The following is a 127,213-nucleotide window of genomic DNA, read 5'->3' as shown; positions in this document are numbered from 1 at the left end:
TCGCACAGCACACGGGCGCCTTAGCGTTTTTCCTCCATAAAAACGCAGCCGCCGCGGTCGAGTTCGAACCCGGGAACTCCGGATCAGTAGTCGAGCGCCCTAACCACTGAGCCACAGCGGCGGGTAAGGCTTACAGTTAATATAATAATAATTGGTTTTTGGGGGAAAGAAATGGCGCAGTATCTGTCTCATATATCGTTGGACACCTGAACGCGCCGTAAGGGAAGGGATAAAGGAGGGAGTGAAAGTCGCAGTTTCACTTTCTGTGTATACCATGTGGAGCCTTGGTCAACAATAGCGGCGTTCATGAAAACGGGCGCTGCATATCAAAACGTAAGGATTCTATGATAACCGCACAGGCTATGCATTAACCCGACGCTTTCGCGTGTGTCCGTGTCATACCTGGAGCAAAATTCGTCTTTGTCGCCGTAAATCAGAGGGCATGTTTCGAGTCGGGCGTTCCTGTGAATGCAGACGAAGCAGTTTTATATTCCCAAGTGCAAAAACCTCTGGTATGATGTGTCCGTGCTCTGTATGCATGCTATGGGTTTCTCTGGATTCAAAAGCGGCCAAACTGCTCGAAGTTAGCAATTACTTGGCCTTGCTAAGAGGGAGCTTTGATTTCGACTAAGTGTTAATGTTGGAAAACTCCTCTCGGAGCGTCCCCTTTGCGGTGCGGCACTTGAAGGATAGCGGTAGATTGCTTAGCATATACTCTGAGATTTCAAACCGCAGTTATTTTGCAGGAGTAGCGCCTTGTTGTTGTTGTTGTTGTTTTTTAAACGTGGAAAAAACGATTCTGCTTTATGGACCAAGGAAGCGTTGCTGCTGTTGATTGAAACTGCGGAACACTCAGCACGCTGGTGTTGATACTGTCCCACATAAAATGGTGTTTGCACGTGAAAAAGAAGTAAAAGTAATGGTGCCCAGAATACCGCCCCACGAGAGGAAGAACAAAGCTATCAAAGAGTATCCACTGACGTCACAGTGGTCGCCATTTTGTTGTCTGCGAAGCACTGCGAAAGGTCGCCGACGTGTCGCCGCCTCCTCCGGCCTGCACTGCTGAAGTTGCGCGCAGGGCAACAAAATGGCGCCCGTGACGTCACGTGAATGCCATCTATCCCCAACCCAGCATCCGTGACATAAGGTAGTAAGACACTAGCGGCATTGCAGCGACACCTCTCTTGACAGTTTGGTACTAACCGCTATTGAACTCGGTTGTCTCGTTGAACGCGAAGCGCTGTTTTAAGCGCTCAGTATATCAACCACCGCAGCGGTGACCAAGTGGTTGAGCATTCGCCTCGCATGCGGGAGGTGCGGGGTTCGATCCCCAGTGCCGCCGGGTACCCACCGGTGATACAACGTGCGCAAGCTTTCCCCTGGTCTGGTGCTCGGCTCATTTAGGGTGAAATGCTTGGGAAATGGGTCTTTGACCCCACCTTGAGAAAAAGAAAATACCTTGTGTCATGGCGCTCTTTGGCCATAGATGCCCTTGCGCCATAAAAATCCATCATCAATATATGAACTACAAAACGCGCTTTATCATGACTAAGCTTAGCTTATACGGGCAGATGGACCTGCCTTTTTACGTGATCAAACGAGTAGCATTTAGTTCACAACCAGTTACCGAGTGAGACGCAGGTCGAGCGCCCCCAAGTCGATTTGTTCGAGAGCGCTCTCGAAAGCGCAACTGCTTGACCAACGAAGAGTGCATTTTTCTTGTCGTTGCTGTTTCTGAGCTATGCCGCAACATCGCTGAACTACACGGCGTGCAATTGGCTGGAAAATGAAAGTTCAGCCTCCCCCCCTCCCCTTCCAGCGCGCGTCCACATTTTTCAACTCCGCCGCGATCCCTCACCGACAGCTGTTCGACTCGAATGAGTGTGAAAGCTGTACAGGAGGAAAGAAAACGCACGCTCTCTCGTTCGGAAACGGTAAGAACGAGAGAAGAAAAAAATGTAATTCTGTTCGAACTGTACCCTACCCTAACCCCGTCAACACGTCGGCAGACGGCCGCGGCATATCAAAAGGTCAGAAGCAATTGAAGCTGCGCACTTGACGAGAGCGCTTTCATCCCGATAGACCCGTGCAGCATTGAGGTGGCTGCGATGCGCGCTGTGAGGCACCGGCCAGCAAGCGGAGCTGAATTTCGACCTGATGATGATGATGATGTATTTTTCTGACGTAACGGCAGCTTTCGTCAAAAAGTGCCATGGCACAAGGTAGTTTTCGTTACACAAAGTGGGGGGGGGGGGGTAAAAAACCCGTTTACCAAGCGTACCGCTCCAGTTAACCCGAGCACTAGGTCAGGGGAAAGCGTGCACCCACTGTATTATCGGGTGGGTACCCAGTGGTCTCAGGGGATGGAATCCGGCGCCTTCCGCTTGGGAGGAGGACGCTCAAAACACTGGGATACCACTGCGGAGAATTTAAATATGCCTTTTGAGGCATTTGATTCATAAATTCTTTCTTCTATCTTATCTCTTTTTTCAATTTGTTTTTTGTCTTTTCTTAGAAGACAAATAAAAGGACATGTTTTCTCGCAGTCGCCCAAGCTGGCGGCTACGCAGACGAAAAACAGGAGCTCAGCCGCGCCCAGTATCGCTCCGTTGTTGCTTCCGCAGACGATAAGACAAACTGCTCAAGCAAACTTCATACAGTCTGCGTCGGTACTGATCAATTGCACCATCCAATGCAATGCGTTTCTTACTGAAGCATTTCGAACACCGCAGAAAGCAGGCACTTTGGTTCATCTTTCACCTCACACATTCGAAACTCGACCGTTAATGACCACCGTGAATACGCGTGCACTCAATGCACTTAGCTGTTCGCTAAGACGTACTTCAGACTGCTCCTTGAGCAGGACTAAGTGGGAGCTCAGACAAGGCTGAAAATGGAAGGAGACGCGTCCTTTATCACCTTGCCGTGGGGAGTAGACTCCCCATTGCTATACTCGGGGACCTTTTGTGGCAATGCAGCAGATGCTATAGTCGGATACAACTCAAGAACGAAGCGTCTTTTCCCCTTCAAGGGACCTCTTCCAGCCAATGGCGGAGGCCGATTCTCATGAGCTTGCTAGCGTGACAATGCAGGAGCGGCGCCACAATGGAGAGAGCAGTCTACCCCCGACCATGGAGGGAAGGGATTATCCCCTTTCATCTACCAGTCCCCTGCTTTGTCACACTAGCAGTGTCATAAGATCGGCCGACGCCATTGGCTGGAAGGGGGTCTTTGGCCGGGAAAAGCCGCTGTGTTCTTAAGTTAGGGGGAGATATGGATCTTTTGTCCCCTTTCCGTGAGTTTCTTTATTTAGGGGAGGGTCTTCCCGCTAGGGGTGCGGTGTCGCCAGGGCTGAGGAACCCACTCCCTACAGCACGGGCTCAAAAGCCCGTCTCCTTCCCTTTCTGCCTAGCTTTATTACATTGCCAAAACCATCTCTCCTACGTCTCCACTCTGCACCATCATCCCGATAAACGATCAATTCACTGCCCACGGCTTGGAGACAAACCACCCGCCGCGTTCCCTTGCCTGTCTCTCATCTGCTGCATCGCCGTAAGTCGTCTGCTAGCATAGGAGCGTCGTCTGCCTCCGCGTACCTAAATCGCAGGTGTGCGGGGTGAGTCATACACCGGAGAACAGCGCTGCATTCGCGTCTCTCTGCAGCCGCAGGCTTCAACAATGCTGCACGGTTTTGGTAGAATCCGTGAACGGCAGACACTGTTGAGGGGAGGGAAGCCCAAACTCCGCAGATTGCATCACGGAGCCGAGAGCAGCCGCCGCACCGCCGCCACGCGTCTAAGCCACGGCGTTCGGCAAGCGGCGACGTCGGCAAGACGCTTCCAATGAAACCAGCCCAGCAGCGGAGGCCAGCGAAGGACGCACGCAATAGCACGCAGCGAGACAGCGCCGAAGAAGGGCCAGAAGCATCGAAGAACCCAGCCCGCATATCAATCGGCAACGCAGGCTGCCGGCTGGCACATCCGAGATGGATGGCCCCGAGAGGCAAGTATTGATAAGCGGAAGGTGGGCCTCGATCCCCGGCGTGCGCCGGCAGCCGGCGGACTCGTATATATATACACAGGGGTGCGTTGATGCTCCGCAGATAGTATGAGCGTGCGGTGACGTCACAGCTTCCAACGACGCGGATCGCAGCGAACGCTAGTGGTCGCGTCCAATGGCCGATAGAGGCTCGGCCTGGAAAGCGAACAGGCTACGCTAATGGAGGCAATAGAGGGCCTGTTTAATTGCATAACGTGCCGAAGGATCCAATAAACGGTTTCGAGAGCATATCGCTTCATATCGAGAGCATTCAATACCGCCCCCCCCAAAACACACACACACACACACACACGCACACACACACACACACACACACACACACACACACACACACACACACACACACACACACACACACACACACACACACACACACACACACACACACACACACACACACACACACACACTTTAAACAAAATAAGGCAAGACTGCACCGAAGACACAAACTAAGGGGAGAAACACAGCGGTTATGGTAGACGGTATACGCTAAAGATCTCTTTTGAGTTATATAGCAAGAGATTCAGCATCTAGTCCGATGTTATTTTTAATCCCTCTTCTCAGCATACAGCCCTCACCCCACTCCCTGGAATTAATCCTATAAGCTACGCTACACCTACTCCAGCCGCCAAGAACAAACTCGAAGCTGCAGACTTGAGTCGGCCGACAATGTCGCTAGCCCTGCGATCACACTGCAGTGGGCAGCGAACAAGCTATAATACCCGCCTGTATACGCTTCCGTCTCGCCAGGGACAGCCCGTCCGTAGATGGAAGAACCCGCCCAAAGAGGGCGACCACCGGCGCAATAAATGCAGGCACCCGAATCCACTCGCTCCTACCGCGGCTCTGTCGGTGGCAGAGTACACACAGCAGGCAGGAAGACTGCTCCTGTCCGAGGGAACATATTGGCCCTCCAACGAAGATCGATGTGGACCCCCCCCCCCCCCCCCTCCTTGTGCGCAGAGGAACACGCACAGACAGCGAAGGATAGTGCGCGAGAGAGGATCAATTACGACCGTTCATCACGAGACGCGACGCAGTGCGAGTGTGCACTCTCCGGGCACTATACGAGTGCCTGCCGGCCGAAAGAGACCGCTGGCGCCGATGCAACGTCCGATATATACAGGGTCTGAACAGGGAGGCCCAGTGAGAACGGGCAGCTCTCCGCAGGATAACTAACACTGATGACCCGAAACGTGTGGTCCGCACAGCATACTTGCCTGAAGCTTTACTTTAAAGCCACTAAGCGAGACTTCACGTGCGTGCATAGGCAATCTTTCACCAAAATTAATGCACACTGGTTTAATTTAGTTTGGTTCATGGGGTTTAACGTCCCAAAGCGACTCAGGTTATGAGGGACGACGCAGTGGAGGGCTCCGGGAATTTCGACCACCTGGGGTTCTTTAACGTGCACTGACATCGCACAGTACACGGTCCTCTGCAATTTCGCCTCCATCGAAATTCGACCGCCGCGGCCGGGATCGAACCCGCGTCTTTCGGGTCATCAGCCGAGCACCATAACCACTGAGCCAACGCTGTAGTAATCACCTGATCGGTTTTGCATTACCTCCTAAAGAAAAATGCACAAAAAATAGCAGGAGGGTTATGAGTGTGGAGCACGAATGTTTGAGCGTTAACTGTGGGTGGTGTGAGAGCGAAGAATTTTTCACATGCGCGTTATGTTTCACACACACACACACACACACACACACACACACACACACACACACACACACACACACACCCACACACACACACACACACACACACACACACACACACACACACACACACACACACACACACACACACACACACACACACACACACACACACACACACACACACACACACACTCACTCACTCACTCACTCACTCACTCACTCACTCACTCACTCACTCACTCACTCACTCACTCACTACATGGTAAGATCAACGAGCTCTGGTGTTTACTGTGGTCTCCACCATGACGTAACATATTGTCGTTGGCACGCAATATCCTTTGTACGAACCGAACGCCATTTTAACGGGACAGAGTAGTATTTAGACTCCGACCGAATCTGTAAGAAAGACGTACGCCTATATTTGCACAATGTTTACAGAAGTTTTGTTACACAACATGGCTTCTTGCGAGAGCTCACTATCAAGCGCAGATACAAGCGCAACGTCGAATGCAGGCACATATATAAGCAATCAGCTAAAAATTAAAAAAAATTAAAAATTAATAAGCAATTCGGAAAGGTCGTTCCGCTTCCGCGATTGAAACATGGCCCCGAATGCAGTTATTCTTCGTCGTGATGGCGCGGTAGGATAGCTACCTGCTCTTACGAAAGCCCTGTCAGCAGAAGCCCAGCGAAAGGCGATCTCATATTGCAAATTATTCGGTCGCTCCACTCCAAAGGTACATGCCTGTCGTGTCTTTTGTTCCTCCTGTCAAAAGAGCGCTATAGAGGGCGCTCTCGCTAAACACGATACATATGCGGCCGGATCGCATTCAGATTAGCGAATGCCAGGCGTTCGTCAATGCCCGTGGGCGGGCCATCGCGAGGCCTGGCGAGGAGGCGAATTACTCCCAGGTATACCTCGGGGGAAAGAGCAAAATAGGATCGAGTGAAATTACAAAAGAGGAACGGAGAAGGGGGGGGGGGGGGGGGGGGGGGGGGGGGGGACGAGGAATCAAATTCCCGGTGAGTTTTTATTTAGGAGGCAGCAGAACGCTTTTTGGCTAATTGGCAGCAGACGAGGCAGCAGACGAGGAATGATTCCCCGCACAGCCGTTATTTTCTTTTGTTTTCTTTTCAAAAGCGAGGAGCGCGCCATCGCGACGACCGAAATTGAAAGCGAATGTTTTCTTTTTCTCCTACCAACGAGCAACGTTCCCATTGAGGATAGAATATTAGAAATATTTTTAAAAAGCGGGATCACGGGGAAAAAAAGAGATATTACACGAAACGTGCGCGCCTTTTCAAGCATCTATACACTCTTCCGGGGCATCTCATACACACGTTGCTGAGCAAAACCTGACTCTCGTTGAATCACCAAGATGATGAAAGCTTCACGAGAGAAAAAAGAAAGCGTCTTCCCTTTTCTTTGGCTGCCATTAATGAAACCCTACATAGGCAACCCCCCCCCCCCCCTCACACACAGACACACACACCCAGAACTGCAATACCCCAGCGCACGTGCTATAGTATATACCCTGAACAAGAGCACAATACGGCGAGCGCACGGGCAACGTTACAACCCCCCCCCCCTCCCCCCCGAACCAAGGAGCATCATGTTCGACTAGAGATCCGGTGTACAGCCGGTGCCGTTGTAAACATGAATTACGACACGCGGGTTGCACGCGTGCCACCGCTTTAAGTGCGCGAGACCCTAGCGGGCTAAACGGGGCAACGTAGCGGAAACGGAAGCATCAAAGGACACTCTTTTCGCTTACTATAACAACAGAACACAAAAACGCGGCAGGCTTCGGTTCACGTTACAAACCTCCCGCCCAACCGGCCTTCTAGACAGCCAACAAAATGTCCGTGGGTGCGGGTTTTTTGAATGCGGCCTGCTTCGGCGGTCGTGCGTGCAGCATAAAGACACGGCTTCCGTTTTCAGCTCTTACCCCGATGAAAGGCACTGCAGGTATCGTATAACGGTGACGGCGTCGTAGAAAGCATGAAAGCCAGCTGCCTATATGCATAAGCGACTGGCATGAAAAAAAAAAAGGTTATATCGAGACGGGTGGATATTCATAAATTTCACGGCGCGTGTACAGGTATATATGCAAGAATAGCGTCCTTTGGGAACCCAACACCGGCGTCACGCAGATGGAGCGGGCGCGGAATGTATTCTAGGGCGCGCTGATAATAATGAAAGATGGCGGAGAGACCTGGTTGGACGTGCAAGAGTTCCATCCGTTGAGAATGCACGCGAACATTATATCTGTGCTTCTGCAGATATCGCGGGAACATCAGTGGTCGCCCCACTAATCACAACGAAGAACGGTTAGTGTAGTGCGTCCTTCACCGCCAAAGAAAAAGGAAAAATCGGCGCTACGTACGAAAGGCTTCCATCACATATACGGTGCGAAGTCGACACGACACAGTGCCTTGTATTAGGAAAATGAGGCTTATGTAGTGTTTCTGAGAAGCCGCAAGTTTTCTAGACACAGCCACCGTGGAGAAGTTCCGGCTGGTATACGGACGAGCGAGCACCTTCTCTCCGGTCAGTAGCAATGCTTTTTCTCGAAATACAGTGCATTCGAAGTTAGCACTGCCCGCCAGTAGCGCTTTACTCATTTGTCCCGCGCTGCGTGCAGAAGCTCTGAACAAGACCTGTTTATTATTGTTACCTAGTTGTCTTGATCCATTGTTTTCACAATTTTTTTTTCTCCGCTGTTGCCTTGGCTGTTTGTTTGTCCTTGTAATCACTAATTACTTTGCCACATTTATTTTGTCGCTCCCCTCCTTTGTTTTTTTTTCTATATTACTACTCCTCCTTTGTCTTAATTTCGTTACCCCAACTCTGAGATCTACGATTTAATGCTCCCACTCGTCTTATGTAACTTCCATCATGTATTTATTCTGTTCATTATTTTTATCGTAATGTATCTGTGTGTACTGTATTTGAACTGTATTCCTGCAGCAATTTTTCTCTGTCTTTCCTTGGGACTATACATAAATATTGATTGATTGATTGATTGATTGATTGATTGATTGATTGATTGATTGATTGATTGATTGATTGATTGATTGATTGATTGATTGATTGATTGATTGATTATTGTAATCATCACTACATCGCAAATTCGAGGACGAGACGAGTACACAGCCACGGCACTGATACTCGTCTCGTCTTTTGCGCTGTCATGATGACAAACCAACATGCCCAAGCTTCCACTTTGTCTGATCGATTACAATATTTTGCTTTCGTTGCTCATATTTTCACATAGCAGCTGCCCTGCACACAGCACCTCATTGTGACCGAATGCGGTGTCTCACGGTGTCCACTCTGCCGTTCTTCTCAGTGAATCGCAGAGCGACGGCTGCCTTGGCTTCCTAAAGTTCTCTCAAGATGGCACCACCGACCCGCGGTTTTGATTCAGTGCCCAGTCTTACGTATTCTCCGCCACGGCCGGACTGGAGCAGCGAAGGCGCGCGCTTTGAATGTGCTCCAGTCCGGTCGTGCCTTCGCTTCATCGTTCCGAGGATGAAAATGAGGAGGCCATGCCAGCGTACCTCAATTGCACGGCGCGAAACGCATTGGTCACCGAGTCAGCGCGAAGGTTAAGAAAAAGCGCGCCAGTTAAGAAATGGTTTTTCAGCCGTACGCCCTCACAAGTACATATGACCAACTCAAACTTTACAGCGGATCAGGACCGCCATTGAAACACAGGCGGCTTATGCTGATAGAAAGTTTCAAGGAATCTGAGAAATCTATTCGCTGGAACTACACAGTGACCAGCTGCTCTTTCGGGGCGTGAGCCCATGGCAGGAAGTGTCCCAAAAACGTGACTGCAGAGAAATGCAGCCGGCTTACACTCACTTCCAAGCACGTAAGCTCCGCGGGAGCAGTATCCTACAGCTTCCAACCAGCTTGCTTACATGGCTGCATCTCGCTTTCCTCCTCTCCACCTCGTTTCACTCAACAAAACACAGCAAACGAGGCATCCGCCCTCCATTCTCTCCACGTCACCTCTCCCCGGAATCCGTTTGCAAAGTACTCCCCAGAAATTGAGTCACAAACTTGCGCACTCTGAGACGCGCCCTCACAAACGCACAGCTGTAGGACTGCATCGCTACAACCGCGCATTATTTCTTAACAGACACCCACGCGCAAACCTGTTCACGCGCGCGCACTCACACCACAGCGCACGCTGCGAGCAGGCATAAAACAACGCGACCACGCCGACCGCGCTCTGCGGTAGCTAGCATCCCGCCGCGGCGACCGCCACTTTGGCAGGGAGCGGCCCCGCCTCGCGCGCGTCTCAATCACGGCGCCGCCGCCGAGACGGCGGACCATAAAAGAGGCGCTTTCGCCAGAAGCGGCGTCTCGCTCCTTCCTCGGATGCCTATGCGAAGAGAGCGAGAGAGGACGCAGGGGGGCATATCCTTAGCTGCGGGCTGCTGCAGATGTTGGCCGGAGCCGTTATTATACGTCTTAATCGCCCAGGAGCGGCGACTGCGCGCCGGCCCAGGCGGTCCGCCATCCCAACTGCCCCCGGGCGGTGGATGCAACAGCCCCGAGACTGAGCGGTAATCGTAAGGAGCTCCTCAGGCGCGGGGGGAGCTCGGGCCATGACGATGCAGCGCTTACAGTAAGGCTGGGCGGCGACGCGACCAAGCACCGTTAATCGGGGAAACGTTATAGGTAGCTGTGCGAAATAAACCACCGCAGTAACGGGAGAGCCGCCGGAACCAAAACAAACCCGCCGTGTATAAAGAAAACCCATGCGTGCCACTTAGTGGCCCGTACCCCTTGAGAGCATGCTATGGTACAGCCAGGGATGAACAGAGCACATCTATTAGTGCGTGGCCATCCAGCGGCTTTATCGGCGGGAAGAAACTGCATGTCGATTGTCTGTAGGATCGGATCGAGCTCCCTGTCATTTCAATGCAGCCGTCTGTAACTCAGCCTCGCTCGAGCCAGTATCCCGCCTTTCCTGACGCCCTCACAGGCGCGTTCATTCATTGTGAAGATTCGGAGGAGCAGACGTTCCTTCTGTGTGCACGCATGTTAAACGCGTTTATAGAGAAACGGTTACAGAGATGGGGATTATCATGAAACTTGTTTACTGGCTGGTGAGCATTTAAGCCTGGAGCAAAAGACCGAACGAACCTCGAACTTTGATTTGAAAAGAGCTTAGCGCGAGAGAAACAAGGACATGAGAGAGACACCGGAGAAGCGCTCCTCATGAATTATCAACTGGTCCTAACTTCCACTTTGACCCAATATGGAACGCGCTGTTCGCTAAACAAGCTCTTGCTCGGGAGGCTAGCGTCGTTCAAAAGCACGCAGTGGAGTCTGTCCTTCCGTGTATAGTGTATTCAGACGTAAGTTTCCCCGAAACATGCCTGCCCTGCTGGTTTTCCCTTCTGCGTCTCTACAGGAAGGTGTCGTCGCGTGACGAAAAGCAGGCAGGTTTCGGAAGGTACACTTTGGAAACTAAAGATGAGACCGGTGATACAGACGCGGACATCACAGTGGTCGTGATCCTCATCGCGGTGACTCTCATCAGGGCCCCAATCGAATTAGAGCACAGAAATTAATAGATAACGCGCGGACACTTGTATGATATGATCTGTTCTGTGCATCTCTTCTGTGAAATGTAAAACACACGCGTCTAGAAAAATACGCAGGAGACTCCGATCCTTCGCGCAAAAACCAGTCGCTTCTCTCGGACGTACAGGAAGTATTCGCGTGACAATGCGTGGGCGCCATTTTGTTGCCCAGCTCATAGCTTCACCAGTGCAAGCTGGCGCAGGAAGCTAATGTTTCTTTATAGACAGGCCGATGGCCTTTAGTAGTGCTCCGCAGACAGAAAAATGGCGGCAGCTATGACGTCAATGAATACTTCCTACACGGGATAAGAACAGCCAGCTGAAAGGCAGCAACGAATCCTGTTGTTACTGCTACACTGAGGTTTAAAATTTATCAACACTGTCTCAAAATCAATTTCTGCGCCCAAGGTAAGAATACACAGAACAAAGGGAAGAGTTTTTTTTTCACTCCTTCTTATAGAGTAATCATTTGCTAGATGCAGAGAGTGTGTTCCCTTTAATATAAGGGCTTTCTCAACTTCATTGATAACTTGCATCCTTGTGGCTAAAAGCCTTGTGCCGGTGGACATAGAGGAAGTGCATGTTAATCAAATATTGTATAACAAAGCTTCGCGGCAATGCAGCCCACACCGGCAGAAGCCTTATGCTTGGGATTGCTTTGAAAATTTATGCAGAAAAAAAAAACTATTTTTTTGCGTTTATCCAAAGACAAAAAAGTGGCCCGGATGTCTGCATGGTGCATCGGCCGAAAAAAGCTGGCAGCCCAAGGAAAGATAAAAGTGGAGTAGGGACATGGGGGATCGAACGATTTCTTGGAATCCAGTCAGATGTAATCAACTTGCACATGGCTGTCTATAAAGAAGAAAAAAGCATCGTTGCTGAATTTTGAAAATTGCGTTGTGCACGGGCGCTGGGATTTTTAACCTGCAAAAAGAATTAAAACTCCAAACAAATAAAAACAAACGTACATATCAAAGGGAAAAGTTATTCTTTCTTTTTTACGAGCGCTATATTTGATTCACTTCAATCTAACCTGACTACAGCTCTTGAATATATTCAGAATCGTGTATACGCCACTCCTTGCACTTTCATACTATTCGTGCTATAATATAGCATCTCCGCCAAATCCGAATTAAAGTTCCTTCCTATCTTCCTATCGCTCACCAGGTATGAAAAGGCCAGCTGAACAGGAGCGCGGCAAAATTTAATGAAATTTAAGAATTCAAGATGTCACATTTTGTCCCAGCCCATGTGACAAAGCGAGACAGTACACGCAGACAAAAAGAGACGGCCTCCAAAATCACCATTTTATTCATCCTTGCTATGAATTCCCACTAAGTTGGCTCCAAAGACATCTAGATAATCTTTTGGAGCCTATCTGAATGAAACACACGTGTAGAAGGATCGAACCGGCCTCTGTTTTGTTCCGTGGCCCCCTACAGCCTATACGCACACTCTAAACAAAAGGAGTAAAAAATGGGTAAAATGTCCTCTAGAGAACACCCTTTTATAAAAGGGTGTGCGCTGGAGGACAGTTTACTCCCATTTTTACTCTCATATAGGTGTATTTGTGTTTAGAGTGCAGTTCTACACTCTAACCAGAAGGAGCAAAAAGGGAGTAAAACTGTCCTTTAGCGCACACCCTTTTATAAAAGGGTGTTCTCTAGAGGACATTTTACCCATTTTTTACTCCCATATAGGTGTATTTGTGTTTAGAGTGTACTGCGGCATTCTGCATGTAGCCTGGAGATGTTTCTGAATTCCCTGCCTTCATCGCAACTTTTTTTTCTGCTTTGGTGCCACATTTACAGCTCTTTCACTCAGCCGTGTTGAACGAGCATGCGATTTGGTTTGTGTTCGTAGCGCGTGAACACAGTGTTTTTTTTTTTAATGTAATTGTACAGATGGAACGAACAGAGCTTGCTGCATAGGCGGAATGTGTTGTACGAAAAGATGTTCACGCCCGCCGGACAATGCGCGACGCTGACGTCTGCAAGCCTTTTTATACAGTTCCTCCTATTCATATCCTCTCATTCTATTTGCTGTTCTTTTGAGAACACCAAAACGATTGGTATGGCACCGCCGTTCCATGCGTGTCTCCACAGCTTTCTTGATATTTTCTGCGCGCTACTCGGCATTCGTTGTTTTCCTTTTGAACGTTGAGACTATCCTAGAGAGCGGCAATACACGATACAAGCTTTAGAGGACGCAACAAAACAATTACACGCACTTTAGGCCCTTCAGAACGTCACAACGACGCGTTTTGCCCCATATGTATGTAACCTGCTGCTAAAATAATTCCACCTTGATTAGCCGAGGAGCAGATATTCGGAATCCTTGCGTAAAATAAGTCCAATGACCGACTGTATAAAATAGCTAAACGCTCGAGTTAATGTAGGACGCCAGGTTGATTAAGCTGCACAGCTTTCAAAAATCCGGCGTCCAGAATTTCGCGCCTTTTCGACCGCTTCCTGGTTCACCAGAACTCCCCTCTCAATTTTTTTTTCTGCGCTGACAAGAGCACAGTCTTGTCAAGCTTGAACTTAGTTGTATGTAGAAGCTCATAGCACATCAATATCAAATAATACAGTCGCTCATTTAAAAGTTAGGGGGTTCTAAGTAACAAAATGTCCCGTTTTCCCCACTCTTTCCTACTTCAAAAGCTTAGGAAGTATTTTAGGCTAACGTACGACCAAAAAAATGTAAACGAATTTGATAACAACCGGCTGAAGCGACGATAGGTCAAGGTGGTAATAGTATACTACGTGGTAATAGTATACCGCGTGGATTAACCACTGGTTTTGCCGACATCAAAATGCAGCTGTTCATAGTGTCTTCCACCATCTGCCTCTCAGCTGCACAGTGCTGACGAGTTTTCGAACGGCGGATGAGGCCACAGGCCGACGGGGCTATAAAAGCGACGGCACTGAACCGATCTGAAAAGAACTGCTGATAACAGCAACCAGGGATAAAAAGATTAACGGTTTTCGCAGCAGGGGATACGCACATTTTTTTTTTCTTATCCTAGTCTCCGCTACGCTTTTACGTGTTTCCTTCGGTAACCTGAGCTAACGCAACTATCACTTGTTCCTTCGCAAAGCGCTCTCTGTGAATGCTACACCATTTCCGACGTCGGTGCTGATCTTACATTACGTCCGCAGACTTGAATGGTTTACTCCGGTCGCTGCTTGGACGCCATCCGGAGTCCAGAGCATCGGGCGGACAGAACGCCGCCCCGCATCTGCAAAAGGCAACGTCGACTAAGACGCTCAACGAAGGAAGCAAATAACCTCGACGTCCCAGGCACGACCCGGCGCTCGCAACCAAATGAATAATACGGCGGCGTAATAGGATAAACACCGGGGTCGGTTGCACGTCGTCGAAACGCAAGGGAGAAGCGTTTTCTCCTCGTCTGCTCTTGCGCGCGTCTCGGAAAAGAAATCCGCCGGCTCACCTCGCGGCTCGCGCGCTTTTCAGCTCCGAGGAAATGTCCCGTAGGCACGCGAGGAGCCTTGTTCACTTCTAAGCAAACACAAAGAGCACGAAACACACACACGCTGAGGCGCGCACAGCTAGCGAGTGCGTGGTTCGCGGAACTCGAGGAGCTGCTCGACCGCGCGCACACGCATGTCGCTCGGACGACGGCGGCCCAAGGCTCGCCTGGTTTCCGCGGGCGCGGGATTGTGTACCTAAGCGCCTACAGCGGTTCCTGGGCGAACGTTGGTAAGCGAAGAACAACAACACAAAAAGGCAGCCTTCCGGGCCGGAGGAAGCTGGGTGTATACGCGTCTTGGCGGTGGCAGTTTTTCTGCCGTGGCCTTCTCATACTAGATGTTGTATATAATACGACGCGCACACAAGCTGTCCGGCTTTCCCAGGAGTGAGGAACACGTCGCCGACGGTCGAGACGCCTATTATACGCCGTATCGAAGTGCCTGCGCCCGGGTCTATTCCGAGCAACCGTGTTGAGATTTGTCGAGCAGCTCTGCTTCCGGCCTCGTTCCGCGAACGAGAGCCGAGTTTATGCGAAAACAAGAAAGAGGACGCGTGCAGCAGAGAAGAAAACTTTGCAGAACGCAACGTCGCCGAAAAAAAATCTTTATTTCACCCGCTTTCTTTTAAACGAGGCCCGGCATTATTGTACGCGGACTAATTCTGAGTGGGCTAGTGATGCAATGCGCCCTTAGAGCCTGAGAAAACGCGCCCAGGGCCTTGTATTTCGCTGTCGCTTTTAGTGCAAAGGAACTCGTATGCGCTCGCCAACACCGACCAACAATCTTGCCATCTTTGCATCTTGAGCCGTCCCCTGGCAACAGAGACGCCAAGTTAGGTTTGAAATGAAATCAAATCAACATCCACGACTGCGGTACTCGAACCCGCGGCGGCGCGAACAGATCAGCTTCGCTGGCCGCTACTAGAGAGCACTAGGGCTATCGCAGCAGCCAAACACGCCTGGGGTTAAACTGCAACCCACTCTCGCGCTGTGCATTGTATGTCGTCGGCTTCGTCCACTAATACTGTCCGTTCTTTCGCACTGTAGTCAGTTTAACCAAGTTAAAACCCTGACACTTTTTTTCGTTCCAGGGCTACGTGGCTTCCTCGTGGGTGAATGCGTCTGAATGGTGGAATGTCAGCGGATGGGTGGCGGGTGCAGGTTCCGGCGTGCGTAGACGGGTAGCTTGATGGTGGATTGTGGCTGAAGGATTCTAGAAGGTGGACATAGACAGAGGGCAAAGGTCGGTGGGTATTTGTCGTATGCCTTCTTTACAAGGTGGCGGCGTCACACACCAGACTGAATTATTTTTAGAAAGTGAGGGTAGTAGTCCTAACGCATTAATAAACTATACGGACAGTCTGCCGTCAGTGTGGAAAACAAGAGCGCCGTATGTCGGCCGAAAACTGAACCATAGCAGCAGCCAACCGCGGCCAACTACACTCTAACCACAAATACACCTATATGGGAGTAAAAATGGAGTAAAACTGTCATCTAGCGCACACACCCTTTTATAAAAAGGAATGCGCTAGAGGACAGTTTTACTCCCTTTGTTTGGAGTGTACCGTTGTGAGATCGCAAAAGTGAGAAAAGTCTTCGTCACCCATGTATACGCCTGCTGAACGTGAAGTGCGGACGGGCAGCTAATTGGCGGCATGTCTCGTCGACCAATATATTGGCCCAGGACGGTTGTCGCCGCTGTATACAGCAGTCACAGACATTGCAACTGGAACCAGGAATCCGCCTTGTTTTCCTTATGCATGAATGTAACATGTATACAGGCGCTAACAAATGAGACACAACGCTGACAATGGTGCGAGCGTGTTGCCTTCAGCGAACTCTGCACTGTGGTAAAGCGTACTTGTTTCGGCAAACAATGAATAACATTCGAGCAGCGCAAGCACTGACACCGCTTTGATCATCGAAAGCACACTTTCAGTATAAATCCTCTTTACCGGCACAAAGCAACGCTGTGCGCCTACAACTGCGCGCTCTCCATGTCGCCTTCCATTCGTTGACCACTGCAGTTATCTAACGGTAACATTTAAACAGGCGATTCTTCCCAGTGTTAACTTTGCCTTCGATGTGCCTACGGTACATTTAGTGAAATCAGGAGCCTCGAACAGCATCCCCAAATCCAATAAGCACCGCTTCAAATACGATGGGGAATTTTCTCTCTGAAGCGGTGCTTATTCGATCGCTTCAAATACTATGGAGCATTTTCTTTCTCGATCCGGAGTTCCCGGGTTCGAACCCAACCGCGCCGACTGCGTTTTTATGGGGGCAAAACGCTAAGGCGCCCGTGTGCTGTGCGATGATCAGTGCACGTTAAAGATCCCCAGGTGATCGAAATTATTCCGGAGCCCTCCACTACGGGCACCTCTCTCTTTCTTTCTTCTTTCACTCCCTCCTTTATCCCTTCCCTTACGGCGCGGTTCAGGTGTCCGCTGATATATGAGACAGATACTGCGCCATTTCCTTTCCCCAAAAACTTATTATTATTATTATTATTATTATTATTATTATTATTATTATTATTATTATTATTATTATTATTATTATTATTATTATTATTATTATTATTATTATCATTATTATTATTATTTCTTTCTCATAAAGCTAATCACACAAACCCTGATGACTGCGCTGTCGAAACGAGCGCTCGGCCCAGAATTGAACCGTCGCACTCGCAGCAAAGAATAAATAAAGAGAGGTGCGCAGAAAGTTTTATCATGAACACACACCTATTTTTACAGTAACAAGAGACAACAAAAACCCGATACTTACAGTAACAAGAGACAACAAAAACCCGACGCTCGCACCAGCTGTTGCCTTTCCAGCGCACAGAACAAGCCCCCGAAGGGAACAAAAAACGCCGTTTAAAAAAAAATTGCTTGTGACTGCATCTAGCAGTAACCTACGTCGCTCGTTCTTCACAACTCCTGACCCAAGGGCGCGGGATAAAATCCCCAACAATGACGCCTGAAACTACGCGTCACCGCCTGCCTTGTTCGTATGTGGTTTCGAAAGCATACGCGCACGCGCACACATACGCACAACGCTATGACGCGCACACTTTCACCGCTTATTTCTCTCATGAAGTTCAACCGAGAAAGGCCTATAGCATGAGTTCTTGTCCTCCGCTAAAGTTGAGTGGTCGCGAGTTGGCCGAGAAGCAAGAGCAGCCTGAAACTATGGAACAGACGAAACGAAGAAAGAACTCGAACAGACGAAACGAAGAAAGAACGCGACACAGACGACAGCGCTGAAGTCGAAACTAAACGTCATTGCAAAATAAAAACAGGTAATGCGATACCTCGGGACACCAAGGCACAAAACATAGTACAGAAATTTCAAAAGCACAGAAAACAAAAACATCACGCTAGGGAAACCCCAAAAAGGATTTAACTTCGATAAAAGAGTTCTAGCACCACGCAAGCACACCAATTCTCCCGGCTACCTTGGCTATATATACGCTGAAACAAGAACATCTGTGCAGATGAGCGATGCTCCTAAAGGCTTGCGTGAGAACCTCGCGATAGGGCGAGGCACCAGCAAAAAGATCAAGAACGCGGGTCACCAGGTGACGTCGGGAGCACGGAAGCGTGTCGCCACAAAAGAAGGCGGCGAAGCAGGGGGTGTGAAAGAAACAGCAAGCCCCGGGGAACAGCAGCAGCAGCAGCAACGTATGAGCAGCTTTCTCTGTTTTTCCGCTGCAGACGCGACACTCTTTCCCTAGCGACTGACAAACGCGGGCACACTGTCACGTTAACTACGCGTACGCACACTGAGCCCCCAGCGAATCATCAAACGAAACACACGCGCGCGCACTGAAGCCGAGAATGCTGACAAAACGAAGCCCTGCTCCGGGCAGCGGGAGAGATGGGGATACAGGGAGGCGCTTTCGGGAACAGGGGCGACAAAAGAGGGAGACGCAAGCTGACGCCTTCCATTAAACTGTAATTAGGATCGCTTAGCTCAGCAAGCACGCGAGGCGACGTCTCTTATCTGTCTGGATGTCTTATTTTTGTTTATTTTTCCCTTTCTTGGGATCTGCTCGGTTCGCTTTGTTTATCAACCCGTTCACCTGAGCGAGCCCTCGAGGCGCTTTGTTCTGTTGCAAGCCTGTGGATACATGCCCGTCTATCGATTACCAAAAGCTAAATAGTCGGCGAAGAAGATGCCTCATTTCGCTTGTTTTTCTTTGCGCGGTTCTTTTTGACACCTGAGCCTGTGGTTCTTTTTGTCACCAACTCCAACGCCATGTTCCCTTCCCTTCTGCCTTAGCTCATTACCTGATGTCAGCCTTAGCTCAGGTAAACAAAGCAAGAAACATCCAATTCACGAGCAAGCACTACGCGAAGTTTAGCATGAGTTTTTAGGGGAGAGTGTACAGTGGAAAGTAGCGTCGCATCGCAGATCAGGTTAGTACAGAAAATGTAAAGTGCCAAAATACGTTAGTAAGTCATACGATTGGCCCATTGGCTTCAGAGAAGTGACGTCACCAGACGTCACCAGTGACGTCACCATTGGCTGGAGGGAAGTGACGTCACCAGACCGGAGCATTCCCATTGGCTGGAGGGAAGTGACGTCACCAGACCAAAGCATTCCCATTGGCTGGAGGGAAGTGACGTCACCAGACCGGAGCATTCCCATTGGCTGCAGAGAAGTGACGTCACCAGACCGGAGCATTCCCATTGGCTGCAGAGAAGTGACGTCACCAGACCGGATAATTCCCATTGGCCGAAGGGAAGTGACGTCACCAGACCGTATCATTCCCACTGGCTGGAGGAAGTGTATTCACCAGACCGGAAGTGACATCAGTTCTGCTAAAGGCATCAATGGCTGCTAATGCTACCGCACTGCCAACACATAATGGAATTAGATGCTCCTGTGAATTTTTATGCCCATCAAAGCTATTCTCATTAGAGCCCGTTTCCTTTTTTCACTTTTGAGCCCGCATTTGCGACGGCTGAAATAATACTGAGGAAGGCTGTATTGACTACCCAAATAAACAGAGCATTCCGTACGGGGCGTTTTAAAGAATAGTACACTACAAGAAAAAAAGAACAGGTAAATAAGTCAAACAGGAGAATAAAAAAAACTGGCTGCTTCTTCGGCAGCCTCCAAAGGCGTCCGTGAGCCGTACCTATAAGGAATGCTGTAGGACAAGAATTTAGGGACACGCCTGGCTCGCATTGTTAGGCAAGTGCGGCGAGTCACTACTGCGTGTGTTCTAGGGCCTATCCTCTGGCACTAACACCTGCTCCGGGGCAACTATATAGTTGTATATTGGAGACCCACGAGTACAGTATTCACTGCCGACAAACAATTAAGCTCGTGAGGACTGAAGAGCGAGCTTATTGGTATAACGACAGCGCTTGTGTCGTCGTACTTTTTTGTCCGTGCTTTTGCCGTGCTGTTCATCATCATCATCATTTATTTATTTATTTACCCTTAAGGGCCCTTGACTTAGGGCATTACATAAGGAGGGGGGGGGGGGCAGTCGTTACATAATACAATGGTCGGTAACATCAATAAGGAATACAAGGTGCAGGGTTCAAGTTCAACATTAACATTAGAGCTCCTTCCATGTATATGGTAAAATAAAGGAATTGAATTGAATTGAATCAGCATTATCAACAATAAGAAAGACACAGCGGCTCTAGAACAACTTGAAGAAAGGTAAGAAAACACACATTCACACACTCAAAAACACGGCAAAATAACTGTCCTTGTAATGTGCTTTTAAAATTAAGTCTGCATTAAAGGAGTAGTTACTAATTAGCATTCGCCCAAGCGCAGCCATACGGTTACAAAGGAAAGCTATACAGCTATATCAAAAACTTCCCAGTTCAAGAAAAATTCATTCTGGTCTGGTGGACGGTAATGAGCAACTGCTCCTTTTTTTACAGGTTTACTCCACCTAGGCGAATTTCCCCAAAACTTCTGAGAAAAATTGTTTCCTCTTCCGTTAACGCGACAGACAGGTGCACTAATTGGTTGCAAGTCTTCCACTAAGGCTTCCACTATCTCCCGATTTGCCCTACATCTGTGGCAAGGCAGCATATCAAGTGCGGGAATCTTGGATATCAATTTCAATTCTGAGGCAATTGCTGAATATTGTAAGGTACGGCTATGGAAACCTTATAGGTAATGGTCCATTCTTCCGAACGTCATTCTTTTAAAGCTCGTCCATCGCTCGCATCTAGCTGTTAAGACCGCCATAGAAAACCATTGGGGAACGTTTTTGACGGTAGCAATAACGTTAATAGCAAAAAAAAAAATGCAAGCCTGCCCAAAGGGAATTGTGAAGAAGTATTGATTCCTATATACCTGTTGAAAAATTCGCCAGTCCAGAATTTTCGGGTATGCGGGATCAATGCGCGGAAGGAGACGAATGGTTGTCGCCATTATTTAAATTATTTTGGTCTTCACGTTGGTGTGTACTCATTTACAAAAATGGTCTATAGACAGTCTATAGACTTCTCATAGACTCTATTGCCTTCCTATAGGTATCTCTTTTTGTCTATTCACAGAATATAGACTGTCTATAGACAAAAGTCTACTAAATGTGTAAGGCCATAAATCTATAGATTGTTTATAGACTGTCTATAGGACTTCTATTGCCAACAGACTGTTCTCTATGGTTTGTCTATAGCGAGTTTATAGACTATGCAGAAGTCTATGGAGAGTCTACAGACTGTCTAAAGAAATTTTTGTAAGGGCTGACACATCTCTGATTCTGTTCAAGTTTGTGTTCACACACAGATCATTACAGTAGAGGTCCGCAAACTACCGCTGTGTGATGAGGAACAATCCATGCGATGACTGGTAGCTAGCATGCACTCTTTCCAGACATCGGTGCTTTGATTTTAGTCTCCCTTTCTATGGCTGGTGGTAGGCAGCTAAGTTAAGCAGGCGCAATGAAAAGTAACTTAGAAGGGTCAGGGTTCGGGATAGTGGGTAATCAGCATGAGGATTCATAGCGGACAGAATACACAGGACACAACACAAGCGCTTGTGTTGTGTCCTGTGTATTCTGTGCGCTATGAATCCTCATGCAATGAAAAGCTATTCTCGAGCCATGCCTGATGACGGCGAGCTTTAATCCATGTGAGAATCTATGGGCACTGGGTAGCACCACCCCTTCCTGCCCGGTCCCTGATTTAGCAACCTTTGCCTTCGAGTGTTAACTTTTACGGATAACTTTTTCAATAAAGTCGTCCAATCCCGTTCCTACGAAAATGCGTAGCCAGTAGTCTTAATAAAGGGCAATCAAAAACCATTTGGCATTTAACAGGTGCAGGCTTTTCTTAATACCAGACCAGTAGCGACGTTACTTTTAGTAATCTTCGAATGAACCATAGAAAGGAAGTTGAGTTATGCGTGAAATCGGAGTTGAAATGTCGGACCTGATGCACTACAACTGTTTGCCCTTTGTCCCAGCATTCGTTCCACTGCGTTTCTTCTGTCCTTCTCATTTGTTTTTTTTTTTTAACTGTCGAGCGACGTGAACTTCGCGTTCAATGAAGTCCGGTCAGAGCTGCATACTGCGCACTATGCACCCGAAACATCTCCAATTTCACTCTCCCGTAAGTCTTCTAGGACGCCTCCGTTCCGCTAAGATATTCATTTGCGAGGTACAGACAGTGCCACAAAGGGAGGATGACATCTGCCAAAGCGTCCTTCCGACACGGCATTAATCACGGACGGGCTTCGGACCCCGCTGCCAATGGGTATTGAACGCGCGATAAAAAAAAAATAATCGCAAAATGCGTGAAACCGACGAACTCTCCTCAGAAGGGCGAGGCCTCCACCGCCGCCGTTCCGTCTGCAATCAATCAAGCGTGCTTTTGCCCCGAAGGCTCGCTGCAAAAGACGCGTGACGCCCACCGGTCTTTGAAGGCCAGAAACGAATAGCGGTAGGTGGCGCAAAGGGGGGGGGGGGGGGGGCGGGGGTACGCTGGATGGCACGCGTGAACTCAAACTCAGACGCCGCTGTGCAGAAGCACCGGGACTCTGCCGCAGTATATACAGACCCCCCCCCCCCCCCTCCTCCCCCTCCGCTTTCTGGTAGTTGGCCGGTAACGCCCACTCCACAGAAGAAAATTGTTCGGAGAGAAAAAAAAAATGGAGGGGAGATCTACGAACCTCGCCAACGCCGACCAAAGATCGCCCAGTCCATTTGCTGTGTTGTACGAACGCACACACGGAGGAAGAAAAAGTGTGTGTGTGGGGGGGGGGGGGGGGGGGAGGAGTTGCACGGATCTCCACAGTTTTACGCAAAAACACAAAACAAAAACCGAGAAGTCTCGTAAAAGAAGCGAACACCACGTACTACGCACACGTCGCAACTTCAGAAACAGGCCAGGAAGTTTGTACGAGCGTATGTGTTCGTGAGTGTGTTCTCCTGCCTGCGTGTTATACCGTGCTCTGTGCTCTAACGTGTGTGTTTGTTCGTGCGCAAGTGAGCCCATGCTTGGAATGAAATGTCGTGCAGGCTAAAGAAAAAAAAGAACAAAAAACTAGCGCACTGATCATCTCATTCCCTCCCTTTCAGGACCCCACAATGCGGCCTTCCCCAACAGTGTGGCGATCGAAGGCCACCCGACAAAAACGTGCGGTGCAGGGGGAAGACAGCGCGCGAAGATATCTTCCTCGATCATTTTGCGCCTCGCCAACCAACCAGCCAACCCTCACGGCTTCGTGAACCAGAGCAGACACGAAACCCCGGACCGGAGAACCCTTCCTTTGTGCGCAACGTCCACACCAGCAGCTCAGCCCCGCGGGTGTGCGATGAGATCTTCTTTACAGCGCGCGAACAGATTCGGGGCTACTCTGCACACCGAAAAAAAATTAAAAAATGTTGACTCATTTACTGAACTGTAATTTAATATATTTTCGATATTTTATGTTTTCTTTTTTTGTCCGCCCGCGTTCTTGGGAATCAGCTCAATACGTCCGCAACTCCTGCCATCGTTTCGCCGAAAGCGTATGCTCCGTTAAAATCTACGTAGAATAGACCCGGGAAGAAATTACTGTATTCTCCATTTCACTCCGGCCGTGGAAAAGGTCCACAATCATTCGCCCAAACCGGCCACATGCGCAGTGAAGGCATTCCACAACTGAGCGCCTTCACTTCAACGTTCCCTAGTTTGTATCGTTTATTGGCCCATAATCAAACTAGGCCTCTGTGAGAACCACTTCATTTGCAGGCTCACGTAAGCTGTGCATGGCATCAAGAAGTAGAAGGAAAATGAACAAACTCGCTGAAAAAAAAAACAAGAAAAACGGGTGAACAGACAGGCCGTCGGGTTAAAAGGTGGTTGGTCGAGAAGGGCTCTCTTACCCCCCCCCCCCCCCCCCCCTTTCCTACATCCATCTGCTGTGTGCTCTTACATGCGCACGCACGGAAAGCTGTGAGGCACCTGGAGGGCGGCGTGCATGGACGTATGACGTGCGAAAAAGAAAAAAAAACGACGAAATCGTTTCTCGTCTGCTCCTATCCAACCTATGCTATGCAAACTCTCTCTATATATTTTTTTTCCAAAACCATTACATATGCCTCTTCTACACGCTGTTTACGCAATGCCTGCATGAAGGCTGAGGCTTCGACTCAGTCAAATGCTTTATTGTAATCTATAAAGACCATAATATAGGTTAATTATATTCTGCGCATTTCTATACCACCTGATTAATGGTGTAAATGTGGTCCATTGTCGAGTAGCTTTTGAGAAAGCTTAGTAAGGTGTGGGTGGGGGCTAGTTGGTAATGCATTGTAAGACGGAAAGCACGAAAAAAACACACGGACACACTTGTCCGCTCGTCTTTCTTGCGTCCGTGTGCTTTTTTTTCGCACCTTTTGTCTTACAACATTTAAGAGAGCCTGCCTGGTACTTCGGTTAACTGAAGTCTATTAGAAATATGTATCGAATTCAGGTTAAAATACTTTTTAAAATATAACATGATTATACAAATTCAGGGTGAAAAAGACTTGTCACCCCTCACACCATGCCCAAAAGCTCGTGTTTTGATAACAAGAAAATGATCCGGAGAAAATGTAACGCCCTAAATAATATTTTAAAGTTTCCTTTTTCCGAGAATAATAATAATAATAATTGGTTTTTGTGTGGAAAGGAAATGACGCAGTATCTGTCTCATATATCGGCGGGCACCTGAACCGCGCCGTAAGGGAAGGGATAAAGGAGGGAGTGAAAGAAGAAAGGAAAAAAGAGGTGCCGTAGCGGACGGCTCCAGAATAATTTTGACCACCTGGGGATCTTTAACGTGCACTGACATCGCACAGCACACGGGCGCCTTAGCGTTTTGCCTCCATTTTCGAACCTCCATTTTTTGCCTCCATTTTCGGGGTTCGAACCCGACCGCGGCGGCTGCGTTTTTATGGAGGCAAAACGCTAAGGCGCCCGTGTGCTGTGCGATGTCAGTGCACGTTAAAGATCCCCAGGTGGTCTTAATTATGCCGGAGCCCTCCACTACGGCACCTCTTTCTTCCTTTCTTCTTTCACACCCTCCTTTATCTCTTCCCTTACGGCGCGGTTCAGATGTCCAACGATATATGAGACTGCGCCATTTCCTTTCCCCCAAAACCAATTATTATTATTATTATTATTATTATTATTATTATTATTATTATTATTAATATTATTATTATTATTATTAGATACCCGTTTTTCGCTGACAGCATTTATTGCCTAGCTTCTCTCGGCGTAGCCCAGATAGCTGACGCATGGCACGTGCGCCTTCGACAGAGCGCGGAGGCTCACGCCAAGCGCATGAAGATGGCGCGGAAAAGTACTAAGAGTACTACCCAAAAATGCTTGCTCTTCTCGCTAGGCAGTGTGTTATGGCGCTGCAATCGGCACCGCAAACTTCAGAGCAAATTCCCCATATGAGACAGACACGGCGCCATTTCCTTCCCCCAAAAAACCAATTATATAAGTCGCACTCATATGCCGCGGAACGCCGGTTTCAATATCAACGCGGCGCATAACGTTGCTCCCCTAGTCACGATAGTAGCATGGATGCTTCGTATTTCGCACGAGGAGCTCGTCATCGGCCCTTCATCCGACTTACTGCGCAAGAAATTTAGCGACAGCTGCGTGGAACGCACCATGCCTCCGCTGAGCAGACAAGTTCGTGTGTTGCGCTCCATTTGAGGGGAAACAAAAAGGTGCTTTCCATTTCTCTACCCTAATAAAGACCACGCAAAAACGTTTTGCAGTATATATTCCTCATTTCATCTTATAGTATATTACGACGACCCAAACATTCAGAGCTTGTCGTCTGCTCCCGAGGACGGCGACAATCGGTATCACGCTATTGGCTAACGCTCGTGCTGACGAGTGCAGCGCCTCACGTATTAGCTTTAGCCACGCCCTCCACTCGCCTACACCACCTCGCACGAACTGTAGGTTAAAAAAAACAGCCCTAGTGTCGCGTCAGAAAGGGCATGACGCAGAAAGAAAACAGCAACTGCAAACGAAACAAGCCAAAGAATGCAAAAGTTGTTTTACATTTTTGTCCTAGAATATGGTGTTTAATTATCTTGATTAACACTTTGATGCAACATCCTGAATGCAACCTCGGAGGTTGCAGAGGAATAGCGTCGCTTTTAAACGTTTTAATGTATTGCTTATGTGAGAAGTCTAAGCTATCACTCTTTTGTGCGCTGTATACGAAAGCATATGGTAGGGAATAATAGGGAATAATTCGTGGTTTCTGAAACGGTCAGTTGGTGCTGGATATATGGAATTTTTTTTTGTTGGTGATTACGTAATGGAGTGTGTACTTTTCAGAATATAGTCTCCATACATTGCCATGGGGGCCCACGTTTGAAGCAAGTCGCGTCACTAAAACATGTTTCACTGCAATACACTGCCTCGAATTCTCTATGGCTGGCATAGGCAGACCCCGGCTGAAGGTTGGCTTTGTCGCCGACATTTGACTGTACACACTGGCCAGAGGCCGTTTGCCGATGGTTGGCCAGTGTCAGTGCCCAAGCTCGGGGGCAAGGTTGACACTTAGCCCACCCCGAAAGGTTTGAGTCGATCAGGTTAGTTGAGTCAAGCGAAGACCAACCGCAATATTACCGCTTTGGACGCGGAGTGCCACCTTTCCCACCACCTGCACCTCTTCCCCTCATTCGAGCCTCGCTCGGCAGCACGACCGCGTCACACTTATGCTAATACGATGACGGCGACGAAACACACGCTATTTTCCCAGGAACATTTTAATCGCTGCGGTGGCTCAGTGGTTAGGGCGCTCGGCTACTGATCCGGAGTTCCCGGGTTCGAACCCGGCTGCGTTTCGATGGAGGCGAGCCACTAAGGCGCCCGTGTGCTGTGCGATGTCAGTGCGCGTTAAAGATCCCCAGGTGAAAATGAAAACTGACGTTGAAGAAATGAAATCAGCAGTAACTTTTACACTTCTAGGTGGAAACCACAACCGCACCATTGCCCCGCCGCGGTGGCTCAGTGGTTAGGGCGCTCGACTACTGATCCGGAGTTCCCGGGTTCGAACCCGACCGCGGCGGCTGCGTTTTTATGGAGGAAAAACGCTAAGGCGCCCGTGTGCTGTGCGATGTCAGTGCACGTTAAAGATCCCCAGGTGGTCGAAATTATTCCGGAGCCCTCCACTACGGCACCTAATTCTTCCTTTCTTCTTTCACTCCCTCTCTTATCTCTTCTCTTACGGCGCAGTTCAGGTGTCCAACGATATATGAGACAGGTACTGCGCCATTTCCTTTCCCCCAAAAACCAATTATTATTATTATTAACCGCACCATGATAGAAGAGAGGAAGACGGGATCGAAAGTAAGAGATGCCTTACTAATGCGGACACCGTAGTGGAGGGAAAAATGAAAATTGGTTTTTGAGGAAAGGAAATGGCGTAGTAACTATCTCTTATCTCGGTGGACACCCGAACCACGCCCTAAGGGAAGGGATAAAGGATGGAGAAAAGGAGAAAGGAATAAAGAGAAAAGGCGCCCGTGTGCTGTGCAATGTCAGTGCAGGTTAAAGGTTCCCAGGTGATCGAAATTATTCCGGAGCCCTCCACTACGACACCTCCTTCTTCGTTTCTTCTTTCATTCGCTCCTTTATCCCTTCCCTTACGGCGCGGTTCGGGTGTCCGCCGATATGTTAGACAGGTGCTGTGCCATTTCCTTTCCCCAACAACCAATTTTTCTCAGGAGCATTCGCACTGGCAGCTAGCGCTGCAAAACAAACACGAGTACACCACACTCGTGACTGAGCGAAGGTACGCAAAAAGATACTATTGCCACATCCGAAAGCCCGCTGAACGTCGATGACTGAATTCTCACGACGCAGTATTCAAACAGCGGGGGTAAACGTGGCAAGAACAGGAAGTTTCAGCATGAGGGAAATATGTACGTGCAGTCGTGAGCAAAGTGAGGGCTAACAAGGCTTGAGCGTTAATTTATTCATTACTCCATAATTACGAGTGACAAGCAGTCTTTCCTCCTTTCTAACTGGTTTTCAACTTGGCGTATAATGTACAAAGGTAATCGTCAAACCTAATGGGCAAAAGATAAGAAAATTCGAAATTTCGTGCAATAAAGTTAGTTTCTTCCCATATTGTTTACGACTATACTCACGACGTAGACCGGACTACCTGTTGGGGGCTGCGAACGAGCATTCGACAAAGCGCCAAACGTCTACGCTAACAGTTATCCGCTAATCTAAGACTCTCTAATGTTGCACGGAGCATGTGCGCGGCGTTATTGAAGAGACAAAACTCATGTAAGGTAGCCTATAGGCATCATTCATAGAAGGTACGCGATAAAGCCCTGTCCGCACCGCTGTCCGCGTAAGCAAGCTGCATCTGCCGCTCAGGGGAATCGGTGCTTCTTGCGCTCCAGAGGCAACAAGGGGCGTGGCAGTCCTAGCAATTAACTCGTTGTGCTGCAGGGGCAACGTTCACAAATTCTCTGTACAAACCTATGCGGGGTTATATTCTTCCACGGAGACAGGCACACGGACGCAACTCGGAGCTTTCAAGCATCTGACTTTAACCTCGCGATTGCGACTTAAATATCACCCGAAAAGAAATCGCTGGCGTATCCCCAGATGCATGTGAGATATCCTGCACCGCGTTTAAGACGGAAGTTCCGCCCGGAAAAGGCTCGGATACGTTGCAGTTCGTAGGGAGGGAAAAAAAATGAACTCTTATCATCATCATCATCATCATCACCATCAGCATCATCATCATCATCCTGACAGCGCTCACTGCAGGACAAAGGCCTCTCCCATGTCTCTCCAATTAACCATGTCCTTTGCCAGCTGCGCCCACCATATGCCCGCAAAATTCTTAATCCCCTCCGCCCACCTAACTTTCTGCCGCCCCCTGCTACGCTTACCTTCTCTTGGAATCCACTCTGTTACCCTTAAGGACCAGCGATTATGTTGCCTTCGCTTTACATATCCTGCCTAAGCTGATTTCTTCATCTTGATTTCGACTAGGATGTCATTAACATGCGTTCGTTCCCTCACCCACTGCCGTCTCCGGTCTCTTAGTGTTACACCTATCAATTTTCTTTCCATAGCTCGCTGCGTTGTCGTTAACTTAAGCTGAACTCTTTTCGTTAGCCTCCACGTTTCTGCCCCGTCGGTGAGTAACGGTAAGATACAGCTGTTGTACACTTTTCTCTTGAGGAATATTGGTAAACTGCCATTCATGATTCAAGAGAACCTGCCATTTGCGCTCCACCACATTCGTATCCTTCTAGATATTTTCCTCTCGTGATCCGGATCAGCGGCCACTACCTGCCCTAAGTAGATGTGTTCCCTTACCACATCCAGCCCCTCGCTACGAAATTGTGAACTCCTGCTCCCTTGGGATACTGTTGAACATTACTTTGGTCTTCTGCGTGTTAATTTTAAGAAATACCATTCTGCTCTGCCTAACTCATTGATCATGCTGTGCGGCGCATCTCAACGACTTCATCGATTTTCAGGATTTAAACGGGCGCAGATTACTAGTCACGTCAACGGTCAACGCTACCTCGCGCTGCCTACCATCAAGCGCCGATGGCGGTCACTGCCGCCTTCAACACTCACGCCTCCAAGCCGTGAGGAATGTTGTTGGTTCGATGTCCCGAAGCTGGACTTCATACGATGGCTACGACTATGATGGGTGCTGTCGCTGAGGGCTGCGGATTATTTTCGACTACCGGGAATTTTTTGCACTACCATCCCACTGCACATGACTATTTCTGCGTCTCGCCTAAATGGCAATGCGGCCGCCGCACCCGTATTCGCTCCTGCAAGCGAACTTGGAACCTTGCACGGTTGTACGGAAAGAGACTTATGAAGCTCCTGCGCGAGTGACTAGAAAGGAATTAATGATTGCTAAAGAAAACCGCGAAAAGACGGCGGAACAAGAAGAGGCACAAAGATGCACACACAAAGCACACAATCTGCAATTTGTGTACGCGTCTTTGGGCCCCTGCTTGTCCCGTCGTCTTCGCGCAGTTTTTTTTAGCAATCGCTATGAACTGACTAGCCCAACAACATGGCTTACTGAAGTAATTAATGCGTGGGTGCGTGCGGGCGGGCGCTCTTTTCAAAGATAAATTATCTGTATTTTTGTCCGGATTTTCTATTTTCAACATCTTAGAGCAAGTACGTCTGGAAAGTGCATTTGTTGTCACCTAGAGATAGGTGCGGTGCGATTAGCGCGACTGGCGGGATTCCCGAAGTTACAAAATGCTGGACGTCCTGCGCCATCTATCATACAAAAAATTCACCTCTCGCTAAAGAATTCCAACCACCCGAGCACGTCCTGCCATCTATTGATGATACCGGAATGTAGTGCCGCGCTTCCACGGCCGGGCTCGAGACGCGACGGCGGCGCACGCGCTCCTCTGAAGACCGGCCATGGCGCTTCCTGCCCTGAAAATCCACATATTGTCGAAGCAAAGAAATAATGCACAACCACGTGCGTGCAGCTCTCGAGTTAATGCGGTGCGCAGTCAGTCATTGCACTTGATTTCGAATGTGTTTGCCCTTGCAGTTAAACAAAATAACTGGTCTTTAGCCAACTAATGAACTGCTCTGTAGGCATTGCAGTTGTCAAGGCCTCTGACGTAATTTTTATCCTGACTTCCTAGGCTGCTACAGCTTGTGCTTGAACGCGAGCGCTTTTGCATTCGCTCGTACATTCGTTTGTTCTGCTCAGTTCTGTTATGTCACAGATTTTTCTGGCTTGTTTTCTGAACTACACGCATTCGTTCCTCTTCGCGCCCATGCACAAGATATGAAAAAATTTCAGGTATTTGAAAAATGCATAAAACACTTGTTTCCTTCCTCTGTGGTGCACACAGCTGTATTTTTGCAGCACAAACCATAATGACACCACATCGCTTTTGAACTTGGCCTTGTGCTGCCATCTATCGAAACAAATAAAACGACAGCAATATCTAGTTGTCTGACCTTCTCATAGGTGCCGCCTCTCGTCCACTAATTTTCTGCGCGCTTTTTATATTGTTTCTATCCCACCGAGTTCAGTTATTCGTCACCACTTCCTTTTTTTCTAACCCTCCTCCTCCTCGCAGGGTCGCCTACGCCCGGAAGCTGGATACCCGTCGCAAGTCCCTCGCCACCATGCTCGCCATTATGTACGGTGGTCGTATGTGGACCAGGAATGTGGAATGTTTTGCCTGTGCGAGCCGTCTGCTGGACATAATCCGCGTTTACATGAATGCGACAGAAGTCGACTCCAGTCCCCTTTTTGAGGGAAAGTGCAAAAACGTCGAGGAAGAGACTTAACACCTTTTTTTCAAAGTAGGCCTTTTGAGTTAGAACGCTTTGTTTTCTGCGTCGCATGTATAGTTCACTTTCATAAAAAAAACGTGGTGTGTGGGCAAGGGAGAGGGGGGGGGGGGGATTGTGCGGGGAAACCTGCACCCGCCACCTACTTCCCCACTCCCCTTTAGCCTCCAAAGACCTCACACATGACTCTTTTACAGTGGAAGATGCCTTCCGTTATAAACATTTACACATTCGTGGGTTTATTTTTACCCTTACTATTCTTTTTTTTTTTGCGCAGATTACTCATTGCAAGCCGCGTTTTAGCAAATCGCCGTTTTCACCTGTGGTCAAATATTTATTCCTGTGTAATACCCCTGTCACACGGGCATTTCGAGGGCCCTCGAACCGATAGTCTATCGACTCAAAGGCGATCGAGCGCTGCCACACGGGCAGTTTCAATGGCGATCGAGTCAATAGCCTATCGAGTCAACGGAGTAGCGCAGAACTCCATCGAGATTTCGAGGGCCTTCGAGCGCTGCCCAAGGTTGCTAGCGTTGCTTCGAGCGGCGCCAAGCGCACTTTCGTACACGACACATCCACGGTGCAAAAACATGAACAAACATTATTCGCATAAAATTTAATGCAAGCAGCCTGTAAAATTATTTTAAAATTATATTAGACTGGTTTTAAGTGCATTAAGCGCATTAATTTTGCGTTGCAGTCTTTGCGTTGCTTGAGTACTTAACGTTGACAACATGGCGGCACCCTGCCCGCCCGCTTCACAGCGATAACAGCTTCGTCGCTAATCCCTCAAAGCAATATCGTGTTCCAAGCTGTTGTATTCGCCTTCAATTTGCCCATTCTTACCCTCGCATAAAGTTTCAAGAGGCAAATAGCTCTTATTTTTCAGATATCATGGCGATTTCCCACGTCTTAAGCCTGACGAAGCAGCGCTCCGACGCAGTTGGACTGGCTTGGTTTTGGCTCGTCTTGTATTAGTGTGGCTATAGCAGTGTATGCATATGTCCGTCGCGTACGTGTAATTAAAAGGGTTTTGAACGACTTTCGCGTATGCCTGTATTTCAGCATTTAGTATACATTTATTAAATATTTTTGTTATTATTCCAAAATCCAAAGTAGCGATTGTGGCGCCACACATCCGTGGCGTAAGACACGAGAACCATTTCAATGGCCATTGAGATTTGCCGTGTAGCAGCGGCGAGTTCGATGGCGATTGAGAATCTCGAAGACCCTCGACTCGAGGGTGATTGAAACTGGCCGTGTGACAGGGGTATTAGGGAATACACACCCATGTCACACTGTCCGCCATTTTGTGTTGCATGTAGCACGACGAAAGGCTGAAGGCATATCTAATCGGATTATCGCCAATGGGCACTAAAACTGCACTGGACGTCCCCGGGTTGTCCCAAGCGTCTCCGGGACGTCCCAAGGATTGTTGCTGCCCACTGGGCGCCACCTGCTCCGATTTGAATTGCTGCACCTGCAGGCTGTAGTACCAAATGGCGCCAGTGACGCCTTGTGAATACCTCGGACGGTCATGACACCAATTTTTCGGAGTTCCTGAGTATGACCTGGTCATGCCATCGCCGGATACTGTTATAGAGCAGCAAGTTGGGCTAGTTGGCAGTAACGGAGACTGTTGCTATGAGCTTTACAGTGCCTCTGAAAGAAAGCGTCAGAACAGGCGCCCACTCCAGTGCACTTCAAACAGAAAGGAGCAAAAAGGCAGTAAAATGACCTCTAGTGCACTCCCCTATAAAAGGTTGCGCTAGAGGACATCTTACTCCGTTTTTACTCCCATATAGGCATATATAGAGTGTAGAGACGCCACCCACCAGGACAACCTTACCGCCCCACAGAAAATCTTTTTGCACCCTTAATTAGGGCATAGTACTTAAAGTAACCCTTTACATCTAACTGATTTTTCTAGTTTTGTTTGTGCATGTATGTGAAAAAGCGCTCGCTGAACACGCGGTCACTGTCACTTACACATACAATCCTTTAAAGGGACACGGAGGACAACAACTAGCACTCTTTTTTTTTTGTAAGCAAAATCCGATACTTCGCCACTTCGTGGCCTCGTTGTCGCTTTTCCGGCAGAGAAAGATGCGGTTATTGCTAAGTGATTTGGATTCGAAGTTGAAAGCCGTCCACCGCTACGATTCTAGCTGGGGACACTGATGACAAAATAGCCAAGAAGTGACCTAAGCGTGGACTCGGTGATTGATGGCTGCGAGCGGTGCAGCCTAGCAGCAGTCGAAGGTGAAAGCTGCCGCAGGCCTGACATTGAAGGCTTTGATCAGCCATCGTCAAAAACGAAACCATGTGGGCACGCAAAGTTCATAGCCGCGAAACACCAAAACATACTTAAACTCAGCTGGACGCCTGTTAATTGCGCCTCTAGGTATATATGTTTTCTTTGGCTTCCGACAGTCAGCTTGTCTCTTATACCGTCGTCCTCGCGTGAAAAAAGTGCACTAGCGATATCAACACTAAACTTGCATGCTTCAATACCGGTCGAACGCGTAACCTCCCCGCACGGTTGTTAGCCTCAGAGATTAATTAAACTTGTTTTTGAGGAAAGGAAATGTGTCTCAATAACCAATTTAATTAATCAGTTGTGTTTTCCGGCTATTTCTTTAACGCGCTTGCACCTGCGGGACTGACCTGTGGCGGCGATGATATCTGTATTTTGGTTCTTGCTCCTTTCTACCTTACAAAAGCTTTGTTTTCAGTAAGAGTGGTCTTTTTGTGGTTAGGAGCTGGTACTCTATCGATATACAAGCCAACTTCAATTTCTCCTCGTTGTCCCGGGATTTAAGGGTGTTCACCTGGGCAAAGGTGTTTTTAGGCTTTTTGAACAACTTTGCAGTTGTTCACCAAGCGTGGTCTTGATACCATGTGGGGAGTTTGTTGCGTGCAGTTTTGACCGGATTTTCGCCGCGATAATATTAGCATTAACTGAATTATTTTAACTCAGCTGCTGGGCGCCACTGAATCCAAGTGGCTGCGTGCCCAAATGGCGCGGGAAACTTATGCGCGTATGGACAACTCTATATAGTTTTAAGGCGCGCGGCCGTGGTGTCAGTTGTGTTAAACTTAGCCAGCTCAGTAATTCTGTATGGATTCTTTCAATGATGATTCAGCCTGGTTGTGTTCCTCTGACATAATCACGTGGCACATGCTAGCATGGTAGTTCTGTGCAAGCAGGTTTGCTGAAGACGGACCCCTTTAGATTAGCTTTTTTCCTTTACTGAATATATATTTTTATATATATATATATATTTTAAATCGCACCGTGAACATCATGCAGACATAGGAAATGTGACTCCGCTGCTAACAAGTGCAGACACACCGTGAAATACATATCTGAGTATCGTAATTGTAGATAGGGATGTCGTAATTCTAACGCATATTGGGAGGGACAGGTCGTCGGCAGCTTTTCATAGGGACAGTTCAACTTTCCTCTAATCGTACACGCGCCACAAAAATGGCCAGCGCCTTTGAGAGCAGTCCGTGCGTGTGCAGCTGTAAAGCAATGAAGGCATGCTGAACAGCAAACCAGACGAGAAAAATAGTGCCACTGAAAATATCGCACGCCAAAGTATGGTCGTGAAAGCCATATTTTGCACTCATTTCGTGGGGTGCATTAGTGCGATTTGTAGACTCGGAAACACACCCTTATGTGGTGCGAATTTCTTTACAGTGCAAAATTCAGCTGTTTTCATAACAGTTGGTGACATAGTATGGCAGCTTGTTATTCACAATTTTTTTCGAAAGCGCTAAACCAACATGAACAACATGAAGAAGGAACAAAGAGGGAGGAGCGCGACTTCCAACGAAAAATGTCAAACGTGCGCCAACTCGCCCGATCCGCCACTCTTCTGTTATTCACTCACTCTGCTCGCTGCGTTCTGCCCTGTGAAACTTCAATGTCCCAGCTATAGAGAAAACGTCTAACTGAATGGCGCTTTGACAGCGGCAGTAAGGCTGTTCAAGCTGCGCAGCAATTGTCAAGGTGACAATCAGAAGATATTTTCTTTCAACGGAGCTTGAAGACTGCTAGAGTATGTGGAATTTGAGAGAGGGCATGTTAAAAAAAAGACCACATGCGACCATACGGTAGTGAGGCGATCATTTTTCGTTACAGGTAATGCTTGTCCATTTCGCTTTAATATTCACTGCCTTCTCATTCTGTCTTTGCATTTGATTTTGCTGCGGGCTTCCGGAAGGTGGGGGCAGTTGAGCTGTTGTGTGACGGACTTCTGGATGATGGAGGTCATGGACGGCATTGGGCGGGGTGGAGGTAGGAAGTGGGAAGTGGACGGAACTTCTGGGGGGGTAAAAGTGGATGGAGACTTGAACGTAGATGCATCACTGGAGGGTGCTTCCTCCGGTGGGTGAAGGCTGAACACACACACATACAAGCATGAGCGCAAGCTCCATGAGTTCTTTATAAAAAAAGGATTATACTGCTAACGCTGTAAAATAATAACTTGCCAAAATCTGCACGTAGTTAGGTTTATTTGAGTCTTGGGGCTTTGCATACACCGCTCTAAGACCGGCTCCTGTGGCCCAAATAAAATTTCGTATTTAATAAAATTGAGCTTCTGTCTTCAGTGAATATGAAATTAAATATAACGAAGGGAGATTCAAGTACTGTGTATAGAGGACAAGATCGAAACTATGCGTGATATTAACACAGGAAGGAGCTTGTTATCCACACTCTAAGTAGAAAGGAGTAAAAAGGGGGTAGGCTGTACTCCAGCGGAGTGCGCTACAGTACAGCCTACTCTTTTTTTTTTTTTGCTCCCATTTAGGTGTATTCGTGTTTAGAGTGCGCATGCATGCTGGAATACACAGTAACCGGTCAACACCGTCACCGAGAGAATTTCTAAAGAGTGAAATTGTTCCGTTCTTCGGTGTCTATGCTCCATATCCTTTTTAAAACATACGGCACCATAATGTTAAGGGCATGGTATAAGGGTCTTCTCACATCAGCTGTTACCGCCGCTCGGCGCTCAACGTATTTCCCTGCTTCAGGAAGTTTTGGGATAAGACGCAGATATGTTTGTCGATGTTTTCAATTGTGCAGGAAACGATATTTGAAAATTTACGGGAAACTGGTTTGGCAAATTAGTCAGAATATATGGAGAATATAGTGAGGTTGGATGACGCACATTTGACACTGTCTTGAAACGCAAAAACAAGCAAATTCAGAAAGACATTACTGCGCGAAGCCCTGATTAGATCTAGAGCCATTTTTCGGACAGCAGTTAGGAGAAAGGATTCAAAGCCAGCTTCGGGCGTGAAGTTTGAATGCCAACTTAGAAGAATAAAGTCGGTTGCGAAAGCCATATGTATATCCATTCCAGGGATGTGACTTTTCAAGCAATCTGCAGGATCAGTGCGTGTGCGCGATATTTACACACAAAGAAATTTGTCCTGTCTCCTTTGCAGCTGGAGAGAAGAAAAAAATGAAAAAAAAAATCTAGCTGTACTTTGAATCGGTGCGACACAGGCGCCTTCAGTCGTCACTTGAACGTCCAAGTGAGCTCGCAAGACGATGAAAATAGCACCGCCAGTGTCCCCTTGTTTCCTCTCCAGGTAGCGACACAAGCTGGACCTCTACACCTGTTCGAACAATCGCTACCGCCAACAATGCAGCCTTATGCGTGACCTGCGTCGGGATAAGCAGAAGAGAAAGAAAACTATGAGAAAGGAAAGGGACACGGCTGGTCAGTCGTTTTGAAACATGCGCTTCTTTTCCTCTTGCAACTTTTGCTTCGAAGCAGCAAACGCCCACTGCAAAAATTTAAAAAAAAAACAAGAAAAGACAAGTACGGAAAGAAGCGATCCAAACACGAGGACTCGAGCCCAGCAGTGCACTATATAGAAAGAGGAGGAGGTTAAGGAGGAGAGAAACAGAAACAGCTGCGTGTTTCGTTAGAAACGCAGTCAGGAGCGCGCCTCGAAAAAAAAAAAAAGGACACCAAAAGAGAGACAGACATTCGCCGCGACACAGTCGCGCATGCAACAACGTGGCCGCTGTTTCTCTGCTTCGATCGAAATTCCTACCCCCCGTGACGGACGCGCTATGCGGAGGTTCTCTTCGTCACCGATGTTGCCTTATCTTCGGAGCAGCCTCTCGACGCTGTTGCAACGCGGCGACACCCCCGCCGAGTCGGGAGGCAAGCCGGCAGAGACCGTCGAGGGCCCGGGCGATGAGACGGAGCCGGCACCGTGCGCAGACGACAAGGTGGTGAGTCGCGTGAGTCACGCATCTCGGCGCTCAAGGCCGCGCGGCGGCTTGACAGCCGAGGCGCAGCTTGGAGCAGAGACGCATGTCCTCAGGAGTGCGAGGCAGTTACATATTTTTACGCGCCGAGAGAAGCGCGCTGCGTGTTGTGACAGCAGGCGCTGCCTTGGAAAGCGAGAATCTAGCAATGAAACTTCTCTCGAAGTTTTCTGTAACCAGCCGCTACGAAAGGCGCCACCGTCGACTGGAGGGCACCATAGCTTCTGTTGAGCCATGAGAGAGCATTTGACCATGGACAGAGGATGACGTCAGGAAAACCAAAATGAAGTACGAGTTTAGCATTAAAGACCAGCTCGTAGTTCAATGCCAGTAGGTGGTAAAACCAATACATTTGTATGATGATGATGATGATTATGGATTTTTATGGTGCAAGGGCGTCTATGTCCAAAGAGCGCCATGGCACAAGGTATTTTCGACTACTCAAGGTGGGGTCAAAGACCCATTTTCCAAGCATTTCAGCCCTTACTAGCCGAGCACCAGGCCAGGGGAAAGCTTGCACCCATTGTATCACCGGTGGGTACCCGACGGCACTGGGGATCGAAGATCCCCGCACCTCCCGCATGCGAGGCGGATGCTCAACATTTGTATGTCATGTAAACAAAGTGTAATTTCAAACACATGTGGCGCACTTATGTCGTTCTGTTGGGAGTTTCCTTTGACATGGTCAAGACGACGATGACCTCTGAGGACATATATTGAACGTGATCTTTGCACAAAACATAGCGAAGTATCCAAAGGCCCTGCCTGTGCATTGAAGGATGAGAACTGAGAGGTAGAACACTACGGAGAATGGTGGAGACATACAGCAAGTTCATGGAACGTACGTCTGAGCAGGCCATTTTTTTTTCTATTTTGTGGCCATCTTTAGGAGCCATTTTCGCATCTTGAGCTACCGTAGCGAAAACAACCAATCTTGTTGAGCCAGCCGGACGCTTTGATTTTTAGCATGGCACCGTCCAAAATGGCAAACAGAAGTTTATTTTGTACTAACTGGCACGGATTAACACCGTTGCCCCTTCGCAAGGACAGACAAAAACCCTGCCACTGCGCGTGCGCAGGAGGTGTCCGGTGACTCGGTAAATGTCTACACTAGTACGTCTCCGGTAATCTAAAGCTCTCTAATAATCAGGCAGCGTGCGTTACTGATTCAGCCCTTTTTGCACAAGGAGAAATCTTCACTTAGCTCGCGTTCGATTCTTGCCGTAAAGAGCCTCAAGGAGCACGGCAGTATATTTTTGAGTCGACGACGCATAGCACACTCGAAAGAAAATATTCGACAGTGGTCTGTCTGGTAGGAAAGGCAAATTTAATTTTTGTGACACGGCAGTTCACTACACGTGCGCTTAACAAGCCAAGCTGCAACTCGCCCGCATTTCCACCTGATGATGGAACTGAGTATGGGTTCCAAAACGTCGTGTTATATTGAATTGGTTGGCGTTATTTTCTCGCTGAAATCAAATATCCAGCAGTAGGCTGTTTGACCTTCAAGATATAAATGATGAGAGATCTCTCACAGAGTTTTCTCCTCATTCAGTATTCGGCCAGTGATGTATTAGTGGTCCATGGACGGCGTATAATACATCTTGCCCGGAATACCGTAGACGCATTTTGCTGCGCTAACGAATGCTGGGGCACCAAGGAAGCCCATCTGTTAGCCTGACATCGTCAAACATGCGCTGCGCGAAATGACAGCTCTGCAGGAACCTCCGCGTGGCTGGTTCAGCAATGCTCCGAGTTGACACACGAACGGAACGTGCCAGGGACGACAACGCAGCTGCAGAAGCGCCGTCGATATTATTTCTCCTTTTTTCACTACGAGGCAGACACTCAAACATTTATTTACTTTTGCCTAACCCACACACGCACGCACGCACACGGAGAGACGCGCATACCACCAAAATCCACTGGCCCATGAGATCGCAACGCCACGCCCATCCAGCGACCTTGCTCTTAGGAGGCACGTCTGTCTGCGTACGCGGAGAAGCGCTGCTACTGACGTCACAACGAGAAAACGTCGACTTTCCGCCTCACAAACTGGCCGCTGTTTGCGCACCTCCGAATGTATATATAGTACATGCGCCAGGAAAAACGCGACTGATTGCGCGCATGCGCCGTCAGTCGCGCTCTGCCACTCTTCGCTGCCAGTTCCGCGCTAAGCAATAGCATCGAGTCTTTCCTTAGTGGAAGGGATACATGAAAAATTCATTCATGTTTGTTGATGAATTTTTATGGCGCAAGGGCAGCTTTGGCCGAAGAACGCCATGACACAAGGTAGTTTTCATCGCACAAGGTGCGGTCAAAGATCCATTTCCCAAGCATTTCACCCTAAAGAAGCTGAACACCAGACCATGGGAAAGCTTGCACCCATTGTATCACCGTTGGGTACCCGGCGGCACTGGGGTTCGAACCCCGCACCTCCCGCATGTGAGGCGGATGCTCAAACCACTAGTCCATCGCTACGGCCTCATGTTTCTTCTTCCTGACGTTCTTGTCATCGTTATCGTTATCATCATCAGCACCATCATCTCATCTATGTCCACTGCAGTACAGCGTTCTCTCTCATTGCTTTTCCATTAACCCTTTCCTGCGCCAGCCGAACGTGGCCATCCTATTATGCAAGCTTCCTAATCTCATCTACCAGCCTGTCTCTCCGCCACACTTTCCATTGTATTCCATTGTGTTGCACTAAGGGGCCATGAGTCATTTTGCATTCGCAATGCATGCAAGCCGCTGCATACTGAATATCCATTCTCGCTTCTTGATTTCAGTTGAGAACATATTTAGCTCGCTTTTTTTTTTTTGTTTCGCCCCTAAGTCGCTCCGCTCTGTTCCTTGCCTCTTAAATTGCCGCCATCGTATTCCACATGCGGTCTGCTGATTAAATTAAACATTTCCGCTTCTTAAATTATCCCGTCTCGATTCCTGCGACGACCTAACTGCAGCGCAAGCGATACATGACGTCAAAGAAGTGGGCGTGCAATCGTAAAAGAAGATGGGGACAAAGAAGAGGTATAGAGCATCCCCGGCGTGCGCGCACTGGCTCCAAACATACCTATTTTTGAGCGGGAACCCGTTTATGAACACAATTTTTTCATACCAATGTAAGATTTCGCTATAGCAATCAATATATCCGCAGACCACCCGACGGCAGCCTTGTATTTTTTTTTTCTATTCACGTTTTTGCAATCGTCGAAACCGTTCCTCATTGGTTTTCTATGGCAGTCTTAACTGTTCGATGAGATCGCTGGAAACACTCTCAAAAGCAAGAGCTTGCTACATATAAAAATAATGGACCCTTACCTTCAATATTTCTATACCAGTGTCTCGCAATTCTCTAATTTTCAGAATTTTTGCCCGAGAAGCTGGACTTGAGCGAGGCATCGGAGCTGTCGCTTTGAAGAAAGCTCTCATTCGTTCCTTTCGCCATGAGGCGGGCCGGAGAAGTGGTTCTAGGTTTCAGTGGCTGCTGCCTGCTGGGCTTCAGACACTCTTTCTGCCTGCGCAGATTGCCCCGCCGCGGTGGCTCAGTGGTTAGGGCGCTCGACTACTGATCCGGAGTTCCCGGGTTCGAACCCGACCGCGGCGGCTGCGTTTTTATGGAGGAAAAACGCTAAGGCGCCCGTGTGCTGTGCGATGTCAGTGCACGTTAAAGATCCCCAGGTGGTCGAAATTATTCCGGAGCCCTCCACTACGGCACCTCTCTCTTCCTTTCTTCTTTCACTCCCTCCTTTATCCCTTCCCTTACGGCGCGGTTCAGGTGTCCAACGATATATGAGACAGATATGGCGCCATTTCCTTTCCCCCATGACCTATTATTATTATTATTATTATTATTATTATTATTATTATTATTATTATTATTATTATTATTATTATTATTATTATTATTATTATTATTATGCGCAGATTGGCAGAGTCGCTCTCAAGAGAGCTCCGGCGAAGCGAGCCAAGTGTGGAAAGTATCAAAAAGGAAGGATAAAAAAGTTGCGTTAATCCCTCAAAACCACGGAACAAGGTTTCTCACCCGCTCAGGAGGAACGCTTTCAGACTTGACCTTGCTTGCCCACTGTCGAGTGCTGGGGCGGTGCACGAAACTTCATTCTGTGATAGCTCATACGCCGACATGGCTGTATAAGAAAACAAGAGATCACTGAAGGCCAACAAATGATTTTCCCTCTCGATCTTATAGAGAGAAATTGAGTGAATGGTGATGGTTAAAAGGATGCTTGTCGTCTTGCAGATTCGATATTGCTCCATCACGTTGCTCGACGACACTTCTGGAGAGATGAACTTTCTATTAACAATTAATAAAACAAAGGAAGATACAAGCAAGGGGAAAAGGTACTTAAATTTTACTGACTCGTCGTTTTATCCGACGAAACCACCGCTCGGTCCCGCCGAGACAGCTGGTTTTAAACCCTATGTCCCCGCCCTGGGTGGGGACAGTAACGAATTAGGTAACTCAACATATATTCACCAAATATACCATTGGGGAAAGAAAACTGGCTGTGGTTTAGTTCTGGTTGAACCTGGAGTGACGCGATAGCTACAGCTGGCCGAGTGGAACTCGCTCAGTCGAATTGCAAAGTCAGTCTTTCGCCGCTGCGTTTCGCTGAACGTTCCTTCTTCATATTCGTCCCTGGACATGATTCACCCCCCCCCCCCCCCCCCCCCCAATTCGGTTTCGCCGGCGCGCCGCGCCGCTGGCAGCTGCTCCGCACCACGTGACTGTAACGTGACCAACCACGTGACCACGTGGCGGTGTGGCTCGAAATGCTAGCGCAATGTAGCTATCGCTACAAAACACCAATCAACGACTAGGGAAAGGGAAACACAGCCATTCAATGATTGGGGAAAGAAAGCTCATCTCGACCAACCCCCCCCCCCCTCCCCCCTGTACAAGTATGTACACTTTCCACTACCGAGATTTCTGGGCATCCACCTTACCTCCCCCGCACTTCGCGAACACTCGCTTTCCCACGGGTGCGGGTTGTTTCAACCTCTGGTAAGCCCAGTTTCGACGAAAGGCATATTATCAAGGCCCATCTATTCGGCGCCGTCACTCACAAACTGTCATCGTGCCCAGTAGACGGAGGGACTCAAACTCGTACAAAGCGCGTCTCTCGCGTGTCCCTTCCATGCGCCTGCGAGCTGGGGATGACCCGTGTTAACAAGCGGCCATTCTTCATGCCTGGAGCTAGCGGGGATTCAATGTCTTTTTGACCGGGCCTCAAGCTGTCAACGAGCGCCGCCATAGACGCTTTGAGCAGGGGCGCCGCAGACATGGCACAAAAACCACCCAATGAGGATTACGATGGCTCGTCGCCGCCCCCGTGCGCCCGCTTCGCCTCAAGAACGTGTACAATGGGATGCGAACCGACGTATACGCTCCTGGAGGGCTTTGACCTTTCCCGTATCCTCGAAATCCTCCGTGTCTGGCTCCCCCCATCCCGCCGGGTAGCGACTGTGACTCACCCCCTTTTCTGCCGTTGCGCGGAGGGCTGAAAAAAAAAAAAGGAACGCCATGGGCATTCGTTTTTCGCGAACCCAGACGCGGCAAACAATGCATAGCGCCGCGAACTTCACTCCATCTCTCACCACCCACCATCCATGCAGAACACAAGCGAACACCTTTGTTCAAAATGACCGCCGCATGTTTTCGTCCCGCCATCTCGCCGCCACTCATCGCACCGCCTCTCCCTCAGTCACTCCTCTGTCGGCTGGAAGGGTCACTGTGTTCCACTCTGCCAAGCACGCCCATGACGCATAGAGAAAGGTCAGCACGCGTAGCAGCAAGTTCCATCCTGTTTAGTTCACGTAGGTAGGTGCATTCCTTCCTTTTGCCGCCTTCTGTAAATAGTTTGTACATATTACCTCTCCCCTATCCTCTCTCCCTGTCCCCTCACCTCATTCATTTCATTTCTCCATCCTGTCTGCTATCCTTTATTTCCTCTGCCCCAGCTCAGGTGCTTCAGTATCGATGGCAGATGCCGGGGCTGGCAAAAATCTATTCCTTCCTTTCTTATTATTATTTTAATAAGAAAACCACTACTATTACTGCCCCCTTCTTTAGCGCCTCTTCTTGCTTCCTCAGGCGCATACGTTGCAGTGCACGTGATAAACTCCAACTACGAGGTCATACGGCGAGGAACGAGCTTTCTCGAGGACCCAGAGGAATACGATCGTTTATTCCCGACAGGCCTTTCAGTTGCAGGCCGTGCGCCTCGACCACCAAGTATCGTCGCCTTCAGCAGTCTACGTTTAGTTTTGTCTCCGATAGCATAGGACGGACTTCAGATCCCCACACCTCGGCTTTTCGCAATCTTTCCCGTGACCGCACTGCTGGCTGCAACAATTAACGGAAGAAGGCAGACATTATTCCCTTGAAACCTGTCGCTGCAGCCAAAAAAGAACGTAAATAACAGCTGCTTGCGAGCGTCACCACACTACGCGAAGGAAAGAAGCGGAGCACGGCTGACTCTCTGTCGAGAGTGCGCCGTGCTGTCGGTTGAATGCGTTAACAACCAGACGTTCGTAATATCCGAGGTTAACGCGAAAGATAGTTATATGCGAGGTTAGCACTCGAAAGTTTGTTATATCCGAGGTGGCACGCTTATAGGTTCGCTGTATCCGAGGTTAACAGACCAAAGTTCGTTATATCCTAGGAGGCATACCAAGGTTCATTATATCCGATGTTCTGTACTAGTTCTTAGTTAAGTGGGCAGTGGCAGGTGCACGTACTGGATACTGACATAAAGTATAGCGTGGGCAGATAAAAATAAACAAAAATAATATTGCCTTCTAGGACAAATGCTATATAGTGATTGTCTTGTTTATGTATAAGGTTCATTAAAACTTCTTTTTGGACGAGTTGATGCATATATCGACCTTGTGAAACGTTTTAACGCAGACTCATACCTTTAGAGAGAAAACACACACACACAAGTGCTTTTGTGTGCATGTCGTCTTTCGCATGGTCTGTGTCTGTTTGCACTAAAACGTTTTAAAAGATTTTATCACGTTCTAGCGTAAGCTATGTCTCTGTGGCCTATTTCGTGCCCGCGTCCTTTTTAAGCACTAATAATCATGAGTTTTGGAAGCCAATCTACTAAATACCTCAACTACGCGTGTTAACGACGTCCTCGGTTACTGCAGTTACGCTTCCATTCGGCAAGCGCCTTCCGACTGCGTGAGCAAGTTCCTTAGCCAGCTCAACGACACGTACTGTTAGCTTTAATCAGTGGCAGAATAACTAAAAAGCTCAGAAACGTGAACATTGTATAAGCTGAAATCATCCTATAGTGTTAATTAATTTAATCATCTTAGTTTCAACGTCGCGAACTTACATCGCCAACAGTAATGGCAAGAGGGGATCCATGCATATGCTACAAAGCTAGTGCGCGCTTACGAAGACACGGCATCCGGCGTTGACCCAAATGCGGATTTGCGTGCCTTGGAAAGGGGTCGTTGTACTGGCGACTCCTTTGTCTCGTGTTGCACTCATTCCAAACAAGGAAGCCTTTTCTTTCCTTTTTTTCTTTCTATATTTTTTTTGTCGTGCAGATAGACGATTACGAAGACGGCAGTTCGGCAGCCGATGTCACTTCCCCAGTCGAGGAAACGGAGGCCCGGTCTCCGAAGTCGGTGAGTCACATAAACGACCGCGCTGCTATTTCCAGCAGCGCTAGCGACACTTTTTAGTTCTGATATTTTTTGTGTGTGTGCATGTGGAGACAGCTTTCAGCGTTAATGATAAGGACCGCGAGACCGAGCATTCATGGCACGGCTGTAGTGGGACCAAATTGCTCTAGAAGTTTCCATAATTGGGAACAAAAAAAAATGGAAATGAACAGAGCAATTCCCGAGTGGTTTAGTTGTTGTGTATTCTGTTCTATGGTGCGCAAGCGACTAATACCCGTGTTACACGGGCGTTTTCAACGACAGTTCAGTTAACCGCCAGTTGAGGATTTCAACTGCCGTTGAACTCAACTGGAATCGCCAGCTGTTACACGAGCACTTCGCGTTCAGTTCAGTTAGCACTCTAACCACATGACCTCGCGTCTAGAGCGAAGTTTAAATAAGAAAAAAGCAGTGTGTGCATTTTTTTTCTTGTTGTAAATGATCGCAGTGTATATATTCCTTACTATAGTGACAATTATTTTTGTGTAGTTTTTGCTTTGCGGTGAAATTTGCGGGTTCGAAGCACACTGAGCCAAGACAATCCAGTAAGAGGGCAAGTTTTTCGGTCCCTAGGTCGCCATCTTGTCAGTTGGCCGTTCAACTGGGACCCCCGATCTCAGTCGAACTCAACTGCCGTTGAGATTTCAACGGCAGTTAGCACTGCCGTGTAACACCGCTAACTGCCGTTCAGTTCAACTGAGAGTCAACTGAACTGCCGTTGAAAACGCCCGTGTAACAGGGGTATAAGGCAACCATCTGCCAAACGCGAGGGTAAGTGGTTTAGTAAATTGGAAAGTGGGTTGCATCCTACAAACAGCGCAGAATGAAATATGTCGCCCTCGTTTTGGAGTAAAACCCGATTTTGACCCATTTTTGACCCTCAGACATCTTTGTTAAAACCGGGTTTCACCAGTTTCTTTCCGAAGATGAGCGTTCTAAACGGAGTTGGCTTTTCAGCTCACAAAGCTGAAGACGCTGAAGCAAAATTTCTAGACATCTAATGCTTATTGTAGAGGGGTGTCCTTGGTCCACTGGATATCTTAAACCTCTTTTAACGCTCATTTTGCATGAGGCGGACGAATTTGAGGATAAGTTGGAAAAGAAAGATTTAATAGCGAGAGGACAAAACGCGTTGTTTATGAAGTAATTAAAAAAACAACAGAGGAAATATTTTTCTGATTAACCGTATTTGCACCCGAATTTGATCTACAAAAAGTTTAGATTTTTACCCCCCCCCCCCCATTTCAGAAAAAAATACAGAAAACGAAAGTTAGTGACGCGGAAATGCCTTCTTTAGGTGATGACGATGATTTATTAGCCAGCCCCTTTGTAACCGGCGGACATGCAGTATCTGTCCCAGCCAGAAAAAAAATAACAAAAGAAACACCTCCACCCCACACTCAACCAAGAAAAAGTAAAGAAAAATTCCACGCATGCCAGAGTCAATGCGAAGCGTCTGCCTCAACAGTTCGCGCACTGCAGTCCGCCACTCGGCAAGAGGCGATGCCAGGCAAAACCAGGGGAAAGAGCCATCTCGGATCTTCCTGAAAGGCCACGGAGACAGCTGGAATAATGAATTATGCACAGCTGGCCACTTTACAATGGGTACCAAACGCCCCTCCTTCGGCAGCCTCATGAGTCGCGGGTTACCTGGCAGCAGCAGAGTCGCAGCGGCTGCTGAGAAAAGACGTTGTTTACGCCCATCGAAGCTTTCGAAGAAACGGCACAATAAAAAAAATAGACGCTTGCAAGTGCGTACTTCTAATTTTGTCGACAACCGCATCCACAATGCCCCCGCTCCTTTTCTTATTTTTTTTATTCAAGTTACTCATAGGCTCAGTCAGGGGGGACAATGAGGAGTCCACTTCCATCTTTCCACGGTGAACAACGTTGTGGGTTGCTGTTGGTTGCGAACTACCCGCGGCAGTTAGAGACGCATTTCTGCTTCACTTCTCACCAGTCATGCGGGGTCTCGGCCCACCCTCGGGACGAAGTCATTCCTTCGGAATGCAGGCACCACAAACATAGCCCCAAACATAGTGCATTTTGTCCACGACTCGTCTGCGCGCTTGCCTTTCGTTGCTCGACCATTTTTTGCGAGGAATGCTAGGACTTCACCCCAAGCAACTTGCACAAGTCGGGGCATGGCAGCGTTCGCTTGTTGCAACGGGAGTTGCCCATACAGAGCTGAAGCCTGAAGAATGTTATACCCCTGTCACACGGACACTGTAAAGGTACTTTGAACTAATGCTCCATTACTCTAAGGACGAACGCGCACTGCCACACGGACGCGCCAAAGGACACCTAGCTCAAAGGAGCTTCGAAACAAGGCAGCTCGAGTTCGTCCTTTGAGGCTTCAAGGGAGTACTCTCTCTCCCAGCGAGTTAACAGCATAAATAAATTGAGAAAAGAAACGTTCAATTTTCATTTTATAAATTCACTTCATAAGATTAGTGGTGTTTTAAAATATAAGATCATTTGTTTTGTGGCAGTCTCACCACGCCATACTCTCGTTCCAGATATACGAGCGTGTTGGGCTCAGTGTGGCCAGCACTGTGATGTTATGCTCTGTATTTGGAAAATCATGTCATTACTGCAGTTAAAATTGCGTTTCTTTAACATAATACGGTTATAAAACTAATTAACTAAAAAATGTGACATTTATGTATTTACATGTGCAGTGAGGTTTGCAATTTAAATAACGCTTTTCGCTGATGAGGGCGCTAAAAACTTCTTGCGAAGGTCGTTCCGCGACCGTGTAGCACGGACGAACTCCATTAAAGTAGTGCTCCTTTGGGAGCGTAAAGGAGCATTACTTCAACGTGCCTTTAGAGTGCCCGTGTGACCGGGGTTTTACACAGGTTGAAACAGGTGAACGCCTATGGCACAACGATCACGGCCGTCGTCATTCTTGCGAGCACGGACCACTTGTATGCTTACAGATTCCCCTGCGAACGCTACAGTTGAACAGATTCGCCCAATGTGTACTGAAATTAGACACCTCTAGCATACCGTTTTACCGTTAACAGAGTACCGAGATCCCACCTACCACCAATGCGCACGCACTGATTGGCCCCGATGCGGCAGGCGCGTGCGTAGCTGCCGGGTATGTGGCGCCCTCAAGGCGATCTGCGCATGCGCACTAGCATCGTCCGGGCTTCCGGTAGATAACAATGGTCATGTGAATGAATCTACGGTAAATGTTAGCAAAAAGCGATTGGAAGATTGGTGACTCAAAAGCAGAGAGGTGACAAAAGGTTAGAAGTGCAGGATTGAAAATGGCAAATTTATATACATTTACTATACCGTTAAACCCGTTATAGAAATGTATAATAATAATAATCTTTATTTTTCCACAAAAAGCGCTGGAGGGGGCCGTGGGTAAAAGCTGCAAGACTGTTGACCAGAGCCCACGGTCCCCTCTATAATGCAGGAGCACACATTAATTAGACATTTGAAAAAATAGAAAACGCAAAACTGATTTTTTTTTTAGAAATACAAGAGAGTAAGAAAAGGCGACAATTCTGGCTAGAGTATTAAGTTTGGCGAGTTGGTTTAGGTGCATCGTATACAGAGCGCGTTAAGATGAATACAGAACTAAGAAACAAGGACGAGCGCTACTGGCAATTCCGGCAACTGCCACCATCCCAGTTTAAAGGTGACCTTCCTATCTTCCTATCCTCCTGTATCGATAACACGAACGCGACAATATTATGTGCCCGCAATATTTAACAAATTACCAGCGCCTGTTTTAAAAGCGAACACTAAACAAGAGATAAAAAGACTGTTAAGAAGTACTTAATGTTTCTTTTCAGTCATCTTTATATTTTTTTTCTCTTTCACACTGCAATCTTCAGTGACAACTTTCTGCATTTTCTTGTTTTCTGACTGCCAGTCAAGCTCTCTGAGGCTTTGACAGGCCTGTTACGTGTATTGTGTTTTTGATTGTGCGGAATAAATATTGTATTGTATTGTACATTACAGGGTATGCTAAATATATCTATTAAATGTACTGCGATTAACGCCACCGAGTTTTCCCCAGCGGTCGTCTTTCGTTTCGAACTGCCGCTTGGTTGTAAATTTGCAGCGCTATCTCCTGCACAAATCGCAAGTGATAACCGTAACGTTTCTTGCAGCGCTGAAGAAAGGCCAGCAGCCTTTCACCGGCGGCGTCGTCAATTGCGGATTGCCCGTTGTTTCTAAACTTGTGTTCGCCAAAACAGATCCGAGAACCCTGTCTCTGCTGAGCGAGCAGCACGCGAAGAAAACATGAATGAGGCGTCAGGAAGGAAACAAATAACAAAAAATGAAATGCCTTCCGACCTACGCCTTATCGAAGCGGCAGGCAAGGCACGAAACGTAGATGTTTATCGGGAATGAAACGCCTCGTTCACGTCTTCGCGTCCGACGCAGCCTCCTCTGCGAGACCCAGAAACACGCATCCGCATGACACGCATCAGTCGGGCGCCTATGCAAATGACGCTGTGACACGGTGTTCACATTTCGTCATTGTATGCACGCCTGATATGACGCCTATCTGCAGAACAAAGGGAAGAGGCGTGACAGACGCGGATGAGTGGATCGCCCCGCTTATTATGTTTGCTTTCATCCCAGCAACCTCGTCGCCAATGTTCAGTGCGTGCTATTGTGTAAAGAAAAAAGAAAAGAAAGTCTCATCAGTTGTTTCAAGGCTGTTACTATTCTTGTTTCCTTGGGCGCGCGGAATGTATGTAGACGGCCCGCGCATAGTTCACCTAATGCGTAGCAACACGCACTGACACGTCCCTGTACAACGAACCACACAACGCGGTCATTCCCCTCCAGTGCGGCAAACAACGGTCTTGCAAACGCAAACAGAAAGGCAATCAAATAGAACTGTCCGTGAGATGAACAGCGGCTGTACGAAATTAAAACAAAATAATACAGGCGAACAAAGCAGTCTAACGCCTGAAACGTCGCGCGGTTGAAACTACACCACTGAGCCGAACCTCCAGTTGTGACCTGTGCAGCTGGTTCCTTTTTGTGCGTCCTTGTTTTTTTTTATGCTGAATTTTTTTTTCTGTTCTGCGCTGACGGAAAAGGTGAGGAAACACCTGTGCAGCCTAGATTAGAAACTTGGCGCGTGTTTGATGCACACACGTTTAGAGGCGCGTGTAGTCTTCTGTACGGCGCCCAGCTACGCCGGCAGCTGCACCGAGCGCGGGAAGGAAGCGACAACGTGCCCGGAGAGTGACCCCGGCGTAACGGGGCCGCGCCGGCCCCAGGCAGCAGCAGCGTCGGCGTTACGCCGAACGAGAACGCGTACGCCACTATGGGGGCTTCGACAGCGAGCGCGCCCGCGCCTGCTACCGCCAGACAACAGCCTGTCCCGCGAACGGAAGCAGGACGCCGCCGAGCTAGCCGAGCCGCCCGCACGCCCGATTGGCTGCGTTGAGAGGAGGAAAGAGCGCCCCCTCCCTCTCTCCCTTCTTCTCATTCCACGCATCGCCCCCCCCCCCCCCCCCCCCCCCCCCCGCGCCTTACTACCAAACAAACTGATTCCGATAAACTGTTGTTGTCACCCCGTCGGGGCAGCGTGCAGCGCCGCCTTCACTCTCGCGACAGCTCCTAGACACACACAAACGCTGCTGCTGCAGCGCGAGTTGGGGGAGGAGTCTGCTCGAAGATTCTCGAAAGTGCGCTATTCATGAATACCGCGCAGCTGCTGGTGACCGTCTCTCGCAGTGCTCGCTGCCCGGGTACAAAAAGTGGCCGTTGTGGTAACGACAATGCCGCAGGTCCCCATGTCTTCGTGGGCCGCGAGGCGCGTCAGGAGGATTCTGACTCCGGCAGGATTGGGCGCCCGCTTCGGTGCCAAGGGTACGACGGCTCCGGCAGTCGCTGATGCCCAGTGAGTACCACCACACATGCGCCTCTTATATTAGCGCTCTGCGAGAGCTGTGCGCGGTTCACAGGCGTCATACGGCCGAATTAATAATAATTGGTTTTATTTGGGGGGGGGGGGGGGGGGAGGAAATGGCGCAGTATCTGTCTCATATATCGTTGGACACCTGAACCGCGCCGTAAGGGAAGGGATAAGGAAGGGAGTGAAAGAAGAAAGGAAGGAGGTGCCGTAGTGGAGGGCTCCGGAATAATTTCGACCACCTGGGGATCTTTAACGTGCACTGACATCGTACAGCACACGGGTGCCTTAGCGTTTTTCCTCCGAATGCTAGTCCGTAGCATTTTTCGCTGCAAGTGATTAATATCTTTGTAGGCGGTTAGTTGGTAAGGCATATTTAAAGCAGCACGAAAAGCACCAAGAAACGCAGCAATGACAGGACTGGCGTTGTACTGTTTCATCGTCATCGTAGTTTTTTTGTCTTTATCGCAATGCTAGAAATTTTCATGATTGTCTTTGCAAAGAGCGTGGAATACAGTGACATTCTGCCGCACCCAAAAGAATCGAAGGCTGGAGGCTTTCATACCTTCTTCACCTTTGCTTGACGACGAACACAATAGGTATGACGGGCGCAGGAAGTGTATCATCTTAAAGCCAATGAACTGCGGAAAGATGTAGACACACAATAGCCCCCCCCCCCCCCCCCCATCCCCCCTCTGTGTATTTCTCTGTGGTGCCGTGTTTCCTGGAAGTGTCCGTGCTGTATACCTGTCGTTTTCACTTCCCTTTGCTTAAATTGCGTTGAACACATCCTTCTGCGGTAGTATTCGAGTGAGGGACCCTTCTTCCTAGATCTTACTGCTTCACGGATAATCGCGGCAGATGTTCAACTCTGCCATTCGTCCATGTAGTGGCTCCGCTCCAGCTTTTGGAAGCATATGCAGCTAGAGATGTGCGCGGGTTGAATGGGAAGTACTGCGCGCCTCTGTCATTAAACACATTACTGTGGTCGCGCTTTTTTCTCACGCCTGCAATAGCCAAGCGAGTGCTGCATGGAGCCCACCCTCTCCCTGTTACGTGGGACAGTCGTCAGCTTTATGAAAGGGAACGCGCGAGCGTGTGGCAAATAGTCTCGAACGATAGCCTCCTCTCGAACCCTACTTTCGGCTATACGCGGCGGCTACTGGTGGAAAGGGTTCTGTTGCCTTGCTTGCTTCTGGCTATTGAGGGTCGCACCTCCCTTTCCACTTTGCTTCTGAAAGCGGCCACAGCCAGGTGGTCGAAATTATTCCGGAGCCGTCCACTACGGCACCTCTCTTCCCTTCTTTCACTCCCTCCTTTATTCCTTCCCTTACGGCGCGGTTCAGGTGTCCAACGATATATGAGGCAGATACTGCGCATTTCCTTTCCCCCAAAACCAATTATGATTATTATTATTGCCTCAAGTATGGTTCAAGGTTATCTGCCACGCGCTTGCGCGTTCCCTTTCATAAAGCTTACGACTGTACCTTCGTGAAAGAATAGGCTTGATGACGCTCCACTGTTAATGAAGTTGACAGTTCAAACTGATGAGTGGAAAGTCATCAGGCAACGCTGAGCTGGACGTTGGGACGGCGCAAATCCACGAAAAGCGCTCTTTCAGTTAGGGCAGCACAAGTGTTGGGGAGTTGTGCTCGGCAAGTTGTGACGGCTTATTATAAAGCACCAACCACCTTACACGCTGCTGGACGTGACAATAATTCGGAAGGCTTTACAGCCTCTTCTCCGATCCAGGAGCCCTTATCTGTCCCATCGCTGTCGTCAGCTGCCGCATTCGTTCCGTTGGTTTCCGCACCCGTCCCAGATCGCCGTTAACCCTTTCACGCACGAATTACGCTCGAGTGTCGACAGAAATCAGAAAATTTTTGCCCACGTATTTATAACCGGCGCTTTCGCAACAAAAGCGTGAATGGCTCAAAAACTTCAATAATTCTGATATTATATAGTAGCGTGCACATTTGCGCACATTGTGCCTCAGCACCACCTATGACTTCATACAGCAGTGAAGGGTTTATTAAAGAAAAGTCTGTTTTGTAGAAAACATTCTTCAGGTTAGATACCACAGAAAGACGATTACACTGCATGCAACTAAAAAAAGGAAACCAATTGCTGCCCATGGGCACAGGAAGACTCTACACCCCGTAGTGCACAGGGGTCTTGCAGCTGCAGCCTGCTCTTGTTTGGCGTTGTGAAAACGAGTTGTAACATCCCGAGGCCAATGTTCCCTGCCATCAAGACAGATTAACAAAACACGATGCGGGGCCAGTTGGTGATGCATTTTTTTTTCTGGAAAGACAATTCAGCACTGCAGTTTTTGTTTCTTCGGACGAGCACAGACATGACAGGACTGACACCTGTCATCTCATGTGTCTGTATGCACGCCTGAAAAAAGTATAGCGCTGGATTTCTAGAAAAATAAAAATAAATGGGCGGAATTTTGTTGGGAATGACTCAGTGTTGAGTGGGGCATTTCAGTGTTATCTGCACGCCTCCGGAGCTCAGTCTGACTTTTTTTTGCTTTTCTTTTATCGGCTTTGTGCAGTAGACAAGATTAGAAGGACGTCGATTTGAAATCCCAGCACGTCGTTAGTATTTTCGCGCACAAAACTGCGCTGCAGAATCTCTTAAATACTGCAGCCTTGAGTTTGCAAGCTCAGTTGTAAGCACACGCGAAAGAGCTCTCGCGGGCAAGTTCTTCGTTTCAGAGCGAAAGCTCTACCTCACAACCACAGCTGCAAAAGCTTCATTGCTGAAGCCTTGACTTTGAGAACAGAAATAAAATCAATATTGCCGCGACTGGGGTTCGAACCCGCGGCGGAGCAAACAGACCAGCTTCACTGGTCACTGCACGAGGGCACTGTGATATCACTGCAGCCGATCGCGCCTCGTATTAAACTGCAACACACTCTCGCGCTGTGCATCGCACGTCGTCGTCTTCATCAACTTCAATGTGCAGCGCGAACAGATCACATCAGCATAACCTCGATCAGAGCCTAACCTGAATCTAATCCAGACGTGCCGACGACCCAGCAAAGCAAAACCATGACCCAATCAGGCTAAACACATGCTTTCGCCTGTCTACTCGGTTTAACTAGGTTAAAACCTTACGAAATTTTTTTGTGTACCAATGAGGTAAAGTGACTTAGCGAAGGCCAATTTGTCAACTGCACTCATCTTCCAATCGTTGTTGGTTTTGTACGAATGAGATAATGACTTTAACAAGGTCTTGTAACCACATCTTGGGTCCAAGCCAAGATGAGCCGAACGGACTGCCGTGAAGTTGTCCTTCCACTTTATCAGCACTACGTTCCCTTGTCTGTCACATGCCACCCAAAAGCCCGCCAGTAGATGAATTTGTCGCATTTAACGGACTTTACCCATGATTCTGGGTGTCTTAAAGAACAAACTCAATGTCTGACACGCGAAGAGTTTGAGCGCAGTGCGTAAAAAGGATGAGGACCACGCCGCGATTTGGTGTGCAGTCGTGAGTAATATGAGAGGGAACACTTTATGCTCAAAGCTACGAATATTTTGGTTATTCGTGCACTAAATTTGACTGACATTTTGATATTGTACGCCAGGGGGAAAACAAGGTATAAAACAAGATGTTTCTTGGAAGACGTTGAGTAATCCTCAAAAATAGGTTTTCTGAGGTAAAAATGTGGGTTTTTCAGCATAGCATTACCAATGTTGGCGGACACCAGAAAACCGGTGGATCATCTTCAGTAGTAGTCAGTTAAACAATATTTAATAATTATTTTTGGCTATTAGTTAGGCGCCTAATTGCACTTAGATTTGTAGCCGGTCGTTAGTAATAGCCATATTTTTTTAATTTAGAAAACGCGATTACCATTGGCTCCGTGGCTCAACAAAATTTGGCTTTTTCTACTATAGTTACGTGCACTGGAGGGGATGCTTTGCCGGCATGCTTTCGAAAGCGCATGTATTTTCGCACGATGCAGCCATATCTTGTCGAGCCACAGCGGCGAGGGTAGTCGCGTTTTCGAAATTCTAAAAACTGATATGGCTATACTACTAACGACCGGCTACACATATCTAATACAACCAGTTGCGTAACTGTGATCGCTAAAAAGTTAATTATCAGAAATGAGTGAAGTAGCTTGCTATACTTAAGACGATTCACCGGTTTTCCGGTGTTTACCAACACTGGTAAAACTATGCCGAAAAAGCCATATTTTTACCTAAAAAGTTTATTTTTGAATTAGAACATCTAGGTCCTTAGAACAAAATAAATTTAGAACATAAGAAATTACCTGTTTTAAACATGGGCACGAATTTGCTTGGTTTCCAGTTACACTGTATGGTGATGGAAATAAATTATTATTATTATTATTAATAATAATATTATTATTATTATTATTATTATTATTATTATTATTATTATTATTATTATTATTATTATTATTATGTGGAAATTTTGTAGATTCTGAAGGGTGGAAGGGTGGAATCCGTGTGCTCAACAAGGAAAGCATAAAGTGAGCCTTTAGCGCCTGCAACCGTTTTGGCATGATTAATCAGCAAAGAGAGACTTCTTTTTTAGCGTGCACATTGTCAACTGGAGAACGCATTGCAGCTGGTTTGAGACGTAGTTTCCAGCCGTCGTCATTTCTGAATACTAACTAAAAGCTGACGCAGCTGGTGATTTCGCTGTTTCCCTTCGATCATAGATAGAATGTCTACAGGCGTGTTTACAGGTGGCGGAAAAAATGCTGGCGCGAAAAAGTTTTTTTTTTTTTTTCTGTGTGGATGGCACGAAAAGATTTTGTTGTATGAAAGCATTGAATTAGATGTTTGTCCTTTGGTTTTGATGCCCTTCTAGTTCCGTGCTTGCACTCGATCTTACAAAGCTTAGTTTTATTTGCACTGAACAAAGCTGCTGGAGAAATTTTCTTTCTCACTTGTTTCGCAGGCGCTCTGCTTAGGAAGAATTCTGTTTTGCGATACAAGAAATAAAATTTAGCAATCGGTTCGTCACTGTTGTACAAATCCTTGCGCACGCTTGAAAGCACCGCTATATTTTAAAAAAGCACCGCGAAGCATGCGCATCTATAATCGATTTATTTACTTAAACAAATTCAGAGAACTAACTATCCAACAGATCTAAGATTGCGACGTCGTCGGCTGTCATGAAATTCAGAACTGCGCGCAAGTCCTAGTTTTTCCCACCAGTACGACCAAGTGGGACGATTACGATGTCACTTTTTGATTAGATACACCATGTGATAGGCAAGCACATGCGGGCTCCAAGCAAAACATCAACAAATGTGGCGCCTCCTATGAATGCGCGTGGGTTGCTTCACCACCTGCATTAGCATTAGCAGAACTTCGGGATAAGCACTTGTAGTTCCCTTGGCTGCGGCCACTTGGCACATGACTTAAAACTAGCGTGTCGACGTCATCCGTGACGTAAGAAAGAATGACCAAGTGGCTGCAGAACAGAATGTGATGGGTCGCTACGCTTACAAGCACTGGCTGATCGCTCTCCCGAATTCTTAGTAATGCTTATGGAAACGTATCGGATCAAGAGAGAGAGAGGGTTTATTGATAGGAAAAGGCAGAGAGGTTGGCCTGAAAAATAAATATCTGGCCTGCTACTCTGCACTGGAGGACGGGAAGAGGAGATAAAAGAAGCTCACGATGGGGGACGATGATGATGGGAGGAGGCAGATGAAAAACTACTTAAAAAAAAAGGCACACTTTCTGACATCACAAACGCGAGACAAGGTCCGTGTCGCTCAAAAAGCGTGAGAGCGCTCGCGTTGCCTTTACAGTTCGAAAACTATCCAGCCAAGCGGCGAGGATCAAATCCTCAGAGAGGAGCAATGTGTCCATAGGCTTCAGAGCAGATGCGAGTATGAGTAGTCGGATCAAGATTCTAGAGGCCCGTGTACTGTGCGATGTCAGTGCACGTTAAAGAACCCCATGTGGTCGAAATTACCCGGAGACCTTCGCTACGGCGTCCCTCATAGCCTGAGTCGATTTGGGACGTTAAACACCTCTGAAACGAAACGAAACATACAATAATAATAATAATAATAATAATAATAATAATAATAATAATAATAATAATAATAATAATAATAATTGGTTTTTTGGGCGAAAGGAAATGGCGCAGTATCTGTCTCATATACCGTTGGAAACCTGAACCGCGCCGTAAAGGAAGGGATAAAGGAGGGACTGAAAGAAGAAAGGAAGAGAGAGGTGCCGTAGTGGAGGGCTCCGGAATAATTTCGACCATCAGGGGATCCTTAACGTGCACTGACATCGCACAGCACACGGGCGCCTTAGCGTTTTTCCTCCATAAAAACGCAGCCGCCGCGGTCGGGTTCGAACCCGGGAACTCCGGATCAGTAGCCGAGCGCCCTAACCACTGAGCCACCGCGGCGGGTACACGAAACATATCAAATCAAGAAACGGGCTCAGCGGCGGCCGATAGACATTCGCGAGATTCCATGTCCCACGCACTTTAGTGAACAGCGGACATGTTAAATCGCATGCAAGCATTATATCGCAAAAAGTAACGTTGCTAGTGCACAATAATTCGTTACTTCTTAAAAATAAATCTCGTCGCCATTTTGTGGCCAGTAAAATCTTCCAATTACCGAGATTTACTTTATTAAAAGGGCTCTAATATCAACGATGTCACGTTCACATGATTCCTACATAAGTCGACTCCAGTTCATCTGCTGAGGGAAAGTGCAAAAACGTCTAGGAAGAGAGCAGAGGGCAAGTCGCGGCTTTCCTTCCCCAAACCTGCTCTTTCTCCCGAAAAAACAACTCAATATGCATTACCGAACACTGTGCGATGTCAATGCGCGTTAAAGAACCCCAGGTGGTCAAAATTATCCGGAGCCCTCCACTACGGCCTCCCTCATGGCCCGGGTTGATTTGGTACGTTAAACCTGGTAAAACCTATAACCATACAGTACGGTGTCCCTCACTCATTAATATAGCCCATAATTGCCAAGCATTTTTTTTAACATTTGGTAGACTTAGTTCTCCAAGGCACCACCACTGGCGTTCGTACTTCGAGCTTCGTCTGAGCACAGCCACGCAACGGACTCTGTACAACGTTACAACAGAGTTGCGTCACGCTGAAACTTGTCAGGCGGAGCTTCCGCATTATAGCACTCGGTCATGGCAGCGACGCACGGCGATCTCCCAGAATGGCCAAGCGCTTGCACTTGGCGAGTCGAGGCGGGGACTTATTGTGCGCGACCATTTCTGAGCAGCGCCATCCCTGCGAATACTGCACAAGAACAATGGACTCCTAAAGCTCGCATAAACGTAGCGAGAGAGCCGATAACAAAAGCTTGAGGATAATTCGTTACGCGACGCTTTCCTCATAACAGGGCAGGAAAGGCGGTACAGCCGCAGGTTCAAAAGAAAAAAAAAATCATGCGGAATTTTAAGGGGCGCAAGGAACAAGACATGGAAGAAAACGCCGAAGACACAGGCGCGGGCTACGAACTGATTTTATTTGAAAGGCCAAGCATGACTATGTAGTACGTACCGAGGAAAAAAGCGTATCTAAAATGTAATGCCAGGCACCGGAGATATGTACACGGTCGCTCAATACGAAAGGGAAGAGCGCCTGGCCTCCGTGCTTCGTGAAGCGCCGCGCCGAGTTGGCGGGAATGGGCGCCTCCCAGGCGCATGCGCGGAAAGGGAACCCGGCAGATCACGCGCTCTCGTGTTCCCTTTCATACTGAGCGGCACTGTACAGCTGTTCTAGAGGAAGACGTAGGCAAGCCTCCTACTAGCTATTGATGAATTCGCTCTCGCCCTACCATAAGCCTGCCGTCCCGGTTAGCTCAGTTGGTAAAGCGGCTGCTCCGGCGAAGCGCTGGTCAGGGTTCGAACCCCGGACCAGGACGAATTTTTATTCGACTACGAAGTTTCTGAGAAAGCTTTATAGCTTACCTTTGCAGCCGTATGCCTGCACTTGGGTGGATACCCATGAGTGATTAGTTCCTTGTGTACCTGACAGCGAGAGGAAATACGCGAAATGAAACCACCACCACCCCCAGCACCTTTTCGTTCTATTTAATAATTTTCGGCAGACATGAACGTTCGCTGTGGTAATGCTGCCTTACACTAACGTTATAGCCGAATACAAATTCAGTCTGCAGCCGCCGCGGTGGCTGGATGGTGTTACGTCTCGCCTACAACGCGCGGTATAGCCGGCGCGGATGCAACGGACGCCGCGGCTTCGTTCATCGCGGCCGCAACGCCTCCCGCCAAGCGCGTCCAGGCAGGTTTCAGTGCCTCGTGTCGTCGTGCGTGCGTGTGTGTGTGTGTGCATGCTGGTGCCCACGCTTGTCAAAGCACGGCAGCCGGGGAGAGAAGCTCCGCAACTGGGAGGCGAGGAGGTCTGACCGGCGCCGGCCAGGCGGACGCGCCCGTCACGCCTGAACATGTTCAAGCGTCGCCGTATCGGATGACTCTTCCCAAGCCGTTCCCTCTTGCCCTCGAATCCGAGGGTATAAAGGGGGCTGCCCCGGACGCCAACGAGAGACTCCGATTTCTTCCTTCGAGTAACGTGGTCGCCCTGACCGGCTGCTCTTTGAGATGCCAGAATAAACAAGTTGTTCTGTTGCCAGTCGACTCTTCCTTTGCCGGGACCTTCGGATGTTTCCAGCTTTGCCCCAGGCCGCCAGGCCAACGCTACCCTTGGGGCTTGCAACCCAGATGCAACAACTGGTTGCCAGCGGTGAGATCGCGACAACGGAGGCCAGCAGCGAAGATATGCGGTCAACTGTATGCTGAGCAGCTCAACGACCATCCGGGAGCAGTGCAACGAGCCCTGTGTGATGACTGGTTGCCTGCAGCGGAACGACTGCGCTGAATTCGTGGCTGCGAGGTTTGGTGAGTGCGGGACTTTCTTCTTCTGAGTTTTGCCAGGCTTTTGTTAGTGTCAGAAACAGAGCTGGTAATTGTGTTGTCGTTGCTGCCGGGTTAGTTTGCGGCAAGACAATAGTAGGCAGTAGAGAAAGCAGCATTCGGAGCAGCCATGGATTTGAAGTCGTTGCGCAAACCGAAATTGCTGGAGCTTGCAAGAGAGCTGGGTCTGAATGTCTCAGACAAACTCAGAAAACCAGAACTGCTAAGGGCTATTCTTGAGTTGGAGGCTGAGGATGACGAGCTGTCGGAATGCCTTGAGACCATTGAGGAGAGGGAGCAAAAAGAGAAAGACGAGCGAGAACGTAAAGAACAAAAAGAAAAAGAGAAAGACGAGCGCGACCGTCAACACGCTTTGGAAATGAAGCGTCTCGAGGTAGAGATGGAACGCGCTCGTAATGGAAGTCAGGCACACGGTGCAGGAGAACGGGTATCGTTCAAAATGACTGACCTGATGCGGCCGTTTAAGCTTGGAGAGGACATTGGTTTGTTCCTGGTTAACTTTGAGCGAACGTGCGAGAAGCAGGGGTTCTCTCGGGAAACGTGGCCACAGCGCTTGCTCACTTTGTTACCCGCCGAGGCGGCCGACGTAGTCGCTCGCTTGAAGAGAGAGGAGGCAGAGGATTTCGACCAAGTGAAATCGAGTCTGCTTAAAAAGTACAGGCTGTCAGCGGAGGCGTTCCGTCGGAAGTTTCGGGAAAATGAAAAAGGCAGAAATGAGTCATATACAGAGTTTGCCTACAGGCTTATGTCAAACATGCAGGAGTGGCTCAAAGAAGAGAAAGCGTTTGGTGACCACGAGAAAATTCTGCAGTGTTTCGGGCTGGAACAGTTTTATAGTCGGTTACCTGAGAACGTGCGGTACTGGGTCTTGGATAGGCCAGACGTTAGTACAGTGGCTAAAGCCGCCGAGCTAGCCGAGGAGTTTGTGACGCGTCGGGCTCGCGGAGCTAAGGACGGTCAAAAGGGTGAATTTGGCTCCAAGTCTGAGAGGCCGAAGTTCACACCCATGAGAGCAAGGGGGGACACGCGTAGTGCGGATGCGAGTGAAAGCAGTCCGACCGAACGTAAGGAGACGGCGGCAGCCGAAGCCGAACGCAGAAAGCGGTTCGAGGCGAGGCAAGCGCGCGTGTGTTATACGTGCCAGAAGCCGGGTCACTTTTCGGCGCAGTGTCCAGAAACAAAAAGAGAAGTCGTGTGTTTGTCATTATGTAGCACTGACGAGAACATGAAGCTTCTCGAGCCTTACATGCGAGACTTCCTCGTGAACGGGAAAGAGTGCCGAGTGCTTCGTGATTCTGCAGCTACAATGGATGTAGTTCACCCCTCTTACGTAGAACCCGATATGTTCACGGGCGAGTGCGCATGGATCAAGCAAGCCGTGGAAGCTCATAGCGTGTGTTTGCCCGTAGCAAAAGTGCTTATTGAAGGACCTTTCGGAGCACTTGAGACGGAGGCCGTAGTGTCATCTAGGCTGCCCCCCCAGTACCCGTACCTATTTTCGAACAGGTCCGATCACCTCCTGCGCGAGAAGGGGCTTTTGTTTGGTGAGGCTAGCGTTCAGGCCTTAACCAGACCGAGAGTTCGGGAGCTCGCTGCAAAGGCGGTGGTTGCGGGGCCGACGTTGTCGAACAATGAGAAAGGGTCGGAGGCGCAGCAAGCGGATATTCAGAGCACGTCCGAACTGAATAAAATTGAGCCTGTAGCGTTGAAGGCACCAGGTACTGGAGAGGAAATGCCCGACAAGGGAAAGTTAGAAGAGCTTCCGGTCGAGCTTCCAGGACTAGGCTCAGTGACGAACAGGGAAGACACTGATCAGGTCATTAGTGACTTAATCATTAAAGCACCGCTGTCGCCTGAGCAGAAAACCGAACTACACCAACTCTTACAAGAGTTTCAAGGTCAGTTCTCTGAGAGGCCTGGTAGGACTTCTGTCCTTACGCATGATATAGAACTTACCTCCCCAGAGCCAGTACGATCCAAGGCGTACCGGGTGTCACCCCGCCAGCGCGATATTATGGAGGCTGAGGTAAAGAAAATGCTACAGCTCGGTGTTATTGAGGCGGGTGAGAGTGATTATACCTCCCCTTTGATTTTAGTTGAGGTACCGGGCAAGGAACCTCGTCCTTGCGTCGACTACCGCAGGCTTAATTCTATCACTAAGGATCAAATTTATCCGATCCCTAACATCGAGGAGCGCCTTGAGAAAGTTAGTAGCGCTCAGTTTATTTCCACCCTAGATCTTGTCAGGGGTTATTGGCAGGTTCCACTTACAGAAGAGGCTAGTAGGTATGCGGCGTTCATTTCACCAATGGGAACATTCCGTCCTAAAGTTTTGAGTTTTGGTTTGAAGAACGCGCCATACTGCTTTTCAAGCCTCATGGACAAAGTGTTGCGGGGACAGGAAGAATTCGCTTTACCGTATTTAGACGACGTAGCGATATTCTCCGCATCCTGGTCTGAGCATATGGCACACTTGCGGGCAGTGCTAACCCGCCTGCGCGAAGCGGGCTTGACAGTCAAGGCTCCCAAGTGCCAATTAGCACAGGCCGAGGTTGTCTACCTCGGTCACGTGATTGGACAGGGTCGTCGCCGCCCCTCTGAAATAAAGGTGGCCGCTGTGCGAGACTTCCCGCAACCGCGCACGAAGACCGATATTCGGTCGTTCTTGGGTGTCGCCGGCTACTATCAGAGGTACATCCCCAGGTACTCCGATATCGCGGCTCCCCTGACGGATGCTCTAAGAAAAACAGAGCCCCAAACAGTCGTCTGGGGCGAGACCAAGGAAAGAGCTTTCAGCGCCCTAAAGAGCGCCCTAACAAGCCAGCCTGTGCTACGATCGCCAGACTACACAAAAGGGTTCGTTGTTCAGTGCGATGCTAGTGAGCGAGGCATGGGCGTTGTACTGTGCCAAAGGGACAATGGAGAAGTGGAACACCCCGTCCTGTATGCTAGTCGTAAGCTGACCTGTCGTGAGCAGGCGTACAGCGCCACCGAGAAAGAGTGTGCGTGTCTCGTGTGGGCCGTTCAGAAATTGTCATGCTACCTAGCCGGCTCGAGGTTTATCATTGAGACGGATCACTGCCCTCTCCAATGGCTGCAGAACATCTCTCCCAAAAATGGCCGCCTCCTGCGCTGGAGCCTCGCTTTGCAACAATATTCCTTTGAGGTGCGTTACAAAAAGGGGAGTCTCAACGGTAACGCCGATGGCTTAAGTCGAAGCCCCTAACGTAGGAATCCGCCTCAAAGTTGTTGGTTACTGATGTTTTCTTCCTGAGGCAGGATTTTTAACATATTGCTTTTGTTTAGTGTTTCAAAGTGATTATGTGCTTTCTTGTGCAATTTTCCAATTTGTGGACGCGTTCTGAGTGCTGCTTGACTACTGTATGGAACTAGGCAGTAGTATAAAAGGGGAAAGAGCCTGGCAGAGCTTAGTGAGGGTTGTCTCGTGCTTGCTGACTGAGCGGTTGCGTTTCGGCGTAGTTCTAACGCTTGCTGGGAACGAGCACAAAAATGGCAACTCTCCTGAAGTGACTTTGCAGTGCCCTGTGTGATCCTGAACCTGAGAACGAGGCCTTCTCTGTGCGCTGCGCTCAAGCAACGTCGAGGGACGACCGGTTTCGTTTACAAGCATCATCGAGCGACATCCCTCTGGACAGCGGATGCAGTCCCCTGACCATCGGGATCTCCTTCTCCCGGCGGGGCGGTCTGTTACGTCTCGCCTACAACGCGCGGTATAGCCGGCGCGGATGCAACGGACGCCGCGGCTTCGTTCATCGCGGCCGCAACGCCTCCCGCCAAGCGCGTCCAGGCAGGTTTCAGTGCCTCGTGTCGTCGTGCGTGCGTGTGTGTGTGTGTGTGCATGCTGGTGCCCACGCTTGTCAAAGCGCGGCAGCCGGGGAGAGAAGCTCCGCAACTGGGAGGCGAGGAGGTCTGACCGGCGCCGGCCAGGCGGACGCGCCCGTCACGCCTGAACATGTTCAAGCGTCGCCGTATCGGATGACTCTTCCCAAGCCGTTCCCTCTTGCCCTCGAATCCGAGGGTATAAAGGGGGCTGCCCCGGACGCCAACGAGAGACTCCGATTTCTTCCTTCGAGTAACGTGGTCGCCCTGACCGGCTGCTCTTTGAGATGCCAGAATAAACAAGTTGTTCTGTTGCCAGTCGACTCTTCCTTTGCCGGGACCTTCGGATGTTTCCAGCTTTGCCCCAGGCCGCCAGGCCAACGCTACCCTTGGGGCTTGCAACCCAAATGCAACAATGGTTACGGCGCTCGGCTGCTGGTCCGGAAGACGCGGGTTCGATCCCGGCCGCGGCGGTCGAATTTCGATGGAGGCGAAATTCTAGAGGCGCGATGTCAGTGCACGTTAAAGAACCCCAGGTGGTCGAAATCTCCGGAGCCCTTCACTACGGCGTCTTTCATAGCCTTGCATAAGTTAACTGCATAGTTAACTGCATAAATTTTTCATTTTTATGCTACCAGGATTTCCATATTTTGTTAAGGAGCCATGGATTAAAAAAAATTAACTGCGGTTTAACTACTGCTGAACCTGGTTAGAGCCAAAGCTGTGGTGTATCAGGCAATTAGACGCGGCTTGTCGTGTGTAACGTTGAGTGCGTTCCGCACACTGGATAGGCAGAACGCCCACCCTGGCAGGTGGCAGTTAATGGTAGATCGCGAGAGGTTTGTCACCCAATGAACGCTGCGCCTATTGCTGCAGTGCCACATTTCTGCCACAACGCTGTCAGCGCTAATGCATGCAGCCCACATCTCTCTCTCTCTCACCACCGCCACGTACCTCAAAGCGCGACTGAGGCGTCCACTGACCCAGGGAGCCAGTTATGCGCCCTTCCTTTCCTCAAAATCATCGGAGTCTAGGACCTAAGCAGGGGACTACGGCACTCATGTCACATCCAACATCGCAAACCAGACAGCGCAGAATACATAGACGGCACGGACTTTGATCGTGATGGGAGTGTGTGTTCTACGGTGTGTCTTTAGTTTGCACTGTTGGATTTTACATTAGAAACGTACACCAACTAGCACTGTTTTCATTTACGGTGTTGAGATACCAACTCTACCAGACTAGCGCAACGAGTTTTCCGGGGGCGCTACTCTGGGCGGCCTCATTGTCACTCATCAGCATGCCAACAACCTCAGCGGTGTCTTGATTTTGATGGGACGCCTGCAGTCTGAGCTCATAAGCGTGCAATCCCTTATTGCGCGTCGCTTGGCCGCGATTAACGGCGCGGCCGGCATTCACACCAAACGTCCTCCGCACGGTGGACCCGCCGCGGTGGCTCAGTGGTTAGGACGCTCGACTACTGATCCGGAGTTCCCGGGTTCGAATCCGACCGCGGCGGCTGCGTTTTTATGGAGGAAAAACGCTAAGGCGCCTGCGTGCTGTGCGATGTCAGTGCACGTTAAAGATCCCCAGGTGTTCGAAATTATTCCGGAGCCCTCCACTACGGCACCTCTTTATTCCTTTCTTCTTTTACTCCCTTCTTTATCCCTTCCCTTATGGCGCGGTTCAGGTGTCCAACGATAGATGAGACAGATACTGCGCCATTTACTTTCCCCTCAAAACCTATTATTATTATTATTATTATTATTATTATTATTATTATTATTATTATTATTATTATTATTATTATTATTATTATTAGTATTCACACGGTGCCCAGCGTGCGACCATTGCCTTCCAACGGTTTTGCTGGCTTGTGTTGCAGGACGCAGACGCTACCCGATGACAGCATCGAACACACGCAATGCCGCCGGTGCCGACGACTCTACCGACGACAAAGGCCGCGGTAAGCCACTGCCTCAAATACTAAATCTTATAACATTAGGTATTAAATGACATCTGCCACATAAAAAATTCTGAGGACACTTAAGTCTGCTTACGTGCAGGAATGCGAAAGCATTGAACTTTCTAGAACGCGCTTTTTTAAACGGCACCTGTAGGCGTTGCATTTTTCTGTCTTTGTTTGTTTTATTTTTATTATTTATTTTTGTTCTATTTTTATTGTTTTATCTAATTAGCAATTAATGAAGGCGAAACGCAAAGGCGCCCGTGTGCTGTGTTGTGCGATGTCAGTGCACGTTAAAGATGTAGAACTCGCCTAAACTCGGTTAATAACACTTCATTCAACCTTTTCTCACGCATGTCCAACATTCTCGGACAAAAATTTTGAAAATTGGAAAATTGTAAGATACGGCTATGGAAATAATTATATGTTATGGAAATAGTTAAGCCTGCCATATAGAAAACCAATGGGGAGTGGCTTTGATGATAGAAAAAACGTTAAAGAAGAAAAATGGAAGCCTGCCGTCGGGTGATCTGCGGGTATTGATTGTTATAGTGAAATCTTTTATTATATGAAAAAAATGCGTACATAAACGGTTCTCCGCTCAAAAATGTTTTGTCCAGAATTGTTGGGTATGTGATGTTTCGGCTGTTGGAACCGAAACATGAGAATAAATTCAATTATTAAATACTTCGCTCGCATAGGTGAACTCCACGGGATAATTCATGTGTACTATTGTGTCGTATTGTGTTGCACACCATTGAAAAAAAAAACAAAAAAAACATGCAACCAAAAGTTTGGGGTCCCCACTGCTTAATCAATCTCGTGCTGTTAAACGCACCCGTTTCACTGGCTTCGCCGTAAAGACCGTACCACGCGAACTGAAAAACAGAAAATAAACAAAACAAAGCAGATTTTCGCAAGGCTCTGCCACGCAGCCCGAAATTTAGATGTGCAGCCTTTGCTCTGCTACAGCAATACCACTGTAGGCCTGCTATTTTTAGGCCGCCTGCCTAAGTACGGAGTGTCAACTTTTTCTTTACGTAGCCTCTCGCTCTCTGCAATATTAATCAAGAAGTTAATTACACTCATTTCTTCAACTTCAATGATACTTCGAAAGTTGTGCAGCTTTTCTTCATAGCCACTTGGCTGTGATGTAATGGGTGCTAATGAGCAATTACTCTCTTAATTGAAAACCCGTTATGAAAGGAGGATTGCCTGAAACCATGGAGGAAGTAGGAGAGGAGAGGCTCTTCCGATAACAGCCCCGGGAGAAAAACTTTGCGGAATTATCACGTGGTTCTCCACGCCATCTTGCGCCGCTGCTCTTAGCATCGACCCTAAAACTACGTTATAGTTTGTACGGCAACAGCGCACCTGTGCCGTTTCCCGGCGGCAAGATCCGGTGACAATTAAAAAAGAAACTGTGGCTAAAATAAGAAAACTTGCCCGGATGCTTCCCTTCCTCCACGCCCGGACGTGTAGCGGCGGCAGTCTTGTCCGGGCGCTCCCGTAAACGGTCAGAAATGGCAGCCGGTTGCAATGGACGGGCACTTCTCTTCCCGCCTCTCAAAAAGTGACCTCAAGGCATCTCCACTGTCGAGTTTTTCTCCCTCCAAGCCCGAAACACATTGGACTACTGATCCGTAATAGTGCTGATAGTACTACTACTACTGATACTTCCGTTCTGATAGTAGGGAAGCGAAAGCAGCTTATGATCCTTCGACGTTGATGCTTATGATTATGGATTTTTATGGCGCGAGGGCATCTGCGGCCAAAGAGCGCCATGGCACAAGGTATTTTTCGACTACTCAAGGCGGGGTCAGACCCATTTCCCAAGCATTTCGCCTCTGATAAGCAGAACACCAGACCAGGGGGAAGCTTGTACCCACTGTATCATCGGCGGGTGCCCAGCGGACCTGGGGATCGAACTCCGCACATCCCGCTTGCAAGGCGGATGCTCAACCACTAGGCCACCGCTGCGGTAGATCGGTCCTTCCACGTTAAAGTCACGGACCGTAAGGTGAACGACCTTTGCAGAGATGCCAAGGGGCAGCCGATCTGCGCCGAGCCATGCAGTCATGAAAGCCGCCTTATCCGGATGTTCTGCACTCTGAACACGAATATTCCTGTATGGTAGAAAAAGAGCTATAGAGGACAGCTTAGTCCCTTTTTGCCCATTTCTGTTTACAGTGCGAGAGCAATATTGGAGAGACATGAACACGCTTTCGGGTCAGAAATTCCACAAGTATTACTACATACATGTGTAGTAGACGCTAAGCCTAGCGTACGTCAGACGATCGTGTTTTCCAGCGAATTTCTACAAACAGGTCATGCTCTCTACCTATTTCTTTCAGTTTCACATCTTACGTCGCGACTGCGCTCCCTAAACTTTGCCCTCAACACTGTATTATTTCTATACGCTGCTCTGAGACATCTCCGCTGCTGATGAATAGAATCGCCAACGCGATCCTTGGCTCACTATAGTCACGGAGGTTAGACCGACGTTTACAGTTTACGAAGCGGGTTGAGTGAAATCTGCCGAGACTCAATGGCTGAAGGCCACGGAAGAACGCATTATTGACGGGTCACGGAAGAATTTATAGACGACTTAAACGCATCGATATTAGACGAATATACCCACGTACTGTGCGATGTCAGTGCACGTTAAAGAATCCCAGATGTTCGAAATTTCCGGAGCCCTTCCCTACGGCGTCCTTCATAGCCTGAGTCGCTTTGGGACGCTATACCCTCATAAACCAAACCGGTAGACGAATATACAGATACACATTTAAAATAAGCCTAAAGAGAATACACTAAACGAAAACGGATCATGAAGCACACTATGGAACGCTGCGTGTCCCTTAATTCGGTCTACCAGGGAAGAGGACGGGACCTCAACCAGCGCTTCAGCCACCGCCCGTGTAATCTTAACCTAACGTAAACAGGACGCCGACGGCGCGGTACACAAACATGCTAACTAGAAATTTCTTCACGAAGGAGCCGAATACACGCGCTTGCCTGTTCGAGTGGAAGGTTGCAGAGACATTGCTGCAACGTAAGCGCAGTCGCACCGCTGGACTGAATATTGTTGCACAATTTCCGGCGCGTAGGCAAGCCCCGAAGCTCTCGAGAAAGCAAGCGCAGCGTACGCTTCTCCTAACCACTGTAAAGCGGTCAGGTTTAGTGTCATTTTCAACGAATGTCACTCGCCTTTAGTGTCATTCGCTCAATGTCACACGAAGAACTTCAGTGACATTCGCTGCAGAGAGCACTCGACACGAAGACAGTGCAGCGAACTCTCTAAGTCGGCTTGCCTGTGCGCTGATCCCTGTACAAATGACCTTTTGACCTTACGTCGGGAAAATAGTGCGGATCACCGGCAGCGTCGTGTAGCCCGAGCAGGTGTGGGCTCAATCATCAATCTGTAGTCGTACCTGCCCCACACTACGGTTTATTCGCTTAATCCATGATTTAAAAGCGAATTCCGGGCTTTCTTTAAAACTTTTGAGTTTATAATCGCATTACTTTCCTTAGGGTCCCTTCGCTCAGGAACAATAATAATAATAATAATAATAATAATAATTGGTTTTTGGGGAAAGGAAATGGCGCAGTATCTGTCTCATATATCGTTGGACACCTGAACCGCGCCGTAAGGGAAGTGATAAAGGAGGGAGTGAAAGAAGAAAGGAAGAAGAGGTGCCGTAGTGGAGGGCTCCGGAATAATTTCGACCACCTGGGGATCTTTAACGTGCACTGACATCGCACAGCACACGGGCGCCTTAGCGTTTTTCCTCCATAAAAACGCAGCCGCCGCGGTCGGGTTCGAACCCGGGAAAAAAACCGTTTTTCAGAATACTAAGTTGAGGTAATTAAAGAATGTAAAAACCAGGAAACCGACACCGAAACTGGGTTTCTACCAAACGATGACGTCCCGATGGACCCTCCTATGTTATGATGACGTTCGAGTCTTGTTGCAACCATATATTTTCAATTTATGCGATGCTTTAATCACTTCAAATCCTCCGCTCCAAGTGTGACGTCACTACCTTTTCAATCAATCCTCATCTCGCACGCCACCAGCGCCGGCGGATTCGTAATAAAAATTTGTGACCTCCTGCGACACGTGTCGAGCGACGAAGTAAGTGCAGTCTGTGCGTATGCACTGAACTGGGCGTGTTATCGACTCAGCATAGCTATAGCGTGTCTCCGGCAATCGCTGCTGAATATAGAGACGCCGGTCGGGAATGAAAGGCTATCAGCCATCGGCACGGCTTCCGCTGCCGCGTTCTGTTGCTCCACATAGCGGGTAATCCGGCGGAGTCCCAACGCTGCTTCACTCTCCCTTCACTGTCGGCGGTCGTTCAGAACAAAGGGTTGTGCTTCGCGGGAAGAAAAACTGGGCGTCAAATGAAAATAACGCAGCACTTGCATCGAATACTCGTCCCCTGCAAGATGAGTGTACACGGGTTGTCGAGAAGCCCTTATCCGGTTAGGCAAGACGCCTCGTGCAGGCAGGCTGTGTGAAGAACTTCTCACCACCAAGCAAGTCGAGGTACGAGTCGACTGAGTGCCGGACACATGGTAGCCACGGCAACGGTGCTGTCTGCCCACGAGCGAGTAGGAAAACATCCGCTCCGACCCGGACGTCTCAGTCCCATTAGAAGCGTCATCGGATCCCGACCCCATCGAACAGAAGGCTGCAGACCTCCAGGTGGACCGACGCCGACTTCGCGAATGTACCCCAATCAATCCTGAACCACTACCAGCTAGGCTTCCCCGAGGCGCGCAAGTTCTCATTCACAGAGCGCGCGCTGGAGTGGCCTACATCTACTTGGTGGGAACAGCCGAAAAAACCAAAACGCAGACACAGAAAGGAACACACAGAACGTAGAACGTAGACGAGTTGACAGTCAGCCTCGTCTACGTTCTGTGTGTTCCTTTCTGTGTCTGCGTTCTGGTTTTTTCGGCTGTTCCCACCAAGAAGAATGAACCAACTAGCTCAGTTTTCTACTCTTTTAATGGCCTACATCTACACGGAGCTTATTTTTAAGCGCTAACAGTCATTGGTGAGGCATCCCCGAATTGTAAAAACAAAGTGATACACATCAGGTGGCGTGGACGCACAAGTTCAGCGTCGTTCAGACACTTTTACCGCCTACTGCGCGCCGTTACGTTTAGCGTAGTGCGTAATGCTACCACTTAGTTTACAGCGCCCCGCCTTTGCGCACGCGCTGACTGGTTGGTACCAACGCGGCAGGCTTTGAGCACTTTCACCCTGTTGACGGGGACGTGGCGCCATCTGGCGACCTCAGGGAGATCTGCGCATACGCAGTGGCGCTTCGCGGTAACGGTGCGCGCTATGCTTGGGTACCTTTTATCATAGCGCGTACCCCTGCCTCTACCGCTATACCACACCCCGTTCGCATCTACAGCGCATGCGCAGGGCGATCGGAACATCCGTGTTTCATTGCGTTAACGTTTAGTGGAACGCGCCAGCCTGATCACTGTGTGCAGAGAAGCTATGCCGCATTGATTGAAGCTTCGATCATACGGATTTACATTGGCAAATTGGCAGGAAAGGAAATGGCGCAGTATCTGTCTCACATTTCGGTGGACACCCGAACCGCGCCTTAAGGAAGGGGGTTAAAGGAGGGACTGAGAGAAGATAGGAAGAAAGAGGTGCCGTAGTGGAGGGCTCGATCCGGAATAATTTCGACCAGCTGGGGATCTTTAACGTGCACTGACATCGCACATCACGCGGGCGCCTTTTCGCGTTTCGCCTCCATCGAAACGCGGCCGCCGTGGCCGGGTTCCAACCCGGGTACTCTGGCTCAATAGCCGAGCGCTCTAACCACTGAGCAACTGCGGCATTTTAGATGGAAGGGCCGTTCTCTGATTTGCACCATTCACAAGCGTTCAAAACTGCCGCGCGACGCGCCTTCCCCGTATTTTTCTCCTTCCTCCGCTGCGGCTGGGTGTCCTGCCGGGTCCTCAAGAGGGCGAAGCCTTACGTGACCACCCCCGCGCAGCAGCCTCGCGCAGCAGCACCGCGCAGTCAACCGGGCCGCGCCATTGTGTCGCGCACGCGCCGAGCGAATCGCAGCCGTGAGATGTAATTGCTCTTTCGCAGTCGGGCGTAGCGCTTGCTTCTGTGTCGAGTCCCGCTGTGTCCGCTTCTGCGGAGGCCCGTCGCTATTACTTTGTCTCCTGCGCACAGGGAGCCTGAGCAGCGAGCTCCGTTCCCCTCCATTGTGAGGGAAACGTGTTTTTGAAGCGGAGGATTTCCGGCCATCTCGCCAGGAAAAGTCTTTTTCTTTTTCACTCTCTTCTTGAATAAGCTATTGTTCGACACTACGGCTGCACACGCGACGTTGCAACCGCAAGATATATGTGCCGTGGAACTTCTCGCTGGCAGGTGGCGTAACGGCGTGAAAACGGCAAGGTAAAAATGAAGGCTCAGCGAGTTACATAACGCGCTGAGACACTGGGACTCTTCACAGCCGCCTTAAGCCTGCAGTGGTCATTTAAATCCCCTAACAAATTACGTTAAGATCACTGTCAATGTTTGACGCTGCGTATGGTACGATAGTTAGTATGGTAAATTAAAAACTACAGTTGAGCCTCAGCCACCGAGGTGGCTAAGTGGTTATGGAGCTCGGCTGCTGACCCGAAAGACGCGGGGTCAATCCTGGCCGCGGCGTTGGAGGCGGAGTTCTAGAGGCCCGTATACTGTGCGACGTCAGTGCACGTTAAAGAACCCCAGGTGGTCGAAAATTTCCGGAGCCCTTCACTACGGCGTTCCTCATAGCCTGAGTCGCTTTGGGACGTCGAACCCCCACGAACCATAGAGTCGAACCTCGTTATAATGAAGTTGCTGGGTCCCAGCGATTACTTCGTTATCGCCGTAAGTTCGTTATAGCCCGTATTGAGACTTTCCCAAGGGGAATCGTCATTCCTTCGCTATGTCCATTATTTTGATATAAACCGTTTCGTTATAACGAGGTTTGACTTAATTATAAAACTATACGCTGCATATCTGTTTCTGTAACAGCTGTCTTGTGCGCATCTATCGACAATAAGCAAGCCTACTAGGGTTTGTATTCGCCGACGCATTATCGCACATAGGCCAACTTAACTGCAATCGCTTGTGGATGTCCTATTCTTATACATGAAGTTTCCTACTGCGTCAGTCGTCGCTTAGCAGTTTATACTGTTACAAGTCAGCCGCAGCGAATACAAATCATCCGCATATTCTGTTAGTGAAGAAATATACTTCATTAAACCGGGAATACAAATTACGTGGGTGAATACGGATATGTACGGGAGCCTTGTTGGCGCACTGCATTTCTTTCGTCCATCATTATCATCATCCGCCCACCTAACTTTCTGGCGCCACCTGCTACGCTTTCCTTCTCTTCGAATCGACTCCGTTACACTTATACTTGCTTATAGACAAATGCATTCTGTGGTCGCTATAACGCACCTTTTTGAGTACATCCACACCCTGCACGATGCCAGGGTGAGCGCACAGTATGAAGTCTATAGCACGGTGGTCTATAGTCTCGCCATTGGGACTCTTCCACGTCCTCTTGCTGTTTCTTCGTTTCCGGAAGAAGGCATTCATAGTCCGTAAATTATCTTTGTCTGCGAAATCCACTAATAACAACCGCTATTCCTGGAACCTATGCCATAGTCGCCTGCCGCCTGGTCTCCGGCCTGCTTCTTGCCTACTTTCGCGTTGAAATCGCAGACTAATAAATACTTAAAAATGGAATTTAAGCGCAATTTAGCTGTGGTGTGAACGAACAATTGGTGTTCGCCCGCATAATTTACTCCCAGGTAGTCGAAAATAATCCGCAGCTCACTAATCATGAAAAAAAGCTCACTAATCTATCAGGCTAACATTTATTCCTAGGCAAAATGGGCTTGGCAGTACAGAAGCGCGACCTGTCCCTTCTCCAACACCCCCCCCCCCCCCCCCACAGCCCTAAAAAAATATAGGGGTAGAGGGGGAGGGCCGTCGCCAAACTGCCTTGTGAGGCTGGCCCCGGCTGCCGGAAGACCGAAATCTCAGTTGTTCTGGCCGCTATCAAAAAAAAGCAGCGCAACGTCCTCGTTGGTTGCTTCTTCCGCTGCTACAAGTGAACCAATTATAGCACAGACTGCCACTCTCAATCAGTTTTTCTCGCGTGTAAGGGGTGTTTACTGCGGGCCGACGCCGCTCACGCACTAATCTATCCGCGTTAACGTCCGTGTGGAGTCGAGCATGTCTGGTCTCCTCGGAATGCTGCTTCAATCCCAACACCACAAGAGACGGCAATTACGCGCGTATACAGTCGGCATCAATACGATGTCGATCAGTTTCGCCTTGCCCATAGAGGGCCCATAAGTACTTCCTGGTATCTATTGGTCCTTCCTGGTGTGCAGGCGACTGCTTCCTCCGCGAAAACAGCGCTAGATAATGAAGCGAGCATGCAAGCGAGGGAACCAAGGGAACCTAGAGGTCAGCTGTGCTCACATCTAGTTCAGCTCTCTCGCAAATTCAGGCTGATGTTGGGCGCTCTATCCGAGCGAATTAAGCCTAAAATATTGATCGCCTTCACACTGTTCTCAGCCAGTGACGGGGCCACCCTGGATGGCCTTTGGGTTGACTGACCTGACGGCAGGTGCGCTGTTGTTTGTCAGGTTCATGACGTGACCTGGCAATGCGGTCACAAGGAGAGGGAGAGAATAAACTTTCCTTTGGAGCATGTTTGGGTGTCTCGCTCGTCAGAAGGGAGTGCATGGGCGCGGACGATGCCAACGACACGAAATGCGTGCAGGACACGCCTCGTGTCACAGCTGAGCCACTCCCTTTACCACTTTGCGGAGCACGCCTGCCGACCCCATTTGTAAATGGTGCTTGCCTCCCTAACTCGAACGAAAGGGAGATAAATAAGAGGAGCTTAAAAAATAGTAAACACAACGACGTTTCGGTCTTCTTGTATGGGTACGATACAGGCTCAGGAAGGAGCAGCTGGCATAGAGGCACCACGGAGAAAATCTTGTACACACTAAACAATTTCTCATCCATTAGGGTGTAAATCAGCTGTCCCCAGACGAACACCCATCTCCAATTGTTGAGTGCTAAACAAGGGTGCAGATATCAGCACCCTTAAGGAAGGGTGCACTTATTGATACTTTAGAGGATGTAATGGTTGCACCCTCATTAAAGGGTACTATTTTTTCATAACACCTCTACGAATGCATGTTGGAAGGGTGCTCCACGTTTATCCACCCATGAAGCAAAAGCCTTGGAGTGATGCGCGCCCTCTAAACTTTCATGCTGTACACCCATCCTGAAGGCTGCCGATATCTGTCTGCACCCTTTTTAGCACCCAAAATGGTGTTTGCTGGGGGACAGCTGATTTGCACCCTTATAGGTGAGAAATTGTTAAGTGTGTAGTCCAATACGCTCCCGCTGTATCCGTCTGCGGTGGAATATGCATCTCGCTGAGGCGGGCCGCCTGAGATTGGGAAGGTGAGTCGTCGCCAACTCGCATAGACGCGTCACTCGATTGGGCATCAAAAATCTCTAGCGAGAGGAAAAAGTATTGCCAACTTTTTATTACTAAACGGTTAATGTGCTTTGATAACATCAACGGAGTGCCCCATGTCAACAAAGGAGAGTAAACGCCTTTTATGATGAAATAAAAGTTGTCTAATCAATCTGTTAGCATGCTAGCCAGTTTTGTGTCTGATTTTTCTGCATGGTCCACTTATTGAATTGCAAGCTTGCATATCTTTTGTTGTGTTCAATGGTGATCAATTTTGAAATTCCCTTCTTTGCAATCTGTCACATGCTAGAAGTAGATGTAGAAGGGTCCTTCTTGCTCGCTGACAGCCATCATTCGTGCTTAGGATCAGCTTCCCACTTGAGCGAATTATTTGAGCCATGTACCAGTGAGAAAAGTTACGTCCCTGGGATATACCACGCATATCAGATGAGGTAAAATATAGCTGGAAAGTAAGAAAATAGTACTGAGGCGCTCCACGCATAACTATGTGGCCGCTTGCGGAGTGACCGAAGAAAATCTCTTTGATGTCCACGCGGGACATCCGTGGGATCTATCAGGGACATACATGATATTAAGTTTCTGGTACCTGCCGCTCACCATCTCCCTCCCAAACTGAATCACAGCCTGGATTTAGAGGTCACATCGCACTTTCAGTCGCAGCTGAATTTCACATGCCACCGGGCTTAATGAAATCACTGAGCGTATTCGATTTTCAGCGCCGAACTATTTGCTGACTTGCCGGTAGTCTTGTCCAGCTTTCAGTTGTTTTCTTTTTCGGGCAGCCCAGAAGCTCCGCCCTCCGTCTGAAATTTGCCCGCAATGCGTCCGTTTTCCGCCTCTGCCAGTTCATGGATTACTCGGGGCTGTCTGGAGATTTTAACGCGATAGTGTTGAGGGTCCCGTGTAAAGCCTGCGTCGTTAGTTGTGAGCTCAAAGTCGCGATGGAAGCAAGGATAAAATTCAGGAGCGCGTCAACGAATCTTCGGATTGACGCTAAATTTCTCAGGTAGGTTCTTGTAACCAAAAGAATGGAATTTAGCTTAAAAGTTCAGGTCTGGGTGGAAATCGAAGGCTTGTTGGCTCAAGCTGAATAAAGGCGTACCTAGCGAATGCGTTGCGGTCTTTGAATAAAGGTGAACCTAGCGAATGTGTTGCGATCTTTGACTTTAACTGTCTTAGAGACATGTGCTGATGCGTGCATGATGAATCATGAGTATGCTAATTAGAAACTTGGTCGCTATATGAGTGTTGAGTATAGGTGATGCGAACGCGACCCGGTAACGAAGAACATTGAATTTTAAGCATCTGATTTTTTTGGCGCTACGGAAAGCTTGCTGTCTAAGGCGCTCTATTACGCAGCGGTTTTGTTACGCTGTAGATGATATTTGCGGAGCCGATGCTAAAAACCATGATCAGCGAAAGCCATCGCGATTGCACGTTGGGAGAAGCTGTGTACGTCCACAGACTGATACAAATCTCACCTGCCAGACAGTAATTAGACATTTTTAATATAGAGTAGCATCCACTTCAATTTCCACTTCTTTTTGCACTTGCTTGCTTTTTTAATAAATAGGATGCAAGTGTTAGTTATACTCGTATGGAAACTCACATTTCTTTGAGGTTTGCCAAGAGAAGAGTCGTATGGTTGCGGCTGAACCCACATTTCATGCCCAACAATAGCCGAGGCAAATCCGAAACCTTGTCTTCCCAGCATTCCTACGCATTATCCATGGGGAATGAAGTGTAGCGCCGCCAGCTCTCCCTCTAGGTAATATTGAACTAGCATATACCTCTAGGTATACTATTAGGGTTTCTTGAAATCAAGCAACACCAAGAATTGCTCTGTCTAAACGAAATGGACGAGCACATGCCTAGTATAGGCCTAGTCATCTGCTCATCATGGCGTCACAGCCAAATTGTTACGCGCTGCAAGCCGCCCACATCAACGGCCGCCAACGGCTCAACCATGTGCCACTGGGGACAAGTGTCCAGGACGCGCAACATTGGAGACATAGATGCAAAGTGTGCCAGTGTTTCGCCGATTTCACTACCACACATTAGCGAACATAAGATTAACTGACCTCCGCAAGTGTGGCTTCCAACCACCGTCTGATAGTTAAGCTACACGCGTTGGTTGCCGCTCGCGTGTCCTGGAGAATTTTGTCCCCGGTAGTACTATCGGGAGAAAAGTGCCCAGCACCCAGGCCGCGCATCCAGTATAGCTTAAACGGGCAAACAAATGTTGCCAGGGGCAGGGAATTCTAGAGAGGGACCGGAGTTAGGGACTGCTGGGGACGGACTGAAGTAAACACAAAGAAAAAGGCCGGTTCCTGGCTCTGCCTAGACGCTTCGAGCTTAACGCACAGCTGCGTCACCAGAGTCACCTAGTGGTCGGAGAATGGCGCGTGCATTTTGTGCGCTAAAAGCTGCTCGTCTGGAAACGTCTGCTCTGCCTCCTTTTGAGATCGGTGTGAAAAGCAATCATGACAATGAGTCGACAAGCTGGCGCGCTTCCCGGCGCAAGCTATCTCTTAGATAAGGCGTCAGCAATTTGCACTTTTTGGATTTCGCTTGACGCTCACTGCTTCGCGCGGCCGGAGTGTTGCTTCGCGCATGCAGCCGAAGATCGGGAACGTCGCTCTGGGTGTATTCTCGGACGGCTGCCCCTTCCAGGCCGATAGTACGCGGAGATATTTCACACAGCAAATCGCAGCGAAGTGTCAACCGCCGGCCCCCCCGCGGGCAGATGCCAGCGCGGTGAGGCTGTTTCTCATCGCTGTCAAGTTACTCTATAGTACATATATATTACTTGCCTTGAAGGGAAAGTTCTTGCGTCGTAACCGGGGAGGGCAGGTAACGCACCAGGGCACATGTTCCACTTCGTTCGCATTCCTAGTTTATCACTGACACACAACACACCACTGCCTTCATTCCGCGTGAAATAGGCCTAGCGCTTTATCCCTTCGTTCGCTCACTGTGAGAAGTTTTGCGCCAGAACAATCGAACAGGTGGCAAGAAAAGATGAACGGGATACACCTTCGACGATCACTACGTGCACATCGTGTCATAGGGCGATGCTTTCGGACAAAAGACGCTAAACAGGAGAGCACATGTGAGCATGCCTGTCACGCAGTCTGAATTTCCAAGCTATGCCCTTCGCTACAGGCGCGGTTCGAATTTCCCCGTCCGACGCAGTGACGTCACCAGAGAAGCGCACAGCCCTGTTCATTGCACAGGCCCAGCTCACGGCCTCATACTCGGGCATTTCTCGTGCGTACATATGGACCGAGCCAACGACACGGCGCGCGACCAGAGTTCTGCGAACTCATGTACTACTGGAGGCAAAAGTTTCCGGGACGCGAGTTCTAGGAAAAACGTTTATTCTAGCCCCACCTCGCTACCCAGTCGCCTGATATTGTACGGTCTTAAAAACCTAAATGCTCATTCCTCTCTTCACAGACACAGCAACGCGCTGTCTCATCTCGCATGCCGGCGACGCGAGATTGGTAAGAAGTACTCACTTGGCCCAGTGCGCCCGCTCGCTGTGACTTCTTCCGCGCTGGAGGCCGGCACGCCGAAAGAACCAGCCGAATACAAGAGCGTGGTATCAACCAGCCGAATAGGAGGACTCGTGTCAGGGCAGTGTAGAGCTCTCTAAAGCGACCAGTCGAAGACACCATTATAAGCCAGTTCGTTTATTCTTTTTCTTTACAGCGTGACAGCCGTATGAGCCGCTCGTAAGGATGCTAAATTAGCCCATATCAGCGAAGAACTTGTGGCCCGCATGTGGCCTTTCTTTTGTGTTCATTAAATCCTTAACTAGTGTGTTCTGTTCATGAATTTGACTGATTTATTTATTTATTTCTTTATTGCGTTATACAAACAAGGATGCAAAGAGTCCTTTTCCTCGGCCAGTCATTCAACCGGTCAGCTGGTCGTTGTGTGACTGAAATTATAGACAGCGCAAGAAATAGCAGTGATTACATCAAGCACATTCAGATGACCGTTGAAGGCTCTTAACTGCCAGAAGTTGACGGAGAGAGACGAGATAGCGAGGCGGCCGTAGCCAATAAAGTGCAAGCTACGCTTTGTGTAATTTCTTTTTGTGACGCAGCGAAGATTGTAATCTCGCGTCTCGGAAGCAGCAAGCAGCTTTGGCACAGTAATGCGGGCACGCTTCTTATGTAATGAAAGAAAGGGCGATGCAACCCTAGTGAAGGTGCCGCAGAGGGGGCTGCCGGACGAGTATCGAGGCATTGATCAAGGGTGGTAGCGCGGCCTTGATGGAGAAAACACCGGTTGCCCTTTCGCCGGCGTTGAGCGTAATCGTGGTCAGCTGCACTTCAGCGCTGCCAGCCTTGAGCGCCGAACTTGAACGCGCTACGCATCGGCGAGCTTTCCGCGATTTTTTATTTTTTATTCGTCCACTTCCTGCCTCTGCATTACCGCTCGCGCCTCGGTTCCTTGAAATCCGAGTGCTTGAAATCCGAGTGTAGAGTTCCTTGCCTGAACACTCCCTCCTCAGTAGGTGTGGAGCAAGCCAGGGGAGGAAATAAGTGCATGGTTGGTTGGTTGGAAGCACAGGTGGGTCCCCACGGAGGGGCGGGTCATGGCGCCGAGGGCTGCGTGCCGATAGGCTGACGGCCCAAGTCTCTATTGGCCGGATCACACCACACATACTTCCGGTGTCTGAAAAGCCGCGAAAAACACTCGACGGTAAGTAGCTGGGAGCGCAATGCAAGTCCGAACCGGACCCCTGAAAGTCGTGGAGGAGCCTGAGGCAGCTGCCCCGGGTTAGGATTCCCAGTCTCCGAGTCGGAGCTGTTGCGTCGTTGGGTGGTCGGGCATCCCGTGAGTGGAGCCGCACCATTGGAGAACATCGACGCCCTCCCTGTCCTGGCCAGACAGGAGTCGAGCGATGATAAAATGAGGGTCAACATCTCGCTGTCCCCATTCCCATCACATTACCCATAACCCTTCCCTCAGTCCCATTCCCACAACCTATGTCCTACCCCCTCCGCTACGTCCTAGGGGAGATCAGGGGAGTCTCCCCGGGCCCGCTCCCCCGGCTGTGGGTCGCTTAGTAGCATTACCCCATTTTTTTTATTTTCCCACCTTCGGGTGGCAAAAGCCCAACATTGCCTTCGGGCCTTTTCATTTATATTACGATTGGGTTAAAGCCTGTGATACTTTAGTGGTACAGGCAGGAGCTCATTGCTTTACGTTTTTTTGGCAGCTCCACCATACTCTTTGTAGAGTTCCTTGAACTGTTCACGCTGGTGTATAAGAGCATTTACCGTAATTAACTGTTGTAACGATTCTTCGCCAACATGGTCAGCACGGGCAGTGGGCGGACAAGTTTACGGTGATCACGGTGGCCTTTTGGGTGTATGTGTCACGCAATTCTCTCACTTCCCTCAGCAGTAAATGCGTCCTTTGATTCCGGACAAACCTCAACGCACCCAAAAGAAGCCACATAGTCGATGTTGACTATTTTTACGGAAGTAATTCGCAAATTTAGTGGAGAAATAACCACGGAATTCGCAATTTTGGCGCAATAATTTTGTTCCCTCTTATATTGCTCGCGATTGTACTTGCTCATTTCTTCTCATCTAAAGGCGGAACGGGAAACTCTTTTTCCAATTCGTTCTGGTCTTCGCAGGGACGGCGACCTCCTGCCCCTGGAGAAGACGCCGTGGCCTCCGCCTCCACCACCCAGCAGTCTCGCCGAGTGCCCGCTGAAGCCCGGAGGCGGCCACCTCTGGGGTCGCCTAGCCGAAGCCGCCACGATCCTGGTGACCGAGCTGCTCCAGTACCCGTGGGGTGCCGACGCCCTCCTCCTGGTCTCCATCGTGCTGCTCGCCTCGCTGCTCGTCACCCTCTACTACGTGGTGGCTGTCGTCCTCCCCATCGTGGTCCTGGCCGTCCTCCTGGCCATGCTCAACTCGGCACTCTTCGAGAGCAGCCGCTTCTCGCACATCCTGCAGCGGCTACGCCTGACATGAATTCCACAGTTCTCGCCTTATTTTGTTCACCTCGGTCGGACTGTAATTTACTTCTGACAGCTCCAGGACAGCTCTGGTCTTGGAGCTTAACGATTGAGCTCTGACTCGCCATCGATGGCAAGGTTGAGTCAAAACGAGTTTTTAATGCGTGTATGTCTGAGTTCCTTAGAAGACTGTGTTCTACTGAAACACTACGCAAACTTCACTGTGCCGACGGCGCCGACCAGAGTAGCGCTCGTGAGCGTGGTAGCGACAGGTCAGCTCTACGTGCTACAGTATGTTGTGTCCCAAACTTCTGGTGGTCTCTTTTGCCGCACTTTACCTGCTGTGTCGACCAGAGTAGCGCCGACCAGAGTAGCGTTAGTGAGCGTGGTAGCGACGCGTGACCTCTACGTACTGCAGTATGTTGTGTCCAGAATTTCTGATGGTCTCTGTTGCTGCACTTTACCTGCTGTGTCGGCCAGACTAGCGCCGACCAGAGTAGCGTTCGTGAGCGTGGTAGCGACGCGTGACCTCTACGTACTGCAGTATGTTGTGTCTAGAACTTCTGATGGTCTCTGACGCTGCACTTTACCTGCTGTGTCGGCCAGACTAGCGCCGACCAGAGTAGCGTTCGTGAGCGTGGTAGCGAGGCGTGAGCTCTACGTACTGCAGCATGTTGTGTCTAGAACTTCTGATGGTCTCTGTTGCTGCACTTCACCTGCTGTACCAGAGTAGCGTTCGTGAGCGTGGTAACGACACGTGAGCCAATATGTTGTGTTCCGAACTTCTGGTGGTCTCTTTTGCTGCACTTTACCTGCGGTGTCTACCAGACTACTTTGTCTTTCTTCGCGGATAATTTCGGACACACTGAAACAAGGCGTTAGTGATGCCTCGACTTTGTTTTGTGATGAAGCCGGAATATCGGCCGCAGTTTGCTTTTACGAATCTTACATTTTGACTGTGGTACTAGGTAGCTGGTGCCGTACTATCTGTTTGCTGTGATTGTGTTCGCATCTGGTGAACGTTTGTGAAGTTCCCACTTTCTTAAGTTTCACTCAAGTGGCCTTATTTTTTTATACGTATATAGCTGTGAGTGCCAACTGGAATCTCAACGTATATGCTGTTCGCATGAACAGTGTAATTTCCTGTCGATCTTTTTTAACGTCGTATTGAAGATGTGTAGTAGGCACTTGCATTGGTCAGATATCTAAGTCAGTTTGTATCAGGGTCTGAAAATAGTCACGAGTGAATGTCACTTGTGCACGCGGTTTGTTCCATGGAAATGCATGCCACTCGGCAACACGCTCAATAATTTTCTGGTCACTTCTCTGACTTGGTGGCTTGCCATCACATCATCACCCTCTCGTCTTAAGCACCCTGTGTTCATTTGAAAAATAAATTAACGCTCAACAACACTGCATTACTGTCTGGATTATTTCGTAGCTCAAGATAAACAGCTGTTCAGGTTTTTTTGTCGTCTCGGTACAGTACAGGTTAAGCGAAAAACTTAAAAATGAATTGCAATGTGGAAGAACGTTATATTTAGCAAATACAGGTCGTTTATGTCATTTATATTGGCTGTCTGCATTTGTCTGCTCGGAAACTGTTGTGATATGGATAGGGTGGTTTCCAAACTGAGCACCGCCATACTGCTCGCTGGTATGCGACGACCAGGTTACAGATGTCTGTGAGGATAGTAAAAAAAATTCCATTGAGAAAAAAATTGGAAAATACCGGCGCATGAATCAACATTCCACAGGTTTACACCGCGAAAACCACTAGCGGCATTTTCTTTTGGCCCCGCCGCGGTGGCTCAGTGGTTAGGGCGCTCGACTACTGATCCGGAGTTCCCGGGCTCGAACCCGACCGCGGCGGCTGCGTTTTTATGGAGGAAAAACGTAAGGCGCCCGTGTGCTGTGCGATGTCAGTGCACGTTAAAGATCCCCAGGTGGTCGAAATTATACCGGAGACCTCCACTACGGCACCTATCTCTTCCTTTCTTCTTTCACTCCCTCCTTTATCCCTTCCCTTACGGCGCGGTTCAGGTGTCCAACGATATATGAGACAGATACTGCGCCATTTCCTTTCCCCAAAAGCCAATTATTATTTTCGTTTGCGCAGTTTCTGTTCGCGCCAGGCGCCAGCAACAGATGGCGGCAGCTGTCAAGCACACGCCGCTTCGCAAGCGCAGTTGTTGCGTGGAACTGGACAGCGGCCGCGTCTGGCACGTGCGTTTTTCAACCAGTTGCAGACGAATTTTCGTCCCTCCCCAGAGGGCCTGTGAAAAAGGCGCATTGGAAATGCCCTTGGCAATAAATGCTACCTGGGAGAACAGGCGCGTAGTACGGTTCTTCTTGCTCATCCACTTCACCAAACTGCTGCCTTTTGTTTGTGTGGTACGCACCGCCAGCTTTGGCTGAGGTAGAGACCTCGCCTTCCCGGAAGCCCGGTCGGAAGAGAAGAGGGGCCGCGAGCATCGCAATGCGCAAGGAATTTCGGCGCGTGAACAATAGGCTTTGAGTGGGTTAGTTCCGGCAGGGACCGAGTCAACAAGGACCGTGGAGGCGCTAACAAAAGCGCACGAGGAGCGCTGGCAACAACCACAGACGTGCCGATGACTCTCCGACGATGAGCCCATCGCGTGAGGCCAGGTGAGAAGTGCGCGCTATGCGTTGCATTGCCACAAAAGGCAGTTGCTGAGAATTGACTTGATGAGGGTGGGGGACAGTGACCAGGTGTCAGAGGCGAGGAAACCGGACAGCGAAGTGTGAAGGAGAAACCCACGCATTTTTTGTTCGTTTTTATCAGCAGGGCCTTTGCTCCGAGGTTATGCTCAACCCTCAAGGGCCGTGACTTCGTCTTAAGATCTTTCTTTTTTTTTACAACAGTAAGGTGGAACAAAACGTACAGGCTCTCTGGCGCAAAGCGCGCCAGGCAGCGAAGTTAGGACGCGGATTCCTTGATATTTACTTTTGGCTGTTGGCTAGGCCGGCCGCTGATTGCAGCATCAATTTGACACCTGTATTTACGCACTGCAAATACATTGTAAACAGATAGGAGTAAAAAGGGGATAAGCTGCCCTTTAGCACACTCCCTTTCATAAAATGGAATGCGCTAAAGGACAGCTAACCCTTTTGAGTGCAGTTGTATGAAAGTCTTCAAGAGACTCTCGAGCGTCCTCTTCAACCATGCACACCAACGGACCAAGGCTCCGACGAACACCACTGCACCGACTTCGTCGATCAGAGAACAATTGGAAGACAGCTGGTACCAGGCGAAGACGACAACACTGGATGGAAAGAAATAAGCAAGAACACCACAACTAGGGCACACAGAAAGCGGGAAACAGGATTGCGGCAGTCCCATTCCTTCATTTCGTTTGTGTCGGTTGCGCAATCTTTTCCTCATGCATTGCCAACAGGCCCAACAACGTGCTAACCTCGACAAAATGCCCTTTCCGATCTGCAGACACAAAGCGGTTGTTGGGGTCACGTTTGGGGTTTCACATGTAGTTAATCGCGACAGCGTTCTCCGTTTTCCCTTTGTTGGTTACGGACAACTTGACGCCACAGCGCTTTGTTCGCTTCCAGGAAAGTATAATCGCTATAGTAGGGTAAGTGCAGCCCAGCACAGGAACGCTTTGTTAGCGCTTTTCGTTTGCATGTGAAGTCCATTATTAGAGATGGTGCCCTCGAATAGAATCGCGCGCCTCGCAGACCTACGTGGAATCACCACTGAAAGTGCTCACCGGTAGGGGCGAGGAGCAATCTGCGGTTGTGGAGAGACGATTCATCTCTTCAGTCGCACATTCTAAGATATCAGAGCACAAGAAAGAACTAATTAAAAAGTAAGTAATCAAATGTATTGTAAGTAATAAATGATTAATCTGAAAAGTAATTGAGTGACTGAGTTATTAAATTATTGAATAAAGCCGCTGCGGTGGCTCAGTGGTTATAAAGCTCGGCTGCTGACCCGAAAGACGCGGGTTCGATCACGGCCGCGGCGGTCGAATTTCGATGGAGGCGAAATTCTAGAGGCCCGTGTACTGTGCGATGTCAGCGGACGTTAAAGAACCCCAGGTGGTCGAAATTTCCGGAGCCCTTCTCTACGGCGTCCCTCATAGCCGGAGCCCTTGACTACGGCGTCCCTCATAGCCGGAGTCGCTTTTGGACGTTAAACCCCCATAAGCCTAAACCAAACTATTAAATAAGTATATAACTACGATAGTCAATAAGTTAGTAAGCAGTAAAATAAAGTAAATACAGGAAAATTAAAAGCTGGCGTTACGAGGTTGCCTCCGGGTCGGCTGCGCTCGCATTCATGTTTGGCTAAATGCTTCCAAGCGTCGGCTACAAGACAACTTGCTCGGACGGGCAGCACGTGAGCTTTCTTTCTTTCTTCCTTTCCGTCTTTCCTTCTCTTTTTCTTCCTTTCCTTCACCTGCTCCTTCTTTTCTTTCTTTCTCTCTTGTTGAACCACAGAAATCTGACGCAAGTTCCACTCTAGCACCACCGGGACCGAGAAATTAGACGTTTTTAGCATACCGGATACCTACTAGCCTAGCAGGAGGGGTCCGGTAAACCGGTATACGTCTACATTAGAACGTGTCCGGTATGCTAAAAACGTCTATTATTTGCATTGACGCTTCGAGGAGACTAAGCGCGCGCGTTTGCATGCGCATCGTGTGCGTTTGCTAAAGCGTTCTGATATATCCTAGCACCCAGCGTCAGAAAACTGTCCTGCACCGACTGGGCGCTTAGAGAATCGAAGCTCAACGTCTCGCGAGAACAGAAAAATGGTTTTCGTTTACAGCCGCCTAAATTATTTGTTTACGGAAAGATTTACGAAATGTTTAAAGCAAAATAACTGTCATTGAGGTCTTGAATTTTTCTTCAGTCACACACACACACACAAACTTTTTATTCTTCCAAATTTGCAGCTCCATAATAAAAACGTTATCAAAATTTTGTAAATTGCACCAGTTGAGCGTTTGGAACGCACAGATCTGGCATTTCCGGGCTTCAGTGCTGGACTCTTGAGATGCCGTCCCGTGCGACTTAGTTCCGTTCGCACACAAAGAGGCATTTTTTTTTTTTTTATGAGCGTCAGATGAAACGCGAACCGAAAAGCTATAACGCATGCTAGCTTCAGGAGGCTACTAGTGCAGTTTATTACAACTTCGAAGGCGAGATTACCGCTCATTGGAGGTTTGAATAGACCCCGCCTAAATTGGCTTTCCAACAGCTAATGTCTCTCTGCTAGTGTTGCATTTCACTGGGGTGGTACATTTGCGCAGACATTCTGCAGACGACGAGTACAATGACTGGTCTTCGTTAGGGCGCAGGTGGTTCAGGTTCCTCAGCCTCTTGTCCAGCACGCCTACTTGGGCTTTTAGATAAAGAGCAGAGATCTATGTCACTAGGTGTACGGTTGAACTTGGAACACCAGACGATAAAGAAACGCAGACAGTAAATAAAGACGAGCACAGGGCGAAGCCAGAGAGGGAGAGATAAAATGGTGTCCTATGGACAGATGAAAGAGAAAGAGGGGGGGAGACGCACTCGAAGTACCCTTATAGATCCATGTCTTCATATTCTGCGGCCACTGCCGTCCGTCTCGTATGATTGACGACGTCTACACACACATAAAGAGCGGCGCGTAGCTCGCCCTGGCGGCTTGCATGGAGAGCTGCGTTGGATCGAATAATCGAAGCGCCGGGGGAGGTTACGAAAGCAAACGTGAATATATGCGAAGCTTGAAAGCGTTGCGCTATGTAATAATGGTTCCCTTTCCTTCCGTAATGAAGCAGAGCCGATTGGTATCTCGCAATTCTTCGATCAGACTGCGGTCCTGCCTGTAGCGTCGTCGGTTCAGCTACCGTGCCTCAGAGCACTACCAGCAACTGTACACCGGCGACTGCAGGTTCTATTCTAGGTTCTAGCGACAGACGTGCCGTCAGTGTTCGTGGGATAGGCGGCTTGTATGCAAACAGGGCAGTCGCAGGGGCTTGGATTGTGACGTTGAGCGAGAGACCAAACTGTTGCAGCTAAATCTAAGAAAACTATGCACAGAAGAAAACAATAAATGGTCATGAAGCCATGGCCAGCCGAGGCAGTGTAAGCAGACGAGGAAGAACATAAAAGACCGAGCAACAACAACCGGACAGGACAGTGCAGGCACTGAAACTACCAACAAGTTTATCGCGTGCAAGGTATTTATATGCTAGCCGTAACCGACGCGAAAAAAGAAATCAAATGCAAAAATAAAAAATTAACGAGACAAACATGACCTAAGAAAAACGGCATCCTTCGAATAGACTTAGAACAGGTCGATCTACAAGCATAAGATATCAGAACCAAGCGTAGCCAAAAAAAAAAAAGAAAAAAAGAGAACAGCCAGTGATCAGATGAAAACAAGCAAACAGTCAAGAATGAGCATCGCTTATGCATACTAAAAGCAACAACGAGAGCAGTGCCAGCAACATCGAAGCATAAGTAGAAGTAGAAGTTAACGAGAATGACAATGAAAAACAAAAACTTTTTCAACAATGGATAACAGGTCGTGGAGGAAGAGAGGAATGTGGAATGAAAGAAGAAACAGAGATAGGCGCCCTATAGTGGAGGGCTCTGGAATAATTTCGACCACCTGGGGATCTTTAACGTACTTCTAGAAGCGCAGCAAACCGCCGCCAAAAACTGAGATGGAAAAGCCGCGTACCTGTTTTTTGGCTTGCGAAACCTGCGCCCTCCGCGGGCGAAGAAGCGCAGCCAGCGACGTCTCGTCACGTGATGCTCTGTCTGCAACTGTTATCCGCCATTTCATGCGTCGTCTCTATGGGCCGTCGTGTCAAATTTTCTCAGAACGCAACTCTCGTAGCCTACGCAGCCTCGACTTCGTTGAAAAGCCCCTAATTGCTTACCCCTTCAGGCGCGCCTCAATTGTAAGCACCTTGACGACTCGATTCAATAGTTTGACAACCCGCCCCCACTTCTATTGCAGTGATTTGTATACGACAGGAATGGCGTCTATTGTTACGAGTCGCATGTATGACACCGCTTGGTGTGGCGGGAGAGGTTATGCAGACTCTCAGTGGTGTCTGCTGACTCCCAACTCGGTTTTGCAAATGCGGCTAGGCAAGCTTGGCAACGGTAACAACGGCAAAGCGTTACCGCATTCGCCGTACGGCCGTCCGGCTAAACTGAAACTGTCTGTTACTGGAGATAGCAAAAGTGGCGTAAAAGATAGGCAGCCGCACTCTGCCGTCATTGTGGCTCCACGGCAGAGGAATGCGTTCGAAGAGCACGACTCACGTCCAGGTCTCCACACATCGCGCACTACTCAGTGTCCGTAGTGTCCCGCCGTTTCGACAGTGTTTTACCAATTTTATGTTTCGTTCGATAAACTAGAACAATCGTTATATCCGGACTCAGTGTAGTGGGTCCTGATTTATTTACTTTCGTGGATCCAGCTATGGCCAAAGAAGTGTCAGTTGATGAGCTAGTTAGTTAAGCTGTTAAGTTAGAAGCCCACGGCACCGATGAGTACCCCCCCCGCGCACCTGTTCCCAGGAGCGGTCATGCCCTGGGGAAATATAGGAATGTACGTCGAGGCGTGACGCCCGCGCTTAGGGTGCCTCGAAGCCAGGTACGGCACTATAATCCTTTCGGCATGGCGCCGAGTCATCCCCTGCTGACCGGCAGGGGCGCCAACGGCCTTGTCCCGCGGAAGACATTCCTTGGCTGTCAGCGGAGATGGCAAATCCGATGCGTGGCACTCGATAGAATGCACATGCAGCGAGCTGCGCACGCGGAGTCACGCGCCCTGCACGTTCCAGGAGGTGCTGGGTCCACTGGGCTCGGACCGGGGAGCCCTGGGCTCCGCCCACTTGCACATACGGTAACACTGCACTGCTGTTGGTTAAAACTGGGCGAGAGCTAATCTACTAAAGCTCCGCCCAATTATAGAAGGTGTTAAAAAACCCGCTGGAAACAATGACTGAAAAAGAGCTCGCAGAGTCTGAAGCTCGGCCGTTTTTAACCGCCTTTTTACAACTGCCCTTTTTAAACTGCCTTTTTTTGTGTCGATCCCGTCTTGAATAAATCAGTTTGTTTGCCAAGAAGTTGGAATTGCTGCCCCAACCGGCAACGTGTCGCCAGACGAGCGGACGAAGACCGCTAATCCCTTCGTACTGCTAACCGCCGTGTATCGATCACCGGCCAGCGTGCCATTACCATCCGTTGCTCGCGACGAGCAACCGACCAGTCCAAAATGGCCATCCCATCAGAAGGAGGGCAGGAAGTTAACTAAAGGCTTTGTAAAAAATTAAAATATACAGACCATCGGCTTTGCTTCTCTATAAGCCGTCAAGTAGGGTTCTTCTAGCGTCCTTGAACTTTTAATAGAGAGATTTAGCATAGCGGTGACTTCCGCATACCGGATTGCCGGACGCCGGCTGCGCATGCGCAATGGCCACACCTGGCCGCGACCCTACCACTGCGAGTGCGCAGTCGGCGTCAGTGGAAGGGACGCTAGTACGGCTCCGCTATGCTAAATGTGCTTAGCCCCTGGAGATGTCAGGACGAGATCTAGTCTTACCGTCGAGAGATTTAGAACACTGACGATGCAAAAACAAGTCACAGTGCACGAGATCCGCGGAAGCAAATTAAGCTTGTGAGCTGCATCCCCTATGAAAATCGTCTATAGACTGTCATAGACTTCTTACAGACTACATTGCTTTTTTATAGATATCGCATTTTTGCCAATTCATAGTCTATAGACTTTCTATGAAAAATCTACTAAAAGTGTATGCCCATAAATTTATCGATTGCCTATAAGCTGTCTATAGGATTTGGCTATGTAAAGTCTATAAACTTTAGAGACAAAAGTGTATGAACAGTCTATAGACTGTCTAAAGAAATTTTTGTAAGGGTGTTCTCGAGTAAGGGTGTACCAGCACAAATACAGCACTCGCGCCGTTTGTTGGGGACGTGCTCCGTTGACAAACAGAAAAGGATGAGAGCTCTGCTGTGTGTGTAGGTGTGTTTTTCTTTGATGCCGAATACCGTCCTATATAACTGTGACCATATATTAGGCACATGGCTAAAGTGTGACCCGCCTCGCCCTCCGCTACCGACTCGAGCGTGTACACCACGTCCCCGTGAGCTACTTCTTCCTCGACGAGCGCCGTTAACCCGTGAAGGAAGCTCAAACCGTGTCAAAGTGCGAGCTCCAACTCACACAAGAAATAGGCGGCAGGCACAAGTTTTCCTCCTATGGGTCGGCACGTCAGAGCCGTCCTCCACCGAGAAGTGTGACTTCTCTCAGCGCCCATGTGCCATCCCTGCGACTGATAAGTTACGAATTTCAGTCGCGTAACTGCGTAATTAACTACTGCCGCAGTAATCCGAATTTAGCAGTCCCTCCTTTTTTTTACAAAAAATTGAACGCAAATAAACGATATGCTTTGCTTTATGGGCGTAGGGAGATTCCTTCTAGAAAGTTTCAGTCGCAGGCGTTGAGACGAACATATACAGTTTCTAATGTTGTCCGAGAAGCTTCTCGGCATTTCCACCCACATCGAGTGACGTCAGTGTGCACTTGCTCCAATTATTGCGACGTTACCGAACCCTGTGTTTGTTCTCAAGAGTAACCAGTGCTTGCCGACTGGCTTGCTGATGTACTATGCCGTTGACAATGCTATGCCGAAAAAAGCGCTCTTCTAACTCAAAGAGCATATGAAAAAAATGTGTAAAGTCTTAGGTGAAACACCCTGTATGTGTAGAAAAAAAGATACCAAGGACCAAGGAAGAATTATTGGAGGCCGCGGCACGAAATCGAGGATACAGATAAGGGCAGGAAATTTGCAAGTACTCGGCATCATCTCCGCTGTCGGAGACAGGAGTAAAATTATATTTAAAAATTCGAGTGGCATTTGGCCCGCCGTTGGCCTAACTTATTGCATGAAGATCAGAGCGTGGCAGTAGGGGAGAATTATACGGAATACTCACATATGCAGGAAGCGCCCCCTATATATTTTGGCCCAATAGACGTTCCTGAGTGTAGCATAAAAGAATACACAAACCTTTCACTTCGACAGTGATCGACACAAGTCGCCGTGGGTGCAGTTTAATTTCTGAGAGATGAGTGAGTTTCGGTAAACAGACTGCGACCGGCGCAGTCGGCCTGCTGTTGAAACGATATAAACGAGCGTGTGTGATTTAGAGCTCCCAACTCCAAGAGTAGAATCTTGCTTTAGTCACATTTATGAATTTGTATGAATGTTCAATACCATAAAATAAATGCCTTTTGATTACGATGACCCGAAGCCAACTGGCGAAAGGGGTAGAGAAAATCACCAAGTATTAAGTCCGGTACTTTATATTGTGGTTTTGTTCTGTTCGTTCTTTTTTCTTCTTCCTATTCGATCAATAGCAATCAAAAAAAAATCTGGAGCCCGGTTTATGCGGTGCCCAAATTTGCCTCAATAGAGGCACATAAAGCAGTCTCTCTCTCTCTCTTTTTCAATAATGCACGTTCGCAGGTCAAAGTTGACGCATACACAGCAATTCTGGACAACATCATTTTTGAACGGGAATCAGTTTATGAACGAATTTTTTTTCATATATTGTAACATTTCACTACAACAATCAATATATCTGCAGATATCCTGTCGATAGCTTTGAATTAAACAAATTAAAATTAGAATTGATTTCTGGAGAAAGGAAATGGCGCAGTATCTGCCTCACATACCGGCGGGCACCCGAACCGCGCAGTAAGAGAAGGGATAAAGGAGGGGAGTGAAAGAAGAAAGGAAGAAAGAGGTGCCGTAGTGGAGGGCTCCGGAATAATTTCGACCACCTGGATTGGATTGGAAAACAATTAATTCGTCAGAAAAGGCAGAATGCAGACGATCTGTGCTAGGTGGCTATCAGTCCACGGCTGACAGCGACCTGGGAAGCCCATTCAATGACCCGGGTTTGAACTCCCAAGTCTGAGCTGACCAACACGGCCTCCCACTGCTCGAGAGTAGGAACCTGTATTACAGATTTCGGGGGCGGCTCCTCTTTACAATTCCACAATAGGTGATCATAAGTGGCTAAATCACCACATAATGTACATGCAGGGTCGTATTCACCGGGGTAGAATTTGGACAACAGGTAAGGCGTCATGAAGGATCGCGTCTGGAGTCGCCTCCAAGTGGTCTCCTGCTCCTTATTAAAGACTTTGTCTGGAGGAGGGAATATCCTCCTTTCAAGTTTAAAATGATTAGTAATATCGTGAAAAGATGATAGGCCGTCCTTAGAAAAACTCTCAGCAACGACAGCGTCCCCTGCTCGGATGACGAATCCTCGAGCTGTTGTGTGTGCCGCTTCGTTACCAGGGTTCCCCGAGTGAGCCGGGACCCATATCAATTCAATAATTCTGTCTAAGTCTTTGGTTTGACCCAATATGCTCATTGCTGCCTGAGAAATTCTGCCCCTCGCATAATTGCGTATGGCAAATTTAGAGTCGCTGAGTATGGTAGTAGCTTCTGTGTTAATGATAGCAAGGGCGATTGTCGCCTCTTCTGCCGTTTCCGAGGATTTCGTTATGGTAGTGCCGGAGACTATCAGTCTACCTTGCGTATCCACCGCCGTTAGTGCGAACGACCACCTGGGGATCTTTAACGTGCACTGACATCGCACAGTAAACGGGCGCATTAGCGCGCTATTAGCGTTTTTGCTGTCGCCAGAAGCGTCCCCCTCTGGTTTTCTATGGCAGTCTTAACTACCCCATGCGAGCGAAGGAAAAAGTTTAGAACAAAGATCTTCCTACACACCGGAAGAATTGACCATTACCTTCAATATTTTTAGAACAACACCTTACAATATTTCAATATTCAAAATCTTTGTCCAAGATTGGTGGATGCGGCATAAATTCACCTGAATTCGTCAACCTCCGCTGTGTTTCCCCTACAGCCGCTCGACATAGGCTCCTGGCAGCCTGTGCGCTACTGCAAGCGAGCGGCTGCACGGATGCTGTGCTCACAACACTGCCACAGCTGCCGAGTCACGTCCCTTCTCCGGCTTTTTAAGGCTCCATTCGACGCCTGACCGAAGACGACCCGCGCCGAGCACTAACGCATCCACTCGTGGCCCGAGGCCTCCGGAAGGCGCATCTCTCGGGCCGAGATGTGGGCCATCAGGAAACGCGGGCATCCTCCCACCACGACGGTTGACCCGGAGACGTCGTTCGCCGCTGCTGCTCCCAAAACCGGTTGCCATTGAACTCGCCGAGGCTGGCTGCAAGGCCGGGTGAAAAAGAAGATCGCAGAGACAGAGCAGAGAGTGGAGAAGAAGCGGCCCCCAGGCAGATAGGAGAGCGGAAGCAGCCACACTGCGAATTCCACGCACCACTGCCCAAGAACGCGCGGCTGGCTGCAACGGACGGCGCGCGGCAGCAGCTGACGCGCCACCTCCTGTTTCCACTGTATTTAAAGATGCTGAAGATCACGTTAGGAACAAACAAGAGGTACGTGAATTGCAAGAAAAAAAAACAAGAAAATTCGCATATGACAAGCGTGTGAAATTACACAGAAAAAAAATTGGAGGACGCTTAAGCTTCGTCTTTAAGAGTGAGACGCGACAGCGACTTGCAGCGTTGCCAAGGGGTGCACGGAACGCCGTGGCCCGTTGGACAACTTAAGGAAAGGACGCCTGTCTCACATATCTCGGTGGACACCCGAACCTGGCCGTAAGGGAAGGAAAATGAAATGAAAATTGGTTTTAAGGAAAGGAAATGACGCCTGTCTCACAATTCTCGCTGGACACCCGTATCGCGCCGTAAAGTAAGGAAAATCGCTTCCCTTACGGCGCGGTTCAGGTGTCCACCGAGATGCCATTTTTCGCCCACGGCCAACGCCGCCGACGACCCCGGCTTTTCTACGACACGAGCTCCTTAACGCTGTCGAGTTAAATGTGCGGCTAGGTGCGAAATAGCGGGAAAAAAGAATGAGCTTCAGCTCGAGCCAATAAAATTAAAAATTGTTTTGCCCAGTACCAGTTGCTTAAAAAAACTGCGAAACCGAATATTTTCAATTCAGTGACATTTTCAGAACCAGAGCTAAATTCAAGTTTATTCGTTACGCAAAAATCGGGGCGGCTGCGTTTTTATGGAGGAAAAACGGTAAGGCGCCCGTGTGCTGTGCGATGTCAGTGCACATTAAAGATCCCCAGGTGGTCGAAATTATTCCGGAGCCCTCCACTACGGCACCTCTTCTTCCTTTCTTCTTTCACTCCCTCCTTTATCCCTTCCCTTACGGCGCGGTTCAGGTGTCCAACGATAAATGAGACAAATACTGCGCCATTTCCTTTCCCCCCCAAAAACCAATTATTATTATTATTATTATAGACAACTTGTCTGTGCATGGTCTTAAAGAAAGCGGGCCGACTTAGTTTCTGACGAGATTCGAGGGAGCCGACTCCATCTGTATGTTTGTTGGTTTTGGGGGAAAGGAAATGACGCAGTATGTCTCATATATCGTTGGACACCTGAACCGCGCCGGAAGGGAAGAGAAAGGAAGCAAGAGGTGCCGTAGTGGAGGGCTCCGGAATAATTGCGACCACCTGGAGATCTTTAACGTGCACTGACATCGCACAGCACATGGGCGCCTTAGCGTTTTGCCTGCATCAGTAAGGACGGTGAAAGGAGACGGCGCCGCTTCGCTAGGGGCACTGCGAGCCTGAACGCCGAGTTCAATTCGCCCTTAGGATTAATATGCAATGCCATACGGGCTCCCTGGAATGCTCACCCCGTAATCGCGTGATGCGAGACGACACGTCTTTCATATACACCGAGCTTTTTCTGGCCTGCAACGAGACATCCCAACACTGACGAGTTACATGGGTCCTCCCAGAGGACCGCGCGCGACAGCGTATGACCAAACAAAACTTGTTTCCATGGTCAATAAAATGAAACGCAAGTGAGGGGGGGGGGGGGGCTCGTTTCCCACCAGAAGCAGATTAATGGGTCTCCCTCTTGAAGGGGGGGGGGGGGGGGGAAGGGGGGAAATTGGAGCCATGTATTTCTTGGACTTGTAAAAGCGAAAACATTACTACGAAAAACGTTTGCCATTGAACTTGCCGAGGCTGGCTGCGAGGCGCACTCGTAGATGGTACAGAAAACTCCAGTGATGGCAAGGAAAATAGAGCGACGTCAACAAGCGGCCTTAAACGCACACAGAAAGCCGAGCACGGCCACATCAGACAATCCTTCACGTGCCTTTCGTCCATATATACTCCCCGCTTGCCGACCTCCATGTGGCGCCAGTATTCCCGATATTCGTGCCAAAATTCTATCGCATTCCAGGTGGTGTCATACGATTTCTCGTTACACACTGCTTATAAATGTTAGTCAAGTTAGAGGCTAGCCTGCGAGACGGATCCGAAGTGGCGATAAATGTATTTTCAACTGTATGCCATCCCAGACTTTCGCATCACAATTGTGATGAAACCGTTCGCCGTACAACGTTCCGGGTGGTGTGTATATACGCACGTGTGTATGTGTGGGTGGCGTCATACATCGCAGCACAGGAAACAGCGCAGACAGCGCGGGAACGCAGCTGTTGCGGGCACTGCACGCAACTACGGAGACTGAGAGCGCCGTTCCTGTGCGGCTCGACGGCGACCGTGACCGACCTCGACCGCCCCAGTCGGAGTCCTCGGGGCGCCCTTCGTCCCAGCGATACTGAGACAAGGCGGTCGTCGTGCCGCGTCCTAATGCATCTGCGCTGCGTTCCGTGAAAAAATAACGCAAAAATGAAACGAAGAAAAGGCACAGCTGTTGCATCATTACTCGCCCACGTCCATTTGCCGCCCCCCCCCCCCCCCCTTCCCCCCTTTTGTGCGGTCGTGCCCATACAGTCGTCGCTTGGATTCGTGGTTCGCCTTCAGAAGGCCTACAGTTCAGGAACCCCGGGGATGCCCAGACATAAGGAAGAACGGAAGCGAACCAGCAGCAACCGAGACCGCATAACTGACCCCGAAGAAATGCGTGCGCGTCTGGCAGCCGGTGCTGCAGCTGGAAGGCAGTTTTCCTCCCGGAAGTGTACATGGCGGTGGAAGCAACCGGCCACCATCGAATTCCAGCACTTCTGTCCCCGTTTATTAGACGCTGTGTTGCACGCGTACGCGTCTTTGGAACATGCAACTCACTCGATGCATGATGCAGCGGTGTTAACCAAAGCGTATTGCAACGAGCAAGTGTTGTGACTGCATGCGAACATGTAAATTCGTGGAAAGGCGTTGCGCTATAGTGGAACAGCTGATATCTAATCTTTCTGCCTGAACCGCTCGCTAATTCGAGCATAGGTCGGCAGACTCACTGCACTCATGTCGCCTCACTCCCACTCAGAGTGAGTGGTGAGTGGGAGTGGATGTCAGCGTGAGTGAATGAGAGTGTGGGTGGCCATGAGCGTGAGAGTTGTGAGTGGCCGTGAGTGTGACTGAGCCACCTCTCATGGTGTCCAGGTATGAATTCGAGCTCAGGCTTCTTACTGCGATCCCACTTCGTCGTTAGTGGTTGTAATAAGCAGGGATATGATAGCTGGAAGAAGCGCCTCACTTAAAACCACGTCTGGAAGTAAGCAATTTTGAAATGTCATTAGCATTTTTGCGGCTAACTACGCTTTTGTTATCTATAAACGCATCGCTAGCCAGAAGCCACCACCAAATTAGATCTTCGTTCAAGATTCGAGCAGGATCTACCCAGCGGTTCAGGAGTAATGGTTCTTTAGTACGGCACCTTTCTTTCACTCCCTCCTTTATCCCTTCCCTTACGGCGCGGTCCAGGTGTCCAACGATATATGAGACAGATACTGCGCCATTTTCTTTCCCCAAAAACCAATTATTATTATTATTATGTTTCTTGTAATCATGCTAGCCATGGATAACGGGCCTTTTCGTCGCCACTACCGCTGGCGGCGTAACTCTGCGCTGAGCGCAGTGAAGGGCACAGTCTGAAACGTGAATGGCGGGCTGAGTGTGTCAGTTGTGCTAAAACGGGAAGCCGCGAGCCGGAAAACGAGAGCTTACGGACAGCAGCTCGCATATTTCCTCCTAGTTCCAACCAACCGAAGACGGGGTGCACTCACGTTTGATTACGATCAGCTACAGCTTGCTGTCTTAGCTTAACTGAAAAAGGCGCCGGCCACATGTTAAAGGAGTCGGGAAATAAACAGTACGCACTGTCTTTGTAAACCATAGAACTGGAGAAGGTATATGTCCGAGCGTACTTTAAACAGTTTAATGCGGTAGTGTTTTGTACGTATAGATTTTCGGTTTTGGTTCCCGCAGGCTGTGAAATCGGATGCCACATAGGCTGCTCTGTCGCCGGTCGCATCCATGTCAATGTTGTTCGCAGCAGCGATAACCGCATGTCATCAAAAACCTCAATTACAATGACAATTCAATGGGTATAATGGAAGCTCGTGCATGCATTCTTAGAACCACGTGCAGTGACCGTTTCCCGCACAGTTTCACCACTCGGTTGAAATACAGTATAACAGACATTAGGAAATAAAGGCAGACAGTGTTGCCCGTATTTCAGTACTGTGCCCTGTTTCCATGAAAGTTGTTCCCGGTGGATCAAGGAGCGACTAGGTCATCTCAAGACGTCGCGTCACTCTGAATGGTTCGAAGCAGACTCAAAGTATACACACACTAAAATGATCGGTAGCCATCAGGCACGTAGCCAGGAATTTTCTTTTCGGGAGGGATGCAACGTAATCTCTCGTCCTGCGCACTAGCGCCCTCTATTGCCCTAACCGATAGGGTCACCTTATTCTTAAAACCTCTACAAAACCTACAAAAATTTAACGTCTATGTGAAGCATTACGTTTAGCATCAGAAGCCTACAAAAGAGATATCAGTGCCGAAGAGACTGAAAGAGTTCGCGTTATCTGTGCGCCATTTTGTACATGCCAGAATATACGCTTACTGAACCTTCGCACACAGGGATGGCTGAAGATTGCGATAACTGCTCCTGTAACTCACACGCACTGCAGAAGAGCTGGTCTCCGCCATCAGTTTTCTTACCTGTAAGCTCGTGCAACGCACATAATAGTGCGCCTATAGCTTCACGCCACCTCAAAAGTAGCCTCTAGATGATGTCAGGACGGCGCGAAAAGAACAAGGACAAAAGAGGCACAAGAACACAACAGGACCGGCGCCAACTTGCAACTGAGGTTTATTCGCCCAAACCCTTACATTTTATGAAGCACCCGAGCCGTACCGCAGAAGCCTATCACACAAGAATAAGAGATTGTGAACAACAATCAGAATTCAGGAAGTAGGTGCTACTTCCTGTCCTGACATCATCTAGAAGCTACGCACCAGCTAGCCCAAACCAAAGAGTACTTGTTCAAAAGTAGCGGCGCCCCCGACACAGACCAGCCTAAAACGTAACGCATGGGCCACACAGTTTCCCCGGAGGAAAGACTGCGCCCTCAGGCGGGGCCACGCACGCGTTAAGAGGAAGGAAGAGATGCGGATTCGCTCTGCTGCCGCAAAGAGGGGCGCTTTTTTCCAACCGGTTGACGTCAGGCGTCCGCGGCACGTCTCGACCCAAGCAGCGCGCTCGTACGGCCGAGCTTCGACGCAGTCACCCTAGAGGAAACACAGAGCAGCGTCTTGCGACAGACCGCTTAAACCTGGCACCCTAAAACAATGTGCCTCGTCTCGGAAAAGAAGCCCGTGGGAAGGTGGGCTGTCCCGCATTGCCCTCCGGGCGTCTGGACATAGGGGCAAAAGTAGCGGTCGCGCTCAGAACAACTCAAAGAAGGCGCAATATGGCCACGCGCCACAAAGCAGACGCTTGCGAGCCCTGTCTTGGTAATCCCTCTCAACCAAGCGCGGTTCAGTGATCGACTCATGGACATTGGCTCCTGGTCAATGGACGCGTGGCCTACTTGACCTCACAATTTATACGAGCAGTTGGAGGGTGCCGGTTTAGTACACCGTTGGAAACGTAAGCATGCTGAATACGGTTTTTTGACCTCTCATTTCTGCGCGAATAAATGTGACAGGCCCAAGTAATGACCCCCCCCCCCCCTATAACAGGGGCTCTCGCACTGACTAAAAGTTCCAGTATGAATTAATAGCCAATCCAATTCAAGCTGAAGGCTAGCATCGAGTTCGGGCTTTAAGCCCCAACTCGATGGACACATCCTAGGCGCACGGCGGAGCGCCTGCGCGCCCAGCGCCGTGACGGGCGTTGAAAAGACGCATCCGCCTCCATGCTCCCTGTGCTGGCTCGTTCCCCCTCTCTAGCCGACCGAAGGAATTTCAAGCGTGAAGAAAGGGGATTTGGGGGGGCGCTGAAAGGACAACTTAAACAGCAAAGAAAAGTTCCAGGAACCTGAAAGAGCTTCAAGCCATGAAAAAAAAGAGTCCTCGAGAGCCCCGCGGTCCTCCTGTTGTAAACCGGACCCCGCTTCCGACGCGCGCGCTCAGGCGCGGACATCTGACATGTACAGATATCTGCGCCCTGCTCAAGCGTCGCGCTTTGCGCATGCGCAGACAGGATCCTGCGTACGCCCGTGCGCGTAGGCGCTCCGCCGGTACGCGTAGGCGACCCGGAGAAATGCAACTGGCGTCAGCAGAAGCTACGCGGGAGACAGGCCACTAAATTCGTATTCGCGCATCATATTCAGGTCACACTTACCAACCGTCTGCAACTTGCGTAGACGCGTTGTTCTATCGGCGTCAAATGAACTGCGAACAGCGGAGCGCGTGGCCAAAGGTCCATTGTACGCAGTCTATACCTGTCGTCATCCGAGATAGGCGTGCTCTCCCCGTTTGCGACTGATTTGCTTCCGTTTCTTGGACGGTCGTTTTCTCGCTTCGCCACTACAGCGCCACATTTTCGCTGGTGGAACGGCTATCAAGTTCTGCTCACGGAGTGAAGCAAGAGATTCAGCGACGACCACGTTGGACACCGACCGCAACCCGATCGGCCTTTTTCACTGTTCGCATCGCAACCGCGACCAGACGCTGATAACAGGGAGATGATAGTAGCAAAGTCAAAGCGCTGCAGGCCAGGAAGAAGAGCGCCCGCTTCATTCACGCGGCCTACAGCCGCTGCTGCCAGCGTGGCCCGTTGCGATTGTCCGAATGTGTCACCGGACATTTGGCCACACGCTCCGCTGTTCGCATTTCATTTGACGCCGATAGTACACACAAAAGCCTGCTGCGACTATCGGACAGCATTGACAGGAATGAATTCCGAATGCGCCGTGGTGACTGTAGACTAAACAAAATAAGGAGGATTTCATTTGCGCTCACTTATTCGAACAGTCTGGGGCCTCTAGTGGTAGAAAGCGGGGGCACTACACCTATACGCCTACTGCAGGGCAAAAGCCTCTCCCATGTCTCTCATATACCCTGTCCTTTGCCAGCTGCGCCCACGCTATGCCTGCAAACTTCTTAATTTCGTCCGCCCACTTAACCTTCTGCCGGAACCTGCTACGCTTGCCTTCTCTTGGAATCCACTCCGTTACCCTAAGGACCAGAGGTTATCTTGTCTTCGCATTACATGCCCAGCCCAAGCCCATTTCTTCCTCTTGATTCCGACTAGGATGTCATTAACAACACAGCGAGCCATGGAAAGAAAAATGATAGGTGTAACGTTGAGAGACCGGAAGCGGGCAGAGTGGGTGAGGGAACTAACGCGTGTTAGTGTCATCCTAGTCAGTGGTTATGGTGCACGGCTACTGACCCGAAAGACGCGGGTTCGATCCCGGCCGCGGCATTTCGATGGAGGCGAAATGCTGAGGCCCGTGTTCTGTGCGATGTCAGTGCACGTTAAAGAATCCCAGGTGGTCGAAATTATCCGGAGGCCTTCACAGCCTGAGTCGCTTTGGGGCGTTAAACCACAAACCAAAAGCTACTCCGTTCTCAGTGCGAAGATGCCTTTCCAATCAGAAATAAAGAAGCGCTCTTTGTACACGAAAAAAGCGCACAAGCATCCGTGACGCGCCCCCTCCACTCCAGTCTAGAGTTTGTTTCATTTTTGTACAAGAAGACGAAGTCATGAATTATAGAGCTACACCTTCAGCTGTGTTTCAGCATGTTGGTATAGATGTTGGATTGCTCACATTGTCAAATTCATGAGCGTTCTCCGATGATCAGACCAGTGCGCGTTGGGAGGGAAGCATACAGACACTCCCCCCCTTCCCCCCCCCCCCCCCCCTCGTAGAACTTCCGCATTCAGAAAATAGAAGGGTTATATTTTTAGCTGCGAGTCGGTTCGGCAGCGAAGCGAAACCAGATTTCGCCGGTGCTCGAAGGGGTAGTCGAGGGTGGGGTTCCTTCTTCCGAGACCAAACAAGCTCAAGAGGACGTACAATGAAATAGGAAAGACTGCTTTCCGCATAAAAATTGGTTTTCTGCGAAGAAAACAAAGGCTGGAGATGCTTAATGGCTTGCCAACGGAAAAGAACTTTTTTATACGCTCTCAACCAAACTGCGAAGTTCCCGTGGCCAAAGCAGGAGTTGGACAGTGTGGCGAACATTTTCGCAAGCCTGCCTTTGACAACGTTTCCACCGTTCAGCGCAGTTCACTTCAGTCTGAAGTAGAATCCGTTTTTGAAAGAATGTCTTTGTTTACACTTTATTCAGAATGTACAGTTACAGCGCACACGAAGACGTGGTGGCAGGAGGCACGAGTGGTGAAGTATAAACGATCACGCGGTGCTCACAACAGTCATCAGTACAATCATAAAATAAAGCCCCTGTCCTTAGCCGAGAAAGCTAGCTTTTCGCTCAAAGCTGCAACGTCGTATATGCGCACAAATACAAGAAATTAATCGGTGTCCGTATAGCACGGACAACCAAAACGTTGCAACGACGCTAACTTATCTCTGCATTTTTTTGCATGCCCACTGACAGTTTGTAACTGCTAGCTATTCCTTCTTTATGACCTAGCTCACTTGGTAACAAAGCACGTTGGATGCCAAACTTCGGACAAAGGCAGCATACCATGCGCGGGCGCTCGAATGATGCCTGGAGCCGGGCACGGTTACGATAATTAGGACTGCGGGTCAGGGCGCCTTCTCACAGTCAGCTCGAGGTCACTTGTTTGGATAAACTCACAAGGCTTCAGCTAGAAGCCACGAGCCTGCTACAAGTTAGCAATAAAAATAGCATAGCATACACGGCCGACCCGCAAGTAGTCCCTGGTGTATACGCAAGTCAGTTCATGACGAGCGAGGAGGTCAATCCAGGCGCAGTTCTTTGCGGACGTACTTGGGAGCCTCGTGGATGATGCCGGCCTGGATGAGTCCATGAGCTGTGTCCAGGATCGACTCCTTTATGGGCCTCGGTTCCACCTTGAGCACCTCGCGCATCCTCTTGTTGGAGAACTTGAATACCTTTCCGACGCGAGGGTAGAGCATCTTGGCTGACCGGTCGACAAAACCCACGAGCCAGAGTCCAATGTTGGGAGCCGACAGGAACGGGATGTAGTAGCCCTGGCCCGACAGTTCTTCGCGGAGAGTGTGCGCTATGTCCTTCAGCCAGACGTTGCCCGAGTTGATGATGTGCCGCTTTCCCGCAGCCTCCGGAACAACCAGGGCCTGGACGTGGGCCTTGGCGACGTCGCGGACGTCGCATATGGCGAAGTTGACGTACGGGATGAGCGGCGTTGACTTGTCCAGCAGCCGCTTCACGACTTCGACGCTGGTGCCGTAGGTGCCGTGCAGTGGCGGGCCGAACACGAGCGACGGGTTGACTGCCACGAGCTCGAAGCGCTTGGCTGCCGGCAGCGAGTTGACGAAGTCCCAGGCCGCCTTCTCGGCGAGCGTCTTGCTCTTGGCGTACGTCTCCAGACCCTTGAAGTCCACGTTGGTCCAGTCACCCTCGTCGTACTCACGGTCGGCCGGATTGTCGACCTCGCCGTGTACGGCACCCATGGTACTGGTGATGACCACTCGCTTGACGGTTCCGGCCTCGGCGGCGAACTTGAGCACGCGACGCGTGCCCTCCACAGCGGGTCGGATCACGTCGTCCGGGTGGTTGGGCTCGGCGTTCGGGAACGGAGACGCCACGTGAACCACATGCTGACAGCCCTTGACGGCTTCGGCCCAGCCGGCATCGTCCAGCAGGTCGGCTTCAACGAGTTCCACGGGGTGCTCGGCTTCGGGGCAGCAGGTCCGAAGTGGCTTGGTTTTGCGCTCGTTCTTCGCATCGCGCACAGTGCCACGCACGTGGAAACCCTGCTTGAGCAGGGCTCGGACCACATGGACGGCGATGAAGCCGGAGGCCCCAGTCACGAGCACCACGCCACCAGAGTTGGCCATGTCGCTGCTGAAGTGCGGCAGAGTGTGCGGCGCGCAAGGGGAGGATGCGGCTGTAGGCAGGACGCTACCGTCACGGCGTCGGTCTCGCGGTGAACTGTCAAAATACCGGTTCTGAGCCACCGCATAGCCCCGTCGCTCGCTGGGTCGCTCGAAACGCGGAAGCGAACATCCCGCCCTAATTTCGTCGCCGGTAGCGCCACCTGTCCCGTACACGCGGTAATATTTCCTCCGAGCGTCGGGCGGGAAGAAAGTTGCGGCGTGGCGCCACCTATCGCACAGCCAGAGTAGCAGCAGCTACTCGCGCGCGCTTTAAAGTTCGGCGGCGCCGCATGAACGAAGCAGCACAAACAATGCATAGTTAACTCCTGTGCTAACAAGTCTACTTGTCTGATCGCAGCTGCATGGATCGGGCGCGCGCCATTCCAGGCGGTGTGGTCTGACAATAGTGCCAAATCGCTCATAGTCATACGCTCACCAACACCGACTAAGAATCTTGCCACCGTACGTACCATCAACGACGAATGATACGCGAAAAAACCGAGGTGGCGACAAGAAAACACGAACATGATAGGTCCCGGAGAGGATATAATTGCTTGCCCTGGATAAGAGCTTTTTATTTTGCTGACCATAGCTCAATCGTCGCGTTTCAATTCTTGCTGATAGTACGTACTATCCTGTGCCGTTGTCAAGCAACCCGAGTTAGTTACTACCCGAGTAAGCTCGCGTAAGTTCGGAGGAGCGTCTCGCCAACTGCGCGAGAGGTTACTCGAGATTAGCTTGCTGCGGTGACTCGGGCTGCCGGCGTCATGTCCCGGCATGACCTACTTGATGCAGTGCGGGACCGCGCAGTGGCTCAGGGACCCAGCTGGGTCTAAAACTCACTTGCTGAATAAAGTTTTTCTGTCTGTCTGTCGAGATTAGCAGCATGTGTTGCACAATCCCTACCGGTGGCTGTGATAGAAACAGTCGCCTGTCAGTGCAGTGGCGCATCGCGTAACCGCTGCGCTAAAGACATCACGTCATACCCTAGCTTGAAGCGGAGCTTAACTGCCCCCTCCAATCGAAGAATGAACACTTGCTTTCGCGCGTCTGCTAGGTTTAACTATGCTACGTTTAAACGTATCAATTCTTACAACACGCATTTTAATCAAGTGCCTCTGAAAATAGGCTCTGCAACCAATTGCTTCACTATCAACACGTTAAGACGTTGCTCACAACCGCCTTGCGCTTGCTACGGTGCAGTTGCGGCAGCCTAGCGCGTGCAAGGTTGACTGCGACATCATAACAGGTTGATGCTAGTGACAGAGGGTCTCCTTTGAGGAGCATTCGCCGCTTCCAACGGTAAAAATGGCCAAGAGCATTATGGAGCAGTCTTATTTGTCGCAGGTGAAAATTAAATTTGGAGCAGCTACCTCATGCTTTGTAAAAGCACGCGTTCCATAGCAAGAATGCTTGATTTACAAAGTAACAACGTGCTGCACGAAAGAACTCTAGGCAGCCCTCTTGGCCAGCTTGGCGTATTTTTTTTAAATGCGTCCAAATTCACTTATCGGGATGACCTTAAATTGAACGAAATTTGTATTCCAGACATTACTGTAAATTCTGTGCAAAAGCTGCAGATAATGTCCAGAAACACGCATTTAAGTTTTTTTATAAATATAACTTAGGAGTAATATCGTTTTTAAACTTGAAAAAACAAAAGCAAGCAAAATTTTAAAAATAAGCCCATGATTGCGTTCCTACGTCACGACGTTATCACTCAAAACGAACTCGATTAGAGAAAGCCAGAATGAATAGAGTAGCGTTATCTGCGATCCGCTTCCGCGGGCACCACAGAGTACGCGCTGATTTGTCCCAACGCGGCAGGCGCGCATGCAGACGACGGGCACGTGGCACCATCTGGCGCCCTAAGGGTGGTCTGCGCATGCGCAGTCGCGGAAGCGGTTCGCGCGAAGCTATAACCCTGATGAAAACGCCACCACGGTCACAGCGATCGTTCCGAAATTAGCGCGGCCTGTTTGCTTCGTAGAAGTTATATACGCTTTAGAGCGCGGGAGCATGGGCGCTGCCATATTTGGTCATGTGACCATTCCGACATCGCCGGCCTTCGGGCCTTCCCGTTTCGACGGCTGCCGGCTGCATGACGCTTCTCCGGCTCCCGCTGTGGATAACGATCTGTCGGACGGCGCAAAAACTTCCGTGTGAGTGCGCATAGAACGTGTCGGTAGTGGAAAATGTTTGGCTCAACCGGCTCATTTACTCCTACATCAGACTGCCTGCATCAGCTCGAATCATTGGCTCAAGTGTGCCAACAAACCGCGGTCAAATTTATTGAGTCGATTGATCGCCTACCACTATTTGTGGCCCGTGCAACCTGTTGTTGAGCTGCAGATTTAAAGCCAAACAACGTCTGAAAGCTTGCTTTTTTAGAGCTCGATATTTTTGCCGAATGGAGGAATGTGTGTTCACTGCTCAGCACTGTGCACGCGACGTACAACTGAACGTCCGTGTGATCGCCGGCCGATTACCCAGATATTTACTTTATCCTTCGTTAACATTCCGGCTTAAAAAGGAAGGATATGGTGTTTCTCAAGGGCCCCTTCAGAAGCTCGGTGACGTTCGACTGTGCTTTCTTGCTAAGTAAAACTTAAAAGTGCTCGGAGTTCAGCACCCGCATATGTAACCAGCCGGAATAAGCTGAAATATATACAAAGTCCTGTCATGACAAATTTCACCGCTCTCCCATGCATTAGCGTACTTCTGTAGACCTTTGTATCGGGCGAGAGAATTATTGAAGCGCCTCCTCTACGGACGTTTGCAGAAACTCGTTTGCCTCTTCCACTGTGCTAGCGCCAAGTATGGACAGACGACAGTTTAGTGTGCACTGTGCCGACGCCCAGGAAGAACTTATTGAAAAGGTCTAAAAATGCACCGATTATTATACGCACCGCATCAGTGTTTGTCGAAGGTGAGAAAGGTTAAAGGCATGCACGCTCGTTCTGGCATTCCAGGAGCTAGCTGCTAGCGCTGAAATAAACTGGCGTGAGGCATTTGTGATGTTTATTTTTCCTGGAACAACACATTCTGTTCTCCCTGAAAGCAGCATGAACTCGCAAGACAGTTCCTTGAAAAACGTCAGCACTTGCGTCGCGAAGTGTCCCATATGTAAAAAGCGCGTCTATTTTTCTGACACGTACACCACAGGGATATTAGCTCTAGATATTAATTGAACAATACGAATATCTGTATTACAGCCGGGTTGTTTAAGTCACTTGACGGTCATACACAAGCTGCGCCGCAGAGTTTCGCGCTGCGTGCCTATTATGCTAACTACGGCTCCGAAGGCCAGAAGTGGCGCCCGTCCTAGTGGTGCCACCTGTCGAGGACAGAGCAAACTGCTCACTGTAAACGGTCTATATGATGCCGAGTGCAAGCAGTTGACGCGGGGGGTACCGCTCGCCTTGTCCCCCGGTTCCAAGGTCCCAGGACAGGTTTCTTGCAGTCCAAAATGAGCGCGCATCTCGCGACGAACCGTTTTATCTCGCATGTGCGGTCCTCGTCTCAAGGTGCACTGCGATTTTCCTCAGTGGATGGGTTCGGCACTACAGTGCTCCCACGCGCTTCGCTTCTTCCTCTTCAAGTGTTTGCGATGAAGTCCGCTGTGAAGTCTTTACATGAGGCTGGCCCAATCAAGCTGTCACTAGTACAATCACCGTGGCACAAAAATTAATTCATTCATGCAACTGTGAGTTACATGGCTCCAAAAATGGTTTTCAATGCAAAACAAATCATTTATTAAGGTGGAAACTTGGGCTAGTTGGAAAGCGTTTGAAATCATTTTGCTGGCGCTTAATGAGCACACGAGACAAAGAACACAAATACACAGGACAGACGCTAGTCTTCAACTGCCATTTATTCAAAAAACATTCAATATAAGACATCTCAAAATGCTGACACTTACACACGCGCAGTAGCAACGCCATGTTTCAGGAACAACATTTTTCTTGATAGACTGAAAAGGCATGTGTTTATTGGATGTATCAGCCGAGGACAAAAAAATAAATTCTCGGTTATCAATCGGCGCACTCTAAACTTGTCAAAAGGGGTAGTGCCATGAATGCCTTCCGCGCTGCTCTCAATAAGTCGTGCGAGCATTGCATCACCGAAAGTGTGACACTGCAAAAGCTTCGCTTAGAGAACGCCGGGTTTCCAGAGGAAACTGTGCCATCTGCTGCGGAAAAGCTGTTGAAAAAGGAGAGAACTGGGAGGCAACAAAACCGTGAACACCCCCAACGACGGACTCAACTTGTGGCTATGCCGTATGTGCACAACGTGTCGCACCATCTAAAAAAGGTGGCGAAAAGGTGTGGCGATGATCTTGTATTGACTGCCCCGAAGAAACTTGTACGCTTGTGCCTGCTCGTAAACGGCGAGGCAACGAAGCCAATGTGCACTACGAACCACCAAAACAAGTTCGCACCATGCAAAATCGGCATTGTCTATAAAATCCCGCTAACTTGTGGCAAGGCTTATACTGGGCAATCAGGAAGATGTATAAATGAGCGGCTGAGAGGGCATCGCTTGGCAACGTAATCCATATTGGCGGGGGGGAATCTCCCTGCGCACTGCAAATGCTGTCTTATCGAACGGTACCCTGTACCTTGCACACCAATCTTCCAAGATACAAGCATTCTAGGTACAATAAAAACACAATCGGAACGCGAAATTTTCGATGCTACGTGCATTGATAAAGAAGATTCGAAATGCGTCAGCACCCCGTCTGTCAATCTATCAAGAAATGTTCCTGAAACGTGGCGTTGCTACAGCGCGTGTGTGTCAGCATTTTGAGATGTCTTATACTGAATGTTTTTCAAATAAACGGCAGTTGAAGACTAGCGTCCTGTGTATTTGTGTTCTTTGTCTCGTGTGTTCGCTAAGCACTAGCAAAATGATTTTAAACTAATCATTTTCATCAAAGAATCAAAATGCTCAGTAGACAAGCTCACAGCCTTTTTAAAGGAGTATAGACACCTAATTTTGGTGGCATGTTTTCTTTACAATGATGCGGAAGATACTACTATGCATGAATCACCATGTGATATTTGCCTACGACTGCTAAATAATTTATAATTAAATTTTTTCTGTCATGCTGTTTCAGTTTGTGGTTTATGAGGGTTTAATGTGCCAAGGCAACTCAGGCTATGAGAGACGCCGTAGTGAAGGGCTCCAGAAATTTCGACCACCTGGGGTTCTTTAACGTGCACTGACATCTCACAGCACACGGGCCTCTAGAATTTCGCCTCCATCGAAATTCGACCACCATGGCCAGAATCGAACCCGCGTCTTCCGACTAGCAGCCGAGTGCCATAACCACTACGCCACCGTGGCAGCCTTGCTGTTTCGGATTCAGTTTCAACAGCTGAATGATGACTGTGACGTCGAAGAGTGCTTTTATGTCACCTGAGGCATGGAAAAACGTTCATATAATTGCTGTTTCATCGTTTTAATTTACTGCAGTACTGAAGCCATCCTTCAAGAGCCGGAATGACAACGAAAGTGGTAGCAGTGACTATATTGCAGTTTTTTGATGTCCCACGTGACCTGTAAGCACATGTTGACCATCACAGTGCTCATTCGGCTTGAAAACGAAAACGAAACAGCACGAGAAAGAAATGCAATTATAAGTTATTTAGTAATCGTAGGAGAATACCAGGTGGTAATCGATGTATAATAATGCCTTACACATCATTACAAACAAGAAAACGATCACCAAAAAGTTAGGTGTCTAAACTCCTTTAAGCCAACGGTTATCTCCAACCACCCAGCTATTCTCCATTCTCTGCAAATTATTTTGTCACAAGTATCAGGCAAAGATTAAGCAATACAGCTTGACATGAGAGATGACATAACAAGTATCACTTTAAAGCTACAAGTCTGCATAAAAAATGAATAAATTAATGTTGCATTATGATTGAACCGCAGAAAAGGAACGAAGTAGCATGTAATTCATCACCCTGTTAACTGCACTAGCACATCACATTAAGATTAGTGTTGCAAACAAGCACACAGCGGCCGATCCTCAGGGGAGAACTGCATTCTTGTGTGCTTAGCACAAATATGATCTTTACCATATGACTTGTGTAGAAGCAGAAACTGCTGCTCCGTCTGTGTTGGTGTTTCTGCTTTATTTATCTGTGCCCTGCCTGCTCAATTCTACTGATAATATTTGTTTTTCTTTTCGCACGCAACATATGCATTTATATATTGTTTATATGAAAATATCACTGCCGTGCAGGGTTAGAATTTATTCAAGAGACTAAGTAATTTCCTCCCCAAAGTTCTCTGCTGTGGGGAATACCTGCGCATCAACTAACAAACAACAGACTAAAAGCAAAAAATATATGCTATAGCCTGCTGAAACCTATTAGGGGAAATAACAAATTACCTGCTGCACTTTCAGCTGTGCAGAATATGTTAGGCTATTTCAGCTGTTATTTTCATCTGTAATCTTTGAAGCTAAGCAGCAAATCTAGATCAGAAATTCCTCAGTGCAGTGTACGCTTGTGCTAAGCTTGCCCTGTAATTTTCCTAATGTAAAGGTAAAACTGCGAGGGTTTATGGATTCCGACTAGAGGCTCCCTTAAAGAGTCACCATCATGAGCATCAAATGGTTCGGCATTCAGGATCATCTCTGATGCAAGGTCTTCCCCTTTCCTTAACAGGTGTAGCTTGCATGCAGCGAGAAACTGCTTGTTCTCACAGAGCTGGGCAATGTCTTCTATGTCTTCCACCTGCAGAACAGAAAGAAATGAGAAAAAACAAAGCGAGCAAATTTGTGCTCAATACAGGGTGCGGCACGTACATCACATAGCCAGTCTGTACTGCATAGATGTAGCCAGTTGTTTTTACAGCAACAGTTGTATGGGCATAATTTGGCGAAACTAAGTCGGTGGTGGCACGTTGTTTGCACTCTCCCCGTACCTCCCCCTCCGACTCCTTTCCTTGACTGCATCTGTCATCCCAGACGCTTGCCTTATAAGTATAGATGAGCGACCTTACATAGCTGCATAGCGCATGACTAACCTCCGACACCCATAACCCTACCCCCCCACCCCGACACCTCATGACTTACCTACTCCAACACTCAGCAAACACTAAAGCTTGACACAAATGCAACAGACATTCCACACGTGTACCAAGAGCAACTAAACACTCTTATTGCATCAGCACAATGGTAGATGTCTGGTAAATTTTTCAGGACACACTGCCAGGACAAATCCTAACACCAGGTACTGTGAACGAACTTGGTATCATGAGTAAAATGAAATGTGCATTGCATGATTACTCAAGGCATCCATTTCCTTTTGCACAGACAGCTACTCCTGAACACATTTCCCTTCACAATTTTCATTTCCCATTTTTCGTTAGCATGCAAAGCACATTACTATGTCTTCATTTAAAACCAAATAAGAGATGTAAACATTACGTCAGAAGCAGGTATGAGGTATACCTGCTGGGCACCAGGAAGTGCTTGAAATGAGTCTGTTGTGAACGGACAGAGCTGGCTGTCCTGGACTTGAACACACCGGTGTGCAGTGTAGTCTATGCGACTGCCTTCTTGGCCGTACATGTGCCGCACACTGTACGTAAGGCGAGATGTGTTTGCCTGCCATGTGTGGCTGCATGTGGCCTTCTTGCCTGGCGGCTCAATGTAGAAGCGACTCCAGAACTGAATGGCTTCCGATAGGCTCAGACCAATCTCTTTCAGGAACAATGAAAAGATGAACTGCAAGGAGCGAAAAAGGGATCCCAGGTTACCTTGTCGTCAAGAGCAAATGCGTGCAGAAAATGCTCTGCAATGCGTAAATTGGAGAACCACCAACTCTGCAACATCTTGCAATGTTCGAGAGAGCTTAGCCACACTATGTCTGACATTATTCGTATAACTTCCAGCTCTAACATAGTAGCTTCAATCCCAAAACTTTGGAGGCACCTTACTGAACTGCCAGCTAGCGTGATGGTGGAAATTTTTAATGATGATAATATGCCAAATCTTCAACACTTTTTAAGCAACAAAACTTTTATAACTGCGAAAACAATGCGATGTCACTGGCAGGGCGAAACTGAGCACTGAAAAGTGACAATTTCTAACTTCACCAACCTTAGCAACTACTTACGTTTCTCTACACTACAGCTCACTCTTCTGGTGAACCGGTCTAACCCTGTAAATAATTAGGAGTAATCTAAACAATGCAAAACAGTGTAAGCAAGATTTCCTCATGAACCTATATCATAAACAGCACCCCATGAGCAAACAGGCCTCCTGGATTCGTAATACACCACCTATGACATGTGAAATTACTTGCACGCAAACTGCTTGTCAGGCCAAAGCTCGAATATGCACCTCCCATCTGCCACCCACATATTTTACTAATGTAACTGAATACGAGCAAAACCGTGTAGGCAGAATTATTCATTCCGCTTACTAATTTAATACCAGCGTAACCTCTGAAAATTAAATTCAAACTTTTCTGCCCCTGAATTCATTGCCATACAACAAATCTTTGCTGGCGTCATACGGCATTTAACAGTTCAATCAGTCAACCTCCCCACATAGCTCCAACGTGATGCATACTTTCGTGGCCTGTGCATCCCTTTCAGATCCTTGACCATGTACTGCAATAACTGCAATCTCTGCCAGCTCCTTTTAATGCTGAATGAATTTGAAGGTTGCTCCTCAAGACTTCTCGCTCACCACAGAAAATTTCCAAAAAGTGCTCACACCTTGAACTGGGCTAGGAATGAAAAGAATGTGCTTAGGAAGCTCTGTCAACACAGAGCTGTATATGCTACATACAGTATACAGCTGAATTCTTGATGCGAGTTCAAGACCCCTCTTCTGAAGTGTGGAGTTGCTACTACGCATGCCACCAGTCCAAACTTTTCTGAGCTCGAATTTCACTGAAGGGCAGAACAATCCTACATTTTGCACAGAAGTTTGTTTAGTGTCATTCAATTCATTCATCAGCATCTCCAGACAATCACCCCACATTGATCCTCAGGAGGCATATTGACGAGTGGTTAACATTTCATACCTGTGCATAGCAGTTAGGAGGAAGCAGAATAAAGCATAAAGATGCTATTGGTGTTTTTAGTAAGCTGATCAATGAGCCATTTGGAAGTTGGAAGAAAAAAGAGAAGTGAGACTAAAATTTCTGGCAAGCTTTATTGTAAAGATCACTTCTCAACCGATATGGGTGCGGTTTAAATCACTGTAGTACTTGGCCAAAAGCATTTTTTTGGTATTGCTTCCACTGCAGTGGAAGTTTGTTACCATATTTTTCCCTCCTGGAGGTTTTAACAAGCAGGACAAGCAGGTCACTAGTGCCTATTTTATGCTATGATGCAATGACAGTGAGTATAAAAGGGGTGTTAATTTTGCAAGAAAAAGAAATGAATGCTAACTCAACCAGCCAGGGAAGCAGCAGTGATGTGCACCACTCCCACTACAACTAATGCACCAAAAGTATATCACGATCACGGCTTTGTGACCGCAAAGACTTTCGCCTAAGTATGCTGAGCAATGGCTTCAGTCCTTCTCCTAATAAGCCACCAATGATGTTCCAGTGCTGTTGACTCACCCTCTCATCATGAGGCAGTCGCTTTTCTTTTTTCAAAGTGGAGTACAATGTGGACATGCAGGGTGGGAAGTAAGTTGCCTGACTGTCCACATCACTAGCCTTGAGTGTGCCACCCACAGCCAGGGATCCTTGGAGGGCTTGGAAAGCATCCTATAAGCCACACAACAACATCTGTGCCTTAGGAGCTACATTTTGCTAATAATATTTACAACTAGTTCAGAGTTTTCATCACAACTACACAATACCATAGGCACTGATTTAGCTCACCAAAGCTTTTTGAGTTACGACACACACCAGTCATGCTCAAGGTACAACAGGAAATCTGGTTACAACTTTGTACTTAACTGTCCATATAGTATATGTACACAATCTTGCCACTTACTTTTAAGGACGTGCGCAGTTCAGCCATCCTCTCGTCTTGATGCAATATCCGGAATTTACTTGATTGCTTGAAGTGTGCAGCACTTTGCTCGCACACATCATGGAACATACCGGCCAGAAAAAGCGGGAGATGATGCTCTCTGATGAAGGCCTCTCCTGCTCGAAGGATGACCCGGCGACTACTCACCAGGGACAAAGCATGCTCAAAGGGCACTGGAATACAAGAATAACACCACTTGATTTCTGAAAGTGCGATACATACCAAACACTGCTTTGTTTAAGAGCTTCCCACTTATTCCTCACAGTGACACAAAACTAACATTCAAATGTCAACAACAGCATGTTATTAGCTTGCCTTTCACCTCTTTTGCTTCATAGCCTTATGATTTAGACTACACAGTATAGTTTTTTGTTACCAATTGTGGCACAAAACGTCAAGGTTAAGACAAATGCACAGGCAACTTTTGAACATGGGCCGATATTTGCCCCAAAGTATTCAACAGCAAATATTATTCATCATCATCACCATTATGTAAGGTGGATATAAGACATGAAAAATAGGCACAAAACACCACGCAAAGTAGTTTTTACTACAGGCAACAAAAATGATGATTAGAAGCAACAGGGCACAAGGTAGGTGCTACACTTTTTAGACAATTACATTCTCTGACTGAATCAAAGGGAGCATGCTATAAATTATTCTAACTATCTGAAAATGGTTTGAAGTATTTGAACAGTGTTCAAATAACTGAAACAAAAAAAAACACAAACTTCTACAAAAAGAGTGGCCAAAATGGCCCACACCAAAGCCACATAGTAGCATGTTGCCATGGCCTCCATGGCTGGTTGAGTCAGCAGGGCTCAGCCATATCCAACCCCTGACACTGCGGCTCATAGCTCACGCTCCTCCCGTCTGTTGAGATGTGGTGATAGTTCATTTGCTGTTATTGGCAGGAAGAAAAGGTAACTTCTGACTGAAAAGGAATTTCTGACTTCCTGTTGCATCCCCTAGTAGAGATCAGCGTCATTTCTTGTCACACCAATAGCTATTCATGAATTACAGCTCTTAGATCATTGTGTTAAGGATGATCCGTATGGGATGATTTTTCCAATGGAATGACAAACTCAGTCTGGCGACGTTTTTCAGTGGCTGGCGGAAAACTAATTGTTCATTGTCGATCTGCCCGCGCTAGATGTCTTGGCTGTGTGGTCAGCCGCTCGCTGCAAGCGGTCAATGTAGGCATCAGAGTGAGGAACAACCACATATTCTACTGCATTCAACTTCCGCCCACCTCTTCTGCCTCTACCAGCAGGCCAAAGTGAATGTGGTGATGAAAGTGGTGTGAATCATGTACGGTAGGGAGTCTCAAAATTGTGTTTGCATGCTAAATGCAAGCATTTAGTGGGACGTTGCATTGTATGTCACATTTGCACCATTAGTTCAATGGAGGAAAATGCAGATGCAACCATTACACCAGTCATAGCACCGCCATCTAGTTTTTACAAACTGAACCATTCTTATCAACAAACTGACATCTCTTGATAGGTCTAGGAGCTTCCGAATCGCCAAACAAAATAACAAATAGGGGAAATTTATCGTCTGTCCTGTTTGTTATAGGCAACATAAGATGAGGCGAAAGCCCTATGAACCATTTACAGCCACAAGTTGCACTAAAAAACGCAGTAAAAAGATTAACTGACTTAGACGCGAGGGCACCGGCATGCCGCTTGCCTGCACTTGCTGCGCAAAGTTTGTCGTGCAAGTTTGTGCCATGTAGGTTGGCCATTATAGCGCTGCATCTCATGGCATTACAGCACATTGAGCTACAGCAAGTGCTTCAATGTTTTCACTAGCATATCGCAAGTTGTATACAGTATTCGTAAAAATACGAATCTAATACCCATTAAACACAAATCAAATACTCATACAAATCTTATATTCATATTCAATTTGGAAACAAAGAAGCACTATTCATTTTTGATTTAGTTTTAAAATAATACTGTTCACCACTTCTGCTTAAAGGACTATAGACACCTAATTTTAGTTGCATGTTTTCTCCTCTGTAATGATGTGTAAGAGATTAGGCATGGATCATCACATGGTATTCACCTACGACCACTAAAAAATTCATAATTGAATTACCTCTCTCATGTTGTTTTGGTTTCATCAATCGAACGATAGATGTGACATCAAAGGTGGTTTCAGATCACATGAGACTCTGGAAACTGGAATATAATATCTGATATGTAGCTTTAATTCATTACACTGTTTAAGCCATCTTGGTTCACGAGCTTGAATGACAACAAACGACATTTCAGCCTTTTTTCATGCCTCACATGACCTAAAGTCTCTTCAGGCGTCACAGCCATCATTGAATAGTTGAAACAAAAAGCATCAAGAAGGAATTCAATTAGTAATAATTTAGCAAGCAGCAAGAGAGGAATACAAAGGGGCAATCCATATATACTAACGTCTCAAGCATTGTTTCAAAGAAGAAATACACAAGCAAATATTAAGTGTCTATAGTCATTTAAGAAGGCTAGTGACTGCAGACAACATAACAATGAAAACAGAATGGTAAGTGACAAAAATGACAATTAGAAGCACTTCAGAGGATATGCTCCAGAAAAAATATTTCTTGTTAATATTTGTGCTAGGTTACTAAAATTTCACAGTTCAGAGATTGTTGTCAGTCATCTTTAAATCCAGTATTGTTGATTTTTGCCTATGTTGCTTGGTTTAATTGTTGCAAGCCATGCATTTGAAATATAAGGTGTTTTTGTGCACCTATTTGTTGCTAGTATATGCACATATGACTGCTCAGAGAAATATCTAATTTTGCTCACTACGATTCCTTTTATACAATGAGAAAAAATTAGCCATGTGTAAAATTTTTGAATTTTTCAAAAATATGTATATTCAAAATAAATAAATAACAAATTTGACTCTCATTACGCTCCATAAATTACAATAAAAAATATTATTGCATTCTCATATATTAAGCCCTATCCATAACAAAATGATTGCGATGCGAAGTGAGCAACTGAAATAATGTCATGCACAAGCATTGAGGTTGCACAAAAATGATAAATGAAAAAAAATGAATCGCAAGTGATTTGAAGAGGCAGTGGCAATGCAGCTTTGAGGACATAAAAAAAAGAGTTTTGAATTTATTTCTAGGCTGCAAACCTTCCGGGGGATGCGCCTGAAACAAGATTGGCTTTCTTTACCTGCATGCAGCACTGCAATGGCAGGAATTGCCTCCATTTAAATTTTTTGCCGCCGTGAAAGTAGCTGTGTTCATTTCTTGGTCACTTGATGTGTTACATCGGAGGTTTTAGTAATTTCGCGTCAATATTCGGCGCTGGCATTGTTGGACGTGAAAGAGAACAGCTTGCACATAATAAAACAAGCAATAGTCAACAATGAAATTTTTCAACAATAACTGCATGTTTTCCACCCACATGCCCCTTTAAAAAGGTGACTGCAGAGCAGAATTTTTCAGGATTATTCATGGCAACAACTGAATTGGGGAGTTTGCTCTGTGAAAGCTCGGAACACAAAACACATAACTGACAACACAACTCAATTTCTCAACCAATCAAAACCCACTATGTCACATTGCGTTAATCACTCACCACTGACACAGAATTCTTTAGATTCAATAATCTGGCTCCAGCTTTCCAAGACAGCTGTAAGAACCTTCACGAGTGTCCTCAAGACCTCCTGAAACCGCCGACTTATCCTGCACTTAAGGAGTTCCTTGGAGTCCGAGAGTCCATGCTCCAGGATTTCTCTACGTTCCTCCCAGTTCAGTGCTTCAAAGCGACAGAGGAAAAGCATGGACTCTGCTTTAGCTATGGTGTTGAAAGCAGATCCGAATGGGCACAGCAATGACCTGCAGTGAAAACAACAGACCATTGCAGAGCACACATTATAAACAATGACCAGTTTGCGACTCTTGATCAGTACACTAAATAAATGAAAGTGGGAAAAATTGCATTTCAATGTTCCTGGTACTACAGTGGCCACAGCACACGTTTACATGCAGCGTATAGAACAAAACTGCGCCTTGCAAAGTGTAAATATAGATAGTTATATTGAGTTTAAAGGGGCTCTGAAACACCTTCCGAAGAGAGCACATGAACTTGCTCAATCACTCCACTGTGTTGTCATGAAAACCTGAGTCAAATAATGCACTTCTACATGCAGCAGAGGACCCACAATCAAGCCCTAAAGTTGGCGAGCACTTCCCGGCGACTTTTTCATGCTCGCACCCTCCTTCGTCGCTTGCACCTGCGTATACAAGTTGAGAGGTGGGTATTGGCTAGATTCTCTCATACGTCAGGCAGATACCGTTGCCGCAGCCAATAAGCCATGTAGCTCAAGCAGGTCAGGAAGCTCCGTTCTCAGAGGCAGGGCCGGCGCAAGAGCGCCGACCTTCCAGCCTGCAATACGTGACAAGAGGAGAGGGAAAGGCGAAGACGCTGAAATTTAAAATTTGGCCACAGATAACTCAGCTTCTAGAAAGCGCATTAAAAAATTCTTGATGGACAATATTCATGAAGCGGCGTGCTTTAACATCCCAGGCATACTGCAACTTTATTTATTATACCCCCTTTCAGAGCCCCCTTAATGGCGTAAGAGCAATTAAGGCTATGATGCACCGAACACAGGGTTAGAGTGGCTTGTGTTAAAGGGAAAGCTTTTGATACCTATAGATTGCTTAAAATGCTGGCTTCCTTGAGAAATTTAAAAATACATGAAAAATCAACAAGTGCACATTCACCTAAAAGCAACATGGGGTGCAATGAGATGTATTCATTGTAAAATGCTGTAAAATATTTTTTTTTCTTAGTTATTCAAGTTTTATACATGAAATTAAAATGTGGTTTACACTGAGTTCACCACCACATTTTGTCTTGTTTTGTCAGTAAGAAGTTGTGTGTAAGGTGTGTGTGTGTGCAATGCATAGCCGAGCAAGGTGTAACTATGCAGGATTACTTAGTTGCTTTGAGGCCCCAGCTGTATGAGTGAGCCAGAGTACAGCAAGGTGATATAAGTTTAAAGTCTGTCCTTACGCTGTAGTTAAATTCTCTACAAAATACGTCCGATAATTAATTTAGTCTCAGTGGACACGTTCAGGTAGCATTTAAACTCACTAACAGTAGCATACTGAAAACTTTCTTCTGCACGAAGCCTAATTTGTAGGGTATTTGTGACAGCACAAATAATGCATGGACTTCTGTTAGCAGGAAGTGCTGTTGGACGAGTTGATGCATTATAAAGACAATGGGTAGTGCAATTGGGACATGCTCAAGAGAGACAAGAAGGGACAGCTGCAAGCTTTCAACTGAAAATTATTAGAGGCACATAAAAATAAATCACAAGGGCTGCACAGGCACGGAGTGATCTCAGAAAAAAACAAAACAAGAAAACGGGACAGAAAGGAAGGTAGGCATATAAGTAGGGGTTGGATTTTTCTGTTAAAAAAATGATAAAAATACGACAAATTTAGTTTTTCAAATTTGGTTTTAACCGAAAAAGTTCAGTACTGTTGGCATGAAACGCATAGCTAGCTGGTTGTTGCGTACGAGCTACAATCAGTCGAAGTTAAAAATTAACTAGGTAAGTAGTGAAGCCAGGGGTGTTCTGAGACTAATATTGCTGGATGAGCCACACAGTTGTGCGATCTGAGGCATTTTTCTGCTTGTTTACATGCGAAGCAGCACGTCATCGCTGCCTACTAGTTAAGCACTGTTTGTTCACTATCATCACCTGCTTAGAGTGGTTAGTCGGTAAAACAAGTTTATAAATTGCATCTAGGACACTGGCATGGAACCGTGCACGGTAGCCATGAAAAGTACCATATTCGGGCTACCGCAACAATTGAGCCGCATTTTCATAGCTGCTATCAACACGCAGATCACGTGATGCTCCACTCTTTCTCTCGACCCAGCACGACAATACATAGAAAACTCGTCAACCTAGCTCTTAGAAGTTCCTTGGTTTTGGCTGCCGGATGTCTCATTGAACTTGTCTCACTTTTTTATGACGAAAAAAATGCCTGCTACAAACACACCTGTAAGTGCAAAACGAATGGTAAATTATGTTAATTACTGGCAAGAAAACTGTGCATGCTGACAAAAATGCCGAGACTGAATTGAATTGATTTGGCTGTTTGGGAAAGGAAATGGTGCAGTGTCTCACATATCGGCGGACACCTGAACTGCGCCGTAAGGGAAGGGACTCTAAGTGACTTTTGACCACATAAAATTGCCATATTAAATCACTGAATAAAGTCGTTAATTTATTCGTAGGAAATAATATCAGCTGAAGAAAAAAAATGGAACTTGCATTCTGAAATAAAAAAAAAATGAAAAAGTCTGCCAAATTTTCGAAAAATAGAAAAAGAAAAGTCTAACCCCTATATATAAGTATGATTTCAAGAAACAGCCTCTCACTGTCATACTGCACTGTCGTAATGTAGACTGGCACATTACTGGTACTATAATTGTCCTCAGCATCAGTCAGATTGCGTCCACTGTAGGACAACAGCCTCTCCTAATGCCCTCTAATCAGCCCTGTCCTGCACCAGCTGCAGCCACCCTATCCCAGAAAATTTCCTAACCACATCTGCTCACCTGATTTTCAGCCACCTTTGGCCATGTATCCGTCCCATATTACTCAACCTCTGCTCTGCTATTACTGGTGAAATTTTAAAATACAGTGTTTTTTGAAAACTACCATAGTTTGCAATGTAACCGAAAACAACTGTGCTAAATTCTACTTTATTTTGGGCTCAGTTTACTCACCTGAGAAAAAAATGTGACACTCTGTCCTGTGGGGAGCCTTCGATGAGGCATTCATGGCACGTGTCATCTTGTTCAAGCACGTCACGGACAGCGCCAACATTGCCTTCACATCTGGAAATCTTCATCAAGATGGCCAACCTACGATGGCACATTTTGCATAGATGCTCCAGGTCGACATTATACTCTGGATACAGGAGGTAGAACACCATCTGGAAAAGAGCTCCCAATCAGCAAAAAGAAAACATCCGAAATAAGTAGTAAGTTAACAAGTGTGCTTCCTTGAAGCCGAAATGTACTGCAGTTCCCCACTGCTTTTACAATTAAAGAGAATAATTCCAAAATCACTCAGGTGTCCAGAGTCCAGTTATTATTTCTGATTATCGGCACATCAGTGATGTACATGCAAAAAATTGCTTCCAGTGTTCAGTGAAATTGTTAGGATGCACATTTTCCGCATCTGACTTCTTCATGCACTTTCCTTTCAGACGTAAGCAGCAAGCTTTCACTTCCTCTTTTACGCACTGTTCCGCCTAATATGTAATCTTTCTGAAAAAAGGGGGGGTGGGGTAAAGGGGGGCAGTAATTGTCACAGCCCAAGCTTTCAAGTCTTATTTTTAAGTAGGGCCAGGTAATATAGGCACCAGAGAAGCCCGAACCATGTAAGCATTTAAGCTAGAGATGAAAACTAGGTGCTGAAGGGCAAAAACCAGGAACATTGAGTCACCTTTCACTGCTTAGAAACAAACTGAAATTATATTATTAACCGAAAACCGCCAAAACTAGACTCCTTGCTATTTCCCCTATCATGTGGCAGTGCACGATTGGTCATATTAGTGAACACGGTGAGCTCATTCTCTTGGAAGCATGTCATCCTCACGCTCCAAAACTTAAGCTGCTTCTATTCTTTCCCAGTTTAGTGGTGCGAACTTCAATAACGAGAGCTCATGTCAGCTCATGTATTCAGTTGATGTCGTGCGCCTCCAAATAGCATGCGTTTCATCTGCAAAGCAGCATCAATGTCTATGTCGCGAATACGGCCTCAACTGCAGGTCTATTCCCGGTCTTCCGACTGCTACGCCTTCGCAGTATGCGTGTAGACAGGCAAAGACAAGCTGACCTTCAGAAAATGCAGCTTTAGCTTGCCAGCAGCCTGTTGGTGTTGGAATCGCTCGTGTCATACTTTTTTTGTCGCGCTGATCCTTCTTTCTGGGACGGGTTATGGGGACGTGGCAGTTCCTCCAAAAAATGTTGAGCGAAATGCCAGCAATATCAAGATTAGCTTAAATACTTAATAATTGGTTTTTTGGGGGGAAAGGAAACGGCGCAGTATCTGTCTCGTATATCGTTGGACACCTGAACCGCGCCGTAAGGAAAGGGATAAAGGAGGGAATGAAAGAAGAAAGGAAGAGGTAGGTGCCGTAGTGGAGGGCTCCGGAATAATTTCGACCACCTGGGGATCTTTAACGTGCACTGACATCGCACAGCACACGGGCGCCTTAGCGTTTTTCCTCCATAAAAACGCAGCCGCCGCAGTCGGGTTCGAGCTTAAATACGGCAAACCGTATTTAGGCGTCCATGGACATTTCTAGTAAAACACCTAGTCACAACCTTTTAGTCATATGACAAACTCCGCTTTAGAACGGCCAAAGACGTTTCGTTGGAAACCATAGCAAGCAGGAGTTCCACCGCTCACCTCAGTAAGCTTGACAAGCGGCGGCCAAGTTTTTCCCCTCTCACGACTTCACTGTGTTCCAACGCTGCCTTTCCGCCGATTAAAACAGAGCTTCTACATGACTGTTCAGTGCCCATCGAACATCTTTGTAGAATTTATTGCTCGCGCGCCGAGCGAGCGCACGCGACCGCACGTGGCTACAACCTTGGCTTCTGTTGGCAGCAAAGTGGCTGAAGTGCCATAATTTGCTTGCATAGTTTTGGCATAGTTTCGGTTCTTCTTTCTTTTCTGATTCTAGATCAGTGGTGTGAAGCCAAACACATCTCGCACATCACCTCGCATCACCCTGGACGAGGTGGTTCACGACGTCTGACGTGCCTCTTGGTCGCACGCGCGCGCGGCAGCGCCAGAGGAGTACGGATGTCCAGCTTCTAGCTGCGCGCAGCAACGCAGCCTGTTTTAGCGCACGCTACGCTGAAGTCCAGCTTTTCTGTAGCAACGACCTCTAACTTATCACCTGCCGTCAGATATTCGAAACGACGACGGCTCATCTGCTCTGTCATTATTTTTTGCGTACACTCTTGATGAAACACAAGAACACAACGAGCAGTTTTACAACATTCGGACTGCGCCAAGGCGAATGTAGCTGCGGAACTTAAATCGTTCCAACCTTACTGTAGGGCGGGATTTTTTATTCAACTAGCATTTCCTTAGCAGTATGAAGCATGGAGGTGCCTAAAAGCAGCTAAGAGTAAACTAGGCATGGGTAAAAACAAGATGCATGCGTTAAGAGACAAAGAGGGCAATGTCATTAGCAATATGGATAAAATAGTTAAAGTAGCTGAGGAGTTCTACACAAATCTAGACAGTAGCCAATGTAATCAGAACGTTAATGAGAGAGGCAGTAGCGCACAGCAATGAAACATCCCACCAGTAGCGAAAGAGAAAGTTAAGAAAGCCTTAGGAGCAATGCAAAGGGGGGAAAGCAGTTGGTGAGGATCAGGTGATACCAGATCTGTTGAAGGACGAAGGTGAGATTGTTCTAGGGAAACCAGCCACCCTACATGTATACGCAATGCCTTATGACCTCGAGCGTACCAGAAGGTTGAAATAACGTTAAAATTATCGTAATTCATAAGAAAGGAGACGTCAAGGAGTTTAAAAATTACAGACCGATCAGCTTACTGTTCGTTGCCTACAATGTATTTACTAAGGTAATCACAAATACAGTCAGCACAACCTTAGACTTCAATCAACCAAATGATCATGCAGGCTGTCGTAAAGGATACTCAACAATAGACTATGTTCACACTATCAATCAGTGATACAGAAATACGCAGAATATAACCAACCCCATATATATATAGCCTTCATTGAGTATGAGAAAGCATTTGACTCACTGGAAACCTCAGCAGTCACGCAGGCATTGCGGAACAAGAGTGTAGAAGAGCCTTATGTAAAAATACTGCAAGATATCTATAATGAATGCACAGGAACCATAGTCCTCCATAAAGTCAGCAAGAGGTCTCCCATAAGGAAGGGTGCCATGCAGGGAGATGCGATCTCGCCAATGCTGCTCATCACCTGTTTACAGGAGGTATTCAGAGGCATGTATTGGGAACAGTTGGGGATAAGCATTAACGGAGAATACCTTAGTAATCTGAGAGTCACTGATGACATTGCCTTGCTAAGTCACTCAGGTGATGAACTGCAGAACATGATCAATGAGTTAGACAGGCAAAGCAGAATGATGGGTCTAAAAATTAACATGCAGAAGACCAAAGTAATGTTTAACAGTCTCGCAAGAGCACAGCAGCTCACAATTGGTAGCGAGGTGCTGGAAGCGGTAAGGAAATATTGTCTACTTAGGACAGGTAGTTACCGCTGATCCGGATCTTGAGGGGAAAATAACTCATTCTTATTGAGGTATTCAGAGGACAGAGGTTAATAAGATTGGGGTGGAGCGCATTTGAACGTTTCTCTCAGATCGTGAATGGCAGTTTACCAATATCCCTCAAAAGAAAAGTATACAACAGCTGTATTTTACCGGTACTCACCTATATGGCAGAAACTTGGAGGCCAACGAAAAGGGACCAGCTTAAGTTAAGGACAATGCAGCGAGCTATGGAAAGAAAAGTGATAGGTGTAACGTTAAGAGACCGGAAGTAAGCAGAGTGAGTGAGGGAACAAACATGGGTTAATGACATCCTAGTCGAGATCAAGAGGAAGAAGTGGGCTTGGGCAGGGCATGTAATGCAAAGGCAAGACAACTGCTGGTCCTTGAGGGCAAGAGAGTGGATTCCAAGAGAAGGCAAGTATAGAAAGTTAGGTGGGCAGATGAGATTAAAAAGTTAGCGGGGATACGGTAGCCACAGCTGTCAAAGGACAGGGTTAATTGAAGAGACGTGAGAGGGGACTTCGCCGTGCAGTGGGCGTAATCACGATGGTGATGATGATGAAGTCAAATACCATTTCAGGAAAAGTGAGCTTTGTTTCAAAATTACATGAAACAGCCCCCCAGCTGACAGCACACTTTAGCAAAGAATCTAACCCAAGCCCAATTTCCAAGATTCCTACTATCTTATTAGAGCTCTGAGTTTAGACCCACACAGTGTTTACCAACAAATAAAGCAGAGGTTCATGGCAGCGCCCATTGAAATACATGGAAGTAAAAGTTTTCAATGTGGCTTCTGCTTTCGCAGTGCAACTATGATGTTGCCCCTTCCTGAAGAACAACCAGATACATCCTAGAGCGAATTCTGAAAGTATGAAGCATCATTTCGAAGGCGATGTATATTTAATACACCTACACTTGGAATGACTTCCGGCTGAGGGTATGGAATGAAAGCAAGGCCCAGAGAAACACATATAAGCAAAACATTCAAAAACATATTTCTCGTTTCTAAGACTACTCACGGAGGCGACCGTTTGTTAACAGTTGGCGAGTGCTTTGAACTGTGTGAAAGTATGCTACATCACTTCGGAGCAATTTTTGTAAGACGCTACTATAAATGTGTGTTGTGATGCCAGATATACCCCAAAAGGTGTTCTATCCACTGGATGTTTTTCCGAATAGCGCAAGCTCCTCGTGTAGTCAGACATGCTGCCTTGTGGGCTGCACTTCCTCGCAAGTACTGCCATTCAAATTAGACACCCTAAATAGATTTTCATTGAAGGCAGTCCTCAAATAGCACGATAAACGAACTGCGCACAGCAGCAGACGACTAACAGCGCGATTACACACATAGGTGGTGCTGGCGCACGCCAGACTAAGGCTCCCCAGAGCCCGTCCGGTGTGTCGCCTGTGGCGCTGTTTGCTGCAGTGAATGGATCTCTTTCATGAGCTTGCCACAGCATTTGAGAACTGCTTTTTCAGGTAATGCTGTCTAGGCTATCTAGCTTTGAACAGGTGTATTAATGAGCAGATGTAGCACACAAAGCAGGATGTCGGACTACACAAGAAGCTTGCGCGATTCAGGGAAACACCCAGCGAATAGAGTGCATTTTGCGGTATGTCTGGCTTCACAAGACACATTTGTCGTAGCGTTTCACAACGATTGCTTCGAAATGACGTAGCATACTTAGTCACACTCTTCAAAACACTCGCCAACTGTTAACAAACAGCCACCTCAACTTTTGCTTGCATGTATTTCTACGGGCTGCGCTCCCATTCCGTACCCCCAGCCGGGTGTCATTCCAAGCGTAGGTATTTTAAACATACATCGCCTTCGAAACGATGCTTCATACATTCAAAACCTGTTCTGGGATGAATTGTTGTTTTTCAGAAAGGGACGACATCATAGGTGTGCTACAAAATCAAAAAACTGCTTTGGAAATTTTTGCTTCCATGGGCACAAAGCCTACTTTTTCCCCAAAGTCATTCCAGCCGGCGACAGCAGCACCGCAAAGATTTCAGCCAGTTTTTTTGAGACGTATGGTCACAAAAGCATTTTTTAGTGACTTCTAGGCTGTTTTTGGAGAATATTTTCTGCATGTACTTGAAAAAAAACCTTAGATATCAATTCATGGTTAATGAGCACGAAAAAGACGAAGACGGCATAGAAGAAGACGACAACAAAACACAAGCGCTCACTCACAACTGAACGTTAATTCGGGAAAAAATAGCATTAGATACACAAAAAAGGCAAAGATAAAAATAAAGAAATCAATTAAAATTTCCGAATAATCGTTCAGTTGAGAGTGAGCGCTTGTGTTGTGTTGTCTGTTGTCGTCGTCTTCTCCGCTGTCTTCGTGTTTTTTGCGCTCGGTAACCACGAATTCGTACCAACTAGCCCAACTCCTCACGTTAACGCAACTAAGATATCAATTCTCATGTCGACCAAAATTAACTTTACGAGACAGCGTATGGGCCCTATGTCGCAGAAAGGCCAGTGTCAGTGCTGCCAATGGAAAATCCGGAATGGCCGAAAAGGTGGCTGTTATGAGAGGCTCCCATAAATGGTGCCAGCCACACCAGCGGTGCATCGGATCCTCAGATATTAGTTCACTGTACTTCAGAGATCGGAGCTAGCGACAGAA

The 127,213-nt window shown here is 48.3% G+C and overlaps 3 protein-coding genes across 5 annotated transcripts; 1 reads left to right on the top strand and 2 right to left on the bottom strand.

Annotated features, from left to right (window-relative positions):
* The first annotated feature begins 37,561 nt into the window (after positions 1–37,561).
* Positions 37,562–83,306, top strand: LOC144110652 (uncharacterized). Of its 3 annotated transcripts, XR_013309889.1 has the most exons (6): positions 37,563–37,899; positions 45,520–45,600; positions 51,414–51,526; positions 66,207–66,287; positions 81,507–82,329; positions 82,455–83,306. XR_013309889.1 is itself a non-coding variant. In XM_077643701.1 (5 exons), exons 1-5 carry the CDS (start codon positions 37,669–37,671, stop codon positions 81,847–81,849), a joined length of 858 nt encoding a protein of 285 aa, XP_077499827.1. In that variant the 5' UTR covers positions 37,562–37,668; the 3' UTR covers positions 81,850–83,306. The 3 variants fall into 3 exon arrangements, 2 of the variants coding, with proteins under 2 accessions (XP_077499827.1, XP_077499828.1); XM_077643701.1 differs by having other exon boundaries at positions 37,562–37,908; positions 81,507–83,306; XM_077643702.1 differs by having other exon boundaries at positions 81,507–83,306.
* Positions 83,307–102,449: 19,143 nt separating this feature from the next.
* LOC144111197 (uncharacterized) lies at positions 102,450–106,239 on the bottom strand. Its single transcript, XM_077644386.1, has one exon. The coding sequence runs from the start codon at positions 104,162–104,164 to the stop codon at positions 103,082–103,084; it is 1,083 nt and encodes a 360-aa protein (XP_077500512.1). The 5' UTR covers positions 104,165–106,239; the 3' UTR covers positions 102,450–103,081.
* Positions 106,240–108,054: 1,815 nt separating this feature from the next.
* Positions 108,055–122,894, bottom strand: LOC144111196 (uncharacterized). Its single transcript, XM_077644385.1, has 7 exons — positions 122,696–122,894; positions 121,003–121,211; positions 117,826–118,085; positions 114,188–114,399; positions 113,806–113,955; positions 111,675–111,950; positions 108,055–110,955 (listed from the first exon to the last, which is right to left on the bottom strand). The coding sequence occupies exons 2-7, from the start codon at positions 121,209–121,211 to the stop codon at positions 110,731–110,733; spliced, it is 1,332 nt and encodes a 443-aa protein (XP_077500511.1). The 5' UTR covers positions 122,696–122,894; the 3' UTR covers positions 108,055–110,730.
* Between the last annotated feature and the right edge of the window lie 4,319 nt (positions 122,895–127,213).

This window comes from Amblyomma americanum, chromosome 11, assembly GCF_052857255.1.
Source record: "Amblyomma americanum isolate KBUSLIRL-KWMA chromosome 11, ASM5285725v1, whole genome shotgun sequence".
Classification (NCBI taxonomy): domain Eukaryota; kingdom Metazoa; phylum Arthropoda; class Arachnida; order Ixodida; family Ixodidae; genus Amblyomma; species Amblyomma americanum.
The sequence above is the reverse complement of the archived record's forward strand: the minus strand, read 5'-3'. Positions and strand labels throughout refer to the sequence as shown.

Excerpts from the sequence above, each read along its gene's own strand:
- LOC144110652 (XM_077643701.1), top strand. The coding sequence starts at position 37,669 with ATGCAACAACGTGGCCGCTGTTTCTCTGCTTCGATCGAAATTCCTACC. Across the intron at positions 45,601-51,413 it reads AGGCCCGGTCTCCGAAGTCG|GTCCCCATGTCTTCGTGGGC; the intron begins GTGAGTCACATA and ends ACAATGCCGCAG. Across the intron at positions 66,288-81,506 it reads TACCGACGACAAAGGCCGCG|GGACGGCGACCTCCTGCCCC; the intron begins GTAAGCCACTGC and ends TGGTCTTCGCAG.
- LOC144111197 (XM_077644386.1), bottom strand. The coding sequence starts at position 104,164 with ATGGCCAACTCTGGTGGCGTGGTGCTCGTGACTGGGGCCTCCGGCTTC.
- LOC144111196 (XM_077644385.1), bottom strand. The coding sequence starts at position 121,211 with ATGGTGTTCTACCTCCTGTATCCAGAGTATAATGTCGACCTGGAGCAT. Across the intron at positions 118,086-121,002 it reads GTGTCACATTTTTTTCTCAG|GTCATTGCTGTGCCCATTCG; the intron begins GTGAGTAAACTG and ends TTTTCACTGCAG. Across the intron at positions 114,400-117,825 it reads TAAAGAATTCTGTGTCAGTG|TGCCCTTTGAGCATGCTTTG; the intron begins GTGAGTGATTAA and ends CTTGTATTCCAG.